The 139,978-nt window shown below is 28.2% G+C and overlaps 21 protein-coding genes across 22 annotated transcripts; 8 read left to right on the plus strand and 13 right to left on the minus strand.

Annotated features, from left to right (window-relative positions):
- The first annotated feature begins 5,542 nt into the window (after nt 1–5,542).
- On the plus strand, nt 5,543–7,402 carry LOC145764119 (dolichyl pyrophosphate Glc1Man9GlcNAc2 alpha-1,3-glucosyltransferase-like). Its single transcript, XM_082575709.1, has one exon. The coding sequence runs from the start codon at nt 5,785–5,787 to the stop codon at nt 7,390–7,392; it is 1,608 nt and encodes a 535-aa protein (XP_082431835.1). The 5' UTR covers nt 5,543–5,784; the 3' UTR covers nt 7,393–7,402.
- Nucleotides 7,403–7,580: 178 nt separating this feature from the next.
- LOC145764120 (TBC1 domain family member 20-like) lies at nt 7,581–9,372 on the plus strand. The gene has a single exon (XM_082575710.1). The coding sequence runs from the start codon at nt 7,710–7,712 to the stop codon at nt 8,820–8,822; it is 1,113 nt and encodes a 370-aa protein (XP_082431836.1). The 5' UTR covers nt 7,581–7,709; the 3' UTR covers nt 8,823–9,372.
- Nucleotides 9,373–9,482: 110 nt separating this feature from the next.
- Nucleotides 9,483–11,969, plus strand: LOC145760631 (ELMO domain-containing protein 2-like). The gene is made up of 7 exons (XM_082574524.1): nt 9,483–9,705; nt 9,914–10,040; nt 10,108–10,237; nt 10,376–10,450; nt 10,662–10,789; nt 11,013–11,146; nt 11,337–11,969. The coding sequence occupies exons 1-7, from the start codon at nt 9,495–9,497 to the stop codon at nt 11,480–11,482; spliced, it is 951 nt and encodes a 316-aa protein (XP_082430650.1). The 5' UTR covers nt 9,483–9,494; the 3' UTR covers nt 11,483–11,969.
- A 16,099-nt stretch (nt 11,970–28,068) lies between these two features.
- Nucleotides 28,069–33,550, minus strand: LOC145759476 (uncharacterized). The gene is made up of 13 exons (XM_082573315.1): nt 33,396–33,550; nt 33,232–33,324; nt 31,670–31,768; nt 31,249–31,365; nt 30,992–31,135; nt 30,739–30,815; nt 30,554–30,635; nt 30,367–30,458; nt 30,224–30,284; nt 30,041–30,159; nt 29,645–29,743; nt 29,418–29,536; nt 28,069–29,296 (listed from the first exon to the last, which is right to left on the minus strand). Exons 1-13 carry the CDS (start codon nt 33,457–33,459, stop codon nt 28,999–29,001), a joined length of 1,464 nt encoding a protein of 487 aa, XP_082429441.1. The 5' UTR covers nt 33,460–33,550; the 3' UTR covers nt 28,069–28,998.
- Nucleotides 33,551–34,404: 854 nt separating this feature from the next.
- LOC145764162 (MFS-type transporter SLC18B1-like) lies at nt 34,405–37,047 on the minus strand. Its single transcript, XM_082575761.1, has 10 exons — nt 36,937–37,047; nt 36,378–36,836; nt 36,124–36,293; nt 35,784–36,000; nt 35,530–35,660; nt 35,268–35,460; nt 34,969–35,168; nt 34,811–34,885; nt 34,606–34,702; nt 34,405–34,515 (listed from the first exon to the last, which is right to left on the minus strand). Exons 1-10 carry the CDS (start codon nt 37,045–37,047, stop codon nt 34,405–34,407), a joined length of 1,764 nt encoding a protein of 587 aa, XP_082431887.1.
- Nucleotides 37,048–37,504: 457 nt separating this feature from the next.
- On the minus strand, nt 37,505–44,494 carry LOC145758673 (uncharacterized). The gene is made up of 23 exons (XM_082572529.1): nt 44,216–44,494; nt 43,885–44,076; nt 43,480–43,634; nt 43,042–43,189; nt 42,713–42,835; nt 42,416–42,529; nt 42,171–42,298; nt 41,816–41,935; nt 41,510–41,636; nt 41,233–41,391; nt 40,932–41,023; nt 40,607–40,814; nt 40,219–40,422; nt 39,992–40,123; nt 39,576–39,706; nt 39,284–39,418; nt 39,034–39,184; nt 38,744–38,873; nt 38,574–38,626; nt 38,443–38,495; nt 38,263–38,366; nt 38,055–38,166; nt 37,505–37,989 (listed from the first exon to the last, which is right to left on the minus strand). The coding sequence occupies exons 1-23, from the start codon at nt 44,438–44,440 to the stop codon at nt 37,809–37,811; spliced, it is 3,177 nt and encodes a 1,058-aa protein (XP_082428655.1). The 5' UTR covers nt 44,441–44,494; the 3' UTR covers nt 37,505–37,808.
- Nucleotides 44,495–44,995: 501 nt separating this feature from the next.
- Nucleotides 44,996–49,454, minus strand: LOC145740799 (mRNA-capping enzyme-like). The gene is made up of 15 exons (XM_082558650.1): nt 49,276–49,454; nt 48,814–48,897; nt 48,589–48,651; nt 48,347–48,511; nt 48,093–48,247; nt 47,849–47,901; nt 47,583–47,701; nt 47,138–47,306; nt 46,790–46,930; nt 46,378–46,556; nt 46,169–46,238; nt 45,915–46,082; nt 45,624–45,747; nt 45,448–45,549; nt 44,996–45,326 (listed from the first exon to the last, which is right to left on the minus strand). The coding sequence occupies exons 1-15, from the start codon at nt 49,395–49,397 to the stop codon at nt 45,247–45,249; spliced, it is 1,794 nt and encodes a 597-aa protein (XP_082414776.1). The 5' UTR covers nt 49,398–49,454; the 3' UTR covers nt 44,996–45,246.
- A 1,211-nt stretch (nt 49,455–50,665) lies between these two features.
- Nucleotides 50,666–51,974, plus strand: LOC145764171 (alpha-1,3-mannosyl-glycoprotein 4-beta-N-acetylglucosaminyltransferase A-like). The gene is made up of 4 exons (XM_082575774.1): nt 50,666–51,052; nt 51,162–51,377; nt 51,572–51,837; nt 51,950–51,974. The coding sequence occupies exons 1-4, from the start codon at nt 50,666–50,668 to the stop codon at nt 51,972–51,974; spliced, it is 894 nt and encodes a 297-aa protein (XP_082431900.1).
- A 258-nt stretch (nt 51,975–52,232) lies between these two features.
- LOC145740776 (alpha-1,3-mannosyl-glycoprotein 4-beta-N-acetylglucosaminyltransferase A-like) lies at nt 52,233–54,398 on the plus strand. The gene is made up of 4 exons (XM_082558619.1): nt 52,233–52,733; nt 52,871–53,086; nt 53,465–53,730; nt 53,863–54,398. The coding sequence occupies exons 1-4, from the start codon at nt 52,341–52,343 to the stop codon at nt 53,885–53,887; spliced, it is 900 nt and encodes a 299-aa protein (XP_082414745.1). The 5' UTR covers nt 52,233–52,340; the 3' UTR covers nt 53,888–54,398.
- On the minus strand, nt 53,965–68,047 carry LOC145740774 (uncharacterized). Its single transcript, XM_082558616.1, has 37 exons — nt 68,020–68,047; nt 67,630–67,780; nt 67,396–67,453; nt 65,906–66,040; nt 65,669–65,822; nt 65,453–65,585; nt 65,075–65,250; nt 64,861–64,935; nt 64,471–64,597; nt 64,180–64,344; nt 64,034–64,112; nt 63,745–63,914; nt 63,453–63,526; nt 63,128–63,344; nt 62,800–62,927; nt 62,450–62,670; nt 62,092–62,264; nt 61,943–62,022; nt 61,700–61,805; nt 59,525–59,602; nt 59,283–59,355; nt 59,086–59,181; nt 58,698–58,829; nt 57,988–58,127; nt 57,771–57,858; nt 57,483–57,570; nt 57,005–57,158; nt 56,297–56,896; nt 56,125–56,240; nt 55,921–56,018; nt 55,633–55,744; nt 55,481–55,561; nt 55,210–55,400; nt 54,932–55,146; nt 54,675–54,816; nt 54,419–54,558; nt 53,965–54,173 (listed from the first exon to the last, which is right to left on the minus strand). Exons 2-37 carry the CDS (start codon nt 67,729–67,731, stop codon nt 54,153–54,155), a joined length of 4,938 nt encoding a protein of 1,645 aa, XP_082414742.1. The 5' UTR covers nt 67,732–67,780; nt 68,020–68,047; the 3' UTR covers nt 53,965–54,152.
- Nucleotides 68,048–68,271: 224 nt separating this feature from the next.
- Nucleotides 68,272–68,769, plus strand: LOC145764181 (uncharacterized). Its single transcript, XM_082575785.1, has one exon. The coding sequence runs from the start codon at nt 68,272–68,274 to the stop codon at nt 68,767–68,769; it is 498 nt and encodes a 165-aa protein (XP_082431911.1).
- Nucleotides 68,770–68,857: 88 nt separating this feature from the next.
- LOC145743190 (T-complex protein 1 subunit zeta-like) lies at nt 68,858–72,277 on the minus strand. Its single transcript, XM_082561106.1, has 14 exons — nt 72,070–72,277; nt 71,798–71,897; nt 71,615–71,713; nt 71,229–71,506; nt 70,976–71,086; nt 70,718–70,832; nt 70,488–70,541; nt 70,228–70,407; nt 69,979–70,126; nt 69,763–69,863; nt 69,486–69,621; nt 69,315–69,387; nt 69,163–69,230; nt 68,858–69,057 (listed from the first exon to the last, which is right to left on the minus strand). Exons 1-14 carry the CDS (start codon nt 72,204–72,206, stop codon nt 69,053–69,055), a joined length of 1,605 nt encoding a protein of 534 aa, XP_082417232.1. The 5' UTR covers nt 72,207–72,277; the 3' UTR covers nt 68,858–69,052.
- A 759-nt stretch (nt 72,278–73,036) lies between these two features.
- LOC145756073 (protein Wnt-4-like) lies at nt 73,037–74,567 on the minus strand. The gene is made up of 3 exons (XM_082572314.1): nt 74,102–74,567; nt 73,475–73,615; nt 73,037–73,339 (listed from the first exon to the last, which is right to left on the minus strand). Exons 1-3 carry the CDS (start codon nt 74,564–74,566, stop codon nt 73,037–73,039), a joined length of 909 nt encoding a protein of 302 aa, XP_082428440.1. The 5' UTR covers nt 74,567.
- Nucleotides 74,568–77,363: 2,796 nt separating this feature from the next.
- LOC145764191 (uncharacterized) lies at nt 77,364–78,596 on the plus strand. The gene is made up of 4 exons (XM_082575797.1): nt 77,364–77,476; nt 77,808–78,099; nt 78,170–78,294; nt 78,423–78,596. Exons 1-4 carry the CDS (start codon nt 77,364–77,366, stop codon nt 78,508–78,510), a joined length of 618 nt encoding a protein of 205 aa, XP_082431923.1. The 3' UTR covers nt 78,511–78,596.
- Nucleotides 78,597–78,851: 255 nt separating this feature from the next.
- Nucleotides 78,852–81,590, minus strand: LOC145758484 (serine protease 33-like). The gene is made up of 7 exons (XM_082572515.1): nt 81,432–81,590; nt 81,246–81,325; nt 80,658–80,782; nt 80,372–80,505; nt 80,069–80,239; nt 79,787–79,941; nt 78,852–79,689 (listed from the first exon to the last, which is right to left on the minus strand). The coding sequence occupies exons 1-7, from the start codon at nt 81,481–81,483 to the stop codon at nt 79,384–79,386; spliced, it is 1,023 nt and encodes a 340-aa protein (XP_082428641.1). The 5' UTR covers nt 81,484–81,590; the 3' UTR covers nt 78,852–79,383.
- Nucleotides 81,591–85,278: 3,688 nt separating this feature from the next.
- Nucleotides 85,279–94,829, minus strand: LOC145763912 (cartilage oligomeric matrix protein-like). Its single transcript, XM_082575467.1, has 21 exons — nt 94,746–94,829; nt 94,571–94,668; nt 94,325–94,442; nt 93,888–94,120; nt 93,653–93,779; nt 93,375–93,530; nt 93,043–93,203; nt 92,793–92,929; nt 92,498–92,576; nt 91,894–92,052; nt 91,643–91,747; nt 91,373–91,480; nt 90,989–91,148; nt 90,528–90,694; nt 90,341–90,431; nt 88,991–89,098; nt 87,857–88,035; nt 87,502–87,645; nt 87,120–87,422; nt 85,906–86,017; nt 85,279–85,822 (listed from the first exon to the last, which is right to left on the minus strand). Exons 3-21 carry the CDS (start codon nt 94,407–94,409, stop codon nt 85,773–85,775), a joined length of 2,664 nt encoding a protein of 887 aa, XP_082431593.1. The 5' UTR covers nt 94,410–94,442; nt 94,571–94,668; nt 94,746–94,829; the 3' UTR covers nt 85,279–85,772.
- Nucleotides 94,830–95,307: 478 nt separating this feature from the next.
- LOC145763915 (tetraspanin-36-like) lies at nt 95,308–98,591 on the minus strand. The gene is made up of 6 exons (XM_082575469.1): nt 98,402–98,591; nt 98,036–98,215; nt 97,458–97,658; nt 96,994–97,158; nt 96,697–96,780; nt 95,308–96,404 (listed from the first exon to the last, which is right to left on the minus strand). The coding sequence occupies exons 1-6, from the start codon at nt 98,459–98,461 to the stop codon at nt 96,309–96,311; spliced, it is 786 nt and encodes a 261-aa protein (XP_082431595.1). The 5' UTR covers nt 98,462–98,591; the 3' UTR covers nt 95,308–96,308.
- Nucleotides 98,505–100,509, minus strand: LOC145763914 (GTP-binding protein 10-like). Its single transcript, XM_082575468.1, has 2 exons — nt 100,440–100,509; nt 98,505–99,860 (listed from the first exon to the last, which is right to left on the minus strand). Exon 2 carries the CDS (start codon nt 99,843–99,845, stop codon nt 98,676–98,678), a length of 1,170 nt encoding a protein of 389 aa, XP_082431594.1. The 5' UTR covers nt 99,846–99,860; nt 100,440–100,509; the 3' UTR covers nt 98,505–98,675.
- A 6,147-nt stretch (nt 100,510–106,656) lies between these two features.
- LOC145740777 (uncharacterized) lies at nt 106,657–108,452 on the plus strand. 2 transcript variants are annotated; one of them, XM_082558621.1, is made up of 5 exons: nt 106,657–106,722; nt 107,068–107,201; nt 107,343–107,449; nt 107,541–107,680; nt 107,857–108,452. In XM_082558621.1, exons 2-5 carry the CDS (start codon nt 107,112–107,114, stop codon nt 108,057–108,059), a joined length of 540 nt encoding a protein of 179 aa, XP_082414747.1. In that variant the 5' UTR covers nt 106,657–106,722; nt 107,068–107,111; the 3' UTR covers nt 108,060–108,452. The 2 variants fall into 2 exon arrangements, with proteins under 2 accessions (XP_082414747.1, XP_082414746.1); XM_082558620.1 differs by lacking the exon at nt 106,657–106,722 and having other exon boundaries at nt 106,939–107,201; nt 107,857–108,451.
- On the minus strand, nt 108,052–111,432 carry LOC145740775 (uncharacterized). Its single transcript, XM_082558617.1, has 7 exons — nt 111,292–111,432; nt 110,815–111,002; nt 109,926–110,100; nt 109,465–109,624; nt 109,175–109,327; nt 109,009–109,106; nt 108,052–108,930 (listed from the first exon to the last, which is right to left on the minus strand). The coding sequence occupies exons 1-7, from the start codon at nt 111,367–111,369 to the stop codon at nt 108,565–108,567; spliced, it is 1,218 nt and encodes a 405-aa protein (XP_082414743.1). The 5' UTR covers nt 111,370–111,432; the 3' UTR covers nt 108,052–108,564.
- A 1,026-nt stretch (nt 111,433–112,458) lies between these two features.
- On the minus strand, nt 112,459–117,528 carry LOC145758370 (uncharacterized). The gene is made up of 14 exons (XM_082572507.1): nt 116,549–117,528; nt 115,915–115,985; nt 115,699–115,819; nt 115,536–115,613; nt 115,312–115,432; nt 115,098–115,228; nt 114,859–115,022; nt 114,581–114,710; nt 114,229–114,376; nt 114,056–114,165; nt 113,837–113,920; nt 113,484–113,650; nt 113,242–113,416; nt 112,459–113,159 (listed from the first exon to the last, which is right to left on the minus strand). Exons 1-14 carry the CDS (start codon nt 117,251–117,253, stop codon nt 112,875–112,877), a joined length of 2,490 nt encoding a protein of 829 aa, XP_082428633.1. The 5' UTR covers nt 117,254–117,528; the 3' UTR covers nt 112,459–112,874.
- Nucleotides 117,529–139,978: the final 22,450 nt, after the last annotated feature.

Genomic DNA, 139,978 nt, shown 5'->3' on the forward strand with positions numbered 1-139,978 from the left:
AATTAAAATTGAAATAAAGAAATCAAATTTGTTTTTACTTACTTTTATTTCTATGGTGTCGATTTCTTTAACAGTCGCCATACTGCTTAAATAGTGTGTAAAAGTATAAATATTCTATCTCCTTAAAATTAAAAATATGCAATAATAAAACTTCAGGTTGGTGTACTTAAATATTTCTCTAAATATATAACTTTTGCAACAACCATTCAAATGCAAATGTTGTATTCAGTTTATATGGGCCTGCTTATCTTATATTAATTACTCCAATTAAACTAAACCCTGCAAATTTAAATTATTATGCTGTCAATGTGATAATAAAATTTGGAGTTTTTGTCTAAAATAGGTACGGTCATATATTATCGAAAATAAATACTGCCCATTCAAAATCGTACTTAGTGAATTTGTACATAAACTTTACGACTGATCAACAAAAAATTAATAAATCTTTTGAATCGTTTGCCATGTAAAATGCAATGCAGAGAATAATATACAAGCTAGTTAGAACTTTTTTTAGAAAAAAAGTAAATATTAACATAAACTTTTAAAAAAAAATGTTTCACGTTAGTTTTTTGTTTCACCGAAAAACTGTGTTTGACATTTATACTTGCTGTTTTTTTAAAATAGGATAATAGCGGTTTTTAAATTGCTGTTGAAATTGTGAATATTGCTAAAAACTGAGACTTTTTTTATAACTTACCAATTAACCGAAGACCATATTGATCAATTCAAAACAACTTCTTTTATGTTCAGTTTTACTTTTGTAAAACCGTTAAACGCGAAATATTTTTCTATGATTTAACATAACATAAATTAATATTCAGTTTAAAAGCAATAGTTTAAAAAGCAGTTTATCTTCAAAAAATGACAGTTTACTGTGCTTTAACCGTTCGACCTCCCCGCTTTTTGTGTTTTCTTGCAACTCCGTTCTTTCCGCTCTTTCTCGCAACTACGTTCTTTCCGCTCTTTTCAGATACGCTACGATAAAATCAACACGTAAGAAAACAACCAAACTTGATAAGCCAAACAGGAATAGCCAGCACCAGACCACTGTCATTCTGCTAGAATTTTTTTTTTTTTAAATCCTAGCAGAACTCCGCATTTTTTCGCAAAACGTTGTGTTTACATAAAAAAGTTAACTCGGTAATACAAAAATGTTAAGCTAGTAAAGAAATCATTACCTTCTATTATTTAACCCACAATGAAAATTTATTCTATAGATTGTGTTACAGAAGGTGTTTTTTAAGTAATAAGCTGTTATAAAGAATTTATAAGCTAAATTTTGAGTTTCACACTCGTTATTTGCAAAAGTTGTAGAGCGACGAAAAAACATTAAAGAAACCAAGATTTGCTCGGCCGTAATTTTAAATACTTTCCGACGATAGGAGTTGAAAAAAAATTTAACATTGCATAACTCTTACAACAAAGATAAAGTATTGTCATTTTTAAGGGCCACAAATGTTAATTACGTCAGTAGTTAAGCTAAAACTTATCGAAAAAAGTTTGATAAATCTGCCGAACGTCGACATTTGGAGCTATTTTTAAATACTTTCCGACGATATGAATCGAAAAAAAATTTTAACGCGGCTTGATTGTTTAACAACAATTAAAATAGCAAAGTTTTGAGCGCCACATTTTACGTTTACAGCAGTTATCGACCCGAGAAATAACAAAAGAGAAACAAAAGCCCGCTCCTACCCGAAAAAACGAATCCCACTCTCCAGCAGAAAGTATATTCCGACAATAGAATACAGCCCAAAATTTAACAATCAATAAGTAATGCCAAATAAACATTGTACGCCAAGTTTTGAGTTTCACACTCGTTATTTGCAAAAGTTGTAGAGCGACGAAAAAACATTAAAGAAACCAAGATTTGCTCGGCCGTAATTTTAAATACTTTCCGACGATAGGAGTTGAAAAAAAATTTAACATTGCATAACTCTTATAACAAAGATAAAGTATTGTCATTTTTAAAGGCCACAAATGTTAATTACGTCAGTAGTTAATCTAAAACTTATCGAAAAAAGTTTGATAAATCGGCCGAACGTCGACATTTGGAGCTATTTTTAAATACTTTCCGACGATAGGAATCGAAAAAAAATTTTAACCCAGCTTAATAGTTTAACAATAATTAAAATAGCAAAGTTTTGAGCGCCACATTTTACGTTTACAGCAGTTATTGACCCGAGAAATAACAAAAGAGAAACAAAGGCCCGCTCCTACCCGAAAAAACGAATCCCACTCTCCAGCAGAAAGCAGAAACCACCTGTTTTTATTTGTTAAGCTGTTTTATTTATTTATATAAATACAATTAAAAAATTTTAAACATGAAACATTATTTTATTATTAGTGCATGATAAACACGGTAATTTGCAAATTTCACTCAAAGGCCCAAACGCTGCGTGATAAAAACAAATTTTCTTTTGGTATTTTTTAACATAAGAATTTGTACTATTTTTTGTGTAAGGTGCGTTTCTTAATGATTGCAGATTTCTTCGTTGTGGTGGATAAAGTCGACTCGAAGGTTTTTTTCTTTTAAAACCTTAAATTAATAATAAAAGTACAATTGTATTATTTGTAGTATAGTTAATTTCTTATTTCTTATGTGAGTAATAACATATTTTACTTACAATTGCCTAGTAAAGGATGGTATTCTTTATTTGTCTCAATTTGCTTTTTGTTGTCAGATGCCATTAGGTTAATTGCTTCTTCTAAGTTTGCCATCCATTTTTTCAAACCGACATCTGATAGATGAACATCATCGTGCCAATTTGTGTCATCGCAATCAATATTCAAGCTTAACATAGTAAGACTAAAAATGTTTGCAATGTCGCTTAATGCACGGTTTGCTATTTTTACACGATGCATAAAAGCACCTGTTTGTGGTAGAATTTTTGCAAGCAGGATCTATATAAAATTATACCAACGTTACATCAAACAAAAAACACAAATTATTTGTTTAAAATATTAAAATAAAAGGGGGGTCTATTAACAATAACACAATTATTTGTTTAAACTATTTAAAATAAAAGGCTTATTTGTAAATTAGTTATAAATTTTACCATTACCTTGGCACGTGGGTATCGTTTTTGGCAAGCTATAATTAATCGTGTTGCGTTTTTTCGGATTGTTTTATTCATGTGATTTACATCACCTCGGCTTACATCGTTGGTTCCTAATGAAATTAAAAGATAATCAACTCCGTTAAAATTTTTCGGACTCATTTCAATTTCAATAGCCCCATGAATCAAACCGGCACCTGGCATTGCCACAACGCTGAGGTGGAATGTAGCATCTTTAGAAGGTGATACAACCTAAAATTCAAAACTTTGCTATTTTAATTATTGTTAAACAATCAAGCCGGGTTAAAAATTTTTTTCGATTCCTATCGTCGGAAAGTATTTAAAAATAGCTCCAAATGTCGACGTTCGGCAGATTTATCAAACTTTTTTCGATAAGTTTTAGCTTAACTACTGACGTAATTAACATTTGTGGCCCTTAAAAATGACAATACTTTATTTTTGTTATAAGAGTTATGCAATGTTAAATTTTTTTTCAACTTCTATCGTCGGAAAGTATTTAAAATTACGGCCGAGCAAATATTGGTTTCTTTAATGTTTTTTCGTCGCTCTACAACTTTTGCAAATAACGAGTGTAAAACTCAAAACTTGGCGTACAATGTTTATTTGGCATTACTTATTGATTGTTAAATTTTGGGCTGTATTCTATTGTCGGAATATACTTTCTGCTGGAGAGTGGGATTCGTTTTTTCGGGTAGGAGCGGGCCTTTGTTTCTCTTTTGTTATTTCTCGGGTCAATAACTGCTGTAAACGTAAAATGTGGCGCTCAAAACTTTGCTATTTTAATTATTGTTAAACAATCAAGCCGCGTTAAAATTTTTTTTCGATTCCTATCGTCGGAAAGTATTTAAAAATAGCTCCAAATGTCGACGTTCGGCCGATTTATCAAACTATTTTCGATAAGTTTTAGCTTAACTACTGACGTAATTAACATTTGTGGTCCTTAAAAATGACAATACTTTATCTTTGTTGTAAGAGTTATGCAATGTTAAATTTTTTTTCAACTCCTATCGTCGGAAAGTATTTAAAATTACGACCGAGCAAATCTTGGTTTCTTTAATGTTTTTTCGTCGCTCTACAACTTTTGCAAATAACGAGTGTGAAACTCAAAACTTGGCGTACAATATTTATTTGGCATTACTTATTGATTGTTAAATTTTGGGCTGTATTCTATTGTCGGAATATACTTTCTGCTGGAGAGTGGGATTCGTTTTTTCGGGTAGGAGCGGGCCTTTGTTTCTCTTTTGTTATTTCTCGGGTCAATAACTGCTGTAAACGTAAAATGTGGCGCTCAAAACTTTGCTATTTTAATTATTGTTAAACAATCAAGCCGCGTTAAAATTTTTTTTCGATTCCTATTGTCGGAAAGTATTTAAAAATAGCTCCAAATGTCGACGTTCGGCCGATTTATCAAACTATTTTCGATAAGTTTTAGCTTAACTACTGACGTAATTAACATTTGTGGCCCTTAAAAATGACAATACTTTATTTTTGTTATAAGAGTTATGCAATGTTAAATTTTTTTTCAACTCCTATCGTCGGAAAGTATTTAAAATTACGGCCGAGCAAATCTTGGTTTCTTTAATGTTTTTTCGTCGCTCTACAACTTTTGCAAATAACGAGTGTAAAACTCAAAACTTGGCGTACAATGTTTATTTGGCATTACTTATTGATTATTAAATTTTGGGCTGTATTCTATTGTCGGAATATACTTTCTGCTGGAGAGTGGGATTCGTTTTTTCGGGTGGGAGCGGGCCTTTGTTTCTCTTTTGTTATTTCTCGGGTCAATAACTGCTGTAAACGTAAAATGTGGCGCTCAAAATTTTGCTATTTTAATTATTGTTAAACTATTAAGCCGGGTTAAAATTTTTTTTCGACTCCTATTGTCGGAAAGTATTTATAAATAGCCCCAAATGTCGACGTTCGGCCGATTCATCCAACTTTTTTCCATAAGTTTTGTTTAACTACTGACGTAATTAACATTTGTGGCCCTTAAAAATGACAATACTTTATCTTTGTTATAAGAGTTATGCAATGTTAAATTTTTTTTCAACTCCTATCGTTGGAAAGTATTTAAAATTACAGCCGAGCAAATCTTGGTTTCTTTAATGTTTTTTCGTCGCTCTACAACTTTTGCAAATAACGAATGTAAAACTTCAACTTTAGCATATAATTGGTTTATACCAGCTTATTACTTAAAAAGCACCCTCTGTAAAACAATCTATAGAATAAAATTTACATTTTATAACAGGTTAAACAATAGTAAGTAATGATTTCTTTACTAGCTTAACATTTTTATATTGCCGAATTAACTTTTTATGCAAACACAACGTTTTGCGGAAAAATGCGGAGTTCTGCTAGAATTTATAAAAAAAAAAATTCTAGCAGAATGACAGTGGTAGCACCAGCTGTAACACGGCATGAGATATAAGATTTAAATCACATTTAAAAGACAGACAGGTATATGGATATATGTAGTATGCTTTATGATAATTGTGGTTGGTGGTTGTAGTGTTGTTTTGTTAAGTCTGTAAGTGCAGACATAATTTATACTAATTAATAATACGTGCTGGCAGCCTGGACTGTGGACTGTAGATATTTTTTTTAATTTTATTCATATGTGAAATATAATATATCGGTATGTATATGTTTAGAATTCTAAAACAGTAAAACGGTTATACTTATACTGTTATTTAACACTTTAAAAATGTATTCACAATATCCAAGCATGGACATGGTGCTGGTTTGGGTAATGTCAACTCTAATTAAAATTTTGCTAATTCCATCATACACTTCAACTGATTTTGAAGTTCATCGAAATTGGTTAGCTATAACAAACAAACTCCCCTTTTCAAAATGGTATTTTGAAAACACATCAGAATGGACATTAGACTATCCTCCTTTTTTTGCTTGGTTTGAAGCATTTTTATCACAAATCGCACAGTTTGTTGATCCAGAAATGGTAAAAATCGAAAATCTTAATTACAAAAGCGAAGCCACTGTATATTTTCAGAGATTTTCCGTCATTATTACTGATTTTTTGCTGTTTTATTCAAGTTGGAGATGCACAAACACATTGCAATTAGCAAAATCAAAGAAAATGACAAAAAGTAATGACCGACTTAAGTTGTCTTTTTTAATTCTGATTGCATTTAATTGTGGATTATTTATGGTTGATCATATTCATTTTCAGTACAACGGTTTTTTGTTTGGGTTTTTGTTTTTATCTATTGCTAACACTTTGGATAACCAAATATTGCCAGGGGCATTGTGGTTTGCTGTCTTGCTAAACTTTAAGCATATTTTCTTGTATATTGCACCAGCATATGGTGTATTTTTACTAAGAAGCTATTGTATGGATCCCCTCAAAAGGGGGTTCGATGTTGTAAAGTCATTTAGTCCTATTCGATTTTTGACTCTGGGAACTATTGTGGTTTCTTGTTTTTGTTTATCGCTTGGGCCTTTTCATACTCACCTAGACCAGTTAGCCTTGCGTTTGTTTCCCTTTAAACGTGGCTTGACTCATGCCTATTGGGCACCTAATATTTGGGCTTTGTATAATTTTGCTGATACAGCCCTACTATATGCTGGTAAGAACTTTCATTATATTTCACAAAATGTAAGTAGTTCTGTTACAGGTGGTGTAGTGCAAACTATTGAACATAAAATTTTACCTACAATACTACCTTCTCATACCTTTGTTATTACTTTATTATTCATGCTACCCTGTCTTATTAAATTGTTCTTTTATCCGCTATCAAATCACTCGAAAAATTTAAATCAGTTTTTGTATTCTATTTGTTTGTGTTCATTAACATCTTTTATGTTTGGTTGGCATGTGCATGAGAAAGCAATTTTAACAACAATACTCCCCTTTACCTTATTGGCATTTAGAGGAACGGTTGAAGATGCAAGGGTATTCTTAATTCTTCAATGGGTCGGACATTATTCATTATTCCCATTGTTGTTTATGCCTTTTGAAATGGTCACAAAAACATGTCTTTTAGTAATGTTCTCAGCTTACGCCTTTTTCGTGTTACCTTATATACACAACAGATCATTGTCAAAGAAAACATGGAGTTTTCCTTTAATCAACAAACTTGAAACAGTGTACCTTTGTGGCTTAGCAGTCAATGAAGTAGTGTTTAATTTGATATTTCCTTTTACGAGTATAGGAAAACAACTGAAGTTTTTACCCCTGATGATAACCTCAACTTATTGTGCTGTAGGGGTATTTTGGTGCTGGATTTTGTTGTACAAAAATATGTTACAATCAACAGATATTGCAACTTATAAAAAAGAAAAAAGATTGTAAATTAATCATAAGGGTGCTGAATCTTTTCTGAAAAAAAATGTTATTTTCTGTATGCTTTATGCAAATGCTATTAAATTATTAGTACTTTATTTAGAAATTATTGCTTTTTTTACATTTTTTTTTCTATTAGTGGCCAATACTACTTATAAGTGTATATGGCCAATACTGGCCAATACTACTTATAAAATAGTGGCCAATACTACTTATAAATATAAAACTTGTATTAGAAAATTAAATTCTACATAATAATTACAATTTTAGTTACTTTTTCAGGATATTGTTTGCTATAAAACTAGAAATGTTAATTTTTCATAAAAATGTCTCATGAAAAACACCAAATTCATCGAAGTAAAGTGAAAGAAATTTATAAAGCTCTTCACTGCCATCCAGTTGATGTTGCATCACTACGGAAACTGTCCATTTCTCCTCATGGATTAATATCAAGTGAGATTAGATCAAAAGTTTGGCCGCATCTTTTGGATGTTGGGGATCAAAGTGTAAATATTCCGGAAAATGTCAAAGAACATCCAGAATATCGACAGGTTGTGTTGGATGTCGATCGATCTGGAAAACGCTTTCCTCCAGGATTGTCAGAGGAAGAAGAGACTTATCTTAAAAATGACTTGACAGATGTTATATTAACCACACTGTGTCATCATAAAAACTTACACTACTACCAAGGTTACCATGAAATTTGCATTACTGTTTTGCTGGTGTGTGGTAAACACGAATGCTTGCCATTGGTTGAAAAATTATCAACTTACCATTTACGAGATTTTATGGATCCGACAATGGACAGTACTTCTCATATTTTAAATTATTTGATCCCGATTTTGCGCAAAGCAAACCCTGAACTTGTTCGCTATCTTATAGACTCTGAGGTGGGAACTTTGTTCTCAATAAGTTGGCTTATTACTTGGTTTAGTTATGTATTAGAAGATGTTAATGACTTGGAACGACTTTTTGATTTTTTTCTAGCATGCCATCCCCTTATGCCAGTATACTTTGCTGCCCAACTAGTTTTGGATAATGCCTCAAATATAATGGACGGTGAATGTGAGATGGCAAGAGTGTTTCAAATAGTTGCTGGCATTGCAAGACAACCTGTTCTTCCATTAGAAAGTCTGATTTCAAAAGCCTCAGATTTTTATATCCAATACCCACCATCGAGTTTAGCTCAACATGCAATTGAATATTACAAGAATAATTTAGCAATGTCCACCTTCAGTGATTACGCACTAGTTGCAAAACATGAATTACCTGATACAGTTCTACACAGATTGGGACTTGTCAAAGACATTAAAGAAACTAAAACTAACCCTAAAAGGGTGCCAGTTAATCGATGGGAGTTGCCGAAAAAATTTGCAATGGCAGTTGGAGCTGCTGTTCTTGTTGCATCAAGTGTGGTTGTCGAATGGGGTTTTACATGAAATGTAATTTCAAGAAGCTTGTTATTTGTTTTTCATGGTGATTTCATCAAAAATATGTTGTGGTATTTTTTGTTAATTCAGTTTAACTGCATGTGTGTAATTGTAATTTACCTACAAGCTAATCTTTGAAATATGAAATAGAAGAACACACATTTAAATATTGAATAAAATTACCTTGGTTGTGAGCGATTTTTAAAATTTGCAATTTTGAATATACGGGTTTTAATATTTTTTAACATAAAAACATAAATATATTAATAGAGATACTTACTTCATTTACTTTAAAGATTTTAAGAAATTAGTTAAATGGGTATATATATGAAATAAATTAAAATATGGCTTATACTACTATCTTCACTGCTGTAAAGGACTTTATTTGTTATGTTTTGTTAATTTTTATGCAATATTGTTTTATTTTTGTGCAATGAGAGCAAATTTATTTTATTTTTGTAACATAAAATTTTAACATGTTCATATTGTCTGTTAATGTTAACCAATATATATATGATGATTTTTTTTTTTTATAAAAAAACTCCCAGTATATATATTTGAAAAATTTTATTATGCTATAATTTAAAACAGTCCACTCATATAAAAATTTTTTGTTAATTCGAATTATTTGTTAACATTGGTGCATTTATTTTTAATTTAGATATTTTTTTATAATTTGTAATGCCTGAGCATCAAGTTACATCCAACAGCAACAAAAACAATCAACAATGTGTTCATAAAACCGAAGCAAAGACTACAATTTTATCATTTTTATATCAAATAAATCTACTTCGATGTATTATAAAATGGGTAATTCATTTTTGGACGGGAACTTGTGAATTACAGCGAATTGTAATAAAGCATCGTGCTGCAGTAAGAACAATTCAAATAGGTAACATTTTATTTTAAAGTCATTTTAACAATTCTGATACTTGTGATAAAATATTGAAAAAATGGTTTTGTAAATATATCTAGTTGCCTTTAATTAAAAGGATTATGTTGTTTAATACCTAGTAGGCTATTTTTTTATAAATTAAAAAAAAGTTATGTTAGTAGATGATATATTTATTACTTAATTTGTATATAATTTTAATTTTTAGAACAAAGTTTAAAAAGGTCCAAGTGTGCTATCCTGAGAGACATAGTTGAAATAAAACCAAAAAATATTGATGATTCAATTTATAAAATTATGGACATTAAGGGAATTGTCCCTGACAATAATCCAAGGTAATAAATTTATAATTATTTTACATTAAACACATACATGATTTTAGTATTTCAAAATAAATTTTAGCTTTTTCCCAACGCTCAAGACAAGTTTGATTCAAATACATGGTTACAAAGAATTGTTAGTAGAGGTTGAGCAGTTAAGAGTTATTAAATATTGTTGTCAAATTGAAGAACATGAAAACTTACTTTATAGGGTAACACATTTTTTTACATTCCACTTGTAGTAGGCTTAAAGATTCTTTGAACTATTTTTAAACAATTTATATCTTTGTAAGTTTTATTATGATAGTTTTTTTTAATTCTGTCACTAATTTTTATTTCTTTTCACTTAGCTTTGGTCATTACTGCAGCCTAATGAATCTCTCAAAGATCGTATTTCAAAACAGTGGTCATACATTGGATTTCAGGTATTTATAAATAGTGCAAATTTAATTTCCTAAAAAGTATTATAACATTTAATGTCTATCTTTCTAAACAATAAACTGAACTTAATAAAAGAAAACCATGTGTTTTTTGAATATTAACATGATTATCTGTAATGGAACTCTATTTAACTTAATCTATTCAATTAACTTTAACTTTACAGAATAATCTTTTAACCCTATTATATTATTTTAGGGTGACGACCCAAAAACAGATTTTAGAGGAATGGGTGTTCTTGGTTTAACTCAACTAGTTTACTTTGCTCAACATCACACACAACTTGCCATGCAAGCACTTGCACATTCACATCATCCTAAATATGAGTAAGTTTTAGTAAATTTAAATCTCAGATTTAACAATGCTGTCTAATTAAAAAAAAAAAAGTTGTGTTTGCATTGATTTTTTTTTTCTTTTTTTAATTTTTTTATTTATTTCGAAATACGTAGTATAGGTTGTTTTAAACTTTAACTTGCTGTATCCCTTTTTTACATAATGTTGTTGCTTATATATAATACACTGAATTCACTTTTTATGCTATATTTATAGATATTCATTTGCAATAGTTGGAATAAATTTAACAAGTATGGCTTATGAAATGTTAGATAACGGAATATTAAGATCTCATTTTTTTAATAACGTTGATAAAAAACCAACAGTGGATGATTTTCACAGAGTTTACAGTAAGTTATATTTCTTTTTAACATTTTTTGACATAACATTTAAAATGTTTCTTATATGCCTTAAACTTCAACTAGCTTTTTGTTTGAATTCTAACATTTTCATACACAGGCAAATTTAAATGGTAAAATAAACTCGTATTTTTTGTTAAATTTTGATAAAATATAATTTGATTTTAACTTAAATTAACAGGTTATCTATTTCATGAGTTTGATAAGTTTTGGGTTAAATCTGAACCAGAAAATGTGATGGCGTTTGGTCGGATAAGAAATGAATTTAAGCAAGCTGTTACTTCATTATTAAGTTTTGCACCTTCAGCAAGTTTAAACATTGACTAGTTTTACCAAGGAATAGCTTTATTGCAATAGATTAAACAGCCAAATTGGGTGTAGTGCAAATTGACTAATTCTTTTATAAACATTGGTAATTGCAATATAGTTTTTTATGTGTATATATTTAAAAAAAAAATTCTAGATTGAAAGACTTATGACTTTATAGTCATTATTTTTAGCGAAAAACTGGATTAAACTTAAGCTTGACCAGATTTTATTCAAAATTAAAAAAGGCACTGTGCTATAGTTATTGTTTTTACATTTTTTGATTAAGATATTTACAGTTTGGTAGCTTACATTATTATTTAGTAAATAAATTTTTGGTAACTTAACTTAATGTTATTAATTCATGACCATTTCTTCATTATTTCAACAGCGTTTAAGACTATTTCATATTTTTATTATTTTTACACCATTTTTGGCCTTTTTATTACTTTGTTAATTTGCATACTATTTCTATTTAAAAAGTGGTAGGCTATATTTTTATTTTAAATGTTCTACCTATAAGTATTGTATATACACATATCCAATAATTTGCTTGTTATTCTAAAATTGTATGCAATATTTTAAGCAATAAATATACTAAAAAGTATTTGTTTTGTTTAAACAAATCAACAGAAAAAATTTAGATTCATTTTTTAAATGTTTATGTTACTATTACCTATAAAACGGTGGTATGTGTTACGTGTAACCTAGGTATTTTTTATTTCTTTTGTTAACCAACTTGTATAACAATTTTTAAAATTTTTATAAATTTATAAAATATCAAAACAGAATCCATTTGGAAACACCAGACTTGAGTCACGTAATTTTGTTTACATCCATTTTTAAAGCACGTGGTAGACAGAAATGTAGAAGCGTTCTAAAGGTTTATCAACCATCTGTATTAAGCAAGATGTTGTTTTTAAAATTGTGGTTTTTGGCATTATGTTGTTTCTTGTTTTCGACATTGTTTGTGATTGTCATGTAATAGTACTCTTAATATGTTTTCGAGGCGCTATTTTAACCCAATTGTTGGTTTACCATTAAAAATCAATTATTGAAAATTGGAATTCTAGTCATTCAAAATGGACTTTTGGAGGTTTGTAGACGTGTTTTGTGTTAGTGTTACGTAGTTTAATTTCTTAAAAGTTTATCATTATTAGTTTTAAGTGTGGCGCCATCTTGTTGTTTAAAGACCGCCATCTTGTTGTTTAAAGACTTATCTATTCTTCAGATTACGTGTTTACACCTGTTGCCGATCTGTTACTTCTTATCTCTATCACGTGGCTTAATCACGTGATGTATTAGTTTAACTGTTTCGGATGTATTTGTAATTAGTATTCGTGTTACGAGTTTGTGAACGTTTGTATGTGTATCTTTTCGCTATAATAAACTATAAATTATAATATGGCTTTTCTTACGAAAGTCAATCAGACTCGATCGTTACATTGAAGGTCCTGCCGAGATCCTGGTCTTTTCGTAAATGATTTTATAGACATATTGCTGCAAGAAATTACAATCGTGTGTTTCACACTTGTCGAATATAAAAATAGGAAATATTCATTCAAAATGTACCAATTTTTAAGAACATTAATATCTATAGAAATTAAACGCGTAGTTAAAGACAAGCTCCGAGAAATTAAACGGAAACTAGCGTCTCTGAAAAATAAATTAGATTCAAAGATGTTGTACTAATCAACAGAGCTATCAACATATAATCAAGATCTAGAAATATATACCGGCGAAACCGACGTCGAAGATTATTTAATGAAATTTGACCTTATATCAAAGGCCCATTCACGGGAAAGCGGCTATAGACTAGCGCTAAGTTAGTATGGTAAGGCTGCCAATATCGTCACCAACTTATCTGGTAGTGACCGTACATCAGTAGCAGTTTTAAAAGATAAACTGCGTAAACGTTTTTCTTCCCCGAAGTTAAATCTATTGAACAAGCTACATAGCTGAAAAAGAAGAGTGAACGAATCCTTAGATTCACTTTCAACCGACATTGCCAACATGGTTCGGCAATGTTCGATTTATACGAATTCAAGCATAAAAGAACTAGAAAATTAATGATGAATTGTTTCATGAATCTCATAAAACACGATAAAGAACTGCACTTGCAATTTACCACCATTTACCATCTACAATCGAAAGTGTCCTAGAAACTGGACAACTTTACGAACGGCTGTATCGAGTGGATTTAAGTCCTAACCCAATATTGTGTGCCAGCACTAAAGACTACATTTCAAGATCAAGCTATTTTAATTTACCGTGTGCGTTTGATCCCATTCCCAGTTCGACTCAAAACTTTAAATTTTATATTTAATTAGACGCGCATTGGCCAAACTAACATTCAAGATAAAACATTTCGCGAATATTTTCAGTAAAACAAAAGTTTGAGGTAATTTTTTTTTGGGTTTAATTAGGTCACGTGATATTTTTGGCTAATGATATTGCATACAAATTTTTTGAAAAAAAATAAAAAATTTTAAATCGAAAAATAATTGTTGTGTTAGAACCGCACTGGTCCAATTACCGTGTTTACAAAATATTTTTCGAAAATATTAATATTCATAAAAATTATGAAACTTTTATTAAAAATTTATGAAATCTTAAAACCTAAAATTTTGTATTTTATTAGACGCGCATTGGCCTAACTAACATTCAAAATAAAACATTTCGCGAAAATTTTTAGTAAAACAAAAGTTTGAGGTAATTTTTATTTTGGGTTTAATTAGGTCACGTGATATTTTTGGCCAATGATATTGCATACAAATTTTTTGAAAAAAAATTAAAAATTTTAAATCGAAAAATAATTATTGTGTTAAAACCGCACAGGTCCAATTACCGTGTTCACAAAATATTTTTCGAAAATATTAATATTTATAAAAGTTATGAAATTTTTATTAAAAATTTATGAAATCTTAAAACCTAAAATTTTGTATTTTATTAGACGCGCATTGGCCTAACTAACATTCAAGATAAAACATTTCGCAAAAATTTTCAGTAAAACAAAAGTTTGAGGTAATTTTTATTTTGGGTTTAATTAGGTCACGTGATATTTTTGGCCATTAATATTGCATACAAATTTTTTGAAAAAAAATTAAAAATTTTAAATCGAAAAATAATTGTTGTGTTAGAACCGCACAGGTCCAATTACCGTGTTTGCAAAATATTTTTCGAAAATATTAATATTCATAAAAGTTATAAAACTTTTATTAAAAGATTATGAAATCTCAAAATCTGAAATTTTATATTTTATTAGACGCGCATTGGCCTAACTAACATTCAAGATAAAACATTTCGGGAAAATTTTCAGTAAAACAAAAGTTTGAGGTAATTTTTATTTTGGTTTTCATTAGGTCACGTGATATTTTTGGCCAATGATATTGCATACAAATTTAAAAAAAATAAATAAAAATTTTTAAATCGAAAAATAATTGTTGTGTTAGAACCGCACAGGTCCAATTACCGTGTTTACAAAATATTTTTCGAAAATATTAATATTCATAAAAGTTATGAAACTTTTATTAAAAATTTATGAAATCTCAAAACCTAAAATTTTATATTTAATAGGCGCACATTGGCCTAACTAACATTGAAGATAAAACATTTTGCAAAAATTTTGAGTAGAACAAAAGTTTGAGATAATTTTTATTTTGGGTTTAATTAGGTCACGTGATATTTTTGGCTAATGATATTGCATACAATTTTTTGAAAAAAAATAAAAAAATTTAAATCGAAAAATAATTGTTGTGTTAGAACCGCACAGGTCCAATTACCTTGTTTACAAAATATTAAAAAAAATATAGATATTCATAAAAGTTATGAAACTTTTATTAAAAAATTAGTGAAATCTCAAAACCTAAAATTTTGTATTTTACTAGACGCGCATTGGCCTAACTAACATTCAAGATAAAACATTTCGCGAAAAGTTTCAGTAAAACAAAAGTTTGTGGTAATTTTTATTTTGGGTTTAATTAGGTCACGTGATATTTTTGGCCAATGATATTGCATACAAATTTTTTGAAAAATAATTAAAAATTTTAAATCGAAAAATAATTGTTGTGTTAGAACCGCACAGGTCCAAATACCGTGTTCACAAAATATATTTCGAAAATATTAATATTCATAAAAGTTATGAAACTTTTATTAAAAAAAAAAATTTTTTTTAAACTTTTTTCTAGTGTGCTAGGGTCACGTGATCATATGACCGGCCCTATGTACGCAAACTACAAAAAATTGGTTGATTATTTTGAGGAGTCTAAGTTGGGAACCAAACCTCGGAACTCAGTACTAAGAGTTGAGGGCCTTTCGCACTGAGCTAACTGCCACGACCTTTCAATGATGCAAAATTGTATACATAGCTTAAGTAAGCACTTGTAATAATAAAAAAAACTAGATTTATTTGATAAATAAAATATGGTTTGAAAATATTTGATTATTTTTAACATAAATTTTTATAAATAAAAAAAGATATGCATAAACATTAACAAAGAATATTACAAACATTCTTTTTTAGTAAAACAAAAGTTTGAGATAATTTTTATTTTGGGTTTAATTAGGTCACGTGATATTTTTGGCCAATGAGATTGCATACATACAAATTTTTTGAAAAAAAAATTTTTTGAAAAAAAACATACAAATTTTTTGAAAAAAAATTAAAAATTTTAAATCGAAAAATATTTGTTGTGTTAGAACCGCACAGGTCCAATTACCGTGTTTACAAAATATTTTTCGAAAATATTAATATTCATAAAAGTTATGAAACGTTTATTAAAAATTTATGAAATCTAAAAACCTAAAATTTTGTATTTTATTAGACGCGCATTGGTCTAACTAACATTCAAGATAAAACATTTCGCGAAAATTTTGAGTAAAACAAAAGTTTGAGGTAATTTTTATTTTGGGTTTAATTAGGTCACGTGATATTTTTGGCCAATGATATTGCATACAAATTTTTTGAAAAAAAATTAAAAATTTTAAATCGAAAAATATTTGTTGTGTTAGAACCGCACAGGTCCAATTACCGTGTTTACAAAATATTTTTCGAAAATATTAATATTCATAAAAGTTATGAAACGTTTATTAAAAATTTATGAAATCTCAAAACCTAAAATTTTGTATTTTATTAGACGCGCATTGGCCTAACTAACATTCAAGATAAAACATTTCGCAAAAATTTTCAGTAAAACAAAAGTTTGAGGTAATTTTTATTTTGGGTTTAATTAGGTCACGTGATATTTTTGGCCATTAATATCGCATACAAATTTTTTGAAAAAAAATTAAAAATTTTAAATCGAAAAATATTTGTTGTGTTAGAACCGCACAGGTCCAATTACCGTGTTTACAAAATATTTTTCGAAAATATTAATATTCATAAAAGTTATGAAACTTTTATTAAAAATTTATGAAATCTCAAAACCTAAAATTTTATATTTAATAGGCGCACATTGGCCTAACTAACATTGAAGATAAAACATTTTGCAAAAATTTTGAGTAGAACAAAAGTTTGAGATAATTTTTATTTTGGGTTTAATTAGGTCACGTGATATTTTTGGCTAATGATATTGCATACAATTTTTTGAAAAAAAATAAAAAAATTTAAATCGAAAAATAATTGTTGTGTTAGAACCGCACAGGTCCAATTACCGTGTTTACAAAATATTTTTCGAAAATATTAATATTCATAAAAGTTATGAAACGTTTATTAAAAATTTATGAAATCTAAAAACCTAAAATTTTGTATTTTATTAGACGCGCATTGGCCTAACTAACATTCAAGATAAAACATTTCGCAAAAATTTTCAGTAAAACAAAAGTTTGAGGTAATTTTTATTTTGGGTTTAATTAGGTCACGTGATATTTTTGGCCATTAATATTGCATACAAATTTTTTGAAAAAAAATTAAAAATTTTAAATCGAAAAATTTTTGTTGTGTTAGAACCGCACAGGTCCAATTACCGTGTTTACAAAATATTTTTCGAAAATATTAATATTCATAAAAGTTATGAAACTTTTATTAAAAATTTATGAAATCTCAAAACCTAAAATTTTATATTTAATTAGGCGCACATTGGCCTAACTAACATTGAAGATAAAACATTTTGCAAAAATTTTGAGTAGAACAAAAGTTTGAGATAATTTTTATTTTGGGTTTAATTAGGTCACGTGATATTTTTGGCTAATGATATTGCATACAATTTTTTGAAAAAAAATAAAAAAATTTAAATCGAAAAATAATTGTTGTGTTAGAACCGCACAGGTCCAATTACCGTGTTTACAAAATATTAAAAAAAATATAGATATTCATAAAAGTTATGAAACTTTTATTAAAAAATTAGTGAAATCTCAAAACCTAAAATTTTGTATTTTACTAGACGCGCATTGGCCTAACTAACATTCAAGATAAAACATTTCGCGAAAAGTTTCAGTAAAACAAAAGTTTGTGGTAATTTTTATTTTGGGTTTAATTAGGTCACGTGATATTTTTGGCCAATGATATTGCATACAAATTTTTTGAAAAATAATTAAAAATTTTAAATCGAAAAATAATTGTTGTGTTAGAACCGCACAGGTCCAAATACCGTGTTCACAAAATATATTTCGAAAATATTAATATTCATAAAAGTTATGAAACTTTTATTAAAAATTTATGAAATCTCAAAACCTAAAATTTTGTATTTTATTAGACGCGCATTGGCCTAACTAACATTCAAGATAAAACATTTCGCAAAAATTTTCAGTAAAACAAAAGTTTGAGGTAATTTTTATTTTGGTTTTCATTAGGTCACGTGATATTTTTGGCCAATGATATTGCATACAAATTTTTTGAAAAAAAATTAAAAATTTTAAATCGAAAAATAATTGTTGTGTTAAAACCGCACAGGTCCAATTACCGTGTTTACAAAATATTTTTCAAAAAAAAAAAATATTCATAAAAGTTATGAAATTTTTATTAAAAATTTATGAAATCTCAAAACCTAAAATTTTGTATTTTACTGGACGCGCATTGGCCTAACTAACATTCAAGATAAAACATTTTGCAAAAATTTTGAGTAGAACAAAAGTTTGAGATAATTTTTATTCTGGGTTTAATTAGGTCACGTGATATTTTTGGCCAATGATATTGCATACAAATATTTTTAAAAAAAATTAAAAATTTTAAATCAAAAAATAATTGTTGTGTTAGAACCGCACAGGTCCAATTACCGCGTTTACAAAATATTTTTCGAAAATATTAATATTCATAAAAGTTATGAAATCTTTATTAAAAAATTATGAAATCTCAAAACCTAAAATTTTGTATTTTATTAGATGCGCATTGGCCTAACTAACATTCAAGATAAAACATTTCGCGAAAATTTTCAGTAAAACAAAAGTTTGAGGTAATTTTTATTTTGAGTTTAATTAGGTCAAAATGTCGCGCGAACAATTCAATGTACGCGAAATAAAAAAATGTTTTTTTGTTCTTTTAATTATTTTCAAAAATTTCTTTATCTTGAGCATTAGTTAAATGTTTTTTTGTTCTTTTAATTATTTTTAAAAATTTCTTTATCTTGAGCATTAGTTATTTCTTTATCTTGAGCATTAGTTATAATTTTTTTTTAAACTTTTTTCTAGTGTGCTAGGGTCACGTGATCATATGACCGGCCCTATGTACGCAAACTACAAAAAATTGGTTGATTATTTTGAGGAGTCTATGTTGGGAACCAAACCTCGGAACTCAGCACTAAGAGCTGTGGGCCTTTCGCACTGAGCTAACTGCCACGACCTTTCAATGATGCAAAATTGTATACATAGCTTAAGTAAGCACTTGTAATAATAAAAAAAACTAGATTTATTTGATAAATAAAATATGGTTTGAAAATATTTGATTATTTTTAACATAAATTTTTATAAATAAAAAAAGATATGCATAAAAATTAACTAAGAATATTACAAACCTTTGATTTTTAATAAACGAACAAGCATTTATATATATAATACAAACAAAAACTAATATTTAACCCAGTTTTAAGTTGGTGATATTGGGATATAAATTATAGTAAATTTTAAATTCTTAAAATTAATTTTTAATAAATAAACAAGCATTTAAATATGATAAATAAACGAAAATTATTTTTCTAATATGTTTTTTAGTTACTTATATTATAAAATACATCATACCAAATTTTTAATGCTTAATGTCGAACTTTAATTTTTAATGAACAAACCAGCATTTAAATATAAAAAACAAACAAGAATTATTTTTTAATTTATTTTCGAATTATAAATATTATAAGATAAAACCGACCAAAATTTAAAAACTTAATAACAATCTTTAAATTTAAATAAACAAACACCTATTAATTAGTAATTAGTGACAAAAATTAAATTCTTTTTTGAGTTACTAATATCATGATATACAATTGACAAAAATTTTAAATTAATAACAACCTTTAAATTTTAATAAACAAACACCTATTATTAAGTAATTAGTGATAAAAATTAAAATTTTAATTTATTTTTGAGTTAGTAATATCATAATATACAATTGACCAAGATTTAAAAAATTAATAACAACCTTTAAATTTTAATGAACAAACACTTATTAATTAGTAATTAGTGATAATTAAATGTCGTAAATAGGAGGTTTGCGATTCGTTGGGATAATAACAAACATACTAAAAATTTAGAACTTTTAGTTTTAAAGAACAAAAGTTCTCGTCTTTCAAAATTCTGACTAGAAAGAATAAAAACAACTAGATTTATTTGATAAATAAAATATGGTTCAAAATCATTAGATCATTTTTAAAATTAATCTCTATTAATAAATGAAGTTATGCATAAACATTACTTAATTATAAAATTCAACTGAATTAATAAATTAAATATTACGTATTCAAATTTTAGACTAAACATGTATTAAATTATTGGACTAAGGAAATTTTAGAACAAAATTATTTGACATGTTTTAAAATATTAATCTTTAGTTTTTTAATTAATTAACAAGTAATTAAATATACTTAACAAACAAAAATTAATTCTTTAACCCAGTTTTAATGTGTTGATATCACAATATACATTAGACAAAGTTTTAAATGCCTAAAATTGATTTTTGGTTTTTAATAAATAAACAAGCATTTAGATATAATAAACAAACAAAATTTATTTTTTAAATATTTTTTTAATTACTAATATTATGAAATACATTATACTAAAATTTAAATGCCTAATATCAAATTTTAATTTTTGATAAACAAACAAAAATTTAAATATAATAAATAAACAAATATTAAATTTTTAATCCATTTTCGAGTTATTAATATTATGATATATAACTGACCAAAATTAGAAAACCTAATAACGATCTCTAAATTCTAATAAACAAACACCTATTAATTACTAATTAATAATATTTAAATTATCAAAATAGGAGGATTAAAACACAATATGATAATAAACAACATACTAAAATTTTAAAAATTTATATACACAAAATCAAAAGTTATTCGATTTCAAAATTCGGATTAGTAAGAATAAAAATAAAAATGATAAATAAAATATGGTTCAAAATTATTTGATTATGTTTAGCATGAATTTTTATAAATAAAAAAAAATATGCATACACCTTAACTAAGAATATTACATATCTTTGATTTTTAATAAACAAACAAGCATTTAAATATATTATACAAATAAAATTAATTTTTCAACCCAGTTTTATGTTGGTAATATCAGGATATACATTATACTAAATTTTAAATTCCAAAAATTAATTTTTGATTTTTAATAAATAAACAAGCATTTAAATAAAATAAACAAACAAAAATTATTTTTTAAACATGTATTTTAATTACAAATATTATAAAATACATTATATTAAATTTTAAATGCCTAATATTAAACTTTTATTTTTAATAAACAAACAAGAATTTAAATATAATAAACAAACAATAATTAAATTTTTAATCCATTTTCGAGTTATTAATATTATGATATATAACTGACCAAAATTTGAAAACTTAATAACGATCTCTAAATTTTAATAAACAAACACCTATTAATTACTAATTAATAATACTTAAATTATTAAAATAGGAGGATTGAAACACAATATGATAATAAACAACATACTAAAATTTTAAAAATTTATATACACAAAATCAAAAGTTATTCGATTTCAAAATTCGGATTAGTAAGAATAAAAATAACTAGATTTATTTGATAAATAAAATATGGTTCGAAATTATTTGATTATTTTTGAAATACATAAAATTTTATAAATAAAAAATATATGCATAAACATTAACTAAGAATATTACATACCTTTGATTTTTAATTAACAAACCAGCATTTAATATAACAAACAAACAAGAATTATTTTTTAATTATCTTCAAATTTTAAATATAATTAGATATAACCGACTAAAATTGAAAAACCTAATATCAATCTTTAAATTTGAATAAACAAACACCCATTAATTAGTAATTAGTGATGAAAATTTTAATTTTAATTCATTTTTGAGTTAGTTATATCATGATATACAATTGACCAAGATTTAAAAAGTTAATAACAACCTTTAAATTTTAATAAACAAACACCTATTAATTAGTAATTAGTGATAAAAATTAAAATTTTAATTCGTTTTTGAGTTACTAATATCATGATATACAATTGACCAAAATTTAAAAAGTTAATAACAACCTTTAAATTATAATAAATAAACACCTATTAATTAGTAATTAGTGATAAAAATTAAAATTTTAATTCATTTTTGAGTTACCAATATCATGATATACAATTGACCAAGATTTAAAAAATTAATAACATCCTTTAAATTTTAATAAATAAACACTTATTAATTAATAATTAGTGATAATTAAATATTGTAAATAGGAGAATGAAAACATAATCTGATAATAAACAACATACTAAAATGTCAGATTTTTAAATTCTAAGGAACTAAAGATATCTTCTTTCAAAATTGGGACTAGAAAGAATAAAAATAATAATAATAATAAAAATAATGATAAATAAACGAAAATTATTTTTCTAATATGTTTTTTAATTACTTATATTATAAAATACACCATACCAAATTTTTAATGCTTAATATCGAACTTTAATTTTTAATGAACAAACCAGCATTTCAATAAAAAAAACAAACAAGAATTATTTTTTAATTCATTTTCGAATTATATATATTATAAGATAAAACCGACCAAAATTTAAAAACCCAATAACAATCTTTAACATTAAATAAACAAACACCTATTAATAAGTAATTAGTGACAAAAATTAAAATTTTATTCGTTTTTGAGTTACTAATATCATAATATACAATTGACAAAAATTTAAAAAATTAATAACAACCTTTAAATTTTAATAAACAAACACCTATTATTAAGTAATTAGTGATAAAAATTAAAATTCTAATTTATTTTTGAGTTAGTAATATCATAATATACAATTGACCAAGATTTAAAAAATTAATACCAACCTTTAAATTTTAATAAACAAACACCTATTAATTAGTAATTAGTGATAATTAAATGTAGTAAATAGGAGGTTTGCGATTCGTTGGGATAATAACAAACATACTAAAAATTTAGAACTTTTAGTTTTAAAGAACAAAAGTTATCGTCTTTCAAAATTCTGACTAGAAAGAATAAAAACAATAATAATAATAACTAGATTTATTTGATAAATAAAATATGGTTCGAAATTATTTGATTATTTTTAACATAAATTTCTATAAATAAAAAAAGATATGCATAAACATTAACTAAGAATATTACATATATTTGAATAAACAAACAAGCATTTATATATACTATACACACAAAACTAATATTTAACGCAGTTTTAAGTTGTTTATATCAGGATATAGATTATACCAAATTTTAAATTCCTAAAATTGATTTTTGATTTAAATTAAATAAACAAGCATTTAAATATGATAAACAATTGAAACTTATTTTTCAAATATGTTTTTCAACTACTTATATTTTAAAATACATTATACCAAATTTTTAATGCTTAATATCGGACTTTAACTTTTAATCAACAAACAAGCATTTAAATATAATAAACAAAAAGAATTAATTTTTTTTTCATTTTCAAGTTATAAATATTATAACATATAACTGACCAAAATTTAAAAATCTAAAAACAATCATTAAATTTAAATAAACAAACACCTATTATTAGTAATTAGTGTCAAAAATTAAAATTTTAATTTATTTTTGAGTTACTAATATCATAATATACAATTGACAAAAATTTAAAAAATTAACAACAACCTTTAAATTTTAATAAACAAACACCTATTAATTAGTAATTAGTGATAATTAAATGTCGTAAATAGGAGGTTTGCGATTCGTTGGGATAATAACAAACATACTAAAAATTTAGAACTTTTAGTTTTAAAGAACAAAAGTTATCGTCTTTCAAAATTCTGACTAGAAAGAATAAAAACAATAATAATAATAATAATAATAATAATAAATACACTGACAATAACAATATGTTTCGAAATCTAAGATTTCGAACCATAACTAGATTTATTTGATAAATAAAATATGGTTCGAAATCATTTCATTCTTTTTTATAAATATAATTTATTTAGTAGGTTTATTAATTAAATTATGAATTTAAATATGAACTTTTTTATATTTAAACCTAATTTTAACAAACGAACACGCATTCATTGATATTGTAATAGAAAAGTAAACTAAATTTAAAAGCAAAATACCGATCTTAATTTTTTAGTAATCAAACGAGTATTAAAATATAATAATAACAAAACAATTAAAAATACAAAATTTACACATTTTTGACTTATACTGTAACATTTTACTTAATTTTCAACCAATATTTTTTACTTTAATAGACAGCGAAAAGGACGATTTTTGACGGCGACCAGAACGCTATTAAATTATTCAAGCGTTAAACTCACACTGATTCGTTATTTTATAAAAAAAAAACTAAAATAATGATTAAACGATATTTAGCTAGAGTTAAATCTTCATTTTAAATAGCAACATACAAAATAATAATAACAACAACATATTAAAATTTCAGAAAATTTAATCGTTAAATTTTAATAATAAAATATATTAATTAGTAATTAGTGACATTTAAATGTCGTAAATAGGAGGTTTGCGATTCGTTGGGATAATAACAAACATACTAAAAATTTAGAACTTTTACTTTTAAAGAACAAAAGTTATCGTCTTTCAAAATTCTGACTAGAAAGAATAAAAACAATAAATACACTGACAATAACAATATGTTTCGAAATCTAAGATTTCGAACCATAATAATAATAATAATAATAACTAGATTTATTTGATAAATAAAATATGGTTCGAAACCGTTTGGTTTTTTTTTATAAATATAATTTATTTAGTAGGTTTATTAAATAAATTATAAATTTAAATATTAACTTTTTTTAATTTAAACCTAATTTTAACAAACGAACACGCATTCATTGATATTGTAATATAAAAGTAAACTAAATTTAAAAGCAAAATACCGATCTTAATTTTTGGTAATCAAACGAGTATTAAAATATAATAATAACAAAACAATTAAAAAAAAAATTTACACATTTTTTACTTATACTTGAACATTTTACTTAAGGCGACCAGAACGCTATTAAATTATTCAAGCGTTAAACTCACACTGATTCGTTATTTTATAAAAAAAAAAATAATTACACCTTAACTAAGAATATTACATATCTTTGATTTTTAATAAACAAACAAGCATTTATATATATTATACAAATAAAATTAATTTTTTAACCCAGTTTTATGTTGTTAATATCAAGATATACATTTTACTAAATTTTAAATTCCCAAAATTGATTTTCGATTTTTAATAAATAAACAAGCATTTAAATAAAATAAACAAACAAAAATTATTTTTTAAACTTGTATTTTAATTACTAATATCATAAAATACATTATATTAAATTTTAAATGCTTAATATCAAACTTTAATTTTTAATAAACAAACAAGAATTTAAATATAATAAACAAACAAAAATTAAATTTTTAATCCATTTTCGAGTTATTAATATTATGATATATAACTGACCAAAATTTGAAAACTTAATAATGATCTCTAAATTTTAATAAACAAACACCTATTAATTACTAATTAATAATATTTAAATTATCAAAATAGGAGGATTGAAACACAATATGATAATCAACAACATACTAAAATTTTAAAAATTTATATACACAAAATCAAAAGTTATTCGATTTCAAAATTTGGATTAGTAAGAATAAAAATAACTAGATTTATTTGATAAATAAAATATGGTTCGAAATTATTTGATTATGTTTAGCATAAATTTTTATAAATAAAAAAAAATATGCATACACCTTAACAAAGAATATTACATATCTTTGATTTTTAATAAACAAACAAGCATTTAAATATATTATACAAATAAAATTAATTTTTCAACCCAGTTTTATGTTGTTAATATCAGGATATACATTATACTAAATTTTAAAATCCAAAAATTAATTTTTGATTTTTAATAAATAAACAAGCATTTAAATAAAATAAACAACCAAAAATTATTTTTTAAACATGTCTTTTAATTACAAATATTATAAAATACATTATATTAAATTTTAAATGCCTAATATCAAACTTTTATTTTTAATAAACAAACAAGAATTTAAATATAATAAACAAACAAAAATTAAATTTTTAATCCATTTTCGAGTTATTAACATTATGATATATAACTGACCAAAATTTGAAAACTTAATAACGATCTCTAAATTTTAATAAACAAACACCTATTAATTACTAATTAATAATACTTAAATTATCAAAATAGGAGGATTGAAACACATTATGATAATAAACAACATACTAAAATTTTAAAAATTTATATACACAAAATCAAAAGTTATTCGATTTCAAAATTCGGATTAGTAAGAATAAAAATAATAATAAATATATGGACAATAACAATATGTTTCGAAATCTAAGATTTCGAACCATAATAATAAATATACGGACAATAACAATATGTTTCGAAATCTAAAATTTCGAACCATAATAAGTATAATGACAATAACAATATGTTTCGAAATCTAAGATTTCGAACCATAATAATAATAAATATACGGACAATAACAATATGTTTCGAAATCTAAGATTTCGAACCATAATAAATATACGGGCAACAACAATATGTTTCGAAATCTAAGAGTTCGAACCATAATAATAATAACTAGATTTATTTGATAAATAAAATATGGTTCGAAATTATTTGATTATTTTTAACATAAAATTTTATAAATAAAAAATATATGCATAAACATTAACTAAGAATATTACATACCTTTGATTTTGAATTAACAAACCAGCATTTAATATAACAAACAAACAAAAATTATTTTTTAATTATCTTCAAATTTTAAATATAATAAAATATAACCGACCAAAATTTAAAAACCTAATATCAATCTTTAAATTTGAATAAACAAACACCCATTAACTAGTAATTAGTGATGAAAATTTTAATTTTAATTCATTTTTGAGTTAGTAATATCATGATATACAATTGACCAAGATTTAAAAAGTTAATAACCACCCTTAAATTTTAATAAACAAACACCTATTAATTAGTAATTAGTGATAAAAATTAAAATTTTAATTCGTTTTTGAGTTACTGATATCATGATATACAATTGACCAAAATTTAAAAAAGTAATAACTACCTTTAAATTATAATAAATAAACACCTACCATAAATACACTGACAATAACAATATGTTTCGAAATCTAAGATTTCGAACCATAATAATAATAAATATAATGACAATAACAATATGTTTCAAAATCTAAGGTTTCGAACCATAAAAAAAATAATAATAAGTATAATGACAATAACAATATGTTTCGAAATCTAAGATTTCGAACCATAATGAATGCGTGTTTGTTAAAATTAGGTTTAAATATAAAAAAGTTCATATTTAAATTTATAATTTAATTAATAAACCTACTAAATAAATTATATTTATAAAAAAGAATCAAACGATTTCGAACCATATTTTATTTATCAAATAAATCTAGTTTTAGTTTTGCAATTTCGTAATTTTTTAATAAAAGTGTCATAACTGTTATGGGTATCAATATTTATATAAATATTTGGTGCATACGTTAAGTTAATAAGCTTTTGTTTTTTTCAAGAAATCGTTATTTTTTTTAAATTTTTTATATATTAATTTTGGACGAAAAAGAGTCACGTGTACCAGTTATACATAGAATATGAATTAGCTTAAGATTTTTTTGGGTTTTTTTCCATTTTTTGTACACTTTTCAGAAAAGTGTCCAGACTGTGACACTGTCATCTATAAACTGCATAGTATGCGGCACATACTAACCCCGACCTACCATGCTGCAAGTTATATTAAACAAGAAAAAAAAGTCGCAGAAAAAAAAGTCGCACCAAACAAATGATAGTTAATGTTTTTCCCTTGTAGAACTATACACGCAAATCAATTGGTAAAAACAGACAACATAATGATTTGGATCATGTTAACGCTAAAACTTATCACAATGTTGGCTAATCAATCAACTTTTTTTTTCTTTTTTTCGTTTTTTTTGGTTCAGTCCTTTCAATCAATTCGGTATATTGCAATTACGCAGAAAATAACACGATAAATAAACTCGTATAACCTATAAATCAATAACAAAAATATATTTGTACCAAACTTTAAAGAAAAAATAATCCGAACGAGTATAATTGCAAATCGTGTAACTAACATAAGGTACCATAGAATTTTACGCAAGCCCACAGTTGTCACTGAATACTTAATGTTTGACGTTAATTTGAAATAGATCTAAATATAAGAATTAAACTAGAGGTAAAATTAAATAATACAAAAATATTTGGATATAAAGCGATTTGTCAAATGTAAATTTGAATGAAAAAAAAATATGAATTTTAGAACTTTAGAAGAAAAATTAAAAAAGTATATATATGTTGACTAACAAAAATAAATACATTTCTTAAAGCACTGCTGCACCAAAACTAATATTATTTTTTAATATACAAATAAACTAAAATTTTAAAATGTTGTTTTTATACTAAAATTTAAAAATGTTGTTTTTGTATGAACAAAATTAATCTAAAATTTAAAGCAGACCAAAATTTAACATAAACCGAATTAAAGGAAATAAGCAAAAATTATTTTAAATAACCCCAAGAAACTACCTTTGTATAAACAGAGAAAGTAAAATTAAACAAAAAAAGTAATAATTTAAATATATAAAGATTTTACTTCACAGAAATAGGTATTGTTTCTAACATGCATAATTTGTTCTGAACAAAAAGGTACCAAAAGAAAATTAAATTAACTTTGTAACTATGAATAATTATTGAGTATTTTAAGGAGTATACTGCACAAAGAAATAACTGCAAAGTTTGACTTTTAAGCCAAATATCTAAAAGATATCACCATCACCAAGCAAATCTATTTAAAAGTTCAAGCCCAAAATCAACACCTCAAACCTACCCAGATGTCACATTTCCACAAGAAACAACCTCGTTGTTATTATTATTATTCAGAAAATCTCCTTCTCTAAAGGGCACAGGACTTGATTTACCTCTTTTTGGTGTCTCAAAAACCCCATTTGCTTGAGCCCCTGAAGGTGAAGTGGTGAACACTGGGTTAAATGGTGAAGTTGGGGTTGGAGTCGAGGAGTTAAGACGATATGTTAGCTCTTCAATTTTACGTTCTTGCGATGAGGAGTTATTTCTTTGTTCATCCAAAGATCGACGCATTTTTATGTTTTCACGTTGAAGAGCTCTAAAAATTAAAGTAACGACTTTTTTACTTCGATCAATTACCAAAAAAATATCAAAATCCCAAAAATATATATGCATATATATTTTTTTTTGATTTGTTAGGCTACATTTTTTAAATTCACCTATTTTCATTACTCTTCGCATGTAATTGAGATTGCAGGTCTTCAATTTTTTGTAACTGTTGAGAGTTAAAATCTTCAAGAGTTTTAATGTCTTGCATCCGAGATGTTGATTTAGCCAACTACAAATAAAAACTCCTATTTACTAATCTACAAAAAAACTTGTAAAATGTTTAAAAAAATGAAACCTAAATAATTAATGATTAACAAGTATTATCAAATATTGTAACCTCTTGTTTAAGCTTATGAGATTCTGTCTCTCTCATCGCCAAAACTTCTCTCAAACTTCGACTTTCTGCATTGGCATTGTGATATCTCTCTTCATGAGCCTTAAATTAAAACAATAAAATAAATAAAATATATTCAGTTAACAGAACTTTAGCAAGCACAGGTACGAAATAAAAATAATTCACAAAACAAGAAGAAAATTACATGTTTTAAGTTTTAACTCTATTTGTCAACTTTTTAAGCACCGCTAACTTAGTATAACAGGTTTTTGTCTGTAATAAGCACTTAAAAAATTATAGGTTTTGTTATACGAAAAAGAAACAAAGTCAACTTTAATAGCTACACCAAAGGTTCTATGGTAACTTGAAACCAAGGAGAATAATAGCCTATTTTTGTACTTGTAATTCTTGTTTAACTCGTTGATTAAATGATGTTTTAAGTTCCTCAATCTCCCCACATTTCAGTTCTACCTCAATTTTCCATTCCTCCTGATTAGATTCATGTTCAAGACTAAGATCTAAAACCAAAAATTAATAATTTAATAAAAAGATATTTTTAAACACTATTTTGTTCAAGTTTACCTTCTAATTCCAATGAATGCGCTTCTTTTATTTCATTTATCTTTGTAACATTCTTTTTCCTCTGCAAGGAAAAAACTTGAATTTATTTTAGTATTTTCTTGTGTGTATGCTTATAAATAAAAAAATGTTCAAGATTTTTTTACCTCATTTTCCAAAGTGTCCATTACTTCATTTAGCTTAAAACCTAATTCTTTATTAATGTTGGTTTCTTTATTGACTATTGACTGCAGTTGTTCTAAAATGTTTATCAAATATATGTATTATAAATTAGCTTGCATATACAAACGTCAAAAAACTTTATTAAAAAAAATTGTAAACACCATATTTTACCAATTGTTTCATTGTTTTTAACAGCAACTTGTTCCAGTTGTTGTTTTTGTTGTGACAATTTTGGCGCAGAGAGTCCGTAAATCTAGGAAATAAAACATTTCAAATGAAAAACATTTCAAAAAAATTGCATTTAAGTTACCATATTATTTGTAAAATAAATTAAAAAATAAATGTATATTGCTTACCTTATTAACAACATAATCTAACAGTGTTGCAAAGGCAACTGTGCATTTTGCATTGTCATCCAATTTCTTTGCATAATCTTTTCAAAACATATAATTAAGTTATTTTTTGTAAAACTGGTATAGTGTGTAAAACAAATTATTTAACCCAAATAATATAATTTTAATTATGTTTATTTTTTTAAACTTTTGTCCACTAGTTCAAGCCTTAATAATTATTTACCCGTTTTAAAATAAAAAATTACACCATATCTACCTTTTTTTAATAATTCTAATTTTGATTCTTTAGGCTTAGGTTTAGAAATATTAGCGGATGTTCTTAATCTTGTTGTTGTACTTGGAACCGGAACAGAAGTTTGTCTGCTAGTTGTTGATGAAAGTCCATATCGGTTTATAGTTCCTAAAAAGTACCAAAAAAATATTTTAGCTTATTAATTAGTTAAAAAAATGTTATTTTCTTTATTTTTTTATTAATTTTTGTGTAGCCTACTGCAACATTATAAAATGTTTTACCTCGCTTGTTGGTAACGGAAGTTTCCACTTTAGATTGTTTAAGGGTTGGGGCATTAGGTCGTGAAGAATTGTTAGTTGAGGTTGAGTTAATACCATACCTGGTTGGTGTTAATGAACCTGATCAGATTTAAAATAAAAATATAATTTTTTAAATTTAAACACAACATTCTCTAAAAGCAAAAGCCGTAATCAATAAGTTAAAAAGATCACTTGTTCAAGGTAGATAGGCTAACAACATTTAACAATTATCAAAAGAATGCATGTACAGTACAGTTGGTTTACTTTGTTTATTTAAGCCAAAATGATTTATGAGGTTATAATATATGCCTATAAATATTTGATGTGTATTTTAAAATAAAAAAAAACTATAAAAAAGAGATAGATGTATATATATAACATAGGTATTTGTTAAAATTAATACCTTTTCCATTTGTCAAAGAGGTAATGCGGGAAGGGGTTGGAGAATATGATCGGGTTTTTGAAGATGCACATCCCAATCTATCTGCCGTCAATCTATTCACTATAAAAAATTTTTAAAAAAATAATATTGATAATATAAATATAATTTTAACAAAATTATGGGGAACTGAAAAAGTATAAATTGTTAAATAAAAACACATAATAATTAACTTAAAATAAAATAATACAAATATGTGTATTTTTTTCTCTTATATATACCATTTAATGTTATACCTACAGGCATAATAAAACTAATTGGCATGCTGAGTAAAAGGTTATTCAAATAATCTCAAGGTTGGTGGGTTATTTAAAATACCCCAAGGAACAATTTAGTCTAGGTAAATTATTACTTACAGCTATCATTACCAGCAAATTTTTCAAAATGCAATATAAGCTCATAAGTCTTATTATGTTGCATTATTACCAGATTAAAATACAAAACTTATTTGAAAAATTGAATTAAAAGAAAATTAATCAACATTAGTTCACTAAAAAAAATATTATCAAACTTAAATAAATAAATAAAAAATTTTATGTAGGATATATTGCTACAAAAAGTGCCTCATAAAATAATCTATTTGCCCATTGGCAACTAATTTTTTTAAGTGAACCATCAACTTTAAGTTTAAAGCCTTCTTTAAAGTTTTTATTATTATATGACACACATTACAAACAAATAAACCAGTTTTTCTACCTTTTTCTGAAAATATATTTCTGTTTAAAATTACACCTATAAAATTTTAAATACGAAAATAAATAAAGTTTAAATTCCATTATAATATTTTTAAAAGCGACCTTCTTCTAAAATACAATGCATTGGTATAAATTACAGTAGCCTTAATATGTTTCATTGTTTAGTTTAGTGCTTTGTGCACTCTACTTTTTAGTAATAACAAAACAAACACAATACCTTGGCTTAAAATAACAATCGACGATTCAAAGAATGTAAATACAACTTTTTAAAGAACAAATATTTTACTAAATGTTCAAGTCAAGAAAGCAAACACCTTTATTTACATTCATGAATAGAACAACGAATAGTCAAAAGAATTTAAATGGCCTTTAAAGAAAGACTACTACATATTGTTTGTTGTGCGTGCCACGTGTAAAAAGGCTTGAAAGCAGGAAAAAAATTAATTGTTTTTGCACTAGAGAAAATATTTAAGTTTGGGTCAACACACTTATAAATTTTAAAATGTGAAAGGTAGTAAGTAAATATTGTAAAAATATTAAACAGTTGTAGCCTATATATTTTGTCAGTTATATTTTTATTTAAATTTACTAAAATATTTAAAATAAATATCAAAATAGCTTAGTTTTTCAAAGAATTTAGTAAAAAATAAAATATTTAGCAAAGAAATTATGTAAGATTTCCATTTATTATATATTGTACCAAATTACAAATAGATAAAAAATAGTCATAGATAAAACTTATTCCTTGAATATATTTTAAATTATTTATGGTTTAGGCATGCAAATAGTATAATACAGTACAAATTAATAAGAATAATATTTATTAAATACCTTTCACAGCATATAGAGGTTTTCGCTTAGTTGGACTAACAACATTGCTTTTTACATTGGCTGGTTGTTTTAATCTTGGCGGAGTTTTTTTAGCTAAAAAAATAAAAGTTTATTAAGTATTTACTTTTGCTTATAACTATTTTTTATCTACACACATTTTTTACCTGCAGCTGGGATTGTTTTTTCCGATAAAGGCTTTCGGTGAGTATTGGCAGATAAATTATACATATCATATTACAAAATACAAAATTTATTGATTCTCAATTTCACTCAAAGTGAAATTTATACACATTAAGAAAACTTAAAATTGTATATACCTATTTCTGTTTCTAAAACAAATTTTTAACTGACAATTACGAATATATATGTGAAATTTTTATGTTATTATATTTTAAATTTGATAAAGTTAGTTTAGTATTCATCGTCTGACCATACTCTACTGAGCTACCTAAACAAAAACAGGCAGACAGGCGGGGTGACAGTGTGAGATCAATATTTAAACAATAAAATTAATAATTATAAAACCTAGGCATAGATTTTTGTCATTTTAGTATTTGATTGACCTTGCATGCCTGTAGCGCTTCAGCCTGTCCCAATGTCAAAGTACTTAGTTAATAAGTCATTAGTATTTAACCTATCACTTACTAACAGATTAACTGTCCAACTAACTTACATAAGTTATTTTTAGATAGATGATTTAAATAGTTGATGTCTAAACACCCCCTGCTTTAAACCATTAAGAAACACCGCCGTTTTACTAAACTAAATTAGAGCTAATTTTTCAGGAAATCTAGTTGCTATGTTGTGCGCAATCAGCAAATAGTAAAACATCAACAAACCATTTACACACAACACAAGATTGTAACTTCGATGAGATGCTGTTTACTGTGTCATGGCTTACTTGTCCAAAATAGTTAACACACTTGCTCGATCACTAAAAATACCTTAATTTGCTAACTAATTAAACAAGTTTATGTTTTACATTTTTTTCAAACTTTCGACCTGTTGATTTAATTGAAATCGAAAAGTGGTTTGTTTTAAATTTTCGATTGTTGCAGCAAATTTATGTAATTGTTATTAACAAAAATACAAATTGGAAGCGCTATTAACAAAAAAGTGGTTCAACTATAGAGAAAATTATGTTTTTCTTGAATTATTATTGTTATTATTAAATTATTTGGATAGCAAGTGAGAGCGTTCATTCAGTTCTGGGTTTTTGGGAGATGCTGACGCATTGAATTTTAACTTCCAGTCCAACAAATAGAATAGCCCTATTAACGTTACCTGTAATATAAAAGTAATACAATTAATATTTTTACTAAAATTTCATCGTAAAAAGTTTTCTATAAAATATTTTAACGTTATTCAGCTTACTAAAATAAGAATAGATGAAGCATACAAGGAACTGACGAGCTTATAATCTTTGTAAGTTTCCATTAGTGCTCCTCCTACCGTTGGGCCTATAAACTCCCTGGACACAAATAACATAGTGAATTATTTGGCATTACAAAGTTTATGTTAAAGTTATGACATACACACAAGTATTTACTATAAACAACAAAATGAAGTATTTCTTTACCCGAGGAAAGTCCCACTGTTGAATATTCCGCCCACCAAACCAGCAGTTGCAATGTTATCTTTCAAACCACCATTTCTGGTAAAATAAAACATAAATATTATTTTTGTTTAAGTTAGGCTGACCTGTAATATTTAAAAACTGTAAACACTTCTAATTACATTACAGAGTTGGTTAGATCATTAAACGTTGGTACAAGTGCCATGCTAAGACCGCATCCCAGTAATATCATTGAACTTGAAATTGAAGCAATACTTTCTTCAAATAAGCCAACGTATGTGAGAACCGGCGAAGGTCCTATCAAAATAAAACTAAATCCAACCAGAACACCACCCAAAATCATGACACAGCGCTCACCTACCTTTATTTAACGTAAAGATTATGTCATTTTTGTGATCGTCTATTAAGCACGTGACTTTATTGCAATCATATAAAGTTAAATTACATCTAAGTAACCTACGTTTGTAAATCCAACTAGGCCGATTATTGGAGCGGTCACTGTGTAGGCAACGGCCATAACAAGAAACATAGAGCCGACCACTACCGGACTTGCATTTAAAGGTTGCATGTGCAAAGATAGAACTGGCATATTAAAGTCCATGGCACCCCACATAACTATCATAAGCAGAGTAGTTGCAAACACATTCGGTATTCTAAAAATTACATTTTGTAAATTAATAAACAACAAAAAAGGTGTTAACAAAAAATATGTAAAAAATTACTTTATCAAGTTAATGAAATTGCCTGGCGGTACATTCTCACTCGGAGTTTCGCGTATTAAGTAATAACTAAGAATCACACCGATAAGCATGGCTATTCCAATAGCTATGAATGGAAATTGAAAACCACCAACCTTAAAACAAGTAGGCAAGGATGTTATTTACGTAAATACATAAAGTTGTTTTTAATAAGCTATAATATTCATAAAATGAGGAGTACACTCGATCTATAAAAACAAATTCCCAAAAAAAGAAACCTCGTACAGCCAACCTCCAATCAGCGGGCCAATAATCATTCCAAGCCCGGTAAAAATTTCAGACACGCCAATCGCAAAAGTAAGTTTTTTTCGCCATTCTTGAGCTAGAATAACAGAGGACCCTGTAAAATATGCGGCACAGCCCAGTGCTTGTGCTGCGCGACACAAGAAACAACAGGCAACGAACAATCTGCTGGAGGTGATTCGAAACAACTGGCTAAAATACAACAAATATCATAACAGTCAAATTATTAATCATGCTTTATTATTCCTATGGTTTAATAAATAAAAATATAATTTCAAAAAATAGCACGAAATTTAAAAAATGTTTAACCTTTACCTAAAAAAGAATGAACAAATACCAGCAAGCCCCAATCCAAAATTAAGCATTGATTTTGCCCCGATGACTGGAATTAGATAACCGTAAATAGGACAGAATAACGCAGTTACGATAGCGTAACATCCAAAAATTAAACCAATTTCAAACTGAGAGGTACCATGCTGAATTGCCTGCATAAAAAATAATGGTAATCCGTTATAAAAAATACATTATGGAAGTTAAGATAATATCTGAAGTAAAAGCTGTTTTTCTACCTCTTTACTGAAAAACGAAGACAGTATCGATATGCTGGCATTGGAGATCATATTAACATAGCATACACCTACCAGCGCGCCCCATTGCCGTTTTGTAAACTGAGAAAAGCGACCTGCTGTACTACCATTTGACTTTTCGTGTCTTATGGGCACAGTATCATTGGATACCGTAAGGTTTGGTGCTGTGAACTCAATTATAGTGGGCGTGCTTGTCCTTTGGCGCGATGGATGGGTGCTTACGCGGGACCGATCTTCGTTTATAGGTTCTACTACGCTTTCCGAAGTTTGAAAACGTGTTGGTGAACTAACAGCATCCAGAAATGTATCTACTGGCGTCGAAGCGTGAAATTCATCTTTCGGAATCGCAAATAGATTAACTGTAGGCGTTATTTTATATTCGGATGACGTCATTTCACAATCAGACTCAAGCGAGTCATTCGCAGAATTTGGTGGCTGAATCTAAGTATAATTTTTTTTCCTTTTTGATTACCATTAACTTTTTATAAATTTAAAATTTTAAGTTCTAAAATAGGATGATATAAGATATATATATTCTTACCAATATTTCTGGATAACAATGTGCTGTTTCGTTTTTTTGTGAATACGGTAGTTTGATAATATGATTTTTGTTGGATTCTGATTTGGATATTGATATTGCTCCATAATTCATTTTTATAAAAAAAATTAAAAAAATAGGCTTTAAACTTTAACAAACAATCTTTGCATTAAAAATTATAAAAAGTATTAAAATTAATATATTTCAAATTTAAACAACTTTTTACGTATAGCAAATCTTCTACCTACAACATTTTCTGATGTTAAACTAATGTAGACCTGATCTTACTTACCACATGTTTTATACAACAAAATTTCCATAGCTAAAAACAAGAAGTTAAACAGGTGCGTTTTACGTCGCCCTTACAGCAAAAATTAAACGCGAAATAGTTGGATTAGGATCAGGGTTGTCAAAAAGTTAAAAATAATTTTTGGAACCACTAATATTTTAGGTAGTTTTTTTAATTTAAAGTTACAAAATAGGCAAAAATAACTAATGTTTATTTTATTACAAAACTATATAACATATTTATATAATAAATGCAATATAACCAGCTTAGAACAAAGCTATTCACATAATAAAAGCTGTTATTAATAATAATAAACTTGCATAATAAATTTACTTACCTCAATCTCAAAAAATAATTTACAAATTTACAATTAAAATAGGGAGATTAAGGACTGCTTATATCTTTATAACGAACCCAAGTAAAAGACCAAGCAATTTCTATTACAGTTTTAATGCTGCAGATTGTAGAATATACTAAAAAGTATTGCCTTATTGCTACAAGTTGTGTATTTAATAGGCATGCAAAAACCTGAGTTAAATTTAAAACTCAACATTTATGCAATTAACAACATCAAAACTTATTTAATTCATTTCTTTTGTAGATTTTGACCGATCTTGGAGAGTCCATCCAACCTACTATGAAGTTGTCTGCATAACTCTTCAGCATTATCTGATATCGAATTTGTAACAAATCTCTCCCGGGCTTCCTCCTTTTTTATGATGTCATAAACCTCCCGTTCCATGGATGTATTTTGATCCTGAAGATACCTGTTAAAAAACGTATTTTAACTAAATTTTTTTAAGACCATCAAAAATGTTAAATTGAAACTTACTTTTTTGCAGATGCTATCTTTATTTTGAACGGAGATTCTTCGTTTCTAGATTGATCCCTAGCTTCAAGGAGTAAGGAAACAGGATCATCATCAAATGACCCTCTCGTAAAGTCTTCCAACAAAAATATTTTGAAATATTAAATATTACAATCATTTTTATAATATAATTGTTAAGCATTGTTCCTTTAAATTATTAAAGATTGGTTACCTGGTTGTTTTTGTGATAAATCATAATCATTGGTGACATCATAATTTAACATGACATCATCATCAGATGTATCTGACAGCATTGTCACAACTGGGAGTTGGGCACTAAATCAGAAAATAAACACAAAGTTAAGTAATGATATAATTAGAATAATGTAATAATAAAGTTTTTATTACCAACCTATCTTCCAAAGGAATTTGATTTTCTTTATGATTTCCACCCTTTTTATATGTCTAAAAATACAAATAATAAAGTTAACAAATTATATCCTGTAAGTATAAATATCTATAATGCATATTTTACTTAGGTACCTTTGAAACTATGGGATGATTTGTATTCTGTGCTTTTTTAACTTGATTAGTATCTAAGAAATAAAAAAAACTATTTTTTAATTTTAAAAATTTGTATAGCAACAAATTTATTATAAGCTTTTAAAGTTTAATTTTAACTAGAAACAATAATTTTTTTTTTGTTTCTTCACCTTTACTGTACTTTTTCTGTTGGGGTAAGAAGTTGTTTCTATTTTGATGTTGGTAATTGTTAACAGTTGCATGTTGAACAGGGTTGTTATTGGTTTGTGCAGATGAAATATATTTTAAAACTGGACGATCCTATTGAATAAATTAATTAATAAATTAAATAAGTTTGTGTATTAAGCAATATTTCTGATGTAAATTCCTATTAAATATATAAATAAGATCACCAATATTATAACAAAACACACTCTGTGTTGGTTTAACAAAAAAAAAAGGGGGCATACACTTTTTATACCTGTATTCTTTTATCCATTATTTCTAAATTTCTTTTGATCAAAGCTTTTGATATAACCTCTTCCTGGTTTCCTATAACAAGTTGAGCTTCACAACTGCTCATTTCAGCCCTTTTTAATGCGATTTCCAATCTTTCAATGGTCGTCTTCAACCTTGGAACATAAAAGTAATTTATTTACAAGATTTGAGGATTTGTTGTGAAATATAAAAGTAAACACAAATATTTATTTTTTTTTATTATAAATCATTACATTTTTTCATTTTTGGATTTGTTTTTTAATTCAATATCTTTGGTGTGTAAAATCTCTGTAACTTTCTCATTCTTTGTTGTTAGTGAAGCAGATTCTTTCTTCAGATGGCGATTTTCACGTTGAAATAATTCCAATCTGTATAAAAAACAAAAAAGGTATTAAATAACATATGGATTACATAATTCTGAAATTTAGATAAACTTTCATTATAAGGTTTTTGATTAATCATTTTTGGTGTCTTAAAAGCATCAACAAAATTATTAAATTAACAAATGAAAAAGGTTTTAATTACTTGTCACAAGCTTTGCAAAGTTCAGTTTGTAAAGTATCAATAAGAGCTCTTTTATCAGTTACTTCTTTCTGCATATTCGCAGCAATTTTAGCTGACCGCTCATCTATGTGTTTAACTGTGTGAAGCGAGTCCTTCATTTAAATTAAAAATTAAATAAATTTTTTAAAGAATATAACAAAAGTTAGGTAAAAAGTATTGCAGAATAAGCTAAAAGCTGTGTACACCAATCTGCAGATAAGTAATTTAATTAGTAAAAATAACAGCATATATTGAAATACATACATTTATAAACAAAATGCATTATTATTGATTAAACAAATCGATTAAATCAAGTATAATGTACACAAATAACTGTTAAAATTAAAAGTAAACCTCAGTTTAGTACAATATTGGGTTTTTAATTTATATATACCTACCTGTGCAGTTTGTAATGCATCTTTTCTCTGTCTAAGTTTCTTTTTAAGTCGATCAGTGTGGTTGAAATATTTTGACTGAATCACTTTCAATTCAGAGTTTAACAAATTATTTTCATTTCGAAGATGATCCAACTTAAATAAAACAAATTTTTTTAATTTTTTTATTACATAATTGTTATTGAATAAAGAAAATACCTAGTTATTAAATACTTTTTATTCTTAAATACCTCACAAATGGCTTCTTTGTGTTTATTAAGAAGGTCTTCTTTCGAGTTTAAAATTTTTTCAAACTCAGTTCTAATTTCAGTAAGTTCCTTTTCAGTGTTTTCTTTGTCTGAAGAAAGATTCTGTATTTGTTGCTCAAAATCAGATTTTATTTTTTCCAATTTTTTGAAGTCTGATTGAATTTTTTCCATTTCACTGGTCATATTCTATAAAATAGTGGAAAAATATGGTTGTGGCAAATAAAGTAACAAAATTTTAAATAAATTTAAAACATTTTTAAATTCTTTAAAATTTAGGCTCTACAATGTTATCAAAATATTTTATTTTAATTTTGTTCTATTTTTATAAGCATAACTTTGCAATCGCTAATTTATACAAAATTTTACCAACCTTAAGTTTGTTTTCTAGTTGCCTTCTTTCCTGATGAGCAGAGTCAGAAATTTTAACAATTCCATTTAATTCAGTTTCTTTAACATCCAATCTTTTTCGAAATTGTGAGTTTAACTTTTTTTCATCTTCAAGCAATTTCTGAGCTTTGTCTAATTCTGCTTTAGTTGTTTTGTTATAGCTTGAAAGATCAATGTAATCTTTTTGTAAGCTAAATTTTCAAAAAAAGATAAACTAAATAAATTAATTAAAATATTATAGTGTGATTTTTTAAAAAGAGAATTTTATTTGAATTTTCTTTTGTAAATTTAAAATTAAATTTACTTACAACTCTAGTTTTGTTTCTAATGCTTGTTTTGCTTCAGTTTGTTCAAAAGATTTTTTTTCAGCTATGCTTAACTGTGTGCTAAGTCGTTCAACCTAAAAAAAGGTTTACAAATTTATGTTAACAATTAGTTTGTTTATTTGACTAATTTAATTTATAATATAATCAAACTGAAAAAAAAACAGAGTAAAATACTGACACAATCTAAAACTAATAAAAAAATATAACACTACTACAACCGTATTAATCAAAAGTTTCCTTAAAATTACACCATCTTTTTATTTTTTAAGTTCATTTGAATTACCATTTGATCTTTTCCTTGAATCATCTGAAAAGCTTGAGTTCTTTCAACAATTGTCTCTGAATTTTGTCTTTCAGTTGCTTCCAGCAAAGCTTGAACTCTGGATAAATCTTCTCTCAATTTCATGTTTTCAATAGTCACCTTTTGAACTTTTTCTTCAGTCTATAAGTAAATTAAACATGCTTAACCATGATACAAAAAAGATAATTTAAAGAACATTTAAAAAAAACATATCATTTAGCAAAATGAAATTCTAATATAATTAAGTTTATTGATTTACCTTATTTCTCTCAGCCTTTTCAGTTTCACTGATTTCTTGGGCAAGTTTTGTGTTAAAGTCGCCTCTTAACTGAGCTGCAATTTCACGCAATCTTCCAATTTCAACTCCCTTCTCATTTAAATCAAACCTTAAATTTTAAAATAAATTTTAAATTAAGTATTGTTATTGTATTTTTTATGATATACAGAGTAATGTGACAATTTTGTTATATATCTATATTAAAAAAAGGCTTAATTTCACACAGACACCATTACATTTACTTGGTATAAAACAATTCTAACAAAAGTAAATATAAAAAAAATTTACTTGAGATTATTTATTTCCAAGTTGTTTTCATTATCTTTTATTTTAAGTTCTTGAACATTGTGTTTTTCCTGATCAAGTTGGTCTCTAGTGTCATCAATCAACTTATTAAGATCATCCACGCTGTTAAGATGTAAATGAAAATTATTTAATAGTAGGTTGTTTAAAATCAGAAATTTTCACTTTGCTAACTTGTTTTTTTTATTTTATGTCAGAATTAACATTTTACTTTTTAAAAAATATATGCAAAAAATAACTTTAAAAATTTATACAAAAATTGTTTATATTTACAGTGTGCAAAATAGGTTAGACAAGTTGCATATGGGAAAACTAAAACAGAAATTTAAAATGGGTTTACCTTTGTTTAAGCAATTTGTTGTCAGTTTTTATCATTTCATTTCCGTCTTTTTCAGCAGTTAAATCGTACTGAGTGTTTATAAGTTGACTTTGTATCTCACCTTTCTCATTTGCATGAAGAGTTTTTACCTAAATAGATTAAAGATCACATAAATTTAAAATTGATTGTCTAACAATCTTGAATAAATGTATATAAAAATAACAGTACAAAGTAATTTAATAAATTCTTTGTTAAAATTTACAAACTTCTTCAAGTTGCATTTTTAAATCAACAACTTTTTGTCGACTTTCAGAATATAATCTCTCCTGCATGTCATGTTCGAGTTGAAGGTCTTTCAAGTTTGCTGATAAAATTTCAACCTTTAAAAATCATGAATATTTATATGTATACCAATCCATAGGGCTATAAATTAACTCCACAAAATATAAGTCAATTTTCAACTAATATCAGAAAGGTAATAGAAAATAAAGAAAACAAATAGAAATTAATGATATTTAATTTTATTATTAAGTTTTAAAAACACTATGTTACTTCTACTCCACCTTATTTTGAGCATCCATCTTGTTTGTTTTTTCCAAAGCAATTTCTTTGTCATGTATATCGGTCAAAGATTCAATTGCTTCTGCAGCATCTGATGAAGCTATCAGTTTTTCTGCATTGTGAGCCTGTTAACATAGGATTTAAAATAATATTTGAATTTATATTAATTTTTGGTCAAGTAAATTGTTAATTATTTTCAAATTAACATAAGTATACAATTTTTTTATTTATTTTGTTACGTATGGTAAAGTTTCTCATATAATTATAAGATATGTATGCGAAAAAAGTCATATTTTTCATTTGGACTTTAATATATTATTTCTATAACCACCTGATTGGTCGCATTAAGCTTGGCCTCCAGTGATAAAACTTTATTCCTCAGTGAATCAACTTCATCATTTATATTTGTGACATATTTTTCTAAACATCTTCCTAATGATTCAGGAGTCGGGCTTGTTAACAAATCAACATCACAAAAACTAAAAAATAGAAATATTAAAACCAAAACTCTGATATCATTTACGAGTCAAATTGATTATTTTATATGTTCCAAAACATAAAGTAATATCAAACAACTTTTTATTAAAAAAAATCTCATAAATTTGTTAAAGGATGTTTGAAAAAAACAATTTGATATCCTAAAAATAAAAACAATCCCACCGTTAAATCAAAATTTTTGGTTAGTAATAACCATATTTTTAATTTCATAATTAATTAAAAAAACTAGAATAAAAATTATTTTTGATAACACAGAGGTAAAATATAATACCTCATGCAAGAACCAGAAGAAAGAATATTTCTTAACTTGGTAAAAACAACTTCATCCGCTTCGTTATTAGTTTGTAATAATTCCATTCTTTCATGAGCATCTAACAAGGCTTGCTCTTGCATTTGGTTTGAGGATGCAAGTTCATTTAAAGTGGACTAAAACATATAATTAATTAAGTTTAAAAACATAGGCAATTTATTAATATCAAGAAAATATAGTTTATGGAAGTATTTTTTTACTTATAGGTGTACATACAGTTAACATACTGATTTTGTTACTACCATTATTTTATTAATCGTACATTAAAAATTAATATATATTGGTCAAACAAAAATACAATTCAAAAATTTCTTAATATTTGCTTGCCCATATTAGATTTTAAACCAAAAACAAAATTGTATCTACTTGTAATTTTTCGATTATATCTTCTTGTTGTCTCATTTCATGTTCTCTTACTTCCATTAACCTTTTTCTTCCAGACACAGTCTCCAATAATTTATGTTGTAAATCTTCAAATGCTGTTCGAAAGTTAAGCTTTTGTTTTTCCATTGCTACTTTTGAATCCTCCAGTTTTCGAGATAAATATTCAACTTGTGCCTAAATTCAACATAAACTTTAGCAAGTGTAAAAAAAACATGAGCTTTAGCAAGTGCATTATTTTTTATTTAAAAGAAAAAATTGTTATAAATCACTATTTCTTAGGGCTTGGTCATTCTAAAAAGATTTATTTTTTTACTTGAGAATCTTCCAAAGCATTTTCCAGGTGTATTTTTCTTTTAGTAAGAGATGAAATATCATAATTTGGATAATCCGTTGTTTGGTTGTCGCTGTGGTATTTGGAACTTCCTGCAATGTCATCGTTAATAGGGTTAAACATTGATGTTGTAGGAAGATTTGGATACGATTTTGTTCCATTATTTTTTGTGTTTAAAAAATCCATAGCAGCATTTTGTGCTGTCATATTCAAGTTTTGTTAAAAAAATAAAATCACCAATAACATTTATTCAAATTCTGAATAAGTAACTATAAATAAATTATTTCAAAAATAATATTTTAAGTAACTTTATCTCAAGATAAATCTATTGAATATTTTACACTTGTCTGCATTTACCTTAAACGCTTAATCTATATCAACATGGTAAAATTTTAACAAAATCTTTACAAAAGCTAAATTGTCTAAATTACAAATATTTAAAGTAACAAATTGAAATTTGTTTGTTTACATATTTACAATAAAAATTCAAACCGCCAACTATTTGAGTTTCGATCAGCTGTTAATTTTCCAGGGTTTCCCCAAAACAAATAATTTTTGAAATATACACCACCTGATTTGAATTCAAGCATAAGCATTTAATTAAGCAACTTAAATAAATTATTTTAAATGAATAACCACATTATTTAATTGTAGAGCTAAATATACATAATAACTAGATTATACCTAAATCGCCTATACCTTTCTCTGCTTGTAACTAACAAGAATTTAATACAAATCAAAGAAAGTAACAAATTTATTTAATCCCTTAAGGGTAACAGGGGTTTAAAGTCACATATTTTTTAATAGTTGTTTAAACAATGTGCAGTACTAACATATTAACAACGCAGATGACAATTTAGGAATAACACAAATTTGAATAACTTTAGTAACTGAATATTCATCAGATTAACATCTGCCTATAAGTATAGTTTAATTTTACAACAGTGTTAAAAGTATCAACATTATAAAGTTCGGTAAAATGCAAAGTTTTTAATAAAAAAAATCTTTTTTTGCTATCTTCTTGGAGGAAGAGACTTAGGAACAACAAATTCTCCCGTTCTTTGTCTTTTTCTGGACTGATCTGGCAATGGACCTACAATAAAACAACTCTTGTTTTAAAACCATAAAAGAAAATCAATATGTTTGTTAAATATTTATTTAATATATTTTAATTTAACAAAAACTTAACATAATTGTCTTAACTATAAATTTACCTGGTTGTGTATGATGATTCTTATTAAGGTTGTAAGCTCTGTGGTCGATTAAATCCAACAACATTTCTTTTGTCACAGGATGTCTAATACTGTCGCACACAGCTTTATAAAAAACATAAGAGTAAAAATATAGAGAAATATAAGAGACCATAATTTTATTGTGACATGTTACTAACCCATTGCAGTTGTGTAGGCATTGGGAAAACTTTTATCTGTTCGTTCCCTCATAAACACCCAGGAGTCATTGGCAAACGTACATTCAATTATCTTGTTGTTATATTTCTTCAGTTCTTTTGTAACCTGTTTGTAAAAAATTAGAAAATTAATAAATTTTCTTTTTAAAGTTCGTCACAAACAAGTACTAATTCACTATCATTAAAATATTAGTGGTTTTTAAAGTTTTTTTATTGTTAAAAAAATAAAATTTAAACAAATATTGAGCTGACACATCCTTAATCCAAATATACCTTCATTACAGCAAAAGGTTTATCTAGTTGACCAACAAACAATCTTCCTTCAAGTTTAGGCACAAGACCAACACCTTGTACAGATTGTATAATAAGCCTAAAGTCAACACTATTATGTGATGACGGCTTCCACTTTAATATTTCATCATTACGACCTGGGGTGTAACCCTGAAAAATAAAAACAAACAAAACTTTTATAGCTCGGCCAAGATTATTAAAAACAAAAAAAGAATTGCGTGAATTAAAATAGTTACATCAATTGGATTTGAAGAGGCAGGTTGATAGATAAGACCATCAATTTCATGAGAGACCATGTTACTAAATCTAAAATAAAAAAAATTGTAAACTTTCGTGTAAAAATTCAATTTTAAATTTTCAATAACTTTATTTTTAAAGTGTTCAATTTTAAAGTTTTATTAGGTGAAAAATTTTTTCATTATACTTAGGATCGAATCGTACCTACTTTTGGTTGAGAAGTTCTCTTGTTTGTTGAATTTCCCAAAATTCTTTTTTTCTCACACTGAATGGTTCTCTCCTTTTATCGATTAAACCCTGTCGCATTTTTTCGTGTCGTGGTCCGATGATTTCTTTATCGATACATTGAAGACGGCGTCGAAAATCACAATCACCAACTGGTTGTGCCTAGTTATTTATCAAAAAAATAATTTAATTTTTTTTTTAATTAAATAAAAGTTTTTTTAATAATTTAAAGCAATGATTAGTATGCAAAAGCTATTCTAGTAAAAATAAAATATAGACTATTATTTATAAATATAAAACCATTATTTATAAAAAATATTTTAAAAATGTTTAAAATTACAACTTTGATTTTTTTATATATCCAAAATGTAAAATTTTCATGGCAAAATACCTACTGAGAATTTAACGATGTCATAGATTAAAAAACGTGGAACTTTTTCCCCGTTAACTACATCTACAATCATCTCTCCATCTAATAATGTATCCCTCAGTGAATTATTTAAATCTTTTCGATGGGGAAACTCTAAATTAGCAATCTTGAAAAAAAATAATAAGGTTTTGTAATATCTTGTGTTAAAGTCAATTAAACAATTATTTTAAAATGGTCATCAAATTCAAAAAACAACTTTTAATAAATTAGTGGTGGTCCCATAGCTAATTGTAAACAAATACATAAATTTGAAACAACAATGAACAGCTAAAATCTATGTAATGCCTTTTATGTTCTTTTCAGTTTATTCTACCTTGAATACAGCGTTGTCACGATCAATCATATACACTTGATCTCTTCCATTTAACAACATTAAATATCTTGTTCCGTCTGCTTTCCAGCTTACCATATAAGACTTTTTGGTTAATAAATTTAAATTTGTGATAGCCATGGATACGGGTTGAGCACCAGGAAAACCTTTTCTGTTAGAAGCAAAATATAGGTAGACAATTGCTATTCTTCCACATATAAATAAATGCACTACACTAGAAATATACCTACCACTATTATTTTTAAAAACTTAACAATGGTAACATTTTTCTTTTGTGATAAAGTATATAGCTTATGTTGTTCTTAATATGAAAGAGACAACTCTATAGCTTAATTCAAAGAAGTAGCAACTACTTCAGCATATTAACTTAATAATCAGTTGTCTATATATTAACATGAGACTCAATATTAAAACCTAAAATGCATACTTTTTCCATTTACACATGTCTTGTACAATTCTTTGAACTTGACCTAAAGTTGGTTGTGTAGAAACTTGTTCTACTCCATCTATATTTTCCATATCATCAATAAATGGCTTTTGTTTTACCTAAATTAAGCATAAAAAATTAGGCAATACTTAAGTGGCCATAACATATATCAAAAATAACTAAAAATAAATAGTATATATATATACAGCATCAAGAAATTTTAATAACAAAAATAACTGAAATTGCTGATATTATTTAATACATACATTAACATGTCGTTCGTTAGAAATATTTGATACTGAGTTACCATCATCATCAACTGCATATAACATTTTATAGATTAAGTTACATCGTTATAATAAATTAAGAAGTGCAAAGGAAACTTAATTGCCAAAGTTCAACACAGGATAGAGGAAACTACTGTTAACAAATTACCATTAGTTTATTTAAAAAGATTTATAAAAGGACATTTTTGTTCGAAATAAAAAAAAACTAGAACAACCAACTCACCTGTATCATCACTTCCTGTGTGCCAGGGGGGTAAAGGTGGTGGAGGGGGTGCATCCTCTCTCGCCCCATACCTGGCAAATAATTCCTCAATGTAATGGGCTTTAATTATTCCTGGAGGGCGTTCTTGTGAAAAAGCTGAGTAGGCCGCTTCAACACTAAAAAACACAAATTAAATCAAAAAAAGTTAAATGTAATTTAAGCTCGAAAAATGTTAAATAAAAAAAGTTTAGGTCGACTGAAATTGTTTAAACAACCTCCAATCCATTTTTTCAATAAGGTAAGCACAAATTAGAAATCCTGTTCTATTGTAACCATGGGTACAATGAACTCCTATAATCGATATTGGGTCTCGTCTTATAATTGATGAACAAAGATCAACAAACAATTTGGTGGAGTGTTCATCTGGGCACTCTCCATGTCTGTATAACAAATTAAAATTTGTACCTGCTATATATTATGCAAGGCTCTATAAACTTTTTAATTTTTTTAAAGTTACCCCCGACAAGATATTTTTTGATGAACAATTCCCTGTGCTGTAAAATCGTTTTTGTCATAGAACCTTAAAATTATTTCAAAAAAGTGGTTTATAACAAATAAAAAAACAAAATAATTATTTTGACATGCAAATATTTTAGCAGTGCTATAATAACAAAAACAATGTGAGATTTAGATAAAAAATTATATATTAGAAGTGAAAAAGGGGTATTATTTAAATATATACCTGTTTGTATTAGTAAGATCTATAACTACTGACATTTTAACCTTCAACCCATTTAAATACATAAATAGCATTTCTGGATTAAATCTGTATTATATTCAAAAAGTAGTTATTATGATGTTTTGAAATATGAAACGATATAGTTACTGTGACTATAAAATTAAAAAACAAGCAACCTTTAGACCTTAATTAGAGAGCTAAGGTCTCTATTAGCGTCGTCCGCCAATTAAAACAAGTAGTACTAAAATAAATGCGGAAAGGGAGGAATAGAAAAGAAGATTATGTAAGGTTAGAAAAATCCCCCCTATTCCGCATCTTATAAACTTGGCCTGTTTGCCTGTTGGCGGACGACGCTAATAGAGCTCCCAGAGCTATGCTTTAAACAAAAAAGCAAATGATCCAAAACTGATAGAAGCTCTATTTACAATCCATTTAAACGACAACACTAATTAACAGATTAAATACCTGCATTCTTCAGGAACATCTTTATCATATTTAGAGCTTAAAGGTGTTTTAAAAGGAAGAAATTTAGTTGCAACAAGACCTCCTTTTCGTGGACAATGAAGCCATCTCGGTGGAACAGACATATTAAAATTTTTAGGTAAAACTCTTGGGCGATTTGGACGTTTAACCGTTTTCTATGCAACTGCAAGCAGGGCAAGTGTTTAGCATATAAACATTTACATTAAGATGTCTTTTAGTAAACACTTTAACGCAAAGTAAACACCTTAAATTCTTACTTCTTTGCATATTAAATTTTTTTAGCTTGAATTTTTATCTATTTATTTGTAAAAACCTCATTAAAAATTATTTAACTTAAAATCTTAATAAAATAAATATAAAAAAAAAATGTTAAATGTTAAAATGTTCATAATATATTAATTTTTTTTTTCCAAATCGCTGTTTTTTAGTCATTACATACTTAAATTTCAATTTATTTTTAGTGTAAATTTAAAGTAAATGGTAAAACCCTATAACATAAGTATACATTAACGTAAGATTCTTCACTAAGAAACCAATGGCGTTCAAAACAAAACTTAGACATGGAATATTTGATGACGTATGTAATGCGGCACATTAATTTCACATACTTTTTAATGATGGAAGATGGAGTAGATCCAGTAAATAGATATATGGATATGATACTTGAAGTAAGTGAATATTATATCTTATATCGTTGTAAGTTAAGACAGAACTAACGAAACTACATAGTTGCGCGCAATTCATTATTTTTTTATATTAGCCACTGTTATTTACTCAATTAAATCTTTAACAGTTTGCTAAATAAGGGATGGTTAAAGTAATAAAACACACCAGGAACTAAAAGATCCAATGACTGTATCATATTTTAGTGTATATTTAAAGTGAATGGTAAAATCCTATAACATGGTAAAACCCTATAACAGCCTTTTGTTTTTTCGTTCTTTTGTTTACGTCGCCCAAATGAAAAAATAGGTAATTAATCAACTTTTATTTACAGAAATAAGAAATAAGAAAAAATCGGACGTAATCTATTTAATAGAAAAAAAAAGATAAACAGAAAAAATAGAATTAAATATTTTTTATGTGTATACAGACGTTTCAATTTCCCTACCGATATACAACAGACGGCGCAGCAGTTCGTTTATTAAATTTGTCGCATTTATACACAGATCCTGTTCATTTTTATAACAATTATATACAATACAATTAAATCAGTACGACATCCGTTGCGCATAAAAGCTGCAACAGAATAACAAGGATTTAAGATATAATGTGAACATTTACAAACTGTATTATAGTATACGTTGTAACAGAGTTTCGTAATGATGTTTTAAATTCATCTTTAAAGACTGAAATTATATTTTAAGCAAATATGAAGTGTTTGTTGCGGATTATATTTAGTCTTGTAGTTATGTCAACTTTAACTTGTTTTTTAATAAGTTTAAAAGTATTACATTTTCCTGTTATAAACAACCAAGTATTATCTTCTTGTGAAACGTACGCGAGAGAACCTAAATTCAAGGTTGGGAACGTCAAAGACAATCGTTATATAGCAGTGACAATACCTAGTATTGCCAGAGCGAAAGCAAATTATTTAACAAAAACCCTGTCAGGGTTAGTAAACAACTTAAACGTTACGTTAAGAAGCAAAACTATTTTTATAGTTTACTTAGCCGATAAAAATGATACTTTATTTTACTTCAACGCTAATAAACTTCAGCAACACTTTTCAAAAGAAGTTAAAGAAGGTCTAATTGAAGTAAGTTAAAAATACATTTGTAAATGCTTAAAAATATAACAAGCTATGTAAATAACTTTTAAAAAAAGATTAAAAAAAGAATTAACAACCCAAATCTTTAAACTATTAGATTATTTCCCCGCCTGTTGAATTACGACCAAATTGGAAAAACGAACTTTTTAACAATTTTGGAGATTCTGCACTACGAAACCAATGGCGTTCAAAACAAAACTTAGATATGGAATATTTGATGACGTATGTAATGCGGCACATTAACTTTACATACTTTTTAATGATGGAAGATGACGTGGACCCAGTAGAAAAATATATGGACATAATACTTAAGGTAAACGGGTTAAATTATCTGCTTGTTGTGAGTACTAATATAGGTTTAAATTAAACATGCATATAACTACGTTCATTCATATTGCTTATATTCTTGCACATTTTTTAACACTGTCGGTAAGTTACGTTTAATTGCGTTAACCATTTTTGAAAAACAAACCTTGGATTACAATAAAACATATAATGTATTTTTAGTTTGCCGAAGAAAAACCAGCTTCGGAATGGGAATATTGCTCATTTACGTCGGTAGGTGGATCTGGAAAGCTTTTTCACCGAGCCTCTTTGGCTCGTTATGCCAGTCTAATTAAAACTTTTTGGAACACCAAACCTCTGGATTGGTTAATGTGGGATTTAGTTCGTTTAAGATATTGTGGGTACGACGGATCACTAGCAAAATGCATTGAACGAAGCAACCAAGATATTCGAATTTATCCACAAACGTTATTTGTTCACACTGGAAAGTATGTCACAATAAAAAATATTGCTACAAAGCATTTATTATTTGAAATAGCTGTTAATATGGGCATACTGTTAAAAAGTCAACATTTAACATATTTTATATTATATTTTTAGACAAACTTCAAGATCTGATGAGTAACTTCAATGCTTAAAAATATTCTGCGTTTCATATTTTTAATTTACCATGTAATAATTTAAAAAAAATAATAAATAAGTTATAACGTTAACTAGATTTACTTTTTGTATCTTGATTTACAAATTACTATTTGCGTAATTTTTAAAGTAATTACGTAGTTTTTATAACAATCAATATAAGCCCAACGACATCCGTTATTCTAGATATATCTGCGCGTATAGTCTATATCTAACATTTCTTAGCTTAGAATAAAATGTTGTTAAAGGTTTGACTGGTTTTAGTAATCTACAATTAAAGAACATAAAGGTGTATATTTTTTAACTTTGGTTTACATTTTAGAATAAAATTGTCTATAGATTTAATCGGAATATGAAATGTCTTCTTCAAATTTTCTTTACTGCAATAACGATCGTTTTAGTATCAACCTGGTTTTTATTTAGTTATAAATTATTACACCAACCTGTTGCAACTTATCGACGTGCACCACATAGTTGCAAGCCAAATACAAGAGAACCTAAATTTAAACTAGGAAATGTAAAGGAAAACCGTTACATAGCTGTAGTTATTCCAAGTATTGTAAGAGAAAAAGCAGATTACTTGACCAGAACTTTGTCCGGTTTAATAGATAAATTAAACGCCACACTAAGGGACAAAACCGTCTTTGTAGTGTATTTAGCTGATGACGATGATACCCTATTTCATATGAACGCTAACATAATTCAGCAACAATTTTTAAAGGAAGTAAATGAGGGTCTAATTGTAGTAAGTTTTGGACGACATTTAAAATTATTATTAAATTTGAAAATTCTTAAAGAGAGAAGATTTTCTATTTTTGTATCAGGATAGCAGAAAAAACGTTTATTAATTGAGAATTAGTTTAACATGATAATGAAATTTAGATTATTTCCCCGCCTGCTGAATTACATTCAAATTGGAAAAACGAGCTTTTTAACAATTTTGGAGATTCTGCATTACGAAACCAATGGCGTTCAAAACAAAACTTAGACATGGAATATTTGATGACGTATGTAATGCGGCACATTAATTTCACATACTTTTTAATGATGGAAGATGACGTAGATCCAGTAAATAGATATATGGATATGGTACTTGAAGTAAGTGAATATTATATCTTATATCTTTGTAAGTTAAGACAGAACTAACGAAACTACATAGTTGCGCGCAATTCATTATTTTTTTTATATTAGCCACTGTTAATTACTTAATTAAGTCTTTAACAGTTTGCTAAATAAGGGATGGTTTAAGTAATAAAACACACCAGGAACTAATAGACCCAATGACTGTATCATATAGAATAGCATAACGTACCGCTATTGTTTTTCTAAGAAAGGCAGGAAACGCAGTTGTCTTACAATAACATAACGCACCAAAAGTTTAAAAATCTAATTATATCCAACCAACGTTTATTCATGTTGCTTTTTTGAAAAAAATTCCCCAAAACAGCTAAAAAGTTCAACTAATTTATATTTCAGTTTGCCGAACAAAAACCCACTTCGGAATGGGAATTTTGCTCGTTCACGAGGGTTGGTGGAGCTGGTAAACTGTTTCATAAAGCCTCGTTGGTTCGATTTGCTGGCCTTATAAAACATTTTTGGAATACTAAACCCCTGGATTGGTTGATTACCGATTTGGTTCGTTTAAGATATTGTGGCGACGAAGAAACTTTAGCTAAGTGTGTTCCGCGAAGTAACCAAGACATTAGAATTCATCCACAAAAGTTGTTTTTTCACACTGGCGTGTAAGTATAACAAAAAGTATTGCTTTAAAACATAAAAGAGCAATTATTTCAGCTTTCAACAGTTGTTAAATGTAAGTTTGACAACTATTCTCTGCAGATCTAATAATCCACATATTTGTGTTATATTTATAGAAAATCATCAAGAAAAGATTCCTAATTTACAATTTGTTTTGTGTAAGGGTTATATTAGAACCATTAACGGAAGCTGCCTTCTATTGAACATACAAACCCCGGTCAAAAATTTTAAATTTATTAACTTTTAAATTAAACATATAAATAAATCACAGTAGGGGTAAATAAGTTAATACTACAAAACAGATTAATAGAAAACCATAACAATTAGCAATAATACGAGCTGGCAACATCTTGAAATATATTTGTGCAAACTTTGTTGTACAAGAAATTTTTATACAGTTTTTGATTCATTTTCGTTTGTTTTGACCCTGTAATAGTATAAATACATCTACTAAACCTTTTGCATTTCTGCGATTTGGCAAATAACTAAATTTTTGTTGTAGCTTATTGAATTTAATTCGCGATATATTTTATACCATCATCATAGAATATCAGTTAAATGTGGTGATCTATTATATCTAAATAAGCTTTTTGTACTTATTTTTTAGAAATTAATATTTATTAATTCAGAAATAAATTTATATAATTTGCATTCTAAATGTATTGATGTTACCTGTTTTGCACTTAGGTATCTTAACATAGTAGGCACCGGACGACTAGCTAAGGCAGGAGTATTTACACAATTTCTGTCATCCTTAGAACTAGTTGCCATATTTAAAGAAACTGCAGATATAGTCTGTTTGTCAGGGCGACCTTAAAACAAATTGTATCATCACCCAACAAAACCCCTTAGTTTTATACACCAACTTACAAAAGAAATTTGGTCTTTTACATTAAAGATAAAATGGATATGCAGAACAAATTATTACTTGGAATTCCACCAGTGTTTTCTCGCTGTTGGTGTATTTCAATCCAGTGTTCACTTATTCGAGATGTATTCTCATTTGTTCTCGATCCAATTCGAATATTTGTACAGGATTGGTCTGATGTCTTTTCAATGGTTGTGTTGCCCTATATTTAAAAAATAAACTACTTTGAAACGCCTTTTTTATGATAAGAAACATTTCTTTACTATAATCGAATGCAAATATAAGCAAAATTTCTAAATTAAAGAGTGTATAATTACTTGAGTATAACTTCGTCCACTCTTAGTTTTTTGAGTAACAATAAATGGATCAGTTTCCTCCTCTGATTGAAGAAAGATATCGCCTTGGCCAGATTTAATTTGTGATCTAGTCTTCCTTGGGTGGTGTTTTTTCTCATCGATATTGGTTACTGCATTTAAGGTAGCAACTGTACTCATGTTATCCCAATTATCATCATCGTCAGATAACATATCATCTAAATTTTCATTTATTAAAAAAAGGCGTAGTAAAATGATTTTTTTGGTAGAATTCTTGTTACCTCCAGATGTAGGCAATCGATGTCCTAGGTTTTTTCTACGAATTATTGGACTGTCCTCAATTGTTAGAACCGAAAATCTTTCAGAAGGTTTATTAGCACGGCTTGATACTTTGGGTGGAAGATTTTCTGACAAAGGTTTTTGACCTTGTTGTTTAAATAAACCATTTTTTCGCTTGGGTCTCTGGCTAAAACTGTAAAGATATTGAAAATTGTTTAAATATTATATTTATGGTAATTGTAATAGTTTAAACAATCAAAAAAAGTTACTTACGGAATACCATCATCATGACGGTGCAAGTTGTCTTCAATATTTTTTTGGTTATGGGTGACAATTTTTCGGGGATGTTCATTTCTGAAAAATTATATAAAAATGACCCTTTTTTTTGATTTAATATGAAGATAGGTAATATCAACAAAACATACGTTTCTCTGCCTTGACCCATCAACGATCTTCGAAGTTCAGCAATATTGGCAACAACTGGTGGCACCCTTCCATTTCTAGCATTAACTGACATCCCTATACGATCTGACATTCCTAAATAATATTACTCTACTTATTACTTGTAAATTTTAGACATTCACTTTGATATATTTTTTCGGTTGTTTTACTTGCTTACTTCTAAGTAATTAAAGTAGGCTGTATAAGCCTAATTTACTATACTTTATGTTAACTAAGATATTTATGTGCTAAAACAAAAAAATAAAAATCACCAAAGAAGGAATCTTCATTTGCCTCATAATTTTTTGTTCTCATTCTGTTGTTGTGGCCATCGGTTATTTTATCAGGAGTGGCTGGTTTAATGTAGTATCTAAATAAAATTACACATTCTATAATACATGAATATTTATAATTTTTTAGGATTTCTAAGAAACTAAACCATTTATTGTATAGAGCATCAAAATAAATTTTTCTACCTGTTGCTTTGGACAGAAAGAGAATCAGGATCAGACTCCATAATCAGTGAAGTTGTTTTCTTTATTCCCTGTGGAATTATTGGACTTTCTGTTCTAGGTGGTAAGACTACTTCTCCCTTAAATAATAGAAGGTTAAAGTTAATACCAAATCATGTGTTTGGTTATGGCTTACCTTTACTAATCCTTTCACCATTGCTTGATTAATTGTGCGAAGTCTTGGAGGTAGTGTAAAAGTTGATTCAGAGTGTTCCCTTGGAGTAGTCATAGTTTTGTGCATAGACGACAATCCACTTTCATTTAAAGAATTTTCAAAATGTGGTTCACTTAATTTGTCATCTTTATGTAAAGTATTGGACTTTGATTCTACAATACCATGTTTTAGGGTATTGTTTGATAATGTTTTAGGCAATGGCAAATTTGACACAATATTCGCCTCTTCAGAAAAATTACTATTTTGAGAGATTTTTTCCCCGTGTTGCTTTTCTAGTCTTCCCTGTTCCCATGGTAACCTCTGCAATTCCCTGTGAGGCTTAACATCAGGATGCATACCTGCGACATTGTCTTTGTTTTTAGGTATACTTTTTTGTAAAGCATGTGGTTTATGACCATTAGGTGAAAAAAATTCATTGTTTTCTGCAGAGGTTTTTGTTGCAAAATAATGATCCTTGTTAACAGGTGATAAAGTAGTTTGTTTTGTTGATTCTGTTTGCAAATGATGAGTTTTGTTGATTTTTATTAAAGTTTCGGTTGAGTTTGGTACAGTTGACTGCTTCTAAAAACCAATAACAAATCTTATCAATACAAAACTTCCACCAAAACAAGACCTAATTTACAAAAAAAAACAGTAGTAAAAATTGTTATTGTTTTGATAATTTTTTACCGGTTGGGCCTTTTTATTGTTCCCACTGAATGGCCTCGGGCTTCGATATGTGGCAGTGATACCTTCACTGTTACTTTGTGGGGGTCGGGTGTTGCTGTCAAACAAATTCTTTCCTCCAAAGGTGGCAGAAAGGCTTCCACTTGGCTCAATAACTCTATTAACAAAAATCAACTTATAATATAAATAAAAAAAGATAAAAAAGTTATTAAAGCACCACTAAAATAGGTTAATAATATCATTTAAACAGGTAGGTTACACATGAAGTATTTATTTCATTGTTATTGCTTGCAAAATAATAATTCTAATTAAAAGTAAAAGAGATATCGTTTAACAAAGAAAATCTAAATATAAGATTTTAAGAAATTGTGATGTGAACTCTAAAAATACATGCAAGATAAGAAAAAGATTTTTAAGATTGAGAATATAAAATCCATATAGATCAGTTAGTTGATTAGTTAAAACTAAAAGGAAAATATACCTTGGCACATCTGGAGGCAAATCAGACGTAGAAACGCATCTAGAGCCAGGACGTAAAATAGTTGTCTGTGATGTCATAAATGAAGATTCTAATGGTATATTAGATTGCTTTAGTTAGCTAAACTAATGATCCAATAAAAAAAGTTTGAAATTACTTGTTTAAATTAGAAATACAGAAAGCTAAAATCTACAATCAAAAAAGAGTTATAACTACTACATTTCTACTGCTTTTCAAGTGTGCAAGTGTAAATTAAATAATTGCACAATGATTTTTAAAACTAAAAATTACCTGACTCTGGTCTTTCCCCTTCCACCTTAAGTTGCTTATTTTTAAACCCGGCTGGCACAATTTGATCCCCAGTATTTGATGATTTTTTCTATATTTAAAAGGTTATAAAAGTACAGAAAAACTTCAACACAAAACCTCAAAAATTAAAATACAAAACGGGTATTAAAGTTTAAAGCAAGTGCTTGATGATTTAAAAGTATAACCTTAAACTTTATACCTGTTTTTGACTTATATCATCTCTTCTCTGCTGCATGGCAGCCACAGCTACTAAATGTTTTTGCGCAAGCAATCTCTGTTGTCCTGCACTTAGTTGACGCCTTAAAGCTGATTGTCGAAGCAACTCATATTGTTCTTCAGCTATAATTAACAACGAAGTTTTGTGAAATAGTACAAAAAATATTACAGATATTTTAACAAGGCACAATAGTAGTGTAGTGTAGTAGTAAGAACACTTGCTACACCACAATTATATCGTGGGATCAATCCCCACTGCTCTAATGCTGTAGCGTCCTTGAGTAAGGCGCTATAAACGGTAAGAACTCCTGCTGAGCCAGCACTTAATCAGCAGCATAAATACCGGGCAATTATAATCTATAATATCCCAAACTGCCACAGGAAAAAAAAAAGACTGGGTCGAAGTAACTGATGTTACTCTATGCTTACGTCGCGCATTCGACCTTTCCACATCGAGGACAAAGATAAATACAAAAACAAAAGTAGTTTGGTTAATTTCACTGCAAGTAAACCAAGAAATCCACACCTTACAAACATTTTTAGACAAAATAACATTGCATATTGGCATAGTAGTATAACATTATATTTTTAACCTTATTGCCAAAACCTTAAGTTACAACAAAATATATTGTGTTAATAGCATATTCATAAACACAACACAAAGGGTTAAGTTTCACAGCATTAGCTGCAAACCTAAAATGGCTTCTTTGTTAACCTCTTCAACATCTGCTTCACTTTCTGACTCAGGTAAAGAGTCAGGTTGAGGAGACCACTGACAGGAAGCGTTTACCATTTGAGGTGTATCTGACTTTTCTGAGTCAGATCCTATGATTTGTGTTACACGGCCATGTTTATTTAACATACTGATATGAATATTAGTTTTAAATTAAAATGTATAATTATACAATATAATGTGAAATATAACTTATGCTCTTCTAGTTCAGGCAAAAAAACATAGAGGCATATGCCAAAAAATATACATAGCCTATACAAATACCAGTACGCTACTGAAATAAAATAATATTTATTTTTAAAATAATTTTAAATCATGTTTAAATATTAAAGTTATATGGTAACTTACCACTTAAACGACCAAGGTGGTTGGCTAAATATTGCACAGTAAAATTTCCATCTCTTGAGTTGCTTATACCATTCTTGGTGTATTTTAATGGGTAATCTAAAAAAAGAAATTTAGATTCAAGTTTAAAGATACATATGTGAATATTTACACAGTTACTGAAAACTTAAAATACTTGAGGTATATTAACGTAAATTTACCCTTTTTTGGATCAGGTGCCATCAGCACCCCACTTCGCATGTATGCTGACGTAAGAGCTTCTAAGTAATCAGACTAAAAGAAAAAAGATATATTTAAAAGTGATGCATTTTACAATTCGAAGACTTGTTGTTGTAAATATAATGGTTGACCCCCATGTTAATTACTACACAATATATGATTGCTAATGACAAAAAAATCAAAACCCAATTCAACATAAATTTGAAAATGTTAGTTACTCAACTCTTCTGCCATTAAATCCAGCACGAGCAAATAAGAAACCGAGCATCGGATCGGAATACTTCAATGACACTGTTGTTAGCTGTTAGAAAATAAATTTATACACTACAAGTAAAAAACAAAACCAGTTTTATTTATGCATGTTAGTTGAAAAATAATTTTCTGTGTTCACAATTTTATTCCAAAACAGTTTTTTAAAATCTTAAGGCAAATTTGTTAAAATCTTATAAATACTTTTTTGTAATTTATATATAACTCAAGCTTTAGGCAGTTAATAAAGCATGCATTTTAATACAGTTATGTTTTCCTAATTAGTACACCTTACATAAGCTTTCCTAACTTAATAACATGCACTGTTTTTCCTTTTGATTTATTAAAAATAACTTTACTAAACTACAGTTGGGTATACAACGTGGGAAGATTTAGTGTTAATCAATTTAGCTCCATAAAAAAACAACTTCTTGTGTTTTCTGGACTTCTGGTCTGGTGCAGTTTTGAGTGGAAACCATTTGTGTTTTAGATTATCAAACATATTAGAGGGCACCCTTGTCATTTTCTTGTAGACTTTGTTCCTGTTGTTTTCATGTACTCGTTCAATTTGCACATGGGATTGCGCAGTTGTAGGTGCTGTGTAATACTTCAAGGTTTTCTTGTGTGAAATTCGATGAGAATTATTTGATGAACTTGTTGCTAACCTTGGCGTTAACACAGCATAATCCTTGATTCCCAATGATGCTTTACTACTGCTACAGCTTGTTTTATAATTGGAAAACATTATTGTTTCAGCTGAGTGGGTTTTACGACCACTTTTTGGGCATGAAATGTAGTGTGCCTTGGTAATTGGGGGAGTACGCCTGGCTGCGGTATCCAGTATTTTATTTAAATCTTCCAACTTATTTTGTGCCAACTGAGTTGTATAGTTGTTTGCATTATTTCCAGCTTTTAGTTTCTTAATATAATATGCTCTTGCTTCATCAGAATCATGCAAATTAGTCATCGATATTGCGGTGATTAAATTTGTAAGAGACTCAGCACCTTTCTCAAACTTGGTCTGCTTTGGATTCAAATTTTTAAGATACATCATCTCCTCAACATGAAAATTACCTGGCAATGCTTTTCTAAGCGTATTAACAACTGTTTGAGTTTTCACTGGCTGTTGCTTTACACTCTGAATATACTTTTTCCCCTTTTCTGTAAAAGCTTTAGTCACATCCAATCTCACTTCACTTTCTTTTTCCTTAACCTCAGAGTTAACCTCACTGACCACAGTTAAACCTGCATTGCTGGATTTTGCAACAGCCTTTACATAATTTTCAATCAGATTCGAACAATCTCCTGACCTCATTCTAATGCATGTTGGCGTGGGACCTAAAGCTACGTTCATTGTGTATTTTGGAGTAGCAGGGGATGTGGATACTTTCTTAACTAAAGAACTGCTCTTGACTGTGACTGTTTTATTTCGCGGAGCAAACTGAACAAAATTAGCTTTTTTGGTGTGAAGTGGTATTTGGAATTTGCCTTCCTATAAAAAAACAGGGAACATAACATTAGCTGTTACTTTGATTGACTTGCTATGGCAATTATTCCGTCTTTATGTTGCTTACTATTTCTTTGTGAGCATGACTTTAACAAGTAAAAGTTAGTGTATGTTCAAATCATGCATGTTAGTGATTTATTTACAAAATAAATAAAACATTTGATGTAAGTAAAATAGGCAACTAAACAAAGCATGAAGCTGAGTTAAAAAAAATTAATAATAACACTATTATTGCAAAAATTCATAATACTGCTATTAAAATAGTCAATAGAAGGTAACAAAACAAGTTTACATAAAAATTTATTTAGATAAAAATTGCCTTTAAGGCACTATTAAGCCTAAAATAACGAGCATATTAAATAGGTTTAAAACCTAATGTATAAATTCTATAATATAATTGTTGTAGCCTTCTAAACACTGCAAATAAAAATAATCAAACTACATACTTAAAACCACAACAAAAAGTTAGCATAAAATTAATTAAATACCAAATCAGTAAAAAAAAAGGCCTTGGTAGGGAAAAATGTTAAAATAAAAATATTACTCCAAAATTAGTATTGTGTTAAAACTATAAGCTAAGCATAATGTTATTAACATTAATAATTAGGGTAAAAAATGGATGACTTTGCATCTATGAAGTACCTTCTTTTGCGATTTTTCTGTTCCTCTATCATCTGTAAAACCAGCGGAGGGATTTGGATTTCCTGATCTGTCGTCACGTTTTCTACCACTAGAGGTCTGTGCATATCTGGTAAAACAAAATAATGGATTTAAACATAACAGATATATTTTAGTCTAAAAATAGTAATAATGTTTTGGGAGTTAAAACAAATAATTTGGAATAAACCCAAAACAGATTTAGTAATAATATATTTTATTGTTTACCTTAGTGTTTTAGTTTTGTCATGAGGTAGCTTGGCACTTTGTGTTGTAGGTTTAGTTTCAACAGGTACAGTCACAACAGTCTGGAACAATATTAAAATATGGTAAGGTCAATGAAAAATGCTTATACAGCCAAATAAAACTTATTTTACTTTCACAGGAGACACTTTGTTTCTTTCCTTCCTAGATCTCATTTTCTTTTTTCTTTGTAATTTCGGAGCGATGGCAAGAAGATGAACCGGAAGTCCGTCATCACAGGAGGAGTCTGATCCAGATGTATCTGACTCCATATCACTGATGTACTCATCCAAATTAACATCCATAACTACAATAAAAATGAATAAATTTAAAAAAAAGTAAATTTTGTTACTAATATGGAAAACATAATTTTATATTTGAGGGCTTGGCCATATAATATGTTAGCATAACTAAGTGGAAAAGTTAAAATGTAAAACAAAATGCAGTTATGTTAAAACATAACAAGCAGTGATGTTAAAAGCTAATCCTTACCATTAGGATTCTGTAATTGTAATTTCTTAAGAATTTGTTTCTTGAGCCGATCTTGTAACTCTCTCATACATGCTGCAACTTTTGATGGATCAGGATCACAATAATCCAGTAAAGTGTCACAGAAATAAAAACCCATTCGTTCCAAGTCTCTGGTGCTCAGATGAGTGTTTTTGCGATCACCTGACAACGAACTTCCACCAAAAGTAGCTTCCATAGTGTAACTGTAAAAAATACTAAATTTAAAGTTGGACCAGCTTAAAATGGCCATTAAAGGTCAACTATTTAAAACGATTGTATTTTTGTAAGTTTTAGAATATAAGTAACTTTATTTTTAAACTAACAAAACAAACCTATTCATAATGCCCAAACACCACATAACAATTCTTCCTGTGCCTTCCTTACTTCTTTGTACTTTATACTTACAACTTTCAAATGAGAATAATTCAGTAGCATTTTTTGATAACATCAAAGGAAAAACCTCAAATAAAATTAAAATTAAACAAATAAAAAAATTTTCTTGTGTATGGTTACTTTTATTTAGAACTTAAATTAAACAAAATTAATTAAAATTTGCCTTATTTTCAAAAAGCTTTATTTATTTGTTAAACTACCATACTAGATTAAATCTACATAATTTTTACTGTGCATACAACAGTTATATAAAATTTCAATACTTACTCTTTCTCTTAATCGTTTTTGAGGATTTCTTTTATTTTCACAACCATAAATAAAGATATTATTTTTTCTAGAATGTCCATGTAAATCACAATAAAGTACAACTTCTCGTTCTGCCACCAAACGCTTTGCCATAATTCGAGTATGCCAAATTGATGGAAAAGAATCTTTTAATACCGACTTGTAATTACGATTTAGATCTCGGCCAGCTAATGAACATCTAAAAAAATATACTTTAAAATTTTAATATATTAATAAAGTGTTACCAAATTGTTTTTAAAAACACAAAATTAAAAAAAAGATTTACTTTTAAAAAATAGGGGCTCACCTATAATTTCCAACAATAACACCATCAGGATTTAACATTGGGACAATTTTAAATATAAAAGTATCCCGTAGAAGCTGAAAAATATTTAAGAAAATGTTATTTCTTAAAACTTAATGAAAAATTTTAAAACATGAAAAAATGAATTTATTTTATGTCCAATAAACACATTTTCTAATTATAAGAAATTAAACACATTTGGACATTAAAACAAGTTTGAAAATGAAAACAAGTAAACTTTATTTTTAATATTGCCGTTTAAAAAAAAATTGACATTTTTTAAAAAAGATATTACCTTTGCATCAGCTGAACTTCCTGTCAAATAATCCAAAAATCCCTTCATCATCCAAGAAGAGTTTGTTTCACCTGGGTGAACTCTTGCTGTAAGGATAACCGCCTTTTTGGCTCGAGATATCTCAGGGTTCCGGGATGGGGAGGTGACAGTTAAAATATAAACCAAATTGCCTAAAAAAATTAAAAACTTTTTTGTCTTTATGAATTTAATAACTAATTAAACCTATTTTACTACCATTTCTGTCAAAAAATTAAGTTTATTTGATTTTAATTCAAAATAAAATTTTTACCAGCTAGTGTTCTGCATAAAACTCTTTGTTTACAAAATCTTGATCTGACAGGATCATTTGCCAACTCCAGTAAATATTCCTAAAACAAAGTTTATTTGTTTTAAAATAAAAACTAACAACAAAAAAAATGCATTAACAGTAGTCACCTGTAAATCAGTGTAAGTGTAGGGAAAACAATGCGCAAAATAACAACAGTCATCTTTATATGGAAAATCGCAGGTCCATGTTAACGAATAATAAGTTCTACCATTACTACTGCATAGATTGTTTCTATAATAGCGAATGTTGGTACCAGCCCTTACCCAACCAATCTAAAAAAACAATAAATTTTATGAATATATAAGGCAGCTGTATTAATTTAAATCTTTTATATACAAAATATTGTATTTTTGTTAAATAGTTAAAAAATTGAAGGTCTAATAGTTTTGGGAATTTACTTTGTTTTTCTTTGCATTAAGTTCAGAATACCAAACAGGTCTCATTCCTTGATTATATAAACTAGATGGCTTCATCAAATTAACAATCGTAAAGCGATAATTTTTACCAGGTCTCATATTTCGCACCCTAAAAATTAAATACGAAATAAAAATAACATTAATATGCTTAACAAGTTGACAAAATTAAAAATCAGTTTGTTTATAAAGCCTATCAAAAAAAACTTTATTTGCCATTAAAATAATATTTAGAATACACAAAATTATAATCGGTTTAAAACAGGTTAAATACACAAGCTCCAATCAATATAGCAAGCTCTCATCCTTTTATGAAATAAACAATTAAAGTTGTCTTAAGTTTACCATAGCCACAACAATGTAACAAAGGAATACCTGAAGAAGAACCATTGAGTGTGTTTGGTTGTATACAAGTCCGTCCTTAAGGTTAGCTCGTATTCAAAATCGTTTCTAAAAAAAAAATTTAATGTAACTACCAAAATACAAAAAAAAAAAAATTAATAAAAAATCTTAGTTTAAAAATAATTTAAATAAAAAACTTTTTCTTGCTTTAAATTATTAAGTGAAGTTCTTTTTATATAAAACCCACATTTTATCAACTTTAAGTAAATTTCCACTTTCGAATCGAGCTTCAAATTCTAAAGTTAAATTGTCCTCGGAATAATTTCTTGGGGATAAAGTTGTGCTTCTCATCGCAAGTCGACAACCAGCAACCCTTGACCTCATAAAGTAAAGGTCACGACCAGGGTCATTGTAGTAAATCAGCTGAATATTTTAACTTGTTAAAATTGTTTATTTCTTAGAAAATTTAAAAAATGTTTCATAAATAAGAACAATGAAGGTAAAATAACATAACATGATGCTATTTCAAATTTACAATATAAACTAGAATTATTAATTTAAATGGAAATTTAAATACAATTAAACAAAATTTATATTATTAATATATTTAAATTACAAGACATACCTCTCCCTGCTGTGGGCCCCTTACTCCTGGAGTAATTTCCTTTCCAGTCGGTTTATAAAGTGGAATTGGGTCAGGAATAGTATAATCAATAAATCTAATTGCTGGGCACACTACTTGCATGTGAGAAGGCCATCTAAAAAACATTTGTTCCAATATTTAAAATATGCAAAATTATTTTTCAACTTTTCTGTAATTAATATGCTTTAGTTTTATTACCTTGTTGCTTGTTGAGGTCCTGCCTCTTTAGTTAGTGCATAAAGGTTTCTAGGCTCCCTTAATTTGGGAATTTTTCTACCGGCTTGATATTGGAAAACAAGTTGCGTAGTTCGATGTAACAGGTCATCTGGAAGTTGATTTTCACCCGAAAACACTTTAATAAATTTAATTTTTTTGAAATATGCATCATTTTATGTATATGCAAGCCTACAAATTTTTACTAATCTATTTTCTTACATGGTGTATCCATGATTTTGCCCTGGAATTGTTCTTCAACCATGGATAAATCATGTCTTCCACTTAACCTCACATCGTAATTTCTTTTCCATTCTTGTAAACTGTGAAAATTGTCCCTGAAGCTTTGAGTTCGACCTAAATAAAAGTTGTTTACAAAAATTAGTAGCAGTTTTCAATTTTAATATTACAAAGGATTAAATGGTGGGGTTAAGTTATACTAAACTACCTTTAGCAACTGGACCCATATCTTGCATAATTGTTATAAGCAGTTTTATAAATAATATACTATCGTTTAAATGAGCATGCTAATACTCCGATGCACAGTTTTTGTTAACAACATGAGAATCCCTACAGTGCGTTGTCCATCATTAAACTAACCCACAATCTAGAAATTCGAATAACAATGAAAAAAGAAACGCCAACAACCGGCTTTATAGCTGAAAGGACAAAAGGACACTCAATAATTGCCCTATTGTTAAACCGAGAGACACGATAAACAACACAGTGAAAGTTTTTCAAGTAACCTACTTTACTCTCCATGTAAATAAAAAAGCATGGGTTCCATAATCACTAAAATCCCTACTTTATTTGAAGGACAATTGAACCAAAGTGGTCACTAACACTTACAGACAACAGTTCAAATTTTTTTCTACAAATATTTTGTTTCATGTATAGACCTGTCAAAATTTTGTCGAAAACTATGTTTCTTAAAAATTATAAACTTATAAGATAAGCAATACTATATAACCAGTTAAAACTTATTTAATTTACCAAGCATTAACATAATATTACAGTATAAAAAATAGTTTTAAAACAAAACCGTATTTTGAAATTTGAAGCAAAAATAAACGTTAAATGAAAACTTTTTTAACAAAACTATAGTACTTTACATGAAGTACTTGGTTTTGTTGGTTCACCACAATTGCTCAATCAAAAAGGTTTAAACAGGGTTCAGATACCACTGTTTCAATATGACACAGACTTGAAGAACTAAAACTCATTTAATGAAAAGTTTTAAAACTTGTTTAAAAGCTTATTGCTTCCCTTTTAGAAAAACGTTTTTAAGAAACAAAAAGTTACTTAGGATTAAAAAATTTAAAACTTTTTTTTAATTAGATGTTTTTGGAATAAATTTTATTATAAATTTGTCGTTAAAGTTTTAAAATATGGCTTATAATAAAGTTAAAAATATATGTACAATTTATAAAAAAAACAACCCTTTTAAGCAAACAGTAATTTCCACATTTGTTTAACATTGCAACACTAAATATAACAATCGTAGACAAATAATAGAAATTTAAATCAAATCATTGATGAGTCATTGATGACATCACCTAATTAATCACCATCGAACTCATTCAAATACCCAACACTTTAAAACATAAATTTGGAATCAGACCATAACTACTTCAGACCAACGACTTTCACTCAAGTAGCCCAAACATAATTTAAAACATAAAACATTGCGCCAAATTAGCAGCAAATATTACCTGAAGGATAATATGGATAGCGTTGCACATGATGCTTCAAGAAATTGTTAATCGGAACCTAAAAAACAAATTATTATTAGATATAAATGTTGAAATTTTTTTTAATTAGTCCTATTTTTTTAAAGCATTAATGATTAAACAATTTTACTGTTAAAATTACTTTTAAATAACTAATAAGTAAAACAAAGTTGAATAAGTAAATTAAAAAAAAAAAACGGTAATTCCATATCTTACTTCATTTTCTTGTTCTGTTAGGCATTTTTGCTCCAAATTATTTCCATCCCCGATTCCAACTTCCACAAAATCAAACTCAGAGTTTAAAATATTTTCAACCATTGTGCAAATTATTTATAATGCAAGTTAATTGCAGACATTGATTAATTACCTAAAACAAAATATAATACCCATATGAATTACAAAAAAATGTTAAAGTATTGTCAACTTATCTTAATTTAACAAACAAGTAAAAAAATGTGACAAACAAATAAATATAAACTTAACTATTTAACAAATTACAAATAGAAACCTAAACACAACGTGATATGAGACCGCAGGTGGCAGGCAGCAAGTAAGTAACTATTAGTTGATAGATACACAAAACATTAATCTTTAAATAAAACATACCTTTCCATTTTTCCAGGGTTCAAGTTTCCCACAATTCAGTGAAAACAAACATTCCGTTATTCAATAATGTTGACAAAACTCACGTTTTTGTTTAAAAGACTGCTTCGAGTCTCAAGTGACGCTTTAAGTTTCTTAGCAACAATTGCTCCTTAGCGACAGCTCGTGAACATAATTTTAAACACTGCTTAAGATATTTTCAGAGCGACATAGTACAAGTAGAGTCACAACAGTTATACAGTTTATGTTTTGAACATGGATCAAAAGCGTAACATAACTTGGTACGACAGGCAGCAAATGGATTTTAGTGAAAGATTAGAAAATTTGGGTAGCTTAGAAGGCGTAGAAACTAGACCAGAGGTAGTTTGGGTTTCAAAATCATACGATCCGCTGGATCTGCGAAGTACAGCTCCAGTAGCACAAACAAAGTTTTTGGAAAGCAACGACTTTAGCACTTCGAGCGAAACATACCACGAACCCGCAATCGCTTTGCAGAAATGGGGCAAAAAATGGGCTAAAGAAATCGTTCCTTCAACACCTAGTACTAGATGCGAGGAATGGTCTACTCTTAGAGAGACTCTTCCTTCTGAAGGTATACCCACCAACAAGTCACCCCCTAACTGGGGGACAGGTGCGTCACCAGCACCAACTATGGTTAAATACAAGGTACAAAGATTTCCAATCATTAACAGTCCAATGACGAGATACGTGGATGATATGCATAAAACCAACGGCCTGTTCAGGCTTCACTAAGAATTCAAATATTAGCAAAAAAATTCTAAAATAATCATACCAAACTTAAATCGTCATTCTAACCTAATAATACAACCAACTCAGCCAGTAAACAAAACATGTGATATTTATTTGTAATCCATCTAGTTTCAAAAAACAATACAACGTGTATATTTATGTGGTAACAACAATTCTTGAAAAATCAAACATAAAACATGCACAAATAATCACGGCATGTTTCATGCACGAAAAAAGAGAACTTTTACTGGAAAAAAAGTTTAACAGATTCTAAGTTTGCTTCAAATCAACCTAAAAAAACAAAATTAATTTTATCCAAAAAAACAAAGTGAAAAAATATCACAAAAATGTTAAATTCTAATTACAAAAAAACAATGTCTTTGAGAATTAACTAACCTTTTAAAGTTGCCATACCAGCTCTCATCATTTCATCAACAAGCAACAAATTTGATGCGATTACAGTGCTAAAAAATAGGTTTTAAAATATCATTTAGATCAAAAATAATAATAATTTTAACAAGGCTTTGAAATGCAATTAACGTACTTACCATGAATTAAGTAACTGTTTAGTGACGCAGTAATTATCCAAAATACCAGCATCAATTGGGTTGATTGGTTCTCCTAAAACAAAGTTTAAATCAATTTAACATTTAAAAGAAGGAAAACACAAAATAGAATAAAACATATTAAATTTTAAGATATAGAAGTTATAAACTTACCAGATTGTAAATCAATTCCAACTGCCATATCAGTGCTGGCATATTCCTGTTGAAGTTTAACTATAATTTCCATTGGATCCAAACCTGCATTCTGAGCCAATACTTTTGGGATAATTAAAAGAGCATCAGCAAATGCCTAAATTAAAAATAAAATTTTGGTAATTTTTTTAAATGACAATTTAGTTAAAATTAAAGTATAGTTTAGCCAATTGTGCGAAGTTTTTATACAAATAATTTAAACAACTAAGTCTACTGTAATCTTAAATACAATATTCACCTGCACACCAAGTTGTGCTCTGCCTTTTACATCAGGTTTAAATCTCATTAAAGCATCATGGGCAGCTATTTGAAACCCACCAGCACCAGGAACAACTGATTCTATAAAGAAAAAACAGTTATGTGGTCAAAAAATCATCCCAATTTCTCATTCGATTTAATAAAACACCCAATCAGGTTAATTAACCCTTTAAAAAGGTATTACAACAGTATTTACCATCTTCAATGGCATTCTTGACAGCTCTTAAACCATCTCTGACAGCATCTTTAATTTGTGTGATGGTGTGTTTGTTTGGTCCTTTAATTAAAATTGTAACACTGTGTGGATCTTTACATTTCTCCACAAATGTAAACTTGGCCTCGCCCTGTTATTAAAAGAGAAAATAAATTAAATTTTAGAATATTAAAAATTTTGAAAAAAGGTGATTAAAAAAAATATTTCTGTAACAATTAACACGAAACTAACCAAAACATGTTCAAATACAAGTCCAGCTTGACCAAGACACTCTGGTGTTAGTTCATCAACAGAATTCATAGCAGTTCCTCCACAAGCAAGCACCAACCTTTCCATGTTTCGTCTCTTTGCTCGTCTTAGAGCTACTATTCCATTTCTGGCTAACATGTCGAGAGACATTGGATCAATTCCCTATTCCAAAAAAACATGACATTAAATAAATATCATAATTTTGTTTATTAATACAAAATATCGTAAAGTATATCAACTACCTTTTGGTTGATTAAAACAAATCCCTTCTCGCCTTCTCCACTTCCACCACAAACCTGTAAGTTAATGTATTATTAAAACTTTGATTATCAATTAACAACAGTTAAGTTTTTTTTTGCGATTCAGTTTCAAGCCATTATTGTTGCCTTTAAACATTAAGTTGTATTCCACCTAGTTAAGTAAATCACTTTTTGTGGGAGAGTCTAGCTTCAAGAGTGTTTACATAGCCTACCTCTTTTTTAAGTTGAATAACTTTGTTGACTTTATCGTTGGTAAATCTTCTTTCAGCAGTAACCAACTTCTCTCTCTCTTCAGCTGATTTGTAGAAGAAACCCGCATTCACTTCACTGATATTAAAAATTATTAAGAACAATAATTTAACAGATACAAATTACATACAAAATAATAATTTGAAAAATATAAATAAAAAGAAAATAAGATAGTTTGTAAATTTTTTTTAGAAAATCCAGGTAATAAACATGAAATTCACCTTTTCTCATACTCCATTGAGACATTACAAGTTAAAATGTAAGCATTTTCGACTCTCTTTTTCATGTCAGGATGTCTGGCTCCATGGTCCATAACAATTCCATTAATTAAACTATAAATATTTAATGAAAAATAGTGAAGTCATTTTTAAACTAACAAACATATAATAAAAAAAATTTGAAGTAAATCAAAAATTATATATATACATGTTTTTATTTATTTCTTGAAAAATTTTAACTTGTAATTTAAAGTACCTTGTGTCACAATCTAGCTTGTGTTGCATTTCCATAATTTCAACCATGTGTAAATTAATTGGTTCATCCTCTCTTTTAACAGCCAACACTGCATCAACAACAACTTCATTCAGTTGTTCGGCTAATTTGTGGTGAACTTTGGTGACAAGTGATGTGCGAGCCACATCGATAAGCTTTTCTCGGGTCATTTTAAAGTCACATTTGATTTTGTCCAACACTTCTAATGCCTTGTCCTTTGCAAGCTCAAATCCCTCAGTTATTATACGTGGGTGAACTCCCTAGAAAATTTAAACAATAGTTTTACAAATAAACCAAATCATAACTTACTACATGGAAAAGTATATCAATACAGTACATATTAAAATTTAGAATATATTTAACCACACCTCTTGTACATAGTTGTCAGCTTGTTTCAACAATTCGCCAATAATTAAAACATTTGAAGTTGTACCGTCTCCTGTAATGTCATCTTGAGCTGTGGCCACCTAAAAAACCATTAAAATTATTTTTAAAATAATTGAAATAAACGCCCATACAGACTACAACCCTTTTGAAGAGTAACTTTGTACCTTCGCAATTAAACTTGCAGTAGGATGTTGAATTTGCATTTCATGCAACAAAACATTTCCGTCTTTTGTCAGTTTAATGTCACCAGCTCCAGAAACCAACCTTTAAACAACAATATAATAATGGTATTGTTAAACTGCTAGTGCTGCACATATCACTAAAAAACACATTACATTAGAATAAAAATTATATAATTTGTTAGACTGTTTAGTAATGTTTGTATATGTTCGGTTAACATATTATTTAGCAGTTTAGTAATACAGTAAAAACTTACATTTTCATTGTTCCTTTAGGACCTAGGTTTGTTCTTAAAACATCTTGCAAGCCACGAGCTGCACTTATGTTTATTGCCAAAGCTTGGGTTGATCTAGCAACTTCTGCTTTCGGGTTTAAGGATTTTATTGCTGCCATTCTTATTTTGCAAAATTCTTAATAAAATTAATTCTTAATAGCTCAACGATTCTATAAATCAGATAAATAAATGTTTTTAGCGGTTTTCTTTATTTTGTAATTCTGAAAACTAAAATTGAAAGTTATTTTTGTGCCCTAAGCCTTTTCCAAATTTATATCAAGGCCGAATCTATTACTAACTTAACTTACAGACTTACCATGTCCATAAAATTAACCTAGCAACTACCTTAAATGGTTGAATGAGATTCGAACTTACTAGAATTTAGAAAACAAACCGTTAACAGCAGTCTTGTTTTCACACCGACTGAATTATATTTTATTAATTTTTATCAAATAAACTGTATTATATTAAGTAGTTTATCGTAACAAAATTAAATACAAAAATTACCAATGAATTTAAAATAATTTATTGTTACGAACGTTTAACAATAACAAAATTTACGTTCGCATAAAAGAGGTTTGCACCAATACGTGTGAATTCCAGAAGTTTCGGTCGCTACTACGCGCACGTGGGTAACGCTCCATGTTGCCAACAACAGATATTTTTGTGAACAATTTTATGCAATAGTGTTATAGTCTTCATTAAAAAGGAGTAAAACGATGCTAACAATGGTGATAAAGTATAAAAAATAAAAAAACACAATTTAGGCAATATTTCAGCAGCAATAAAGAACATTTAAAAAAAAAAAACTGTCTAATAGTTATTAACTTCGTTAACGTGCAAGTAAAAACAATGTAGACGTTTTTTTAAGTTATAAATAAATTACAATTAGTATGCTTGCCGGCACAACATAAAAATAAAGGCGTCCAGCACCTCAAAGGAATAACTTTTAAAGACAAACATGTTTTATTACTGTCTCGTTGCAAGGATCACACGTAACATTACAACACCACGAAAATGTACAGTTACATTTGCTAGATACTTGTCTTGTTAAACTTTCATGACCCCTGCCACAGCACAGTGCATCGCAACTTGATGGCGAATTAGGATCGGGGTTACAAGTTCGACCAGCTGTGGCGCAAAATGCCGGAGATTTTCGTAAGTAAACCAGCTCTAACTTTTTAAGTTTATTTTTATTGTATCGCACTTTGGGCTTGAGTCTGGTCTTCCCGTGCTCTCTTATAACATGCACCTGTAAAGATATATTTATCATAAGTGGTAGTATTTAACTGTTGGATTCTTGTCAAAAACGCTGTTGCTTACTAACAAGGCAAAAATAAGTTAGCCTAATCAAATTAAAAACAATACAACGAACAAGACTGTTTACCTGGTTAGCCTTTCTGTATTTTGCTTTTAACCTTCTTCCAACAGAAGAAAATGGCTTTAGAGTTCGCCAACAAGTACCTACGTTACATCCGCCCGAAAGTCCGTGACACTTGCATTTCAAAACCATTTCTTCAGAAACACTCTAAAAATAAATTTTATAGATAATTATGTCATTTTTTGTTGCCTGTAAAGAATAAGCAAAGTTGTAATTGAAAAAACAGTTCGTGGCCAAGTTTAAGGTAATAAAAAATCGTTGATTAATGAATACATTTAGCATACAATAGAAAGTTAGTTAAGCACGCACTAGAATTTGGTTTTGGCCTTTGCAAATAGTCACAAATTCTTTAACAAATTACTATTCCAAGTGTGTCATAATTTCCATTTTGGCCACTTTCTATTATCCAAGAGAGTAGACAGCTTACCCTCTTGAAATATCGATTTCTATAAATTGCTTTTTTGCGACTTGAAATTTGTTACGATGACAAAGTGACGCAAATACCCATAGAAAAAATTTAAGAAGGGTTTTTTAAAAGTTGACACCATACTGAGCCTATGTAAATTAAATTACAATCTGAAGATGTGCAGATTTTCATAATAAAAAGCCAATAAAATAACAACAGTTACAAACCTCTCTACCAAAACGATTGTTGTTTAGATTAATGCTGATTTCATTGTTCACTCTTTTTCTCAGTTTCTTCCATCTCTTATTTTTCCAGTTCAATTTAATTTTTGGTTTTTCTTCTGCATCGACAAACATCATCGACATTTTCTTACCCCAGGCTATGTTATCGGAACAACCCTTCCATTCAAAATTTTTCGAGGGTGACATATTGAATTGTAGAGATTCGTCGCAGCCGCAGTTCTGTATCAAACCTGCGCTGCAATCTTTGGTGACCGAGTAAGCAACAGCTGCTGAGCTTAGAGCATACACAAATGCAGCTTCTTTAGTTCCAGACATTAGATCCTTGCCGAAAACGGATCGCTTTTGTCGCGAAGATCTTTTAAGCGGAATGGAACAATTCCAAGGGTCGTTTGCGAACTGGTTCTGACATTCCCAAACTGCCATGGAGGCACCAAAAGCGACCGAGTTCATTATAGAATGGTGACGACGACAAAGCTAGTAAATATATAAAACAACATTAAAATTATTAAATCTCTTTGTTGAAATATCAATAATGGCACACTAACCTTTCTTTGATTTCTAGTAAAATACATTTTTCTGTTGCACATGTCCAAATAAAATGGTGATCGTTTGACTTCAGCAGTACCAGATGATAATGTTTTACTTAGCGACCTGCGTTTAAAATATGTTAATCATTTTAAATTAAAAAAGGCATTACAAAAAGAGGTTTACAATATTAGCAACAGGCTTTAAGCCTAGATACAAGTTTATGACATTTTTTTAATTTAGAACTTACAGCCATTGTATTCCTGATGCTATACCAGCAAGGGCCAGATGCATAAAAAGCAAGAAATTAAATAATTTGTTGATGGCAATCGGAGAAAATGGTATTGCATTTGCCAAAAACACAACCGTATTTAAAACCTTTCTTATCATTTTATTTTATATCGCCTTATTTAACTAAGTTTCATACTTTTATATGCGAATTAAAAAATGTTCTAATCTTTCTGTAATCACAGTCAAAATAAAATCATGACTAATTTTTTTTTAGAAACAAATTTTTAAGTATTTACAAAAAAAGTTATTTATTAGCACTTTTAAATATTTAACACTTTAGCTAAATGATTAGCACAGTCAGGATGATCCTATAAGCGCTTTCAATAATCTTTATTATTTTATCACCCGTTCTATTTCCGTGAATGGTAAAACTTAATCTAACAGGAATGGTGGTAAGAAAAAAATCTTTATCTGCAGATTAACTCCCATAGTAGATATCATTTCTACAACCTCAATTTTAAATTTTTTAAAAAAAGTTGGATTATTACATTTCTAGTTTTTTAAACAATTTAAAGGGACTTTTTTTCTATAGGTTGTACGACACCAAACCAAAAACTTTTAAATATGTAAAAATGCTTATTCAGCTGTCTTGGTATTGTTAGTCATCTGTACCTTACACATTTTTTAAATAAGCTCATGTGTGATTGCTTTGCGCAGTATGCGGGAAAATGAGAAATTCCATTACTCTTGAAATGATGAGACTGCTTTTTGACCCTTTTATAAGCTGAAGTGCTCGTTACCTAAAGTATCCAGCAGGCAGGCATTGGTGCGCCGAGGGAGAACAACCTAAACTGTCAAAAATATCATATTCAGCGAAAGTTTAACTCTAAAGTGTTAGGCAACTGTTGCAATAGTAGAAAGCGCTACGAGGGCTCTTCAACGGTCTTCACTAGGTTATTTAGGCCCAAAATAAAATGCCTGTCATAACGCTATATTCAAAACACTTTATCGCCCTGCCCAAGCATGTGCTATTTCATCTCGTAAAGTGGTAAGTTAAACTGTCAATCGAATTGCGCTTGCGTGTGCTTTGGTCGGATAAACAAACAAACAACTTGCCACAACAAGGTTAAAAACAATAACTATTTTCATCCTTCTATTGATTGTGATACATGGTAGATAAAACCAATTTCGTGTACAGAATGTATAAGATTTTCTGTGTAAAAATAAACGGGCGAAGTGTTAGCTTATATAACTGAACACGGCATTAAATTGCGTTGTGAGAAAATGTGGTGTTCATATTGATTTGATTTGTATGTGTTCATAATTGCTTTAGATCAATCAAAAATGAATAACCACTCCTATATATGATAACGTAAAAAATGTCTTATTAATTATGTATGATAAAAATAAGTCAAGAAATTCTATTAACGAAAAATTACGTGTTATTGTATATTCAGAGTTTTCAGTTTAACAAAGCAAATAAAGATATCAAGTCAATTGATAAAATAACCTTTATGTCCGGTTACTTTGTAACATTGAAAATGAATAGAAATATTTTAAAGGGCTCAGTTGAAGTTTATTTAAAAACTGTTTGTTGTGATATGACATTAACTTTAAGACAGTAAAATATTTAAACTATTTTTAACTTTATTAAAGAAGACACATCTTACAACAGAAAAAATTTAGAAAACAATAAATTTGTTACAAATTTAAAAAAATTTTTGTTAAAAATCAAATTTTTTAAATGTTAAAAAAATAAATTGGGAAAAATGGCCTTACATTTTAAAGTCGCTCACTAAACAAAGATTAACAATGCCTTGACACGTTTTTCAAATGTAGATTACTTCGCTTTGAATGAACATATTTTATCGATATTAATGCGCAATGATAACAACCTTGGTAAAACATCTTTCGACACCGCTACAATTTAATTCAAGTAACATTTGAAAAATGGGAGGCCAACGTGGTAGAATAGCGATTACAAAGTGAGACTGTTATTACTAAGTTATTTTGTTCTGTTAAGTATAAGATAACAAAAAAAGTAAGAATGTATCAGAGATAAATTTAGCTTTATCGGGAAGATTATTCAGAAAATAATATAAGCAAAAAAAGTTTAAATTTAATATCAAGTAAATTATGTAATTTTTGTCAGTTTGTTCACAATTAAATTATCAAATAAACGTCGTTATTGTATTATAAAATTGTGTAAACAAATAACAAAAATGTATATAAGCTATGGTAAATGTTAGTAGGTAGAGTTCACCGCATAACACAATAATAAAATTATATAAATATTAATATTTAATATGTTGACCAAAGCAAAAATGACTCAATAAATTAAATAGCCTATAGATTGTTGTTAAAAATATATATTGTCTTTTGTATTGTTAATGTATGTCTTTTTCGAGTTTTTAGACATTCACATTGTTATAGTATTGTCCAATAAAAGCAGTGTATTTTTATGTTAAAGTGCAATAGCAATGGAAATACCATGCCACGCAATGTAAAAGAAATGATAAGAGAAGCTAAGGAAGCGAACGTACGAGAAAAACGTAAACTTAGTCTTAAAATAGAAGGAAACGGGGGAATTAACGCCAACTACAGGTTCATAGCACTTAAAATCCTATTTGTTTTTGTGGTTTGTTATTGGTTTCTTGGCAACAGTATTATGTTATGCTAGTTGGGCATATTTCTACGTAAAAGAATATAGACTTACGGAATTTTATAGTCATTTAATAAACCGTGCGATATTAAAAATAGATGAAAAGCAAATATTATAATAAAGACAATTTCAAAACCCAACTGATAAAACTAATTCATTATGTGTTGCGAGATTTCACAGTAATTTTATATGTGATTAGCTGCATATTTAAACTGCAACTTCAGCCTTAAAAAGTAAACTGTTTACCTTGTATTCCTTATTGTATAATTCCAGGATAAAAGCTAAAGAAACGGAAAAGGAATGCGTTTCAATTCGTCGCGAACTCGCCAAATCGTTGCTTGAGGAAGCTCGATATAGGAGAGAATCAATAACCGAAAAGAAAGAAGGCAAAAGGAGAACATCTCGTTCATCTTCTATAGACGAAGACCCTACTAAAGAACTAAAAAAGAAACAAGATGAGATTAAAAAGAAGAAAAATGGAAAACTTTTAAGAAAAACAAAAGAAAACGATGAGAAAATTTCCAGCAAAGTTAAAGATTTTGTTTTAAAAATGAACATTAAAGAGGTACACATAGTTTTTTCGACAGAATACAAATTTTTAATTTTACTGTGATTAAATAAAATGTTTTTAAAAGGATTGCAATAAGAAGGTGGACACACTTACGATTGATCACGACAACAATACAGACGAGGAGGAGAAACAGGCATCTATCTTCTCCCAAACTCCAGAGGAGGCGTGGATGGCAGCAAGAAAAACAAGGTGTTATACAATTAGGAAATTTTTTAAATAAAACTTATTTTCTGTAACAAAAAATCTTATTAGTTGCTATATGTTTTTGGCTCTAATTAGTATATAACATTTCGATTTTATTTATATTTCCTATTTAGATATGTACGAACTCGAATTCTCAGGGATTTTGAGATAGAACTTACTCCAAATCAAATATTTAACTCACATGAAAAGAAAAACGATTAGCAAGTGTTACTGAAATTTCTATATTGATTTTACTGATATCAGTAACCCTAAATTCTTAACAAAAACATACTTTAGTGCCAGTTCCTAGAAACCAATAGTATTCTCAAGTTAAAACTACCTTTGTTTATTTACGTGACTATTTTAAAGTATTTAATTTGCTATGCTTTCTATGGTACTCTTATCATACTGACATATATATTATAAACTTACTTTAACAACAAGGTTTTAATAGTGAAATACAAAACTAAATATGCACAGGCATTTACAAAACTTTATATTTCCCTGGCGTGCTGAATTAAAATTCCTCGAGCTTAAGACAAACCTAGGGCACAGGTTTTAAAATAGTAAAAAAAGCAACTAGTTGGAACTGATTTATTTTGAACTTACAATGTTGTTGCCAATGTGTTATTTACCCAACAAAAATATATAAAATTGTACATATAATGTAGTTGTGTCAGTTTATAAGGATATACTAAAAGACAATTTTGGATTAACAATAATTAGACAAATTTTAGTATGATTATTAAGGTCAATATTTTCTCTTTTTTGGACAATTTTTTATCCTTATATTATCCACGTCGAATTATCAACGCTGTAGGCGCATCGTCGGTCTTGTAATGTGCTGCACAGCTACACGACAGGCAGTATTTAGTTGATAATCTATATGTATGTCATTAAAAACATTTTACAAAAGATATGTTATAAGGTATGGTGTTTTATACTTTTGAAAGCAACATCTAAAAACTTGTGATTTTGTACGCAACATATTACTCAATAAAATTTGTTTTTTTCCACTCTACGTTTAATCACACGCTTTGGTGATCGTCACTTGAATCTGTCAACATTTTTCTCCATCGCATTCTCTAAACACGATTAAAATCCTTTAAAAGTAATGTCGCGAGATGATGATAGAGAGCTTATCTCCAAAAGTCGACCTGTAAACGACGTAGAGCGTTTGGATCGACGTCCAATCATGCTTAACAAACTAGATTGATATCTTTGTAAACCCCTTGGGGAGTAGGCAATTAGGACTCGAACAATCCAATTTTGATAGCTCAGAACGTTGGTGTAGACCCCGGGTCTTTTTGCTCGCCCGCAGCCGATTCCCCACGACACAATTCCCGCCGCGTGCCAAGTTCCGTCCGATGACTGACAAGCTAAAGGACCACCACTGTCTCCCTAAAACAACAAGCAAAATAAGTTATTCCAATTTCACAAAAAAATTGATGGAAAAGTCAATTCTGGTATGTTTATAAACATTACAGGTTATTATTACCTTGCAACTGTCTTTCTGTCCGTAAAAATAATCTCCGCCACAAACATGAAATGGTGGTCGAAATAAAGTTCCATACAATTTACGGCAAGTGTAAAAGTTGATGACCGGTATTTGCACCTCTTGTAAAGTTAACGGAAAACTGTCGCTCCGCTCGTCTGTACACAAAAACATCATGATTTTTTAATTCGAAAAATTCAAGAAATAAAAATTAAAAAAATTTCTAAATCAATAAAATAAAAATTTCAGTATTTAGTGGGAACAAATAAAATTTAAGAGACTTACCCGTAGTACCCCAACCGGCAGTATAACACGAACCCCAACCGGGTCTAAGTAATCTTTCTCCGTTGGGCAAACAAATCGGTTTAACGTAAGCGTTAACGCGGTAAGGACGGGAAAGTTGTAGCAAGGCGATATCGTTTACAGTCGCCATTAACTCCTTGTTAAACTTAAATTCTACCAAAAAAACAAGCGAGTTAAAACTAAAAAAACGGCACCTGAAATCTTCTAGTTTTTAGTAAAATCACAGTTTATCAAAGATGCCAAAATATTGCTATATAAAAGAGTGACTTTTATTATAACACTTACTTGGATGCGGGAAGAATCTGCGAACAGGACTAGTTTGCCAATATAACATATCTGAGGAGTTTGGTCGTCGGTCATGCATACCAGCAGTTACTATCCACTCACGTGGTATTCTTTTCGGAAAAGTACCTGGGGCCCTATTTAAAAATATATATTGATATAAGTTATAAATACTAAAAGGATGTATTTATTATACTTTTATCCAATTAAATTTCTTTGACATGAACCACTAGGTTAAATTAATTATAATTAATTCAATATTTTATCTAAATTTTAATTTTTTGACTACTTTGGATTATCGAGGCAGTGAGCTGCTGTAAGAACCCATTCGTTAGTGATCAAAACTCCTCCACATTCGTGTGATTGTTTAGTTCGGTCGTTTGTTAATGGTGGGCCGGTTGTGGAAAAACTTACCTATAGAAAAAAACATTATAGTAAATTCTATATCATTCCATGCATAAACTCTACAAAGTAGAGCAAATTATTAATGTATCATGTAGTTACTTTGAATGAAACGCCCATTTAAAAAAATTCCCTTAAAAAACGCATTTTATGAACATTACGGTTAACTTAATGCAACAAATACCTTTATCAGTTACGTCAGCTAAGCCAGTTTAAGTTAAAAACAAGATTATAAAACTTAACCGCACAAAAGTAAGTGAGATTAAATCAAGTGACAAAGAGCGACTTTATCATGTGATGCAATTTAACTTGACGCCGTGTGATGTAAATAATATTATTTGCGTGGGAATTTTATGACAAGTGACGTCATTGATTATTTAGGCTATTAAAGTGACATCTGTATTTTTCAATGTGCAAGTCAAACTAAGAACTTATAAACATCGGAGAAACTTTAAAAAACATCGGGGAAACTTACGATCCATGGCCAGGAATGAGCTGTCGCTTCCCGGCCTCCAACGATTCGAAGTTCGGCCGAAGTTAGTTTTCCGCATTCATCTAAAACATAAAATTAATATATATTTATTACCACAAACTCCAAAACAGGAAATCTATTTTTTGTTTAATAAAAAAAAAGATTCAAAGTAAATATTTATTACATTACCTGCAGAAGTTGTTGAGATAAATAAGAGTAGAATAATAATATTTGATATCATTTCGATATTTAATGTTTATTCTTCTATATAGAAGACGTCAGGTGAATAATATACGAAATTCCGTTTTTAATTTTTAAAACATTCGTCTATAAAATTAAAATAAAAATGTATTTTTTAATATTTTATCTGCATAAACATATTTTTTCTATATCTCCCAAACTGCAAACTTGTTTTATGGCTTTGACTACTAAAATAAGCTATGTTTTAAATGATATTTATATTTGAACGTGTATAGCTAAACTGCCTTGTAATGTTTTGTTCCTTCCACGATCTAGTAATAACTAACATTTACTCTTAAAATAAACATGTTTAGGTTAGGTCCGGCAACACGTTTTATTTAAATACGTCTAGTTTATTTCCCCGTCAAAATAATTATATTTTATTTTAAATACAAATTCATAAACTTAAACTCAACTAGTCTCAATATAATTTTTTGTCGTATAAAAAAGGCTTGGTAGTCAGAGTAAAATTAACCTAGAATAGCAAGACAAAATTTGAAGTGGAATGCTTTTATTGCACCACAAGAGCGTGAAAAATATGGCCTGAAACGGATCTTTTAATTATCGCATCGTGTGCGCAAACCTTTTTTGTCGAGTTTTTTCGAGTTTCTTTGCCGTTTCATTTTAGCATTTTAAATGTATATACTTTAATAATAATTCACAAAAACGTTGTTAAAAATTAAATTTAAATATGCAATTTATAATATAAATGATGTAGGTTTAATTTAAGATAAAACATCGTACATCGCGTTTGTTTTCAGTTACAATAATGAAGCCTTTTAGCATATTAGAAGTTTACCAAACCGTAAATATAATCTGCTTATCGTATATTAAAAACTTACCTACCTGCCTTCTATTTAAAAGGAAATTTCTAAACCACGATATTCACGGAATGTCATGTATATTACAAACTTATACGCATATAATTCCGAATGGCATTTTAAGTAAGCTGTAATTATAGGAAGTCTATCATTCTTATTTAGCGGGTAGGGGGTAAATGTGGTAAAGAAAAATACGTTTCTATGAGTCAAAACCAAAATGAGCTTGCATGTTTTTTTTAAAGACATTTTGCTGATTTTGAAATGACGATAAGCCATACGCGTAAACGTGATAATTTTTAGATTGATCTAATATTGTAATCTCAGGAAACTTGGGGCACTTTTACAGAATGCCTCCTTAATCAAATTGCAATTAATAATTCTTATATTAAAATATTTCACAGTTCACATTGTGTAAGCCCATAATCAGGGATGTGTCAGGGAAACTAAATATGGCTATTTTATAGAAAAAGGTGCTAATCAAAAGTCTAATTTTCTTAGAATTACAAAACTGAATTCCCCCTTTGCTATAAATAGCACGAACTTGTTGCTGTGGCGACATAGAACTTCGAATTAAACCAATTTAAACGGATTAAGCCAAATTACTACACAATTTTTGCAATTCTGTCAGTCAAAAACATCTCAAAATATTAAAGGGTAACGAAAAGGTGAAATAAATATCACCAAAATGGCCGAAATTCTGCAGAAAAATTGTTACTGTTAATAGGAAATGAGATAAGATTGTCTGCGACAATTTTAAAGGCTGCGTTGTTGGTGTGTTTAAAATAGTTGTAAGCAATGTTGTTAATGCATGTTTTATAGGTGCGGCAACACGATTTTTCGACTAAAACCAGCTTTTAAATTTGTTGACAAAATTTTAATTTGTATTCGCACCGTCGAAAGTTGCCAAGTCATTCCAAAAACTTTGAAGACAATGAAAAAATATAATATATTTAAATGTTTATATAAACCTCACAAGAAAAAATTAATCCACTTATATTTTTATAAAATGAAGTCACAAAAATATAATACAAACATCTTTTATAATTTTAAAATAAAAAAATTTCTGTCGATCACATTTTTTTGTAGGTTGCAGAATACGTGCAATTATCTAACAAGTTATTTTAAAAAGGGGTTTAAACACCTGCACAACCAAGTTTTAATTATTATTGCGGTTTTGTTTAGGCTGCAAAATTTCCAAGTTCTAATAAATGTTGTAGTTGACAAAGGTTCATTTATTTTAAAAAAGTTTTACATTTTCCAACACACATTAATATATTTTTTTAATATTAATTTTTTTTTATAATGGTCATCATTTTTATTTATTAGACAATTCTTTTTAGAAGTAAATATTGTTCACTTTTAAACCAACGTTTTGTTCACTTTTAAACCAACGCACACATTATTATATTTTTTTAATATTAATTTTTTTTTATAATGGTCATCATTTTTATTTATTAGACAATTCTTTTTAAAAGTAAATATTGTTCACTTTTAAACCAACGTTTAAAAGCAAAATATTTAAGAAGATTGAAAAAAATATAATATGGAGAAATTAATCAATTTGATTGAGATGTTGTAATATGAAACGTTTTAAACCCGCGAGATTGCTTTTATTTGATTGGTTAATGTGTTCCACCAATGTCTTGACGACCTTTTCACAACTGAAAAAGGAAAAAATATCAAAAACATCGGAGATAACCTATTCTCCATAAAATTTTACCCAGAAAATGACACTTATCAGCAAAAGTTTTAATTTCGCTACATCTTTGATAAAAAAGATTATGAAAGTTGTTTACGAAATTTTGACACGATTTTTGTTGTTAAATTTTGGACTATTTCTAAAATTAGAATCTTCGCCAAATCTTACAACTTCTGTTTACATTTAAGCATGTACAGAAGTTGAAATTGTTGTACAGATAAAAGATAATGAATTACTATATCCGTCTTACCGGACCAATTAAAGTATTTCAAGTAAAAATGACGCAATTTAAACATTTCAAGTTTCCCGGCTTAGTTAAATTAATTTTTTAACACAATTTTACCCTAATTCAGTTTAATAAAATTATATATTATTATAATATATAACCTAAAAAAAAATTTTGTGACACATAATACATTTTATCTTCTATTACAGTAACACATATTTACAGGTTTTTGATTTAACTGCTTTTCCATTTTTGATGGTATCAGGATAACATGAATGACTTATTTGAATTGACAAAGACAGTGCTCAAACAATTTAACCTTTAAAAAGTAGATCTCAACGCCAGACAATATTTATATTAAAGTTTATTTTCAAAATACTTTCTTTGTCTAAAACAATCGCATTGGTTGTAGTTTTGCGCATTAAACCATAATGTCTGGTAAACAATTGGGGATTATACCAAAAAGATATACACTAAAATGATACGATACCACTAAAAATATACAAGGCAAGATTATATCAAAACAGACAGACCTAACTGACGCAGTATAAATGGTAAATATTGTTTAACAAAAGCGACAACTCACAAATTTACATGTTTTACCGTAAGCAAAATTCAAGCGAAATGACGTCATCCAGCTAAAAATAACCACAGGATGAGCAATATTGTATATCTCATATCATTTTAACATTTAAACTCCGATAAATATTGCTTATATCTCAACACAACGAACAAGTTTGAGTCATCGATACAATGCCCAAATGTGTTTGAAAATATGGTGTTAGAATGCCTTGTTGTGTAAATTTGGTTTGCCCCTTTAAGGTCTAAACATGGAAATTTCGATGCTGCAATCACGTGAGTAACATGTACGCGTGAAGCTGATTACAGGTTGCTTGCACGCGCAGACATGTAGCTCAAATATCGAAGCCGAATCTTGGTGGTTAGTCGGCACGCGAAAGGACATCCGAAATAAAAGGTTGCAAAACATTTCCAGCTTAATCTTTACCAGACAGCCGACTATTAAAACCACTAGACGTAATAAAAACTGTTTGGCTCGGCAAGCTGCCAATAAAATCCGAATTTCAATTCCAAATTCAAATTAAAAAAACCTAACATTGTCAGGCAAATGTTTTCCCCGATTTGAACTTTACAAGCGACGTTTATGTCGAAGTATCCCATAATTAGCCATGTAAATTAGCGTCCCTATTTTTGCGAAGTGGATATTAAAAATCTTTCCGCACGAAGGGCGTGGTAATAAAATTTCAAAATGTAGGCCATTTTAATAAATCGCCATTTTAAAAAAAATTATTTTTTTAAAATATTTCATTTATATCTTAATTGCCTTTTATTTTAGACATAAACGCCAATGCGTGGTGTTAGTACTACGTTTAAGTAACAATTCGTTAAAAATTGAACAAGACATATAACACTATATATACATAATTTACATTTTATAATCGAATGGTGTAAACGCACGTGTCCCAAAAAATGGTTAATACTGATATAGTGGTTATTTGTTACTAGTTTATATAAAATAAAAATATTTATGGCATTTCTTCTGCGTTATTGCGAAAGAAATCGTTTGGTATTGTATCTAAAAAAATTAAAATAAATTTCAATATATTGTTTTTTTATTTTAAAAACTGAAAATTGACAGAAAATTTAAATTCAACCTACCATTACAACGATAATGCAAGTTTGACCAAATCACATTCTCTTGCGAGAAACAGAAAACTCCCAATCTTCCCCCTCTCATCGTTGTATCCAATATTACACCTGAATCTGCAGTCTAAAAAACATGATTTTTTTATAAACAAGACATAACGGTTTTAAAAAAATAAAATATTTAATTGGTTTAATTATTAAGACACTTAAAAATATTAAATTCAATTTAAATTAACCTGGTTGTTAAAAATGGTCAATATATTATTCTAGGGCAAAAATAAATAATAGAAAAAAATGAATCCGACAACGTTAACATGTAGCCTGAGAGTGTTCTCAATAAAAAATATGATTCAAACCATTATTGCATTACCGCAAAATCGATTCATGTGTTATGACTAAATCCCAAACTATTTTGGTTTACCTTAACGATCGTACTTATGGATGAAATCCAAAACACTTAATTACTTTCAAAAATAATCTGTTTAATTAACACCTACAGCATATGGCAGAGAAACAAAAATCGGCGCAAAATTGTGAGACGACTTTATTTTCGTCTTAGCTGTTGCATTAGCAGCCTGTAAAATCACTTTTAAGTTCGATTTCGTCATTGTTTATCAATAGCAAAACGAAAGGTCATAGACACACCTTTTCTTAACAATGATGCGTCAAAATTAACAAATTGGTGAACACGTTACGCTATAAAGTGTTGCGTTTGTTTTTTCTATGGTCGTGCCTAATGCAGACGTGAAATTACCACGCCATATTAAGTGTGAGATTACAACGCGCATCTGTGCTTGGCACTGATTCGATATGGCCAAATTATCCATAATTTATTAGGAGTGTTCGCATAAATAATAAATAATAGAATTGCGGGATTATTTTACGACTGCTTGTATCGATTTTGTTTAAGTTGAACAGACCCAAAATTTCCCACACTAAGCTATTCTATGCGATTGTTTGTTGATAGTCCTGGCGGGTATGTATTAGTCAAGCCGCCCATGAATAAACAAGTAAATGTTAAAATACCAAGAATTCGTAATTTAACATTTGTTATATAAACAATCGGATATGCTTATTATACAATACCTTACGTTAACCAATAAAGGATACCTTAATAATGTCAAAGATGAAGTGAATGTGACACCACAAAAATAAGGCATATTTAATGGCAAATTAAATTACTTAATTTCTCAAAATGTAAACATAAAAAAAATCAAGTTACTCACTAAATCAGCTCCTTCGTACATTCGAAGTCGAATGTAACCAACATCGGGTCTGTGGGTCAATTCCCATCTGTAAGAGGTCCTATCCTTCCACCCTACATTACGTGGGTCCTTCCACAACAGTCTAACTTGGTGCGGGGTGTCGCCAGTCTGCCACAACGCGTTCCGGAGCGTTTCTCCAGGTCCGGTCCGGGACTTGACGGCCTTTAGTTGAATGCCAGGTTGAGCCACTGCCCGGAACGGGGTAGCCTGCCAGTAAGTCTGTTTCGACTGCTTCCACATGACAGTGTAAAAACTACTACTATCCTAAAACCAAAGCAGATTTTCTTTGATGTTTGTTTACTCATAAAATAGAATAAAAACTACAGGAACGTTGTTTAGTTACCTGATATCCAAAAATGAAGCCAGCATAATCATCATCAGTTATTGTGTTGATGTAAAAAGTTCCAGAAAAGTCGACACCATTGAACGATGTATAACCGATCGCCAGACCTGGATCACTGTTCATTCTCTGCACAATCTCTTGACCCTAAACATTTTAATAAAAACAAACTTAATTGTATCTTTAACACAGAAAGCATGTTTTGAAACCCTTATTTGGTTATAAGATCATGTCAAATGATTTTTAAAATTTTATCAACAAAAAAAAAAAAAATTTATCAACAAAAACGTATTTATTTTATGATAAGCTTTATCTTAAAATATGAGCAAGTAAAATTAAAATTCAAAGTTAGCAGTACCTGATTTTGAACGAGCCAGTCAGGGTCGATTTGAGCGTCACCTAGTGGATCAAGTGTCACAGTTTGATAAGTCCTAAAATCTGTGTGATGAACTTCAGCATTCTCTGGGCAGACGTCGATCTGATCGGGAACTTTGTCGTAATCAAAATCATTTTCACAAACATCTCCAACTCCATCATCTATAACAAAGTTACTTTTAATTGTAATGAAGCAATAAAGATATTAATGAAAAATTTAACTTATAACAACTTCCAAATAAAAAGTATTTTTAGATAGATTTTTTGGCGAAAAAGTGTGAAACAATTTTGTTTTCTTGAACATTACTTTTAGGTCAACTCATAAGCTAACCAGAAATGTTATTGAGTTGATTAAACTAGAATGTCATCTGCGGTTAAACAAATTCACCAAAATTTCCGTTAATGCCAGAACCTGAAAGTGGTAATTAAAGTTCTGGTGTCTTGAGTGTAAATTGTCATTTAACAGGTTATTAAGATTATTGAGAATTGGGACTTGGTTATTAAAATTGCTCTTACGAAAGGCTGTAGGTTTATTTGAAATAAATAAAAATTAGGCTAAGAATTTTTCTTTTGCTGCGAAATGATGACATTTTTTTGAATGTTTTAAATGCCAAAAATAACTCGCAGCTATAAGCCATGTGCTGTAATGACGTCAAAATAGTTTTGGCGTGTTGCAAAAAAATAAAATAAAAAAAATAAGTCAAAAACCATTACTAGGTTGCAATTAAAAACGTACAACCCGATTATAAATGTTAGCCAGCAATTAAAAATTAAAGGCGAGAAATTTGTTTTCCTCTTAAAATAGTTTTTTTTTATAATATGGGTGGTCGTATATAGAAAATAAAATATCCGTAAAAAACAAATTTAAATATCGACAAAGTTCAATAAAAGTTTGTGGTGTTAAAGTTTCCAAGTGTTTAATTTCCGCGGGTGGAAAATTTCTAACCAAAATTGTTACAATTTTAAACTATACACAGGAATTAGGGAAATAAAGCCGATTGCTTTAAGCTATTGCACTTTAAAGAATTTCCATACATTTTTATAGCTTTAAGAATTTATAATTTTATCAAAAAAAATAACTTAAATTAAAAAAAAAAACGTTTTTAAAATTTCTTACTGTTAACGTCCACTTGGTCGGTGTTTGAAACCAGTCTGCAGTTGTCAGGACCAGGAGGTGTGACGTCAGGAATTCCATCGTTGTCGTCATCATCATCGCATTCATCACCTTGGTAACCAAAACAAAAAATTTAAAATTTAAAAATTTAAAATTTACTTTTTTTGTGCAAAACATTTTGCTGAGAGAAAATAACACGGCGTGACTTTTAATCCGAAAATTTTCGAGTTTGTTTTGTAGAAAACAAAAAAAGTTCAATTTCAATTTAACGAACAATTAATCACTGCGCACGATATTTACATTTAAACAAGCTTAAAATTTAAAACAAAACCGATTATTTTAAAGCGATATTAAGCTCATTGAAATGATCAATGTTACCCAGCTTAAAAATTTAAAAATAAAAATGGCGGACCACGGCGTGCAGATCGGCGGTAAATATTTATCAAAAGCGTCGTGCAAAATACCAAAGCTCTAAAAACAATACGAGCTATTTATTACACGTTTTATTTACACGAAAACATTGCAGTGATTATACGTGCTATTCACTTGCGGTTTTAGTAAGCTCAGTTTAGTAAAATCCACGCAAGTTACAAAATCTGACATTTTGTAATTTGGCGCCGCAAAACGTCCTTATTTTTTAACTTAATTGATTAGTGCTAATTTACCTATTACCACATCAAGTTTCTAAGTATCATGTAATTTGCGCTTAATGCAATGTGACACGTGATATATGTGTGCAAAGCTCACGGATGGATTAAGTAGGATTGATAAACAATCAAATTAAACCGGGACTTTTTGTCGTCAGAATTTGGTTTTGACAAATATGGAGTTGTGTTAAGTTGTGGGTTGTTATAAAGATTTTTTTGTTTTCGTATTGTTTGCTTTTAATAAAACACATTTAAGTATTTTTTTGCTTAAATATATTCTATAGACAAGATTATTCTTATTTTAAAAACACCCAGATTTTTTGATATGCTATCAGCCTTTCAAACGTAAAAGTTACTTTAGCTTCTCCGTTTTTATCATAATAAAAAATAATTATTTATTCTCATGGGATTCGAATTTGAATCCTTTTCTATGTTAAATTATTTTTGTCATTAAGTCACTTTAAGGTTATATGTTTTATGTTTTATTAGAGAGCAGGATTTAGTAAGACGCATTTAAAATGTCTGTAAATGCCGGGCTAAAATGCAAGAAAAAAAAAGGCTAAAACGCAAAAAAAATTAAATTGGTGCGGATCGAACACGATACCTTTTGACTTGTTATTCTTATTTATGCGGCAAGGAGCTACATAAAAAACCTAAAAAACACAAAGAAAATCTTGACTGTCACATAGCGGTAACAAATATCTACCTAATCCATCGTTGTCTGTGTCGAGCTGTGAACTGTTTATAACTAAAGGGCAGTTATCTTTATTATCCTGTATTCCATCCCCATCTTTGTCCTATAAATAACAATCAGTAAAAATTATAAATCAAAACTTCTAAAAATTAAATTCACCATGTTAAACACCAATTAAAAACACCATTGCGCCACTTGCCTGGTCGTTGTCACAAATATCACCGATTCCATCATCGTCGGAGTCAATTTGGTGGGGGTTGGGTCTAGAGGGGCAATTGTCACAAGCATCCCCTACCCCGTCCCTATCCCCGTCGTTTTGGTCGTTATTTGGTTTTTCCCTGCAGTTGTCGTTTCTGTTTTCTATACCTTAAAGAAAAAAAATATTTAATTAATATTAATTTTTATTTTTCTATGAAATTTCTCTTTTTTAGTTTTTATAACTTGTTAGCTCCCTTAGTTGGTTAATAGTTTACTAATTTAAATAACTATTTTTTTTCTTATGTATATATTTTTGTAATAACAGCGCAAAAAAGGATTTACATACATAACCTAAAAAGAATAGCATTTGTAACTAAAGACATTTTTAGCATAATCCTGATTGCTTTTCTGCCAATTTCTTGTTTAAATTCTGCTTGGAAAAACAGAAAACTAAAAACTTACTGTCTCCATCAATATCTGGATCGCAAGCATTTCCCAACCCATCCTTATCAGTATCGATTTGATCAAAGTTGGCGACTGATTGACAATTATCACAGGCATCTCCATAACTATCAGGGTCCGAGTTTTGTTGGTCAAAGTTGTAAACAAAAACGCAGTTATCCTAAAATACAAATACTTTTAAAATAAGGTAAACAGTCCTCAAGAATTTGGTATCAATGACCAGTTTATAAGAATGAAAAAGGACTATAATAAAACCTTTTTTTATTAAAAACAAAAACTTCTAATTGACAATGTAGTAATGTAGGTTACATTATATACCATAATATGATAAGTTAGAGCCAAAAACATATTTTAATAAAATTTGATATGTTGTAACAAACTTACAAACAAGTTTTTAATTCCATCATTATCAGCATCTGGATCACAAACATCTCCTATTCCATCACTATCAATATCTTCTTGACCACTGTTCGGTGTTTTAACACAGTTATCCTAAATTAAGAGAAAATATATTTACTATAGTTTTGTGCTAGCGAACTTACTTAATTATTGTATCTCATTTATTAACAAGGCAAGCTTTAAAAAATTTAAATATTGCAATAGACATTCATATATCTGCACCATGTCAATCTATTAAAAAATGTTTGCTGTTACCTTTCTACAAGATTGATCAGAGCAAGGTAGAGCGACGTTCGGATAACCATCCAAATCGTCATCTTTTCCACAGAAAAATCCATCACCAGCCCAACCTATTCGACACTAAAATAAACAAATTGGTGAAATTAAAAACTTAACTTCAACCGTTACCAAGTAAAAATATTAACAAACAGAACAGGAAAAGTTTAATAAACAAATTAAAAGGTTAAAAATACTTATTGTTAAAACAAAAGATTTAAAAATGTCACCTTGCATATTGGATAAGTTCTTCTTATTTCACAAGTAGCTTGTGGATGACAATTTTCAATCTGACCAGCCCCGTGAAACCCACATCTTTGTGCTGGTTCGCATCCGATCTCCGGGTTTCCAATATAACCGGGAAGACAACCACCACAACTAAACGATCCCTATAATAAAAATCAATTTATTTATTCGATATGCTCTGTAATGTTATGTCTATGTCGTCTATTAAGTATACAGTCTAACAAAGCGACGGTTGTTCATAAAATTTAAAGCAATAGTCGTTCAACTAGCAATAGCTGTTATTTACTTAAAAAAATACATGTTTTTTCCAAAAAAACAACCTACTACATCAGATACATTATTATCTTGTGTTCTATTTATTGATTAAACTTCTATACTCAATTAAAAAAAAACAGAAATAGCTAATAACACTACCTACATAAGCAGCTTTTTAACGAGCTTAAAAATTTCTATTGCACAATAACTAGCCAGCCACTTCAGAATTTTAGCGTCTCTAACGCCTAAAAACACCAACGTGATGCGCGCTTGATAAAAAAAAAACGGTGGCCAGCCCTAAGTGAAAATTGAGGCTAAGCAAAACAAACTTACTTCAGTGTTTACGCAGTTTGTGTTGTTGTGACATCCTCCGTTATTAATAGAACATTCATCAAAATCTTCACAAATTTGCCTAAAAAATAAAAAACTTTAGTAAATATAAATAGGGTAATATTTTTTTTGTTATGTTAAACTAATGTTATGTTAAACTAATAAATATACAACAGTTATTTCGATCTAAATTAAATTTAACGAGAAAATGTAACCTTTTTAAGACAAGTTATACAAAAAAAGCAATAAATTTATGTTTATATTTACAAAATAACTTATAAACAAAAACGAAACTTACTTGTTGGCAATAGCAAACTCAATTCCAAGTCCTTCAGTACCTGAGCCAGTATAACCAACTGGACAATTGGTACAGTGATAGCCAGGGTTGGTATTTACACAATTGGTCAGTATGGAGCAAGGCAGTGTTTCGGTACACTAAAAAAACATTAAAAAAAACTAATTAAAGGAAATTTTAACAAATATTTGTGTATTATTTAAATCACATTATCTATTAGTTTTATAAACATTAGCCAAAAAAAGAAAGTTACTTCGTCGACATCGCGACATTTGATTCCGTCCCCGGTCATTCCAACCGGACAATCCCCGCAGATTAACTCTCCTGCTTCCGATGTCTGGCAATCGACACCCTCGTAGCAGATATTTGCAAGAGCGCATTGGTCAGGCGGTCGTACTACTTCTTCACTCATGCCTAAATTAATAAAAAAAATATATTTTACAATTAGCCTACAACAGTAAAGACTACTTAAAATTACTTAAACACATATGTTAGTAGAACACAATACTTTTTATGTTAGTTTACATTAAAATCTGCTTTTTGTGTCAATGAAATACGAGGTATTACATTAATATATTCCCTTACCACATGCATGACAACGTAGCATAATGTCCCGGAGCCTTGCGGTCTCTTCACTCATTTCCAGGAGACTAGACTTGAGTTGTGACATCAACTCGTTAAACTGTTTCATTTGCGCAAGTAAAATACTTGTTTCATCATTATCAGTTCCAATTGTAGAAGCTGAAATTCAATTGCTTAAGATAACATAGATAAATATATACCTATTGTAAGGGTAACACTCTTAGTTTGTAATGTTATCCTAATGTTCTATCTACTATAACAAATATTGATATAAAATTCACCCAAAATGTCGATTTGATCGTTTTGCATTCTGCAACGTTGTAAAGTTGGGATGTCGTTAAGTTTTGCATTGTAAAATAATTTTAACGATCTTATTTCATTTCCAGATTCCTGCCTCTCAGTCAACATCTAGCAAAAAATATTTTTTAATACCAGTTACTCTTATTGTTTTTAAATAACCCAAAATATTTTTTTTATTCTTTAGGTTAATAAAATTCAAACTATAGTTTTTATTACCCGTAAATTTTCGCCCATCCAAGCCAAGGCTTTAATTCCAACAACATTCGATTTTTCTTCGACCAAATTACAATCCAAATACAACCTTACGCCACTTATAGAATCGTCGTCGTTTCCAAACGCAAAGAAATGAATCAAAATCGAATACCGATCCCGACTTGACGTGAAACCAACCTCGCGAAATTTAATCAAGTTGTTGCCGTTCTTTCGTTCGTTTAGATACTTAATTGAAACTAAATTATATAAAAAATAGAAAGTTAAAGTTGGTAATTGCAACAAGAATCTAACTTAGTTAATTTTAATATAAGAATCCCTAAGTAAATAGGTAAACCAATGTGCAACTTGGTGATTTCTCAATAAAAATATCAAAATTATCCAACAATATAAAAAAAATAGTTTTTTAGTAAATTTGGATAAAAATAAGTTAAATATTTTACCCTGGTTAAGTCTTGAATTGACAGATATTTCAAAAGCAGTTAAGGATCTGGAATATTGTCTTCTGCGTGGTGAAACCACATACATTTTCAGTAACGTTAAAGGCTGCTGGCTACCAATCTAAAATAAATATTTTAGTTATTGTTCGAAGCGTTGTTCGTATCAATGTAAAATAAATACTTATTTTAACAAAGTATACATTTAAAAGGTATAAAATAAACCAAATATAAAAACTTTTTTTTAAATACCTCAATATCAGCGGCGAAAAATACATCATCGTAGTTAAAAACTGAAGGAAATAATTCAACAGCATTTTGTCGTTCTGAAGAGTTTAGAAGATTGATTTCTAAAATATACAAAAATCGTTAGAAAGTGTTCTAAAATACAATAATTCTACAAAAAATTTAACAGGTACTAACTCACCTCTATATTTTCCGCCATTGCAGACTGAAAATTTAACACAAAAAAATATTATAAAAGTAAAACTTATATATTTCTGATCTAGCATTTTTCCTAAAATAAAATTAATTTTCTAAGATTTAGCTTAAGTAAAGAATCGCTTAACCAATGATGTACATGCTTTTTTGATCAACAAACGTAAACTTTGCCATACAAACTGGAAAATGCAAAAAACAAATAAACTGTTTTTCCATTTTTAAGATAATTTTCTGGAATAAATCAATCGACTGCAATTCTGCAAAATCTCAGATGGTAGATAAAATCAAAAAAATGTTTGAAAAACAATGTGAGATAAAGCAGAAGTTGTTGTTTTGAGAAAAAGTTAATTGTCTAGAATGTGAATTTTTTTAATATTTGAAAAGCCCTAATCCCTGTTAAAAACAACGAGTACGTGTGAACCAAGCGTAAGATCAAAAAGGGTTACAAGAGTTTGTATAAAAGTAAATATTGATATAAATTCAGCAAAATTAAAAAAATTTAAATGTATAATCTTACAAAATTACCCTGTTAAAAACCAATATTCATATATTTTCGTTTTACTATGTATTGAAGTATCTGACATCAACTACTATATACAACACAAGCTAAATTGTTACAATTAATAAACCACACGTTAAATGATAGACAGTGGAATACATGCAATTCTGTATGATACAGTCTTAATTGTGCTTCATGTTTAACCAATGTTTGGATGGTAATATTTAACAACATTAAATAGTCGGATTACTAAATATACATGTTAATAGGATAATAGGCCACAACCAAAGTAATATCCAAAAATTAAAAGTTTTTCATATTTGAAAAACCGTTCAACAAAAATTTTCCCGAAAAAATAAGTAAAACTTTAACTTTGTATCTAACCCTATTTAGTTGATTTTTAGTGTGAATAAAGTGTATAACAAACTATAAAAAATGACAAAATAGCACAAAAATTGAACACAAATTATGAAAACAAAATAAAATTTGCAAAAAAACATTGGCATTGCTGTTGCATTGCATGTTTTAAAGCCTTTAATATTTATAACAAAAAAAAATAGCAAATTAATAAAAAAATCAAGCAAATAACTAAACAAAAAATAAAAAATATTTACAGGTTGATATTTCATATTCAAGTTGATATAATTCATTGGGAGTTGTTTTTAAAAACTAGAACATTTTTCAGACACATAGGTTTTACAAATTGTGCAAACTTATTTTAATAAGTAGTTTTAGTTGAAAACAATTTGGTGAAAAAATGATGGATTAATTTTTGTCGTATTATTAAAATCCAAGTTATGATATTTTTTAAATATTTAATTTACATATTAGCACTGGTATTTATTCAATTGTTAGACACAGAAAAATTGCAAAAAATTAACCCAAAAAAATATGAATAGATAAGGTATAACATATGTTTAAGAAAAAATATAAAACGGAAAACATAGAACTTATGTTTGAATTTTAAATTTTGTACAAAAAATAACAAAAAATTCCATTAAACTACTGAACTACTGGAAATTGACGCAGACTGGTGTTGGTTTTATGAGTTTAAGCTTGTGTGTAACCTGGAGAGATGTGAGAATAAGCAAACGGTTGGTTTTTGTTGCGGCACAGGAATCCAATAATGATGAGGCATCCGAGAAGCTACAAAGTTGAGTAGTGAGTTAACATAATTTAAGGGAGTATTGTCAAGTTTTGTTGAACTAGCTTAGAAAGATATATATATATATATAAGGAAATTATAAAATGCTACAATAAATTTACAATATTATTATGAACTATCATTGTATTACATTGTTCAATTATTTATAAAAGGAAGTTAATAAAAATCCAAAGCCTCACTAAGAATGTTTGGGGCGTACAATGAATATAAAACCTATTGTGTACGGTTTAATCGTAAACATAAAAATTTAAATATAAGATTGTTTAAACTTACAATAAATGCGCCAACTCCAAAGGCTGCATACAGAAGAAAGTTGTAAATTTCCTGAAATGCATTTTGGATCTGATTTCCACAACCCTGTTTTTAAAAAAACAAATTATATAATTTTTATTTTTTATTGTTAATTAATAAAATTCCATTAAAGGGTCAAAATTTTTCAAAAAAAAAAAAATCAAAAAAAATTTTTAACATTTTTTTTTTAAATTGATAAAAAAATACACATTTTTTTATAAAAAACAATTGTTCAACTTTTGTATTGGACATGTAAACATTTAACATAGATCAACTCACATCAGTATAAATCAAGTTGGGTTGCTTTATATTTCCTGTACAGGTTACATTAGCATTGTCGGTTGGTTTACAGCATGACAGAGGAACAAATGAATGGTTGTTGTATGCCCAAGAGCTGTTTGATTTCGTCCAGTCTGTGTAGTTAGTAAATCCACAACATTTTAGCTAAAAATTATTCTTTTTAAATAAAACTGAATTTTTTGTAAAGTACTAACATATTGTAAAGCATTTATTTATACATTTTTGGACTTATATTAAAAAGTTTAAAACAAATAACAATTTATGGCAACAAATGTTTAATATTATATACATTTATTTTTAAATTGAACACTAACACTCAATATTTGTAATAACTTACTTTTTATTCTTTTTAATACCGAAATATATATATTAAAACAATTATTACCTTATTGGTATAAACTTATTGCAAAAACTCTAAAATAATCTATTAATAAATGACTTACATTTTGTTGCGTCTCGTCAATAAAGGAAGTAGCATTAAACATTGGTGTTGTGTCATTTACATCAATTGTTTCGTTTCCATATTGCTCAAATTGACTTAGAACAAAGTTTGAAAACTTTGTGTTGGACTCAGATCTAATGTTGAGCATAACTCCACCGATAGAGAATTGAACAATGAGAACAGAAGCCAGAAACACAAGAAACTGAAAATTAAAATTATTTATAAAACAAATAATTGCATAAATTAAAAATGTTAGTTAAACTTCTAAAATCACAAACTTCTAAAATCACCATAAGTTTATGGTGTTCTAAAAATTTTAACCTTTAAGTAATAAGATTTTTTGGGGAAAACCATAAAAATAATAGTCAATATAACTAATTATTGCGATTTTAAAATAGCAATTACCTGTTATTAAATATATATATTGATTATTATGATAAAGTATATATATATTGCAAATAACCATATAGAATTGACAAGTTTCATTTGTACTTTGACAGTATTTAGTAGGTTTAAAAGTCGTAAAACAAATATTTGAAGATGCAAAAATTTTCACTAACAACAACAACTTTTACTTACCAAACCAAGGCAAGCTTTCTTTTCGGTGACTGCACCCACACATCCAGTTACCCCACCAATAATGAGAATAGCTGCCGAGGTTAAAAGAATGACTGCTGGCCAACCACTGACCTGAGCAAAACTCCCATCATGCAATAAAATGAAGCTAATCCCAACATACATGAGACCAGCACCAACCAACTAAAATTTAAAAAGTAATTTTAAAGGTGACGCTGAACAATATTTATAGACATCCTTTTTTACAAACATAATGCTAAATTTTTTTTTATATTTAAAATTTGAGGTCAAAAAAATAATTTTTACAGTAGAATGTTTTTCTAATTAGTAAAGTATATTAGTGGCATAGTATGCCAACAACAAACTTACCCAGAACAGGATGTTCAGAATAAAAATAATACACTTGAACGGAGCAGTGCACAAATTCATTTTGTAGAGAGTTGTTTGGTTGTAGTAATTAAACAGGTAAAAATAATAGAAAACTTAGTAATCTGTAACAAAAGATGCCATATGAAATAAACCAGTTTTGTTAATTTGAAACCAATAATATAAAATAACAGTGTCTTGAGAATTAAGTGGTTAAAATACTCATATTCAAAAATTAGTTTTGAAAAGTTTAAAATATTGTAAAACTTTAATTATTTTATATTAAAAATTTTCTTGTGTAGGGTTTAACACTATTATCAACTTCTAACAAATCTTTTTCGATTTCTGTCTGATAAATTAATTTAGGAGTTTCAAGGTCAGATTTAACAAAACTTCTATTATCCAACATTTCACGAATCAAAAGTGTTAATTTATCAGTTCCTAGTCCCTCTTTTGCAGTTACGGGAACAATATGTTTAAAGTCAATTTGCCTCTTTGGAGCATAATGTTTGGGAAGCAAATGCAAATACTTCTGAAAATTTTTCATTTTATTTTCCAACTCTTCTAATTGTTCTTGTGAATTGTCAGTATCCATTTTGTTAACAACCAGTAAGGCAGGCTTTTTAATTAATGTTTTATCGTAAAGTTCTAGTTCTTTTGTAAGGAGTTGTACTGTTTCAAATGCATCTCTGAATTGAGATTTATAAGAAAGTTGAAATCCTCCCACATCTACTACAAACATAAGAAGGTTTGTTCGTTCAATGTGCTTCAAAAATGAATGACCCCGACCCAAATTCAAATGAGCACCTTCTATAAGCCCAGGCAAATCTGCTAAAGTGATTTTTCGAAAGTCTTTGTACTCTATGACCCCAATTTCTGGATTTATAGTTGTAAAAGGATAATTTGCTATTCTAGGTAAAGCACGTGAAAGTTTACTTAATAAAGTGGATTTTCCAGCATTTGGGAATCCAACAAAACCCACATCAGCAATAAGTTTTAAGTCCAAGAACAAACTTTTCCCCTTTGATTTAGCTGGAACAAAGCGGCTCATTCGATTTGCCCCCCGACCACCTCGTGAAACCAAAACCTTGTCATTTTTGTCATTTATTTCGCCTATTTTCTTCTCGGTTATTCCATCCAGTATTTCAATGCCCAGTGGAGCTTTTATAAAAATACTGGCACCCTGCAACCCACACAAAGCCCGTCGTGAAGCATGCTGCCCGTTATCGGCAACAAACCTCTTTTCAGGATACAAACTATTAAAGTTTTTGAGTGAAAATTTTGGGTCAGTTGATGCGACAATGTATACATCCCCACCCCTGCCTCCCATACCCCCCAAAGATTGAACTCCATTTCCTCCTGTGCCACCCCTTGCATGAATCCGCACTTTGTCAACAAAGGAATGGTTGTATTTTCGAATTAAATTTCTCCAAGTCAAGCGAACCATTTTAATTTTTCTTTCCTGTAAATTTTAACATCTTTTTCAATTTTGTATAAAGATTATTAATGACTTAAGTGTGATGTTTTTCTTAATTGCATTATGATATTGCCTAATTTATTGAATTGTTGTGGTTACAGTTCACTAGTCTGCTAGTGGTGCTTGAAAGTGTACGCAAAACAATTTTGTTTTTAAAGTATTTATACATCCTGACATCAGTATTTAGCAATTACAGCAATCTATTTTGCATTAACATTTTTTTTAAATATTTCATGTATGTAAGTTTAGTGTTAAACCTGTAAAAATCCACAGCAGTAAATTAAGGTATTTAAAGGATTAAATTTTAAACCCCATGGCAACATTTATCAGAAGAGGATAGTGTTCAATAAACAGATTGTGGTAAACGTAATTTGGCGTTTTGTTTTTTTGGCGCCAATAAGTAATTGCAACAGACAGAAAGAGGTATACTTTTTAGTTAGCAACTACAGATCTCAAGAATTATTTTAACATTGCACTTGCCACTTAAGTTATAACATTACTGAGTAATTGTTTAGTTTCGAATGTTTTAGTTTACAAGAAAAAAATAATCAAAAAAATGCTTACCCATTTAAAGTAAAAGAAGCTCTTCACCTAAGGTTAAAGGTTTAATAAATAACAAACATCAAATAACAGCAATGCTAGCAAAAAGTAACAGTTCCGTTTTTTTAAGAAAAAACAAAGTCATGTGACGCTGTGTTACCAAATATTTTTAACTAAATAATACTATTGCAACATAGTTTATCCCCTAATAAAAAGCGCCAGTTTTAAATAATTAAAATAAATATATATTACAATTTTCAAATAGTGCACATATAACAACAATAAAGTTAAACAGTTACGTGATAATTTGCAACAAAATTTAAAAGCTAAAATGATGCATAGAGCAATATAATATGTTTGCGTATATTATATACATACAATAAAATATAATTATTTTAATGCAAGATTGCAATTAAAAAGCGACAAAATATATTATTTAAGAAGTTTTCTTTGTGGGTAGTTTATCAAAATTATTTGAAGCCACTGAGTTTGTTTTGTTTGGTATAATCACAAGCATAGCAATTGGTATTATATGCCCAGCAAACCAAAATGATCTGTTAAAATAAATATTGTTTTTAATAAAACTTAAGCTTTCAACTTTATTCTATTTTTTTTAATTATTAAGACCCCCTTTTCAGTAAACATAAATATTATACTGTGAGTCAACTATCTTTGGTAAATAGGAACATAAATGTATTACCTATAAAACTTCATACATATGTTCCATTCCAACATAACAATACCAACGGTGCAATAACAATTCGCTGCTTGAGTTATAAAAAACGTAACAAGCTCGTAAAACACTTTTCGGTGTGTTGAAACTTGAAACCAAGGCCCAAAAAACTTGCGAAACTAAATAGAAAAGGAATAAATAACTAAAAATATACATAAGTGTTAAAAAACCTAAATCAACTTTTTATTCAAAGAGAAAGTATATAGACTTATCCACCTTAGTTTGGGCTAATCCACATAACCCATGATTTAGCATCAAAAGATAGTAACCAGGAAAAAATCCGTGCCAAATTGTACATAACAACAAACTTCCGCCCGAGTAAATATTTTTTGGTAGCCTATCCTTAGTTAATCTATAACATTTTAGGGGGGTTATAGAACGGAGTTGTTTGTAGTAAACGTAATACAGATTTTTATTTTTCATTTAACTTACAATTTTAACCACAATATTGTCCGTAAATTCCAATTACCAACTAACGATTTTATTCCTGTGGCAGTCTACAAATGTTAAAAACTATTTTAAAAATATAATTAGCGAATAAAATTAAGAACGTTTGAATATAGAATATCATCATAAATACTTAATAATTACCTCAACTTTTAAAATATCAATATTTTTAATATTATCCCATTGGTCGTTCCCATTTTTATCATAACCGCTGAATCCAATGCCAGCAGCACAACCAATTGCTTCACCTTTGAAAATACAAATAAAAAGTAAAAATTTCTGTAATAAAAATTAAGCTAATTAATAACAATGAAAAAGTTTAAAAAAAAAATATTTTTTTTAAACAAAAATACCGGACAACCAGGCCACGTAATATTTGCACCGTGCAGATATGCATGTAAGATGCAAAAATACAATCCTATAAAATAGTAAAGTCGATTTTACGAATGCATCATCTAAACAAAAAATATTAACAGTTAGTTATTGCAATTCTAGAAATCGATGACAGTGTTCTTCAACAAAAAATAAATAAAATTTTGCATTTTATTACCTGTATTTATTTTGAATGGGAAGTACAATTGCCCAATTTTAAATAATACGACAACAATGACCAAGCTTGTCAGTTTTGTGATTATGAATTTCTAAAATGGGTATAAAACTTAAAATTACTATATAAATAAAAATATATTAATAAAAACAATTTAAATACATTATTGAACCGTAATTAAAAATAAAAAAATAATACTACTCGTCAGGCAATACCTTGCTAACACAGGCTAATTTTTTTCCACTAATAGCAGAAATGAAATCCTTATAAAATACAAAAGGTCCAGTAATTATGCCAAAAAACATGTATGCCAAGTATTCTGACACCGTTGGTATTTTTCTAAAGGAAATATTACAAAAGTTTAGTAATTTTAAATACAGAATAGTTAAAAAAAACGTTAGATCTACTACAAGAGTAGGCTTTTAACCACAAATGTTTAAAAAATTACCTAATGGCGTATCGTTTTTGAATATCGTTTAACGAATCTTGATCCTTATTTAATCCTTGCCCATACAATAAATACAAAAAAGTGGTAATATCAAAAAAATATATTTTTGCTTACATAAAAATTTGTTTGGGAAAAAAGTTTAAGAACTAAAATTGAATTGTGATTTAAATAAAAAATTACCGTCGTTAATATTGAAGGCAAGAGATGTAATGCGTTGTGTCACTATCATTAAAGGTCTAAAAATAATGCAGAAAATTTGAACATTGTATTCAAAACACAAAATCTTGACACATTGTAAACTAAACTTAACACAATGTAAAAACACTTGAAATAAAACTTACCCTGTAAAATTTGATATTGTGGATATATTCTGGGTAAAATAGTAGTCATACCAAACAAAAAAATGACATGTTAACAAAAATCCCATAGAAAATATAAACACTAACCTTAAAAAAATAATTTTTTGTTTGACTTAAAAATAAGTTTGAACAGTTATAACTCAATTTTTACTAGGAAATAAAAGACTAAGATTTTACAATTTTTGTAAATAGATTCCAAACAATATTGTAACTTTTTTTAAGTTAAAATTACATCAAGTAACAGTACTTACAGTTTACATTTATGAGGAAATAATCGAATAATAATATAAGAGACTAAAACATCCAACAGTACAAAAATAATTTGCCTAAATTAAAATAGAAAGTTAATGTTCAATGAATAAATCAATACACCTTTTTAAAATGTTATAATTTTTAATATTTTAGTTTAGCTTACTTAAAATGCCAACCTACCATTTCCACAGAGTACAAAAAATGCAGATTCCAAATAAAGTTATTGAACCAAGTTTAATGGTGGAAGGTAGTTTTAAAGGGTGAATGTAGTTTTTGTATACTAAAGACCAAGCAAAGCATACAGCTAGGCAAGTTACATACATCACCTAAGTGAAAAAGTGCTTTATAATTAAAATTAAACGCAATAAAACAAACTAAAAATTAGATTTTATGCAATTTATATTTTCTTACCTCAAATGAGAACATTTTCAACAACATTAATTTAAAGTATGCAAACATTGTAATATTATTATCGTTAAAATACCTTACATCACTAAATGTAAAAATAATATTAGCTCAGTTAAATTGAATATTTAAAAAAAAACATTATTAATTAAACAAATACATTTTTTATACACAATATTTAGCAAATTTTTAAACACCGTTAAAAAAAAATTAATTAAAATTATAAACATAGGCTACATTACTCAGAAAAAATTACCATATCTGCAAATAAATCAAATAAACAATGTTGCTTTAAAAAACAAATTATTAAAGTAAAATTAGTATATTAATAAGTAAAAAAATATGTAATTGCATTGAAACTGTTAGAATTGTACTGCAACCCGTTTTGTTTACTTGAAAAACATTTTGATAATTAGTCCTTAAAGTAAATTTTTTACCGTTGATTGATGAGTTCTTCGTTACATTATTTTTCTTAAACGAAAATTCTGTATTATTTTTTAATAAAACTACTATTGCATTGTTATTAGTTGAATTTTCTGATGTTGTGCTAATTGTATTAGCATTAGTGCTTGTTTGAGGTTTCGTCGCGTTTTCTGAGCTGGCTTCGGGCTTGCTTGAAGTGTTAGTTCGTAGCTTATAAACCACAATACCAGTAATATTGTTAATTCCTTTATTTTCTGTTGAGTTTTCTTGCTTTGTATTATGATTGTTTACAGTCGTTGTACTTTCTTGCAGTGTTTGGTTAACCAAATAAGGTATAGAGGAAACATTTAGGAAAATTAATATTTTTGTTTTATTGTACCTATTTGATAAAAGGTGAGGTTTTGTGCTTTGTGTTTGCAGCACGGTTGTTTCATTCGCGGAAATAAAAATAGGTAATGTTTCGTTTTCGAATTCTCGATTCTTCAAAAGATCTTCATCTACCTTTTTGTCGTTTATTTTTGTTTCATTAAAAAGAATATTTTTAACATTGTTCGTCGTATTTTCAAAGCTATCATTCGTAGTTGTATTGCTTTCAATCTTTTTATAATTATCTCTAGTGTCGGCAACGTCATTAGTCATATTTTCAGCCACGTCGTTCTCTTTTTTATTTTTCGATAAATTGTATACTTCAGTTTTATTAATGACTTCATCGCTGGGTAAGGCTTTAACAGGGTCGTCTAAAATAGAAAGTACGATTAAAAAAGAGCACAATAAATAAATAATCAAGAATATTACATCTGTTTTCGAAGAAAGACAGGTTGAGAGAAGTATAATCAGCTCCAGAAACACCTGCAATAATTAATTACAAAAACAGTTAAATAGTTGATGTAAAACAAATTATAAAAGTTACTATTTACAGTATTTGCTGTTGTCAACAGCATATAGTTGAGGATGAAAAGTTGCGCTTGCTTGATGAAAACATTCAGCTGCTTCTTTATCGCATGAGCATAACTTTGACTTGTAAGGTGAGTTAATAGCTAAACACAAAGTTTTAGTAAATACAACTAAACATTTACATGACAGACCATTTAGATTACCATTTTTGTTAAACGAAACCACTTAGAAACTTGTTACCGCATATTACTTTTCCATCTTCACACATCATGTCATAACTACTTAACAGTGTCGAGCCAACTAGGAAAAAACTTTCCCAAGTGGTTTTTTTCACTTTTCCCGCATCGCTATAACACAAGTCATGTACCTGACAACACCTTAAAAAACATCGTCAGTTAAGTTTTTATAATTATTAAAAATATAGAATTTTTGTATCGGTTTTAATATTAATTTTTACTTATCAGTGTCATCTATTGGTATTCCACTTCCAGAAAAGCCGCAGTAGCATCCGTAGTTTCCATACGTTTTAAATTGAATAATACCCGGTTGATAACAGCGAATGGCATGATGAAAATCCACTGCCCCGCGTCTTATACGAGCACTTGATATCACTAAAATGTAAAAAAAAACTCAAGTCATGGATAACTTTCAATTTTTAATAAATTTTAATTTTAAAATTTTTACTTTTATTTTGTATCTGCCCCAATGAATGAGATGTTGATATTTGAATAATAATAAGAAGGAATAGAATAACTTTCATAATTAAGCCTTTTTTTCTTTCATAATAAGCCAATATTTTAGTCTATTGCTTCCACTTACAAACTGTAAAAATATTTTATACTATTTTTCTTTTAATAAAAAAAAAGAAAAAATATCAATTAATTAAAGGCATTCAAATTTAAAAGTGTTACTACTGTCATACCGGGAAAAATTAGGAGCTGTTAATTGCCTGATCAAATTAATTTGCACGATAAACGTTATTCTATACAGTTGATTATTTCCGATTTTAATTTTTAGAAATGTTTAAGTATTTCATCATAAATTTTTGAGAGGAAAAGGATATATAAAAATAAAACATAGTAAAATATAAAACAATTTTATTAATGTACAAAATTATAGAATAATAAATATTGCTAAAACCAAATTTCCAATTATTTTAAAACTTTAAAATAAAAGCACCAAACAGTGTGGTATAGCGGTTATAACATCGAACTAAGAGCCGAAAGGTTTCTTGTTCGAGCCGCACCAACACCACACTATTTGTCCTTAGACTTGGCGTTTACAGATAGTTAAATAAAGTTACAACAGCATTCCCCCCTCGATAATACAAATACTACCATATTAAGTTAATACGAAAATAAAAAACAACAAGAACGCTTTAAAAAACAACAAGAACGACTGTGTATATTAATAATTCACGTTGTTTATCTTGCAATCACGTGACCAAACATTAAAATGTTAGTTTTAGCCAAGTGTTGAATAATATACTGTCAAAAGCTCTTCGCTATAGCTTAAATATCAAATAACAAGATTCATTTTAAGTCATGTTTTGAAAACAAAGAAAGGCGTTTAAAGGTTGTTGCTACAGGCCGGCGACAAAGAAAACAGGAATAGGACAAGACAACGAATTCTTTTTGCGAACCTTTAGAATAAAATTTGCAACACTAAGCTTAAATCACTGTATACTGATCATATGTTGTTAGGAGATGCGGTAAAAGCCTTACCTTTTAGCTGTAGAAATTGAAAAGTGAAGAGATGTCAAAACGAAGAATAAGCAGTAGATAATATACAGTAATTAGGTATAGACTACGTTTTGTAAAGCAGCGTAATTTAAAATGTTAAACTTAACATTGGCTGTGTTAAGGGAAAAAACTCATTTTTTATTATAAAGTGACGAATAATATTTATTCAAAACCTGAATGAAATAATAAGTATCCAGGCTAAACGGGAGTGTTTCGCGTTTCTTTGTTAAACCACTTTAACTGATTTATAATTTTACACAATGAATGGCTTTATTACCTTTAACAATAGCTTTGTTATGTCATTGATTTCTTCATTGGGTTTTGACAATACATAAGTTAAGGATAATGTTTTTGCTTTTCAAGTAATAGAAAAGTTTTCACATAAAAAAAAAATTACTAAAGGTTTAAAGAAATGTGGACATGGTAATTTAATTTAAAAAAGGTCAATGGCTGAATCGACATGCTTGGAAGAAGCGGATATTCCGGAAAAATTAACAGAAAAAACTTTAAGCTTATGGAGTATCTCAAAACATACAGTAAGTTACAATATATCTAAACGTTCTTATTTACTGAACCATACATGTATTAAAGTCAAGGTGTATAGGTAATGTAAATACATGTTCATGTTTGTCAATATTATTCTTATTTTACAAGATTACATTTCTTGTTTTATGTAGGGTTTCATCCAACCAGACAAAAATGAATTTTCTGCCAATATTAAATTATTTCTGCTTTCAAATCAACATTTAAATGGGTTAAGTCCAACGATTAAACGATGCAGAAAGTAAGCACAATATTTCTTATTTTGAAGGTATTGCTAAAAAGTACAAAGACTTGGAATCTTGTAGACTATCTAAATGTTATTACTTTTTTAGGCATAAAGTAGCTGAACCGGACTTAGTTCCAAAGGCAAACCCGAAATTACCACCGTATTTACAGCAAGTAGAAACCCACAACCCTGAACTTTTAAACAAAACCAACACCGAAATACATGTTCTACTACCGAGCATAGAAGGTAAAAAAGCCTTTTTTATATTTCAGATTTTTATAAATTTATATATCAGCTTTTTACACATTCGTAACATTGTTTTTACGTGTAAAAATAACAGCATACCTCAATATATAAAGATTGCATACCTACTGTATATTTACAAAACTTATATATACAAAATAATAAAATTTGTATTGCAGTTATACGAGAAGAACGGAAATGCGAATTACAACTAACACAAAAGCCTTGGGAACAGGGTCTGATTTTGCAAGAGGGTGCTAGTTTAATTGACCCAGAATGGGAAAAATCGAAAGAAAAGAAATACCTGGACGAAATGATGAAACACAATCAGAAAAAAACGCCTTCTGTCATGGCTGGAATATTGCAACAATGGCAAAAATAATGCATCGCTGCAAATTTCTATATTGCAGTAAGAAATAGGAAATTTCAAGCATTAAGCTAAGGTGTTTGCAAATAGTAAAGCAATTACAGAAGCAATTCCGACAATTTTTAATCTAAAACATAATAAAAACAATAAAGTTTTGTCTTCTAACGTTTTGTGCTTAGACATTTAAATGCAAAAGTACTTCTTTCTTTCTTTGTTTAAGCAACCACAGCCACTGCTAATAACTTACATCTATTTCAATTTAATAAAATTTCAATATTGCAGTTAATTATTGCATTGTACCACAATGTAAGCTTGCAGTTTGTAAGCTTGCAGTTTGTGAGCTTGCAGTTTGTAAGCAGTTTACATTGTGCTTTGTTTTAGTTGGTCCGATTTAAATTATTTTAGTTAAAAAATTTGGTAAATAAAGAAGTTAGTAAGAGCTATGTTGTATAGTTTTTGATAAACTACTTATACGTCAAGTCAGATTATTCTAACTTCACAATTTAAGGTAATATTGTTTTCACCCTTTTGCAAGTTGAACTTGCCTTCTCGTATTGCGAGTAGTGGCGGGACTAACTACAGTTACAGTTGCCTTGCAACAGATAGCGGCTATGTAGAGTTTTCGCACGGCCTCTCTCAGCATTGGAATATAATATACCAATATAAACGGGCACATCATTGAGTAAAATAAACATAACGATATCCCGATGGTTACAATTTTGTGAGAGATCACCTTGTCCGTGGCCAATTCTATAATTGGTAAAACCATAAACGGAGTGGTGAAAAGAATAAAAGTAGAAGTAAGCCAAAATAAAAATTTGATCGAGTAATGAAGAGTGGAAAAACGAAACTTTTTCACTATTTTTTTGGTTGTAAATTGATTGGTCTAAAAGTAAAATTAAAAAATTAGTTTTTAAATAATTGAAAAAAAAATTGTGTTGACCACTTTGAATAAAAATCCAACCTGCTCAATTCTCCCGTTCGAAGTTAACACCGAAACTTCGCTGCGATTCGAAATGACGTCACTAATCGGTACTTCGCTGCGTTTCGTGGGCGAGTAACCTATCAACGGTTTAAAAAAACAAACATGACAAAGTTTCAAAATATTTTTGTCAAACAGTGATATTTACCTGCGCGTGAGGGTTTTTGTGAAAGTTGGCGGTTGATGGAAGATATTAAAACAGAAACCGACACGATTCCTGCTAGGCTCCAAATCACTGTTCCAGTTAGAAGAAAACTCTTCTTTAAAGGTTCCAAAACTGCTGAACAATCAATCTGTATATCTAAATAAAGGTAAAACGATTAGTGCTTAAAATTTTTTTCTTGCATTAGCCCTGGTTAAAATATTTTTTTTGGATTTTAATTATTTTGTACTTTTGCTTGTCACATCAAATTTTTATTTAAAAACCATTTAAGAAACCTTGTTGGCAGATATATTTATCGCCGTACGAGCCTTGAAAACAGGTACAGTATTCCACACAGTTCCATAAGAACGACGAGGTAATAATCATTATGATTGGTATAAGCCAGGCACAACTTAAAATAACTAGAGCTTTGATTTTGCTTTTTGCAAACCCATTCTAAAACAAAGGAAAGTAATCAAATATGTAAAAAAATACAATAAAATAAAAGGAAGTCAATGAAGAATGTTATAGTTGTGGCATTTAAAAAATATATTATTCTATAACTCAATTGTAATTCATAACTTATATTTAACCAACAAATTAAAAACAAATGTATTCTACATGCAAAATTAACCACATCTATTTTTACATTTCGAAGTAACGTTAAAAGCATTAGCATTTCGAAACCCTAATTTGTAACATCGAATAAAGTTCAATAACACTAATAATAGTCTGTATACGTTATTACGTGCATTACCTTATTTTCCTTAATATTGAAGCCAGACGTGTTTATGTAACTCAGCCTTTTCCAGACACTGTACGCCAATGCGGCGATATTTCCGCTCATGATAAGAAACAAACAAGCTGAAGTGGTAGCACGAAAAGCCCACCACATTTTCAATGTCGTATGCGAGGGGTCGTTGTTATCAATTCTAAATGTACATGTGAAAATTAACCATGAAATTGGCATTATATAAGTCCATACGAATAACACTTCACTCGTACACGTGCACTGTTGGTTTTTTTGTACTACACACTTGTACAATTCATGACGTTAATTTTGTAATAGTTAAAAAAAAGTTTATAAAAACAACTGCGTTATTATTTTTTAAAAAAGAATGCATATTTCTAAAGTTTAAAAACACTTAAACTTATAAACATAAGAGTAACATATTAGCCTTATATTTATAAACTAATTATATGCTACCAACACCGGCCCTTAACTAAGGGTTAACCACAAAGTCAGATAAAAACAAAAATTAAAAAACTAAATATATTACTTAATTAAATTATTAATTTATGTCTATTGTTGTTAATAAACAAATGTAATATTTGTTAAATAAACAAGTTATAAAAAAATAAGTAACTTAAATTGAAAAGGAAGTATTGCTGTCGTTTTGCTTATTGTTTTCGTAAGAATTGCAAATTAAGGATTTTTAGTCTAGTTTTTGTTTGAAAAATTGATATTTGCATTAAAGCATTTAATGCTGGTTTCTTATTTGATTTTAACCTACACCTCAAATTTTTACATATGGGACTACCTTCTAGAATACTACCTTAACAAAAAAAAACATTGAAATAAGAAATTAAAATAAAAATAAAATTTCTCATGGCTTGTAAAATTTTGCGTGGGACTTAAAACTTACCGCAATGGATCAATTTTCGACTCCCCCCTTTCTAATGAATAAACAGCATTTAGTATCCCGTAAAGTGAAAACACACCGAAAATCATGTTGGCTATAAGAGTGCTGATGACGTTATAAGTTACGTAGTTCTGACGTAATTTCGTGCGACTGTTGAAAGCACCCAGACACACAAATCCATTTATAAGTATCTGTTTTGTGTTAAAAATAACGTTGATTAATGAATATTTAATTTATCATGCCATCCCACTTTAACCAGGAAAATCGATGGAAAATGAATTAGGCTGATATTTTAGATACTTAAACAAATATTGACAACATATTAATTCGAGGCAAAAATAAATGCCATATTACCCCTTATCATGAAACGTTAAAAGTATTTCGTAATTTCCATGAATATTAAAGTTAACCGTTCTCCATTCTTTATTTTTAAATAAACAAGTTGTAAACCCCATTTAAAAGTTGCTAAACAAATATTACCTGAGCAATTGGAAAAACAACAAGTAGTGCGTAATTGAAACTCGGCTGGACCTCACAATGTGTTGTGTTGTTAAACATATTTACAAAACCTTTTGGCGACTACTTTATAAAACTTGTTTTGACATAAAAACCTTTTAACCACTGCAAAGCAATATAAGCAAAATTAAGTATAAGTTAACGTTATCTAATATTTAACTGGTGTTATTATAAATTCTGGCGCCTAACATAATGTAAATTTTTAGCTGATCTTTGAATTACTTAACTGGGTTGTAATTCATAAAGAACGTGAACATTGTAAGCCCTTTTACATGGGCGCTTAAATGCGTTCCGAATCAGTTTCACGAAGCCGTTTAAAAAGAGTACTATTCACTATCCGGTCTGTATTATTCAGATTTATGACTGACTGTTTACAAAGGTTCAGTTTCAACACAACGATTAGCTCATATACAGTATATCACTCTTATTTTTGTACACGTTAAAATTAAAATAACATTTAAATTATAAGTCAAAACTAATAGCTATGGCTACAGAAACGTGCTTGCTGACTTGTCAACTGTCCATAAGGCTATAAAGTTTAACAATCCTGTAAAATCGCACTATAAACATCATTCCACTTTTACACACTTCAAAACCTCTCTCCAATTAAAAGGTTCAATTTCATGTTAAAGCTCCTAACAAAATAAACTCTCACAATGGCCCTTTTAACTTTGTGACAATAAACAAAAGAACTACCGCGACATACTGCGCGAGCAAACAACCTACTTTTGAATTCATTCAAAATAACAAAAGTAAAATAAATACGTAATTTTTTCTTTTAAATTGCTATATTTCGCAATTGTAAATTGATTTCGTAAATTACATTATAATTTTATATAAACTATAGTGACTCAAAAAAATCTACCCTTACAACTAAACCAATAAAACTTCTATGCCTTCAAATTGAACACAAACTGAGCCTGCCACCACATATTTAACCTAAATGTACGTTTGTAAAACCAACGCTTTTTTGCTTTAAGCAGAGGCTACCAACAAGTCTACTTTTTGAGAAAAAAAATCCATTTTTTCGCTTTAAGGTTTAGACGCATAAGACTGTAAATAGAATTTCATTAAGGCCTACGTTCTTAAATGTATTATAGATGCACAAATTACTGTTATTATTCCTTACAGTATATTAATAATATGTGTGGGATAAAGAAAAAAACAACAATAAAGATACATGTGACCAATATATGTATAGGAAATAAATTCTGTATCAGCAAAAGGAAGGCCCTGGGTTCAAAAACTAAACGTTGTTTTAATTCAATTCGTGGTTTTTGCTTCTACTTTTAAGTGATATTTGCAAGAATAGTTTAAAAATATAAACAATAAACGTTCTAAAAATACAATTTATAGTGTGTTTGGGTATATGTCGATAAGCGTAAATATTGCTAGGCCACAATTTATTTTAAATGAGTCACATTTTTTTGCTATTTTTATATACAAAGCGATCTATATGTAATACTAAGTGCTTTTAGGGTTAAAAATCAGACACCACGTGCAATAATTATATATTGCAGTCTGCAGATACTAAACAAACTAAAATATCACTGATTTGCTTTTAGAAAGGTAGCCATTTCCAACTTTCCCTCTCTTCTGTCTAAAATATCTTTCACGACGTTCTTTCGAAAACTGCACCAGTCTGCTTGTTCGTTCAACTGATTCCGAATAAAATCTTCAGTTGGATACCGACCGACCAGCGCGTTCACCCGACGCAGCGCATTACCGTTGGCGTGTTTTAAAAACAGTTTTTTGGACAAGAATATACACTCAGCACCTTCCGAGATAAGAGAAAGACGAAGGTTGGTTCGCTTCATCATTTCTTCAATACCCTGATAAAAAAAAAGTAAATAAAAATCCATGTCAACCTAGGTGAATAAATATGCGATAAAACACTAAGTTTGTTGTACTTACAAACACACATCCTGGTTTAAGAACTGCAATTTGAGCAAATTTTGGTTTAGCGGCCGATCCTGGATTTAACAAAAGTCGTGCCTGGGAATTCCCCCTATGTAAATTACCCTGTTTAGAGATTGTGTAAGGCGTATCTTCGACGACAGACATTCGGACTGGTCTCCGACCATAAACTCTGTAAAATACATATTTACAAGTTACAGCTACTAGCAATTAAAGAAAGTTTTTTTTTAATTACCAACCTCGTGTTTTCATTATCGCTTAGCGTTGGCAACGAAACTTTTTTGTTTGTTATTGGCTGATATGTAAGTGGCCCAAGTTCGTGAATTCGGCCCAACGACTTTTCCGGGTCGGGGTTTAACAATGGGAATCGACTTTTTCTTCCACCGTTCATCATAGATACTGTCTCCTAAGCAATGTAATGCTTATGTATAAATATTGTTTTTAAAGGTAAAACAAGGACTTTAATTGTAAAGTTATATGACAGGCTATTTTAAGTAAATGTGTTTATTAAACTTTTTTAAATTTATTTATTTATTGTCACATGAATAACAAAAACTGGATGCGTCAAAAGCAGAAAATGAATGACAATTACCACTATGATTTGTCGTTTTCTTTCATGCATTTCCTTTTGCAAATCTCTGTCACATTTTTTATTGGCGTTAGAGTTAGACGAATACTGTATATAAAATAAAAGCAAATAAATTTAGTTAAAATAAGGAAGTCTTTGTCAATTTTAAATATTAGCTTTGTTTGTAATAAAACGTGACATTTGCCTGCACTGCCAACTTATAGTTTTGCTATTAATACCTACCCGCCTTTTTCTATTTATTTCAAGTCCAGTACAACTTGAAAGAGTTACTCTTGTTGGTTTTGTCATAGGAATGTTTAATAAGTTCGCCGCGTTCGATGGCATCAAAGATTCTATTAAAATATTAATACAAGTTATGGTATTTCTTAAAACGTGATCATGTTTCTTATACTTACGACTTCTAGGGTGCACAACTTTATTTCTTGCGTTAGTGTTAAGTAAAGGTAGCATGGTCTTCACTTCAAGACTTCGCATTCTTGGTTTGAGTTCATAGCTTTGCTCAAGCGCGTTTCGTGTGCCATCTAGTGTACAAACTATTCGACACTAAAAGCATAAATAAGGTACAAAGCTATTATTAAAAACCGTACAATGAAACATTAGGTAGTTTGCCAAAACAATCTTATATTAAAAAAGTATCAAGTTAGTTTTGCAGGTATTCTTTTCTTCCATATTTTTAAAACAAAAACTAAGTAATTATTCATGTATAACATTTTTATATTTATGACTGTTTTATACTTATTTATTTACCTTTCCCGACTTCACGAAAACAAGAAAACTAGAAAGAAGATTATTTCTGACGACAACTGTTTCTTTTCGAAAGTATTGATATTGAAAGTTGGCGAAGGATGAGTTTTTAAGGCAGTCTACTGGCCAATCACTAAAACAAAAGTTTATTTTTTTTAAATTGATTTAAACACAAAATTTTCTAAGTTTTGCTATTCATATAGATTAATATTCAGTTTATAATATCGAAATCTAATTAAAGAAACGCTATATTAACACCTTTTAAAGCAATAATCTATTACCTCAGTAAGTGTAAATTTCTGCAATATTCCACCACTTCTTCCCTTTGTTTATAGATTGGGCCCCTTACTGTATCGTCAAAATCTTCTTTGTATATCACTAAGAGTTCGACGTCATCTTTGCATACAACTGATGCTGTCCTTGCTGTTTCGTTTAAAAGTGCAACCTGAAATTAGAAATTGATTTAAAATTTTTATTTTAGTATGACGACATTTTCAGTAAGACATTTGTATTTTCGTACCTCGCCAAATACTTCGCCTTCTTTGATTTCGTTTACAGTTTGAACGACATCTTCCTCGTCAGTTCCTTGTTCTATTGTATTTACCATGCAAGTACCAGATAAAATAATGTAAAATGCAGTAGGAGGATGACCTTCAAAATAACGAAAAATTTTTGACTTCGTATTTTTCTTGTAAAAAAACATAAAAATTAAATTTGTTACAAAATGTATTTACCTTGTTTAATAATAACTCGTCGGGATTCGTAGCTTTGGTAAATCATAACTTGACATAACTTCAAGCGAATGTGTACAGGGTGCTTAGAAAACGCATTTTTGTTTTGAACCAAAGTATGGATCTGCATTACCACAACATAAAAATATTATTTTAAATAAATAACCCAACCAAACTTATTTTACAATAGTTTTTTTTAATGTTATGTAATTAAAAAAATTTTCTACCATTTTAACATGGCGTTTTGTTCTAGCTTCGGGTGCTATGGCTAGCAAATGCTTCAGTTTACTACTTCCCTTGTTTGCCTATACGTTGAAAAAAAAAGTAATTTAAATAAAAAAATAATACAATGTAGTTTTATTTAATAACAACATAACATGATGCACTTACCACATATGATGCACTAAAGTAATGAGGATTGAAAGGCAATTTTTTGTTCATATCATCTTGAAGGTTAAGTTGCATTTCTCTTAAGGTTAGTTGGTTTTTCGGCTTTTTTACTTTGACGGATCTACATATTTAGGTCAATATACATTAAATCATAATTAAATAAACAATTTAAAAATCTTCTAAAACTTACCAAAAGTAAAAAAATTTTATTCTCACCTTCTTAATGTTATGCAAACCTCCACTATGATCCGAATACATCTTAAGATCCGTCTTAACTTTTCAATTGGCTAAAATACATAAATATTTTAATAAGGATAAAATAACTTGGCAGGGCAATTAGGTAATAACATAACTATAAAATATAAAAAATAAAATATTCATAAAAGGTTTATTTGTTCTCAAAGCAGTACAACAACGTGCAAAATATACAGCAAAATTAAACAATATTGTTTTAAGAACTGTATAATTTAAATCACAGGTGCATTTATAATTTTGATCTTTATTCACACAATTGGAAAGTTTAAGATTTTTTAAAGTGCTAATATTGTTGATACAATACCATTTTTAAACAAATTTAATAAAACTTAAAATTTTATTTCGCACCCTTTCTATAACATTAGATAAACACACTCGTGTTTTAAGTGGTCATGATGTTGCTTTTAACAAAATTAGGTTTTCTACCACCTTTTAGTATTAATTTTTTGATATCGCATATAAAAACCTAAAGTGGTAAAACCCCATTACCTTACGAATATCGATTTGCAAGAACATTTTTAAGAATCATTGTTCCGGTACTTGATTGCTAAATTATATATAATTTATAGATAAACAAATATTTAAATTAATCCACCTTTTCCCCTGGCTTTGCTGTTTTTAAATTTTTCATATTTCTGGTTTGAGATCTTCGCCTTGATTCCAGTTTCGGATGTCTTCGCAATCTTTGTCTTGACCAAGCGCTCGATTCACTTTTAATTGAACTGCGTGCGCTACTTGAAGTGTTGGCATCGTGGGGTGTCAAAAGACGACGTTCGCGCGGAATAGAATGAGCTTTTTGTCTGTTAATAGTCGTCAAATTTGACCTTGGCCTTACGGATCCCATGCTGTCGATAGATTGGTGACTTACGCTTAACCTCTCCGACTCTTTTGAATAAGTCGGAATGTTTTTAAACGACGAAGTGGCGAGGTTTAAAGTCTGAACACCTGGGCACGTTCTTGGTGGTAATAGGTTCTCATTGCCATAACAATCCCCCGTTTCAGTCATTAAAAACGACTTAGAAAACGTGCTTAAGGTATTAACGTTAGAGTTACCGACCCAGTGCCGTTCTTGAGCATTTGTTTTCCTATGTAGATTGGTTAACCGGTTGCTAGCAAAAAAGTTAAATGCAGTAGTTTGATCTTCATTTTCAGCATCTGAGTCTTCGGAAATAATTATCCCACCTTCCGATATACTTCCGGTTTGAACCGGAACTGCTAGTTCAAATCCCGGCATCAATTCTGCGGTGCACGTTGCATTTTTGCGTAAAAAATCGTCCCATTTTTCCCGTCTTAAGCTCATCACGAGATATTCTTGTAAATTTATAACAATTTTCTAAATCTAGGCAAATATTATTACTTTATGCTGACGTTAATTTTTTTGCTGACGTATACTTTTGCCAACAAAAGACAGTTGTTATTTTTACGTGTCTTACATATAACACTAAACGAACGTGACATCAACAAAAGACGTGATTTCTTGTTGTTCCTTTATTTATCACCGTAATAGCTTGCTAAGCGTCCTAACGGTTTAACAAAAGTTTTACACCTGAGTTACACGGCAAAATATTATTACAGGCGTCGTGTGGAAACCATTTAAATTACGTCTGTCTATTTTGTTTTACGTCAGAGTTTGATTGAAACGATTTGTTAAAAGTTGGGGTCAAAAACACAAAGAAAAAATTTTTATCGAACGCATTTGCTGATATTGACAAAAACTTTTACTTTGCAAAAAAGTTTCATAATAAAATATGATTTTATGTCAATTCAACGCCAGAGACAATTTTACTGCTAAACAATCCATTAAAATACCAACTTCTTGTTTGTTTATTTTAATAAACTAAACTCTTTAAGAACAAGGTCGTCTTCACTATAAAATACATAAAACCATTATTCAACTTATAACTAAAGTCTAAAAATATTTTAACTTTTACAAGTTACCAAAACCTTCACTCCAAAACCTTGGATATTATCTTTACCCTCACGATTTTAATTTTGAACATAGAAAACAAATTTTTCTTATAATTTTACTAGCGCACTTTACAATTGCTCAGTTATAACCAATCCCAATCAACTATAACTATGGGTCCGTAATTTGATATTCTAATTTAATTACCAAGCAATGTTGATTGTTTATTGTGTGTTTACCGCTTTGATATCAAAAGATGTCAACAACAATAGAACATCATTAGGGAGGGTCAAATTAATTTTTTTTATTAGATTTATCAAAATCCTAACTTTTAAATTAAAGACACGTGAATATTACACATCATATTTTAACTAGTGGCTAAAATGTTAAATATTTTTAAGTTTTATTTATTTTTATTTAACAGGAAAGGAAAATGGTCCTTGGTGACACAAATTTACGTGATGGTTTTATAAAAAAACCAACGTTTAGTGTATAGTTTTGTTCGAATAATCCAAAAGCTTACCGTCAACTTTTCGACGTTTAAAGGAGTGATTCGACATTGTGAAAGTCGATGGCGACGTAATCCGCCTTGTCTGCTTCGATAAGTTTGCGCGGAACTCGATACTATGTAAAATCAAACAAAATATTTTATTACCCCATAAGCGAATCAACAAAATCATTTAAAGGAACCACTACAGTAAGTGTAGGTTTAAAGTAATGTATAAACCTATACTTATGTGTATCGTTATATGATAAGCGCCTATACTTAACAATGTTTTGAGCATGTTACCTTTGTGCATTGAAACGTGCTTGCTATCTGGAACAGTCAGTTTATGAGAGGGTATTATTGTATCGTTGGATGACGAATGAAATCCACTAGATGACGTCACTGAAGAAAATGAAGTTTGACGATTGAGTGGCATTGCTTATATTGTTTGCAACTTGTCTGTTGTACTTAAAATTTTTCGCTGATACAAAATCAAGTTTTTTGCCTTTCTAAAATAAAGTAATATTTGAGCCTGAATAAAACAACCTATATAAACATCAAGCTTTTTAGTTTTATCTCTGTATAAATATTATTTATATAATTACCACAAATAAAATCTGATTATGCAATATTAATAAAATGCAACATTTTTTAACAAAAGCTTATATACAAAGGTAATGCCTACACTACCAATGAATAACAAACGGCCAATGCTTTATTTAGGCATTCTTTAAAGCTATAAATCATTAGCGTTTTTGCGGTAAATAACGATCAGCGCATCGCTAAGTTTGCTTCCAACTACCTTTAAGTATTTCAGCAAATAGTTATCACTTTTTATGGGCGCCATAAATCTATTCATTTCAATCACATAAAAATAGAATTCGCGAGATTAAATCTGTGCTAAAACAACTATTCTTTCGAGTATTGTAGAGCTGTACTTGATAGCTTAAACATATAATTGCTAATCTGACAAAAATGTTTGCGGAAGCAAGTTTGTTTAGAACGTGTTTTATGTACTTAAATAAATCGTATAAATGCGACATATATCTCTACAATATAATAAAGGGATACGTTATTATGTTATTTTAACGCACGTAATATGACTTTTATCTTATAACTAACAAGCCTATACAAAGGAAAACTGAATATATTCTTTAAACGTTCTGCTGCTATTTATTTAAAACAGTACAAAATTGTATTTCAACCAGACGCTACATGCGTTGATTAGCAGTTTGCCATAAGCAATTTTAAGAAATTTCACTTGCAAAGCGAAAATAATACAGCGAGTTAAGCAAAGATTTTTAAGAAAAGAAATTAAAAATATAATGTGGAAATAATACTAAGTATTACAAGCATAATTAGCAATGTTTAACACTGCACTGCACATGATTTACGAATAAAAGACAAGCAACAAAAAGAACGTAAAAAGCTTGCAACTAGGGTCACAAAACTTTACTTTAACAATAATTGCAAATCTTTAAAAACTCAAATAAAAACATATATTTTAATATAAACTAGTTTATAAACTTTTTGGTAATAATTGCTTTTTTTAGTATAATTAAAAAAATAATATAAAATTAATCCTCTTTTAAAGAAGTGTCAACCTCTGTCTCGTTTTGATATATGGCTGTATTTGACTGAAACCAAGATCTTGTCTTTCCAGTCTGTATCCAATTGTGGAAAATTCCATTTTCTGACGAGCTTTATATGATAACAAAATTTTGGAGTTATAAAACTTGTTTTTTTTTATATTTTTTTTATTAATAAGACTTAAATAAAATTGTACACATTATGCTTTATATAAACATTACGAATTTATAATCTATTTACTCGATGTTCAAATAAATATTCTTTAATTGAGTCAATTCTTCTTTAACCATTTTTCTTTTTGATTTATCCGCAAGAATGTAAAGCAAGAAAATCATCAAGCCTATTAAAATAAAAAAAAAAAAACGACGTGAATTCTAAAAAATAAAATGTTTATATTTTTAATATGGAAAAAAATTTCTTCCCCACCTTGCAATGAATTACAGACAGTAAAAATGCAAGCAAATACAATTTGAGCCGTCTCGTTTCCATTTGGATTAATAATACCAAAACCAAATAACCAAAATCCTCCAACAGAGACAAATAGAACCATAGAACCTTTAATTTGTCTTTTTTGATCGGCAAATGAGTGACCTCTCGAAATACTAATTCTTGACTGCATACAATTGGATTTATAAATAAAGTCAAACCTTAATTAGTATTTTATCATTTATACTATTTATTTTAAAATTTATATTAAAAAAAATTAAATTTTAGTTTAAGTAAATCAATTTTTTAAAAACTGTCTAAGTGAAAAAGAATGTCGTAAAAATTACCTGGTGTCTTGGCTTTTTTTTAAACAAACCCTTGTAAAGTATAACCACGTAAAGAACAAAATTTATAACCATAAATACGCTTGTTGGAATTGTAACAAAATATAAAATGTAATCAGTTTGAATCCAACACCTTTACAATAAAAATATTTAGAGGCCTAAAGAGTTGCTATAATTTTTAAAGCCTAAAAACATGTTTGGAGAATCTTAATATTATAATTGATTAACTTACTCTCCATCACTTCTGACATAGTAGTTTATATTTACTCCGACTAAGGTGCATACAAATATAGCTGGCATTATCCAACCCCACAAAATGGCAGGGACAAAAACATGCTTGTTTCTGATCATTGTTTGGTTGTAAATAAACTATAACAATATTAAAAAAAATCTTATTCAAATTCCTAAATTCTTAATACTTACAGGTTAAATACCTGAATCATTTAAATAAAATAAAAACCATTTTTAATGAAACTGTTTGCACGTCTTTACACAACTTACGTGAACTGTCATTATGTAAATGTTTACACTTTCTACCATCATCCAACCAAATACGCTGAGGAGTGAAAAATGAATTAAGATTGCAATCGCGAGGCAGCCTTGCTTGTTGGACGATATCTCATCCACGAGGCTTAGGATTAGAAATGCGTTAAGAAGTACAAGAGCAAGAGAGTAGTTGACCAATACGAAAGATCTTCGAAGTCGAGCCCGACCTGTTCTAGTTTTTCTAAAAATGTAAAAGTCATCTGTTTTTATTTTAAAACCCCAATTTTCTGGTATATATTATTAGTCTTTATTAATATTTAATTCTTATTGTATTTTTTAGTTACTTACTTGACACAAGTAAAAACCAATATGGTAAGAAGGGAACACACTAAAGAAAGCGAACTTCCTATTAAAGTTATCAAGTTTAAGATGTCATTGATGTTGGAAGAAATGTCACCTCTCGCCTGAAAAAACAATGTTAGATGTCAAATGTAAAAGAGAAGTCCAAACTTCTTGAAGAAATTTCAACTTACAAATAATGTGGCAAAGTTTGTGAGATGATTAAACTCGCAAGTTACACTTTCTTGATCGTATTCAATAGTTTCATCTCCATCATAAGTCCATTCACCAATCTCCTCGTTCCAATATGCGCAATATGTCCTTGAATTTTCTAAACTTGATTCCGTAACCGTCTAAAACGACATTATATTGCTTATTAAAAAAATGTCATACAAAAACTAAACAATTATTTACATTACCTGATTAAGAGCAAACTGAATTTTAATCGGATCTTTAAGATCGGAAACTAATATAGAACCATTTGTACCAACAACAGAAGCTGATAACACGACATCGGAATTAACTGGCAAACCAGTCGCAGATTTTGTTTTACTTGTTGTTGACGATGCACGAAATACTTTGTCATCAGGAAATGCATAAAACGAAATCCGTTTATCTAAATCCAAAAGGCGATTTTAAATATACACCGTCTAAAAATTAGCTGCAACATTTGTTTAAAAAGTTTTGCAGCCGATAATTTGAAATACAAAATAAAAGTCACCAACTTAGATTACCGGGACTTTTATCAATTGCTTCTTTAGGAACTATTACATAAGAGGTTACGTTTTCATCTGGTTTTGATACAAATGTGTTTATTTGATCAGATCTAAACCCAAGATCAGTAGGAGTTGAAAGACTTATTGTTCCAAATCCAAATCCCTGTTCAATATCTAAAAATATTTAAAAATACTAATTGCAATACCAAAGATAAGTTTTTTTTTTGTAACCGCACATTGTTTTTGAATTTTAAATATATAAGGACAACTTATTTTTATTTCAAACAAACCTCCTTCCGTAGGTTCTACAACAGCAACTGCTATTGTGCTGCTAACTTCTTGATATACTTCTCCTTCCTCCAATTCAACTTTTTCACTCACACTATCCAACGTTTCCAAAATTCTATTAAAATATATTAAACATGGTCCAGCTACACAATATTTTAATTTATTTATATATGTTTACATTGTAAGTAGGAATTGACAAACAGCTAATCATGATTTTGTTTTAGATTATTAATTACCTTTCAGCTTCACCACTGTCTTCCAGTTCTTCTTCGGAAACAGCTAACAAGTTTCCCACCGTTGATACAACAGAAGTTGAAGTCTAATAAAACAATACACTGTTGAATATTCTGTTTAAGTTTCAAAAGTATGTAAATTACATTAGTAGTTAATGTCTCTGTGTTAACAACTTCCTCCAAAACATCCACCGTTAATGTAACTTCCCCAGCATCTAACTCCTGTGGATCCGAAGTAATCACTTCAAGGTCATTTGCAATTTCTTCTCGATCAGCTTCGGTAGTTATCGTAAGGTTTTCATAGTTCTTAAATATTTATAAAAACCGGTAAAAAATAAAATGAACAAATATAACATTAACTAAACTCATTAAAATTACAATAAATACAGTTTTAACAAGGTAAATATGACAAATATTTAAAAATAGTTTATTAAATATTTTCCAGGTAAATGTTTACAAAAAATTACCTCTAAAGTAACATTGCAGGAGGACAGCCATTTCGGTTTCTGCCATTCTCCATCTATGGAACACTGTCGAGTGCCATATGGTAGTCCTTCTAAAAATATTTTTTTAAATATTTAAAAAATATATATTGCTTATTAGACCTGTAAGTTTATAATTTATATTAATTTGATAGAAAATGTTAATGATTTATTATTAAATAATCACATACAAAATAAAGATATTTTTATTTATTTTAGATTTTTATACTTTGGATAACAGTATTTATTTTTCTACGAACATTCACTTTTCATTAAACAACTTGACTTTTAATATTTAACTAAGCCGATCCTTTATATACTTTTTTCAATTTTTATACTTTATGACAAGGCAGCAGTACATGCTTTTTAACCTTATTAATAAATATAGTTCATTTACAAGTTTAAATCGTTATTCACAAAAAAAAATAAAAATAAATAATTAACCCAACTCTCAAGAGTAATCTAAATAAACAAGTTTTTACCCTAAATAAACAAACAGTTTCTTACATTAGTTTACCTTCTCATAATTATTTAATATTAGGCCCATGGCTAAACTGATACGTATTGTTTAATTCATACCATTTGATGTTCTAGTTGGACATAACTCCTCAGTTGAATTTGAGTATCCAGCTTGTGTAAGAGGAAATGTGACGTTTACTGAAGGTGTATTTGGATAAACAACCTCTTCGTTCTCACATTGAACTAAATAAAAAAAAAATTTATCAATAAAACAAAATCAACCAAGAATTTAAAAACTGGAGACGTTTTATAATTTATCTAATATATGTTAATAGTAATTTAAATACCTGGTTTACATCCATCATTTATTGGTGTGTAGCCACTTATACAAGGACAAACACATGATTTGTCATCAAGATTTTTTCTTTTGCATGGACCGGAACAACCAATACATTCAGTAGGGCAGGCTAAAACATAAGTTTAATATCACATTTTTAATTTAGTCGAAAACTTTTACAGGGACGTACCTTCTATTGTCGTTGAAACAGTCGTATAAAATGTAGTGTGTTCTTTTGTTGTAACTTCTGGAACAGTTGTATAAAATGTGGTGTGTTCTTTTGTTGTAACTTTTGAAACAGTTGTATAAAATGTAGTGTGTTCTTTTGTTGTAACTTCCGGAACAGTTGTATAAAATGTGGTGTGTTCTTTCGTTGAAACTTCCGGAATAGTCGTCGTATAAGTTGTGTTGTTTTCTGTCGTTAAGTCTGTTGGAACAGTCGTAGGAGTTGTGGTGTTGGTATACTCCGTTGTTGAATCTGTCATTAGTCTTAATATTAATATTTGAATGGTAAATTAGTATCATTTAAAATTACATAGACTTGTCACACTAAAGGCTATATTTTTTTAATCTATATAAATACCTGTCGAGTTGTATCCAACTGTAGTAGGCTCCCAACCAGATCCAGAAAATTCTAAGCAATAAAATATTCGCTGGTAAAAAGTTAATTTTAATTTTAAAAACTCAACTTAACAAACCTCCAAAAGTAAAGCTCGAATAATTTGCATATACACTTGCTATCAGCGTGTTTAAAACTATTAACGTAACATTATAATCAAACTTCATTTCGAAAAATCGTTAATTTACAAACTTTCTTGCATCCCTGTTTAAATTGTAAAGCTTTACTTTTTAAAACAAAGTATTAAGTTAAGTTTTTGTAGCGCTCTATAGCACTCTATTTAATTTTTTGTTAGCCTAATTAAACGTAATAAATTTTTGGCGATGCGTTATAGCCTTCTGTTCGTAAATCATTTGTAAAGATAACAAAGTAAACTTTCCCTGTTTACTTTTTAAACACTTAATTATGAATAACATTTGATTTGATGAATTAAGTCTTACTTTTGCTTAAAGATAAAATCATTGGCGTGTCAATCAATAACGCATGTTATTTTAAACTACTCAAAAGGTTGATTACAGATTCAGTATCACAACAACGTTCGTTATTAAAGTTTAAAAAATGTGTAAACAACGCAATTGAAACGTTTCAAGTTGTTACATAAACCATTTAGTTTACTTTAGATTAGGACTTCGCCTAAATAATTAGTACCACCACCTTTCTGCCAGAGTGCTGGCAGAGAGTAGCAGAGAATTTTGCTTGGGCGGATAATTATAAAAAATAGTGATTCCAAATATTTTATAATCGTACAATACAAAAAATAACAGGGTAAAATAGCCCCTTTAAAGGTAACAAATTAAAACCAAACCTAATATAAAACAAGTTAGCAAGGTTCTTAACACTTTAAAATTAAAATAAAATTAAACAAAACATTGAAAAATTGTTAAAAGCAGGAGTAAACTTTTGTACTGAACTGAAATACGTGTTATTACTGACGTCACAAATCGGGGGTTTTGACAACTTACCTATCATGTCGCTCCAATTTATTTTTGATATTTGGTGGAGGACAACGTACCCAACCATGACATACTTTCAAAAAAGTGAACAAAATATTAGAAAGTGGTTAAATGCAGGTGTAAACTTTGTATTTTCGTAATATCGCTATATAAGTGACGTCACAAATCGGGGGTTTTGACAACTTACCTATCATGTCGCTCCAATTAATTTTTTATATTTTGTAAAGAACAACGCACTTAACCACGACATATCTTTAAAAAAATGAACAAAATATTAAAAAGTGGTCAAATACAGTTGTAAACTTTGTATTTTTGTAATATACGCTATATAAGTGACGTCACAAATCGGGGGTTTTGACAACTTACCTATCATGTCGCTCCAATTTATTTTTGATATTTTGTGGAGGACAACGTACCCAACAACGACATATCTTCAAAAAAGTGAACAAAATATTAGAAAGTGATCAAATACAGGTGTTAACTTTGTATTTTCGTAATATACGCTATATAAGTGACGTCACAAATCGGGGGTTTTGACAACTTACCTATCATGTCGCTTCAATTTATTTTAGATATTTTGTGGAGGACAACATACCCAACCACGACATATCTTCAAAAAAGTGAACAAAATATTAGAAAGTGATCAAATACAGGTGTAAACTTTGTATTTTTGTAATATACGCTATTCATGTGACGTCACAAATCGGTAGTTTTGACAACTTACCTATCATGTCGCTCCAATTTATTTTTGATATTTTGTAAGGAACAACGCACCCAACCACGACATACCCTTAAAAAAGTGAACAAAATATTAGAAAGTGGTTAAATACAGGTGTAAACTTTGTGTGTTCGTAATATACGCTATATAAGTGACGTCACAAATCGGGGGTTTTGACAACTTACCTATCATGTCGCTCCAATTAATTTTTTATATTTTGTAAAGAACAACGCACTTAACCACGACATATCTTCAAAAAAGTGAACAAAATATTAGAAAGTGGTCAAATACAGGTGTAAACTTTGTATTTTCGTAATATACGCTATATAAGTGACGTCACAAATCGGGGGTTTTGACAACTTAACTATCATGTCGTTCCAATTTATTTTTGATATTTTGTGAAGGACAACGTACCCAACAACGACATTCCAAAATATATTAACATAAAATGTTTATTCCACAATTTTGGAAAAAAAATTTGTAATTTTGTTAAGTGTCACCCTAATTTGTAATTTTGTAAAGTGTCATCCTAATATAATTTTCCCGAATTTTTAAAGGGTATTTGATTATTTTAATTCTATTTAAAATAGTTAAGGTACAGTCACATTCCAAAATACCAAAAAAAAATTATTTTAAGAAAAATTAACCACATGCACTAAAGAAGTTAAATAGGCATCGACGACGTATTTTGAAAACCAACAACATATGTTGTAATTAATGTAATATTGCATTATTTTATTATGCATATCATTGGAGTGATAACAAAACATTGTTGCCAAGTCAAGCCAACGTATAGTTTGGTTATCAACATTTTTAAAAGCGATATCACAAAAATTGGTAACTTTAAAAAATTATCGTATTGACCAATTAGATTCGTAATATTCCAAATGTCAGCATTTATCATATCAATTGTTTTAATTTTTGATTGGTTTATGGAGTGTTTTTGTAATAAATTTTGTTAATCTACTAATGGTAAAGGCGATGAATTTGATGACCTATTTTTAAATTTTAGCCTTTTCGCTGATTCGTGTAAAATCCCTTGTTTCTGCGTTTTTGCTTTTTAAATGAAGAAACCACCAACGACGTCATTTTAAATGGCGACTTCTTTTTTGGTTTAAAGGTTGTATTTTTGCCTATGTTTTAACTTCCTTAATAAGTTTTCTACTCATTTTTAAATTAATGCATTCGCTTGAAAACTGTTTTCGGTTTCAATAATTTCTTTAAGATATTGCTTTACGAAATGGTCCAAACCAGAGCTACGTTTACAATAAAGATATGTTTATTTGAGTTCCCTAAAATCTTGTTCTATTATACTTAGCGTAAGGTTGTTGGTTAAAACCGATTGTAAAGAACAGTCCAGCATACTTTTAACAAGTGTGATTATCAAAATTGGAGCGACATGATAGGAAAGTTGTCAAAACCTCCGATTTGTGACGTCACTTATATAGCGTATATTACGAAAATACAAAGTTTACACCTGTATTTGATCACTTTCTAATATTTTGTTCACTTTTTTGAAAATATGTCGTGGTTAGGTACGTTGTCCTCCACAAAATATCAAAAATAAATTGAAGCGACATGATAGGTAAGTTGTCAAAACCCCCGATTTGTGACGTCACTTCTATAGCGTATATTACGAAAACACAAAGTTTACACCTGTATTTGATCACTTTCTAATATTTTGTTCACTTTTTTGAAGATATGTCGTTGTTGGGTACGTTGTCCTCCACAAAATATCAAAAATAAATTGGAGCGACATGATAGGTAAGTTGTCAAAACCCCCGATTTGTGACGTCACTTATATAGCGTATATTACGAAAACACAAAGTTTACACCTGTATTTGATCACTTTCTAATATTTTGTTCACTTTTTTGAAGATATGTCGTGGTTGGGTACGTTGTCCTCCACAAAATATTAAAAATAAATTGGAGCGACATGATAGGTAAGTTGTCAAAACCCCCGATTTGTGACGTCACTTATATAGCGTATATTACGAAAACACAAAGTTTACACCTGTATTTGATCACTTTCTAATATTTTGTTCACTTTTCTGAAGATATGTCGTGGTTGGGTACGTTGGCCCCACAAAATATCAAAAATAAATTGGAGCGACATGATAGGTAAGTTGTCAAAACCCCCGATTTGTGACGTCACTTATATAGCGTATATTACGAAAACACAAAGTTTACACCTGTATTTGACCACTTTCTAATATTTTGTTCACTTTTTTGAAGGTATGTCGTGGTTGGGTGCGTTGTTCCTTACAAAATATCAAAAATAAATTGGAGCGACATGATAGGTAAGTTGTCAAAATCCAAAGTTTACACCTGTATTTGACCACTTTCTAATATTTTGTTCACTTTTTTGAAGTTATGTCGTTGTTGGGTACGTTGTCCTCCACAAAATATCAAAAATAAATTGGAGCGACATGATAGGTAAGTTGTCAAAACCCCCGATTTGTGACGTCACTTATATAGCGTATATTACGAAAATACAAAGTTAACACCTGTATTTGACCACTTTCTAATATTTTGTTCATTTTTTTGAAGTTATGTCGTTGTTGGGTACGTTGTCCTCCACAAAATATCAAAAATAAATTGGAGCGACATGATAGGTAAGTTGTCAAAACCCCCGATTTGTGACGTCACTTATATAGCGTATATTACGAAAATACAAAGTTAACACCTGTATTTGACCACTTTCTAATACTTTGTTCACTTTTTTGAAGATATGTCGTAAATAAGTGCGTTGTTCTTTACAAAATATCAAAAATAAATTGAAGCGACATGATAGGTAAGTTGTCAAAACCCCCGATTTGTGACGTCACTTATATAGCGTATATTACGAAAACACAAAGTTTACACCTGTATTTGACCACTTTCTAATATTTTGTTCACTTTTTTTGAAAGTATATCATGGTTGGGTACGTTGTCCTCCACCAAATATAAAAAATAAATTGGAGCGACATGATAGGTAAGTTGTCAAACCTCCCGATTTGTGACGTCACTTATATAGCGTATATTACGAAAACACAAAGTTTACACCTGTATTTGACCACTTTCTAATATTTTGTTCACTTTTTTGAAGATATGTTGTTGTTGGGTACGTTGTCCTCCACAAAATATCAAAAATAAATTGGAGCGACATGATAGGTAAGTTGTCAAAACCCCCGATTTGTGACGTCACTTATATAGCGTATATTACGAAAATACAAAGTTAACACCTGTAGTTGACCACTTTCTAATATTTTGTTCACTTTTTTGAAGATATGTCGTAATTAATAGCGTTGTTCTTTACAAAATATCAAAAATAAATTGGAGCGACATGATAGGTAAGTTGTCAAAACCCCCGATTTGTGACGTCACTTATATAGCGTATATTACAAAAACACAAAGTTTACACCTGTATTTGACCACTTTTTAATATTTTGTTCACTTTTTTTGAAAGTATATCATGGTTGGGTACGTTGTCCTCCACCAAATATCAAAAATAAATTGGAGCGACATGATAGGTAAGTTGTCAAAACTCCCGATTTGTGACGTCACTTATATAGCGTATATTACGAAAACACAAAGTTTACACCTGTATTTGACCACTTTCTAATATTTTGTTCACTTTTTTGAAGATATGTTGTTGTTGGGTACGTTGTCCTCCACAAAATATCAAAAATAAATTGGAGCGACATGATAGGTAAGTTGTCAAAACCCCCGATTTGTGACGTCACTTATATAGCGTATATTACGAAAATACAAAGTTAACACCTGTAGTTGACCACTTTCTAATATTTTGTTCACTTTTTTGAAGATATGTCGTAATTAATAGCGTTGTTCTTTACAAAATATCAAAAATAAATTGGAGCGACATGATAGGTAAGTTGTCAAAACCCCCGATTTGTGACGTCACTTATATAGCGTATATTACAAAAACACAAAGTTTACACCTGTATTTGACCACTTTTTAATATTTTGTTCACTTTTTTTGAAAGTATATCATGGTTGGGTACGTTGTCCTCCACCAAATATCAAAAATAAATTGGAGCGACATGATAGGTAAGTTGTCAAAACTCCCGATTTGTGACGTCACTTATATAGCGTATATTACGAAAACACAAAGTTTACACCTGTATTTGACCACTTTCTAATATTTTGTTTACTTTTTTGAAGGTATGTCGTGGTTGAGTGCGTTGTTCCTTACAAAATATCAAAAATAAATTGGAGCGACATGATAGGTAAGTTGTCAAAACCCCCGATTTGTGACGTCACTTATATAGCGTATATTACGAAACTACAAAGTTTACACCTGTATTTGACCACTTTCTAATATTTTGTTCATTTTTTTGAAGATATGTCGTAATTAAGTGCGTTGTTCTTTACAAAATATCATAAATAAATTGGAGCGACATGATAGGTAAGTTGTCAAAACCCCCGATTTGTGACGTCACTTATATAGCGTATATTACAAAAATACAAAGTTTACACCTGCATTTGACCACTTTCTAATATTTTGTTCACTTTTTTGAAGATATGTCGTGGTTGGGTACGTTGTCCTCCACAAAATATCAAAAATAAATTGGAGCGACATGATAGGTAAGTTGTCAAAACCCCCGATTTGTGACGTCACTTATATAGCGTATATTACGAAAATACAAAGTTTACACCTGCATTTAACCACTTTCTAATATTTTGTTCACTTTTTTGAAAATATGTCATGGTTGGGTACGTTGTCCTTCACCAAATATTAAAAATAAATTGGAGCGACATGATAGGTAAGTTGTCAAAACCCCCGATTTGTGACGTCAGTAATAACACGTATTTCAGTTCAGTACAAAAGTTTACTCCTGTTTTTAACAATTTTTCAATGTTTTGTTTAATTTTATTTTAATTTTAAAGTGTTAAGAACCTTGCTAACTTGTTCTATATTAGGTTTGGTTTTAATTTGTTACCCTTAAAGGGGCTATTTTACCCTGTTATTTTTTGTATTATACGATTATAAAATATTTGGAATCACTATTTTTTATAATTATCCGCCCAAGCAAAATTCTCTGCTACTCTCTGCCAGAAAGGTGCTGGTTAAATAGTTGCATAGTTATATTTAATGCCCGGTGTCAAGAAACAAAAAAGGTCGGATGCTTATTTAAATATTAATTTTTTAGTATTTATCTTAATAATATCAGCATTGAAAAAAATTGTGTTAAATCAATAAATCACATTAAATGTTAAATTAAAAACTAAACAAAACGACAATAAATAAATCAAATAACACAATATATAGTATAACAAAAGTGCATTGCATTATTAATATGCTTGGTTTTACAACTTTAGAGTTTTATATATTTAATAAAAATTAACATGTATATAAAACTTACATATTGTATTTGCCAAATTATCTTCATGTGCCGTTATTTGTCCGTGGTTATTACTTATATATAATAAAAGTTAGTTAAAAAAATTTATACTAGAGACTCACTTTCGAAGAACTCACTCAAACGTAAAGGCTTGTAAAAAAATCACGCAATGTATGCAGCGCTTTACCTCGATTAGCTGCTTGCTTTAAGGAATTTCCTGACTTTAGTTCAAAAGCAAAGCGCAAGCGTATATAGCAGATTGAGGTTTGTATTTAAGGAATGTGGAAGGCAAAAGCTTTTTTATTTTAACATTGAGGTTGTTTTTAACGTGATTTAGTTTTAACTAAAATGACATAACGAATAAAATTCGTAATTATTCTTCCACAACAATTTCATCATTCAATGTACTTGTTTCAAGCGTGGTTTTAAACGAAACCAAGACCACGTCTTCCAATTTAGACTCAAGTTGTGAAAAATCTTCCAATTTAGATCTTAATACGTAATAAACATTAAAAAGTAATATTTGAAATAAAAAAATTCAATAAAAGTTAACATTAAAACCTAAATTAAAATGGGATGTAATAATATAACTAACATTTATGAATCATGTTTAATAAAATTAACAATTTTCACAAAAAATTTACCCTTGATTCTCGTAAGCGAACGTGTTTTTCATTTGAATTATCTCCTCCTTTACCATTTTTCTTTTATTTTTATCCGCAAGAATAAACAACACAAAAATCATCAAACCTTGAAATATTTAGAATTTATAATTCATAAAGACAAATAAAATTTGTCTTATAGTTTTATGTTTTTTGTATTTAGTTTACCTTGTAGTGAATTACAGACAGTAAAAATGCAAGAAAATACAATCTGAACCGTCTGGTCTCCATTTGGATTAATAATACCAAAACCAAATAACCAAAATCCTCCAACAGACACAAAAAGTATTAAAGAACCTTTAATTTGTCTTTTCAGAAGTTTGGACGAATTTTTTTGTACCCTCGTATTTCCAGACTTTAAAATAGTTTATGTTAAAAATATGATCAATTTTCTTACGCCTAGTTATTTATGAAATAAGTTTTAATTAACTAAGCTTTAATTATTATTAAAAATAAATATTATAAACTAAAATAAAGGGTCTAAAATCATTATTAAATATCCGTAAAAATTTAAACTAAATATTAAAATTTCTTTACTTTTTATTAGTTTAGTTTACTAATTACTTACCTGCTTTCTAACAGAAATCTTTCGAAATATTCCTTTGTACAAAATTAACACATATAGAACCAAATTTACTGCCATTATTATACTGGTTGGAATTGTTACAACGTACAGAATATCATCAGTTCGAATCCAACATCTAAAAATGTTAAATTTTTTTTTTTAATTTATTATGTAAAGATTTTTATAAAAACTGTTTTAACTGTTTATAAGTTACTTTCCAACTTACTCCCCATCACTTCTGACGTAATAGTTAAGATTCGCTCCGACCAAAGAACTAACAAATATAGCTGGAAAAAACCATCCTACTACAAAGGAAGGCACAAAAATATGCTTGTTTTTAACTGAAGTTCGGTTAAAAATAAACTGTAATATATAAAAAAGAGTTATTTATTTCATAATAAAAAATCTATTTTTCTTTTTAAACTTACGTGAACTGTCATAATGTAAATGTTTATACTTTCTACCAACATCCAACCAAATACGCTAAGAAGTGAAAAATGAATTAAGATTGCAATCGCGAGGCAGCCTTGCTTGTTGGATGACATCTCATCCACGAGGCTTAGAATTAAAAATGCGTTGAGAAGTACAAGAGCAAAAGAGTAGTTGACCAATAAAAGAGATCTTCGAAATCGAACATGACCTTTTCTAGTATTTCTAGAAAAATAGGAAAAAATGACCCCAACATAAAATAGTTGCACTCGTTATGTTAAGTCCATTTATATGAAAAACCAATTTCTATTTTCCATTAACTTTAAATGCAATTTTACATTCAGTTGTACACCATTAGCCGCCTTTGTGCGTTCTTTTTTGTATCGCCTTATCGCCTGGTCATTTAAGTTTTTCCTTTTTTCCAACGTTCTTAGGAAGTCACGTGATTTGTGTTTCGCCTTTTTTGTGTTATATTTTTCGTGTGGTAACTTGGAATGATTTTGAAATTATATTTTAGTACGTCATATATTTTAGAATACGATTCGCCCTGTTCTAACAATTCATAAATGGTCTTTAGTTAGTTTTTGTTAAAAGTAATATCGATTTGTAAGTGTTAAGCCAGTATTGTTTTTGTTAATTGTTTTTCTTGTGTACTGAATTTGAATACATTGTAGAGTATTTCAATTGTTGTTTCAGTCGAGTTAGACAGTTGCAATTCTGGGCCCATTATCGGCATTATTTTTATATTAACTGGGATTAATCTGTGATCAAGATGCGTATTTTATTCTCCGATCAACCTATTGTTGGTCACGTGGGGTAAGGTTAGATAAACCCTACACGTTAAAAGATATTTCATTATGGTTCGAAATCTTAGATTTCGAAACATATTGTTATTGTCATTATGGTTCGAAATCTTAGATTTCGAAACATATTGTTATTGTCAGTATTATTATGGTTCGAAATCTTAGATTTCGAAACATATTGTTATTGTCATTATACTTATTATTATTATTTTTATTATTATTTTTATTCTTTCTAGTCCCAATTTTGAAAGAAGATATCTTTAGTTCCTTAGAATTTAAAAATCTGAAATTTTAGTATGTTGTTTATTATCAGATTATGTTTTCATTCTCCTATTTACAACATTTAATTATCACTAATTACTAATTAATAAGTGTTTATTTATTAAAATTTAAAGTTTGTTATTAATTTTTTAAATTTTGGTCAATTGTATATCATGATATTGGTAACTCGAAAATGAATTAAAATTTTAATTTTTATCACTAATTACTAATTTATAGGTGTTTATTTATTATAATTTAAAGGTTGATATTAACTTTTTAAATTTTGGTCAATTGTATATCATGATATTAGTAACTCAAAAACGAATTAAAATTTTAATTTTTATCACTAATTACTAATTAATAGGTGTTTGTTTATTAAAATTTTAGAATTGTTATTAATTTTTTAAATCTTGGTCAATTGTATATCATGATATTACTAACTCAAAAATGAATTAAAATTTAAATTTTATTACTAATTACTTATTAATAGGTATTTGTTTATTAAAATTTAAAGGTTGTTATTAATTTTTTAAATCTTGGTCAATTGTGTATCATGATATTACTAACTCAAAAATGAATTAAAATTAAAATTTTTAATACTAATTACTTATTAATAGGTATTTGTTTATTGAAATTTAAAAGTTGTTGTTAATTTTTTTAATCTTGGTCAATTGTATATCATAATATTAGTAACTCAAAAATAAATTAAAATTTTAATTTTTGTCACTAATTACTAATTAATAGGTGTTTGTTTATTCAAATTTAATGATTGTTATTAGGTTTTTAAATTTTGGTCGGTTATATCTTATTATATTTATAATTTGAAAATTAATTAAAAAATAATTCTTGTTTGTTTGTTATATTTTTAAATGCTGGTTTGTTTATTAAAAATCAAATTTATAAAATATTCTTGGTTAATGTTTATGTATATATTTTTTATTTATAAAATTTTATGTTAAAAATAATTAAATAATTTCAAACCATATTTTATTTATCAAATAAATCTAGTTATTATTATTTTTATTCTTTTTAGTCCCAATTTTGAAACAAGATATCTTTAGTTCCTTAGAATTTAAAAATCTTAAATTTTAGTATGTTGTTTATTATCAGATTATGTTTTCATTCTCCTATTTACAACATTTAATTATCACTAATTACTATTTAATAAGTGTTTGTTTATTAAAATTTAAAGGTTTTTATTAATTTTTTAAATCTTGGTCAATTGTATATCATGATATTGGTAACTCAAAAATGAATTAAAATTTTAATTTTTATCACTAATTACTAATTAATAGGTGTTTATTTATTATAACTTAAAGGTTGTTATTAACTTTTTAAATTTTGGTCAATTGTATATCATGATATTAGTAACTCAAAAACGAATTAAAATTTTAATTTTTATCACTAATTACTAATTAATAGGTGTTTGTTTATTAAAATTTAAGGGTTGTTATTAACTTTTTAAATCTTGGTCAATTGTATATCATGATATTACCAACTCAAAAATGAAATAAAATTAAAATTTTTATCACTAATTACTAATTAATGGGTGTTTGTTTATTCAAATTTAAAAATTGATATTAGGTTTTAAAATTTTGGTCGGTTATATCTTATTATATTTAAAATTTGAAGATAATTAAAAAATAATTCTTGTTTGTTTGTTATATTAAATGCTGGTTTGTTAATTAAAAATCAAAGGTATGTAGTATTTTTAGTTAATGTTTATGCATATATTTTATATTTATAAAATTTTATGTTAAAAATAATCAAATTATTTCGAACCATATTTTATTTATCAAATAAATCTAGTTTTTATTTTTCTTACTCGTCCGAATTTTGATTCAAAATAACTTTCGATCTTGTGTATATAAAGTTCTGAAATTTTAGTATGTTGTTTATAAAAATATTGTGTTCTAATCCTCCTTTTTTTATAATGTAATTATTACTAATTACTAATTGCTTGTTTATTTATTAAAATTTAAAGATCGTTATTGGGTTTTCAAATTTTGGTTAGTTATATATCATAATATTATTAACTCAAAAAGGAAATAAAAATTTAATTTTTGTTTGTTTATTATAAGTAAATTCTTGTTTGTTTATGAAAAATTAAAGTTCGATATTAAGCATTCAAAATTTAGTATAATGTATTTTATAATATTAGTAATTAAAGTACATATTTAAAAGATAATTTTTGTTTGTTTATTATATTTAAATGCTTGTTTATTTATTAAAAATAAATAAATAATTTTAAGCATTCAAAACTTTGTCTAATGTATATTGTGATATCAACAACTTAAAACTGAGTTGAAAAATTACTTTTTGTTTGTTAAGTATATTTAATTACTTGTTTGTTGATTGAAAAATTAAAGATCGATATTTTAAAACTTTTAAAATAATTTTGTTATGAAATTTTCTTAGTTCAATAGTTGAATACATTTTTAATCTAATAATTAAATACTAATGTTTGACTTAATAAGATAGTTAATATTTTTTATTAAGTTCATTTTATGTATAACTTTATTTATCACTTAAAATTTTAAAAATAATCAAATGATTTCGAACCATATTTTATTTATCAAATAAATCTAGTTATTATGGTTCGAAATCTTAGATTTCGAAACATATTGTTATTATGGTTCGAAATCTTAGATTTCGAAACATATTGTTATTGTCATTATACTTATTATTATTATTTTTATTATGGTTCGAAATCTTAGATTTCGAAACATATTGTTATTGTCATTATATTTATTATTATTATTATTATTGTTTTTATTCTTATTTGACAAATTTTGAAAGACGATAACTTTTGTTCTTTAAAACTAAAAGTTCTAAATTTTTAGTATGTTTGTTATTATCCCAACGAATCGCAAACCTCCTATTAACGACATTTAAATGTCACTAATTACTAATTAATATATTTTATTATTAAAATTTAAAGATTAAATTTGCTGAAATTTTAATATGTTGTTGGTATTATTATTTTGTATGTTGCTATTTAAAATGAAGATTTAACTCTAGCTAAATATCGTTTAATCATTATTTTAGTTTTTTTATAAAATAACGAATCAGTGTGAGTTTAACGCTTGAATAATTTAATAGCGTTCTGGTCGCCGTCAAAAATCGTCCTTTTCGCTGTCCATTAAAGTAAAAAAAATTGGTTGAAAATTTAAGTAAAATGTTAAAATATAAGTAAACAATGTGTAAAATTTTAGTTTTAATTGTTTTGTTATTATTATATTTTAATACTTGTTTGATTACTAAAAAATTAAGATCGGTATTTTGCTTTTAAATTTAGTTTACTTTTATATTACAATATCAATGAGTGCGTGTTCGCTTGTTAAAATTAGGTTTAAATATAAAAAAGTTCATATTTAAATTTATAATTTAATTAATAAACCTACTAAATAAATTATATTTATAAAAAAAATCAAACAATTTCGAACCATATCTTATTTATCAAATAAATCTAGTTATTATTTTTATTCTTTCTAGTCCCAATTTTGAAAGAAGATATCTTTAGTTTCTTAGAATTTAAAAATCTGGAATTTTAATATGTTGTTTATTATCAGATTATGTTTCCATTCTCCTATTTACAACATTTAATTATCACTAATTACTAATTAATAAGTGTTTAATTATTAAAATTTAAAGTTTGTTATTTATTTTTTAAATCTTGGTCAATTGTATATCATGATATCAGTAACTCAAAAATGAATTAAAATTTTAATTTTTATCACTAATTACTAATTAAAGGGTGTTTCTTTATTAAAATTTAAAGGTTGTTATTAATTTTTCAAATCTTGGTCAATTGTATATCATGATATTAGTAACTCAAAACTGAATTAAAATTTTAATTTTTAATCACTAAATACTAATTAATAAGTGTTTGTTTATTTAAATTTAAAGGTTGTTGTTAATTTTTTAAATTTTTGTCAATTGTATATTATGATATTGGTAACTCAAAAATGAATTAAAATTTTAATTTTTATCACTAATTACTAATTAATAGGTGTTTATTTATTATAACTTAAAGGTTGTTATTAACTTTTTAAATTTTGGTCAGTTATATGTTAGAATATTTATAACTTGAAAATGAATTAAAAATTAATTCTTGTTTGTTTATTATATTTAAATGCTTGTTTGTTGATTAAAAGTTAAAGTCCGATATTAGGCATTAAAAATTTGGTATGATGTATTTTAAAATATAAGTAGTTAAAAAACATTTAAAAAAATAAGTTTCAATTGTTTATCATATTTAAATGCTTGTTTATTTAATTTAAATCAAAAATCAATTTTAGGAATTTAAAATTTGGTATAATCTATATCTTGATATAAACAACTTAAAACTGCGTTAAATATTAGTTTTTGTGTGTATAGTATATATAAATGCTTGTTTGTTTATTCGAAGATATGTAATATTCTTAGTTAATGTTTATGCATATCTTTTTTTATTTATAAAAATTTATGTTAAAAATAATCAAATAATTTCAAACCATATTTTATTTATCAAATAAATCTAGTTGTCATTATACTTATTATTATTATTTTTATTATTATTTTTATTCTTTCTAGTCCCAATTTTGAAAAAAGATATCTTTAGTTCCTTAGAATTTAAAAATCTGAAATTTTAGTATGTTGTTTATTATCAGATTATGTTTTTATTCTCCTATTTACAACATTTAATTATCACTAATTACTAATTAATAAGTGTTTATTTATTAAAATTTAAAGTTTGTTATTTATTTTTTAAATCTTGGTCAATTGTATATCATGATATCAGTAACTCAAAAATGAATTAAAATTTTAATTTTTATCACTAATTACTAATTAAAGGGTGTTTCTTTATTAAAATTTAAAGGTTGTTATTAATTTTTCAAATCTTGGTCATTTGTATATCATAATATTAGTAACTCAAAAATAAAATATAATTTTTATTTTTATCACTAATTACTAATTAAAAAGTGTTTGTTTATTAAAATTCAAAGGTTGTTGTTAATTTTTTAAATTTTTGTCAATTGTATATCGTGATATTAGTAACTCAAAAATGAATTAAAAGTTTAATATTTGTTACTAATTACTAAGTAATAGGTGTTTGTTTATTAAAATTTAAAAATTGTTATTAGATTTTGAAATTTTGGTCGGTTATATATTATACTATTTATAACTCAAAAATAAATTAAAAATTTAATTTTTGTTTGTTTATTATATTGAAATGCTTGTTAGTTTCTTAAAAATTAAAGTCTGATATTAAGCATTAAAATTTTAGTATAATGTATTTGATAATATAAGTAGGTAAATCATTATCGTTTAGTAATCATATTTAAATGCTTGTTTATTTAATAAAAATCAAAAATCAATTTTAGATATTTAAAATTAAGTATAATGTGTATTCTAATATTAACAACTTAAAACTAGGTTAAATATTATTTTTTGTTGCTTGTTTGTTAATTGAAAATTAAAAATATGTAATATTCTTAGTTAATGTTTATGCATAGGCTATCTTTTTATTTATAAAAACCTATGAAAAATAATCAAATAATTTCGAACCATATTTTATTTATCAAATAAATCTAG

Source organism: Corella eumyota, chromosome 1 (genome assembly GCF_963082875.1).
Source record: "Corella eumyota chromosome 1, kaCorEumy4.1, whole genome shotgun sequence".
In the NCBI taxonomy this organism is placed as follows: Eukaryota; Metazoa; Chordata; class Ascidiacea; order Phlebobranchia; family Corellidae; genus Corella; species Corella eumyota.

Coding starts and splice junctions, on each gene's coding strand:
- LOC145758370 (XM_082572507.1), bottom strand. CDS start 117,253: ATGAGCTTAAGACGGGAAAAATGGGACGATTTTTTACGCAAAAATGCA. Junction 115,820..115,914: donor GTTTGCATAACATTAAGAAG/GTGAGAATAAAA, acceptor CTAAATATGTAG/ATCCGTCAAAGTAAAAAAGC. Junction 115,023..115,097: donor AAGGCGAAGTATTTGGCGAG/GTACGAAAATAC, acceptor TTCTAATTTCAG/GTTGCACTTTTAAACGAAAC.
- LOC145763912 (XM_082575467.1), bottom strand. CDS start 94,409: ATGTATGTGGTTTCACCACGCAGAAGACAATATTCCAGATCCTTAACT. Junction 93,780..93,887: donor GGATGGGCGAAAATTTACGG/GTAATAAAAACT, acceptor ATTTTTTGCTAG/ATGTTGACTGAGAGGCAGGA. Junction 93,204..93,374: donor GCTACGTTGTCATGCATGTG/GTAAGGGAATAT, acceptor TTATTAATTTAG/GCATGAGTGAAGAAGTAGTA.
- LOC145764162 (XM_082575761.1), bottom strand. CDS start 37,047: ATGAATTATGGAGCAATATCAATATCCAAATCAGAATCCAACAAAAAT. Junction 35,661..35,783: donor TTGGAGGTTGGCTGTACGAG/GTTTCTTTTTTT, acceptor ACTTGTTTTAAG/GTTGGTGGTTTTCAATTTCC. Junction 35,169..35,267: donor GCCTAGTTGGATTTACAAAC/GTAGGTTACTTA, acceptor CGTTAAATAAAG/GTAGGTGAGCGCTGTGTCAT.
- LOC145764120 (XM_082575710.1), top strand. CDS start 7,710: ATGTCTCATGAAAAACACCAAATTCATCGAAGTAAAGTGAAAGAAATT.
- LOC145740774 (XM_082558616.1), bottom strand. CDS start 67,731: ATGGTTGAAAATATTTTAAACTCTGAGTTTGATTTTGTGGAAGTTGGA. Junction 67,454..67,629: donor TAACAGAACAAGAAAATGAA/GTAAGATATGGA, acceptor TTTGTTTTTTAG/GTTCCGATTAACAATTTCTT. Junction 63,915..64,033: donor TTTATGCAGAACACTAGCTG/GTAAAAATTTTA, acceptor TAATTTTTTTAG/GCAATTTGGTTTATATTTTA.
- LOC145743190 (XM_082561106.1), bottom strand. CDS start 72,206: ATGGCAGCAATAAAATCCTTAAACCCGAAAGCAGAAGTTGCTAGATCA. Junction 71,898..72,069: donor CCTAAAGGAACAATGAAAAT/GTAAGTTTTTAC, acceptor TGTTGTTTAAAG/GTTGGTTTCTGGAGCTGGTG. Junction 70,833..70,975: donor TCAATGGAGTATGAGAAAAG/GTGAATTTCATG, acceptor TTTTAATATCAG/TGAAGTGAATGCGGGTTTCT.
- LOC145758673 (XM_082572529.1), bottom strand. CDS start 44,440: ATGACAGCACAAAATGCTGCTATGGATTTTTTAAACACAAAAAATAAT. Junction 41,392..41,509: donor AAAAGGCTGAGAGAAATAAG/GTAAATCAATAA, acceptor ATTTACTTATAG/ACTGAAGAAAAAGTTCAAAA. Junction 38,167..38,262: donor TTTATCACAAAAACAACCAG/GTAACCAATCTT, acceptor TTTTGTTGGAAG/ACTTTACGAGAGGGTCATTT.
- LOC145756073 (XM_082572314.1), bottom strand. CDS start 74,566: ATGAACTCGGTCGCTTTTGGTGCCTCCATGGCAGTTTGGGAATGTCAG. Junction 73,616..74,101: donor ACAATCGTTTTGGTAGAGAG/GTTTGTAACTGT, acceptor ATTTATTTTTAG/AGTGTTTCTGAAGAAATGGT. Junction 73,340..73,474: donor AATACAGAAAGGCTAACCAG/GTAAACAGTCTT, acceptor ATATCTTTACAG/GTGCATGTTATAAGAGAGCA.
- LOC145763915 (XM_082575469.1), bottom strand. CDS start 98,461: ATGAATTTGTGCACTGCTCCGTTCAAGTGTATTATTTTTATTCTGAAC. Junction 98,216..98,401: donor TTCTGAACATCCTGTTCTGG/GTAAGTTTGTTG, acceptor TTTAAATTTTAG/TTGGTTGGTGCTGGTCTCAT. Junction 96,781..96,993: donor CCAACTTGATTTATACTGAT/GTGAGTTGATCT, acceptor TTTTAAAAACAG/GGTTGTGGAAATCAGATCCA.
- LOC145764171 (XM_082575774.1), top strand. CDS start 50,666: ATGAAGTGTTTGTTGCGGATTATATTTAGTCTTGTAGTTATGTCAACT. Junction 51,053..51,161: donor TTAAAGAAGGTCTAATTGAA/GTAAGTTAAAAA, acceptor TTAAACTATTAG/ATTATTTCCCCGCCTGTTGA. Junction 51,378..51,571: donor ATATGGACATAATACTTAAG/GTAAACGGGTTA, acceptor ATGTATTTTTAG/TTTGCCGAAGAAAAACCAGC.
- LOC145764181 (XM_082575785.1), top strand. CDS start 68,272: ATGGATCAAAAGCGTAACATAACTTGGTACGACAGGCAGCAAATGGAT.
- LOC145740775 (XM_082558617.1), bottom strand. CDS start 111,369: ATGTTTAACAACACAACACATTGTGAGGTCCAGCCGAGTTTCAATTAC. Junction 109,328..109,464: donor TAAATATATCTGCCAACAAG/GTTTCTTAAATG, acceptor ACCTTTATTTAG/ATATACAGATTGATTGTTCA. Junction 109,107..109,174: donor ACAAAAACCCTCACGCGCAG/GTAAATATCACT, acceptor AACCGTTGATAG/GTTACTCGCCCACGAAACGC.
- LOC145759476 (XM_082573315.1), bottom strand. CDS start 33,459: ATGTATAATTTATCTGCCAATACTCACCGAAAGCCTTTATCGGAAAAA. Junction 30,816..30,991: donor ATTAGAATTATTAAAAAAAG/GTAGATATGGTG, acceptor TGTTTTGAAAAG/ATTATGCAAAGAAATTGGAT. Junction 30,160..30,223: donor GCATTCATTGGAATTAGAAG/GTAAACTTGAAC, acceptor TTTTGGTTTTAG/ATCTTAGTCTTGAACATGAA.
- LOC145764191 (XM_082575797.1), top strand. CDS start 77,364: ATGCCACGCAATGTAAAAGAAATGATAAGAGAAGCTAAGGAAGCGAAC. Junction 77,477..77,807: donor GGAATTAACGCCAACTACAG/GTTCATAGCACT, acceptor GTATAATTCCAG/GATAAAAGCTAAAGAAACGG. Junction 78,295..78,422: donor ATGGCAGCAAGAAAAACAAG/GTGTTATACAAT, acceptor TTTCCTATTTAG/ATATGTACGAACTCGAATTC.
- LOC145740776 (XM_082558619.1), top strand. CDS start 52,341: ATGAAATGTCTTCTTCAAATTTTCTTTACTGCAATAACGATCGTTTTA. Junction 52,734..52,870: donor TAAATGAGGGTCTAATTGTA/GTAAGTTTTGGA, acceptor AATGAAATTTAG/ATTATTTCCCCGCCTGCTGA. Junction 53,087..53,464: donor ATATGGATATGGTACTTGAA/GTAAGTGAATAT, acceptor TTTATATTTCAG/TTTGCCGAACAAAAACCCAC.
- LOC145740777 (XM_082558621.1), top strand. CDS start 107,112: ATGGCTGAATCGACATGCTTGGAAGAAGCGGATATTCCGGAAAAATTA. Junction 107,450..107,540: donor ACGATTAAACGATGCAGAAA/GTAAGCACAATA, acceptor TTACTTTTTTAG/GCATAAAGTAGCTGAACCGG. Junction 107,681..107,856: donor TCTACTACCGAGCATAGAAG/GTAAAAAAGCCT, acceptor TTTGTATTGCAG/TTATACGAGAAGAACGGAAA.
- LOC145764119 (XM_082575709.1), top strand. CDS start 5,785: ATGTATTCACAATATCCAAGCATGGACATGGTGCTGGTTTGGGTAATG.
- LOC145760631 (XM_082574524.1), top strand. CDS start 9,495: ATGCCTGAGCATCAAGTTACATCCAACAGCAACAAAAACAATCAACAA. Junction 10,041..10,107: donor GTCCCTGACAATAATCCAAG/GTAATAAATTTA, acceptor AATAAATTTTAG/CTTTTTCCCAACGCTCAAGA. Junction 10,451..10,661: donor GGTCATACATTGGATTTCAG/GTATTTATAAAT, acceptor ATATTATTTTAG/GGTGACGACCCAAAAACAGA.
- LOC145758484 (XM_082572515.1), bottom strand. CDS start 81,483: ATGATATCAAATATTATTATTCTACTCTTATTTATCTCAACAACTTCT. Junction 80,783..81,245: donor CTCATTCCTGGCCATGGATC/GTAAGTTTCCCC, acceptor TTTTTTCTATAG/GTAAGTTTTTCCACAACCGG. Junction 80,240..80,371: donor CAGATTCTTCCCGCATCCAA/GTAAGTGTTATA, acceptor TTTTTTTGGTAG/AATTTAAGTTTAACAAGGAG.
- LOC145763914 (XM_082575468.1), bottom strand. CDS start 99,845: ATGGTTCGCTTGACTTGGAGAAATTTAATTCGAAAATACAACCATTCC.
- LOC145740799 (XM_082558650.1), bottom strand. CDS start 49,397: ATGTCTGTTCCACCGAGATGGCTTCATTGTCCACGAAAAGGAGGTCTT. Junction 48,512..48,588: donor CAAAAAATATCTTGTCGGGG/GTAACTTTAAAA, acceptor TTTGTTATACAG/ACATGGAGAGTGCCCAGATG. Junction 46,557..46,789: donor ATGACATCGTTAAATTCTCA/GTAGGTATTTTG, acceptor ATAAATAACTAG/GCACAACCAGTTGGTGATTG.